At 38.2% G+C, this 138199-nt stretch overlaps 3 protein-coding genes across 6 annotated transcripts; 2 read left to right on the top strand and 1 right to left on the bottom strand.

Moving 5' to 3' along the window:
* The first annotated feature begins 16503 nt into the window (after positions 1-16503).
* Positions 16504-69704, top strand: proza (protein Z, vitamin K-dependent plasma glycoprotein a). Of its 4 annotated transcripts, none has more exons than XR_013818704.1 (11): positions 16504-16687; positions 16896-16988; positions 46482-46651; positions 47719-47743; positions 47918-48031; positions 52715-52843; positions 53357-53472; positions 56008-56122; positions 57751-58076; positions 67637-68793; positions 68837-69704. XR_013818704.1 is itself a non-coding variant. In XM_079846474.1 (10 exons), exons 2-10 carry the CDS (start codon positions 16913-16915, stop codon positions 67841-67843), a joined length of 1278 nt encoding a protein of 425 aa, XP_079702600.1. In that variant the 5' UTR covers positions 16510-16687; positions 16896-16912; the 3' UTR covers positions 67844-69704. The 4 variants fall into 4 exon arrangements, 2 of the variants coding, with proteins under 2 accessions (XP_079702600.1, XP_079702601.1); XR_013818705.1 differs by having other exon boundaries at positions 16512-16687; positions 67637-68077; positions 68427-69704; XM_079846474.1 differs by having other exon boundaries at positions 16510-16687; positions 67637-69704.
* A 34516-nt stretch (positions 69705-104220) lies between these two features.
* LOC307167359 (uncharacterized protein) lies at positions 104221-106480 on the bottom strand (the record flags this gene model as incomplete). The annotated part of the gene is made up of 6 exons (XM_079886397.1): positions 104221-104710; positions 104822-104902; positions 105039-105098; positions 105270-105611; positions 105709-106029; positions 106420-106480. 6 exons carry the CDS (start codon positions 106478-106480, stop codon positions 104679-104681), a joined length of 897 nt encoding a protein of 298 aa, XP_079742523.1. The 3' UTR covers positions 104221-104678.
* Positions 106481-112908: 6428 nt separating this feature from the next.
* LOC307171825 (C-type mannose receptor 2-like) lies at positions 112909-137471 on the top strand (the record flags this gene model as incomplete). Its single annotated transcript, XM_079893697.1, has 9 exons — positions 112909-113296; positions 128749-129051; positions 129223-129576; positions 132546-132914; positions 133024-133401; positions 135469-135750; positions 135934-136278; positions 136452-136820; positions 137080-137471. 9 exons carry the CDS (start codon positions 112909-112911, stop codon positions 137469-137471), a joined length of 3180 nt encoding a protein of 1059 aa, XP_079749823.1.
* Positions 137472-138199: the final 728 nt, after the last annotated feature.

The following is a 138199-nucleotide window of genomic DNA, read 5'->3' as shown; positions in this document are numbered from 1 at the left end:
TGCACAACCTGAATTTTCTTCGGATGGTTCATGGATTTATTTTCCCCTAACCCTAACGCTGGTTTCACACCGCAAGCATCAGCGGCGCGTGAGCAGCGTGTATTTTTTTTTGCCGTGCATGTTAATCAGTGAGTGCATTCACACCGTGAGCGTCAAGCAGGAGCGTCGCGTGAGCAGCAGTGAAGCGGGGGTTTCGGCGCCGAGTCTATTTTTGCTGTGCTGCTCAGCCAATTAAAGTAAAAGCACACTTTTGATGGACAAAATAAATATTATTTCACACAAAAAGTGCCCAAAAACAGAATTTGCATGTTTAGTGTGTTTTAACAAGAACTGGAGAATGTCAGAAAAAAAAAATGAAGACTTCAAAAATAGACTATTTATAGAAAATCTAGCCTACCCATTAAACTTGTTTTTAATTATTCAGTTTGGGTGAAAGTATGCTGTATTATTAAAAAAAAAACAGACAGGTACATAGCCTAAAGCACTACCCAAATCAAACCCGAGTGTAGGTTTTTTTATTATTACTATTTTTTAATGTTTGCTGTCTTGTAAACATATCGAAGTATGACTGTAAACAAGATCAGATCTGTTTTCTTGGATGTTTTTGTTTACATCAATACAATAGTACACCTCCCCATCTTAACAAACTTCAAGTCTATCAAGTTTATTAATGACCAACTTCTAAAAACAAATTTACTGTTGTCTTTGTAAAGAAATGTTTGCTTGCCTGGGAGCTGCTGCTGTGACACTGTACAAATGCTTCCAATGTGAATACTCACGCGAGTCTGCTGCTGCTGCAGTGACAATGTAGTTGCGCCAACGTGCCAACACGCCGCTCACGCTTGAGGTGTGAAAGAGGGGTTAGTTCCCAAAGCGTTATAATAATTGTCATGAACACAGCCAAACCTGCACCAAGTATTTATGTTTGTGATACTTCCACATAAAACAGTGTGATGAGTGAAAGAACGTACCTGAATCATGAAAGCAGGGCTCTCAAGTTTTATCAAAAGTTTGGAGTGAGATCTGTTAGGGGAGGAGCCACCCAAATATTTGCAGAAGCGGCCCCTCGGCCCCACCAAATTTGCTCCAATTTTTGCTAGCAGTTCAATTTAGCCTATATTGTTCAGAATTGACCAGTACAAATGGAAATTATAACAACTGGTGCTCATTGTACATATTCAGTCATAACAACTTGCCCTGAGCATGTAGGCCTATGTTAAATTGAGTGTGTGTGTGTGTGTGTGTGAGTGAGTGTAATTGTGTGTGTGTGTGTGTTTTCTCCTTTCTACTTCCAGGTGTTTATTAAAAATAACATACAGGGTAGAACAAATATACTGAACAAAATTATAAATGCAACACTTTTGTTTTTGCCCCCATTTTTCATGAGCTGAACTCAAAGATCTAAGACTTTTTCTATGTACACAAAAGGCCTATTTCTCTCAAACATTGTTCACAAATCTGTCTAAATCTGTGTAAGTGAGCACTTCTCCTTTGCCGAGATAATCCATCCACCTCACAGGTGTGGCATATCAAGATGCTGATTAGACAGCAGGATAATTGCACAGGTGTGCCTTAGGCTGGCCACAATAAAAGGTCACTTTAAAATGTGCAGTTTTATCACACAGCACAATGCCACAGATGTCGCAAGTTTTGAGGGAGCATGTAATTGGCATGCTGACTGCAGGCATGTTCACCAGAGCTGTTGCCCGTGAATTGAATGTTCATTTCTCTACCATAAGCCGTCTCCAAAGGCGTTTCAGAGAATTTGGCATAACATCCAACCGGCCTCACAACTGCAGACCACGTGTAACCACACCAGCCCAGGACCTCCACATCCAGCATCTTCACCTCCAACACCGTCTGAGGCCAGCCACCCGGACAGCTGCTGCAACAATCGGTTTGCATAACCAAAGATTTTCTGCACAAACTGTCAAAAACCGTCTCAGGGAAGCTCATCTGCATGCTCATCGTCCTCATCGGGGTCTCGACCTGACTGCAGTTCGTCGTTGTGACCGACCTGAGTGGGCAAATGCTCACATTCGATGGCGTCTGGCACCTTGGAGAGGTGTTCTCTTCACGGATGAATCCCGGTTTTCACTGTACAGGGCAGAGGGCAGAGAGCGTGTATGGCGTCGTGTGTGTGAGCGGTTTGCTGATGTCAACGTTGTGGATCGAGTGGCCCATGGTGGCGGTGGGGTTATGGTATGGGCAGGCGTATGTTATGGACAGCGAACACAGGTGTATTTTATTGATGGCATTTTGAATGCACAGAGATACCGTGACGGGATCCTGAGGCTCATTGTTGTGCCATTCATCCACGACCATCACCTCATGTTGCAGCATGATAATGCACGGCCCCATGTTGCAAGGATCTGTACACAATTCCTGGAAGCTGAAAACATCCCAGTTCTTGCATGGCCAGCATACTCACTGGACTTGTCACCCATTGAGCATGTTCGGGATGCTCTGGATCAACATAAACGACAGTGTTTTCCAGGTCCTACCAATGTCCAGCAGCTTCGATACCCCCCCCCCCCCAATATAGTAAAACTGTACATTTCAGAGTGGCCTTTTATTGTGGCCAGCCTAAGGCACACCTGTGCAATAATCATGCTGTCCAATCAGCATCTTGATATGCCACACCTGTGAGGTGGATGGATTATCTCGGCAAAGGAGAAGTGCTCACTAACACAGATTTAGACAGATTTGTGAACAATATTTGAGAGAAATAGTCCTTTTGTGTACATAGAAAAAGTCTTAGATCTTTGAGTTCAGCTCATGAAAAATGGGGGCAAAAACAAAAGTGTTGCTTTATAATTTTGCTCAGTGTATGTACTTTTAGAACCATCTACAATTTATTACATTGTAAAAACAAATTAGTAAACTTTCTCATAAATAGTCCACAGTAGATCATAAGGAATCCCTTGTCATAAACGTGAAATACTCGTTGCCAACTACTCTGAAACCGTGAGTCATGAGCTTGAAAGGATGGACAATACCACTTTTAAAATTTTATATCCAATACTTTCAAGGCCAGTCCTCATCATGTTTAACATTGTTAAACATCGTTTACTTTCTAAATATTCTCTGGATATTTCTTGATTACACATTTTTAGTTTTTACATGTAGGCCTGCTTGTTAGGAATTCTAAAACTAAAATGATTCACTCTAGCTGGTGTTTTGACCTTAAACACACCATAAAAGTCCTTTAATAGTTTTAAAGGGTGTGGAGTATGTGACAAAACAATAGTTTTTACAAAGAATTGAGATTTAATTATGGTGTAATGAGGAACAGTTTTACTTCCTCATTTTCAGTTGCCTGTTTTTGAGGAATGCGAAACTACCCGTCACACCACAATTCTTGGAAAAAAACAACAATTTTCTGAAAACAAGATACCAAGGGCGGAGGGAGACATAATTAGGATGCATTTGGGCTACCCCTGCTTCTGCACAAGCATTAAAACCTAACCCTCACAGGGGAATAGGACCAGATTCTTTCAACATACCTAAACCCACCCGTCATAGGCGATGGGCTTTGATTTATATTTATATAAGATTGGGCTTGCCCCGGTCTTGAAACAATCATGGAAAAATGGTCTGGCGTTGTCTTTTCACAAACCTAACCTAACCTTAAGTCCCCAAAGCGTTATAATTGTCAAGAACACAGCCAAACCTGCACCAAGTATTTATGTTTGTGATACTTCTAGGGCTGTAGTCAAGACCACCTTTGTCGAGTCCAAGACCAGGACTAGTCGAGTCCAAGACCAAGTTCAAAGAAGTTCGAATCCAAGACAGTGCCGAGTCCAAAAAGGGTCGAGTCCGAGTCAAGACCGAGTCCAGGACAGGACAGGAAAAAAATGCATGACATGCATCTTATGCATGACATGAAAAAAAGTCTGAGTCCGAATACCAGCGAGTCCGAGACAAGTCCGAGACCATAGAAAAACGGTCTTGAGTCCGGACTCGAGTCCAAGACCGGACTCGAGTACTACAGCCCTGGATACTTCCACATAAAACAGTGTCATGAGTGAAAGAACGGACCTGAATCATGAAAGCAGGGCTCTCAAGTTTTATCAAAAGTTTGGAGTGAGATCTGTTAGGGGAGATCACTCCAAATCTTAAAAATCTAAATTCAGAATCTGTGGCAAGAGAGTATTGTTAGTGAATATAATCTATATTCACTAAGAATTTTATCTTTCTTTATTATAGAAAGATTTTATTATTTGGTTAGGGCTGTCTGAATGTAAGAGATTGGAAAAGGAGCAAGGAAGAGCTTCACTCCGACAAGGAGAGTGAGGATTAATTATACTAAACTATAAAAAGTCGCTGATGGCGTCAATAGAGGCAACTGGCAGCGCTACGCACAGGTAAGTGCTAAATAATTAAACTGAGAGTATAAGACGTCGCTGATAGCGTCGTTATGGTTAACGGCAGCAGACAGCGCAAGCGAAGCATGTAGCACTACCCCAGCAGAGGGTTGATTGAGATTGAGATTGAGATATAGGGTGGACCATGGATTGTAGTTCCAGTGGCACCGCAAACCTGCTCCATCTCTTCCATCTCAGATAGGGGATCCCTGAATTTAGTGAATCAGGCAGTTAGGGATACTAACAAAAATAGGGTTGTTTGCCAGGGATGCATCAGGAAAGATCCAGAGAGAAAAATAAAAAAGTTGTGACCTAAATTGGTGTGGACCAGTATATGTAACTGTCATGTTGGAGTATACTTTGCAGTTTCATCCCACAGAAGCCAAGCTGTGTTGTTCAAAGATCATCGCCTCCATTTCTGCAATAACTTCAGGTGAGTTTTAACCGTGATTAAGATATGACAGACAGATTAAGTAAACTGAACAGTCCTGGAACAAACAGTGAGACAGAAGAGAGCAAACGCTGTAAGCAGCAGAAATTATTATGACCGCCGCTAGCGTAGCTAGCGAAAGCGGTCATATAGGGATTGTCAAAGTTTTTTTTTTTTTTTTTCGTCACCTTACTGAATTTTTCGTCAACGATACCAGGGACACCGAAGCACCGGGGAACATGAAATTTGGTGGGCATGTAGCCCCACTAGACTTCTAAGGAAAAATTTCGTTTGGTCCCCGGGGGCCACTCCCCCCCCGCGCTGGGCCCCCCCAAACCCAAAAAAATGCAGTTTTTCCTAAATAACTACCTGAACCGTGGCACCGAGGATGAAGAAATTTTTATGGTATGTTGGTCTACTAGACTTTTACGGAAAAATTTCGTTTGGTCCCCGGGGGCCACTTCCCCCCCCCGCGCTGGGGCCCCCGTAAATTTTTCGTCAACGATACCAGGGACACCGAAGCACCGGGGAACATGAAATTTGGTGGGCATGTAGCCCCACTAGACTTCTAAGGAAAAATTTCGTTTGGTCCCCGGGGGCCACTCCCCCCCCGCGCTGGGCCCCCCCAAACCCAAAAAAATGCAGTTTTTCCTAAATAACTACCTGAACCGTGGCACCGAGGATGAAGAAATTTTTATGGTATGTTGGTCTACTAGACTTTTACGGAAAAATTTCGTTTGGTCCCCGGGGGCCACTTCCCCCCCCGCGCTGGGGCCCCTGTAAATTTTTCGTCAACGATACCAGGGACACCGAAGCACCGGGGAACATGAAATTTGGTGGGCATGCAGCCCCACTAGACTTCTAAGGAAAAATTTCGTTTGGTCCCCGGGGGCCACTCCCCCCCCGCGCTGGGCCCCCCCAAACCCAAAAAAATGCAGTTTTTCCTAAATAACTACCTGAACCGTGGCACCGAGGATGAAGAAATTTTTATGGTATGTTGGTCTACTAGACTTTTACGGAAAAATTTCGTTTGGTCCCCGGGGGCCACTTCCCCCCCCCCCGCGCTGGGGCCCCCGTAAATTTTTCGTCAACGATACCAGGGACACCGAAGCACCGGGGAACATGAAATTTGGTGGGCATGTAGCCCCACTAGACTTCTAAGGAAAAATTTCGTTTGGTCCCCGGGGGCCACTCCCCCCCCGCGCTGGGCCCCCCCAAACCCAAAAAAATGCAGTTTTTCCTAAATAACTACCTGAACTGTGGCACCGAGGATGAAGAAATTTTTATGGTATGTTGGTCTACTAGACTTTTACGGAAAAATTTTGTTTGGTCCCCGGGGGCCACTTCCCCCCCCCCCCCCGTGCTGGGGCCCCCGTAAATTTTTCGTCAACGATACCAGGGACACCGAAGCACCGGGGAACATGAAATTTGGTGGGCATGTAGCCCCACTACACTTCTACGGAAAAATTTCGTTTGGTCCCCGGGGGCCACTCCCCCCCCGCGCTGGGCCCCCCCAAACCCAAAAAAATGCCATTTGTGATTTGCGCCCCTCCCATAAAAAATGAAAATGCAATATTATTCTGCTTTAATCGCCCCTATCTTCAGTGGAGATGTTCAGAACTGCACCATATTTCATGTGTATGATTAACTTGACATCCTCTGGGGGTATCCTCTGCTAAGTTTTGTAGAATTTCATCCATGGGGGGGGGTATAAAATAAATTCATTTATGTGCACATTTAGTGACTGTACACTCATCGGCCTGTAGATGGTGCTGTTGAGCGAAGGGTTGCTGGTTTAGGATGATACTGTCACACACACACATGCAGGAATACAAACAAATGCAAGCATGCACACACACTGACATCCACACGCACAGACACACACCCATACACACACATACAAATCCACATGCACAGACACACAAACACACACGCGCACACATACATACACGCACAGACACACACACACACACACAGACACACACATACACAAACACACACACACACACACACACACACACACACACACACACAGACATGCACATACTATTACTTTTTATAGGTATATACATAAACACGCAATACAGCCAAATTACTCCACGTCATTTATTTTTGTGGAAAGCCAGTGCAGGCCTGAGCGGCGGTCATATTTTGTACCGCGATGCGGTACATCTAGTTAAGTAAATGGTAGTCAGGGTTTTGATTTTGTTTGGGAATTTAAACATAACTTGACTGGCTACAAACAAAGAAAGAAACTGAAAAATTCTAAATTTTATCCTTGTATTGCTTACAATGATTACAAAAAGCAAGTAAAGGAAATTATGGGTTGGGGATCATTTCCTTGGAAAGGTGTGACTAAAGTTAAACAGAAACTCTGTGAAAACAAAGAATATGTTGAGTGATTTTCTGTGCAGCTTATGAAAATGAATGTGTTGCCAATAATAATAATGAAGATTATGATTTGGCTATTGTGATTGAATCCGCCTCAGGTGGACTGTAAAAGAATACAGAGAACTGGTTAACAGTGGCTCTGTAAACATTCCTGAACGGGACGCACTGCTTCAAGGGTGTGCAGTAAGTTGGAGCCGTTTGCAAGCTCAGTGATATAGGCAAGGTGTGTGTTGCTGTAGTTGAGGCTGACACACGAACCCACCAGATGACAGAGAGGGTTTTAATTATGGTCAGCAGGGCCATTTAGCCCATAATATGTAAATGCCCACTCAGAAGGTGTAAAAATAAGTGACAAAAATTTCTGGTGTTAATGTGGGTTTGAAAGTAGGTCAGTGTTTACAGTTTTTTACAATCACTTTGCTACTATTTTCAGAACCTTGATGTCATTTTTCACAACTCTAGACACAAAACTCACAACCAATGATCAAAATGCACATTTTTCAAAACTCTAACCCTTTTCTCAATTGCTTGGATACAATACACATAAAACTTAGATCATTTGTTCATTCAACAACAATCACCTGTTCAATATGACACAACTTAACATCAAAGTACTACTATTTTAAAAGGCAATTCACACATTACATTTCAAATGAGTGTCTATTCATTTCCTTACAATGATCTAACTATCAATTGATACAACTGCTCAAAATGATAAGTAACTGTTGCATTACTCTTAATGCATAGTTGTATGGAAACAGACAAACAATCTTCCATGTTTAAATCATGAAAGTTTCAAGATAACGATCCATGGATATTGTAGTCTAATTGGTCCATGCTCCACGCTAATTGAGCATGAACTAATTAGACTACAATATCGATGGATGTAGCCTAATACAGTTTTTTTTATTCGCTTTGGTACTATTTTCACAAGTAAGGTGTACATTTTCAAAACTCTTAGTACAAAAATCCAAACTGATCACACTTGTAACGCAGCTAGTCATTCTTTCAAAACCTGATGTAATGCTTTCAGTCAGTTGCATGTGTTTTCAGTCCACCTAATCATTGTTTCAAAAACCTTAGAAGTGCTGAAATTAATATGCTACGGTACTATAAAAGACAGATTACATAGGTGACCCCTTCACCTTGACAGGCCGGCTCAATTTCATTGAGAAACTCAATAAGATGTGCAGCATTATAGGAGCCAAGAAATTGGCCTACGTCCTACGACACCATCTTCAGAGATAGCTGCGCACATGAAGATGTTTCCTCCACGTTGTCCAGGCACTTGGACAGTGGCCCGTTGGCCGATGATGTTCCGTCCACGGCGACGAGTTTTGGCCAGGTTAAAGCCCGCTTCATCAACAAAATATACTTGTGATGGTTCACATCAGCGTCAAGCACCATAACCCTCTAAATTTTTTACAGTGTTGTTCCAATATACATATGACGTAAGTGATGCATCAAATAGTAACAGTAATACAATATATAGTGCAGTACCTGAACATACTCAGCCCTTAGTTGTTTCACCCGGTCATTGTTTCTCTCAAAACGCACCAGGTAAATGTGTTTCATTGATACCTGGTGCCTCTTTAAAAGACGGCCTACAGTTGGTAGGCTGATGGATGCCACATTGGCAAAGGTGTCATTGTTTTCCTCAATTGCCTGCTTTATTTCTGACAGCCGTATATCATTCCTGGCCCTCACCATTTCCACCACTGCCCACTCTTGCTGGTCGGTCAGCACACGGCCACGGCCACCACTGTGGGGTTTTCTGTCAATTCTAAGCATAGAACAGAGTATACTGTCAATAGATCATACTGTACGAATACTGTAACATGTCTGATGAATTTACATGCATTACAATTTACTGTAAATGTAATAGTTTACATCCTCCACACTTACCGGTTTTCTTGGCGAAAAGTTCGGATGATAGAATTGACAGTTGATCTTTTTAGATTTGGATCAACTAATCTGGCAGCCTCTGCCATAGTAAGGCCTCGGTTCACTACATGATCAACAATGTTGGCCCGGACTTCATTAGAGACAACAGTTCTGCCTCCCTCTCTCTGATGACCAACCCTTTGAAGGGCCCCATGGCCACCTCTCTGTTGGTGCTCATGCCCACCTCTCTGACCTCTCTGTTGGTGCCCATGCCCACCTCTCTGACGGATCCCTTGTCCACGAGCTCTTCCTCTTCCTTGCTGTCTATCCTGCTCCATGTTGAAAGAAATTGCCAGTGTTTGCACCCACACTTTTATATATGGTGACCAATTGTGGTTACCACTATGTGAAATCAATTAGCAATAACGATAATTCATCATGTGTGGTTACACGTAATTTATATGTTTGTACAAACAACCATTTTATTTCTGTAGTTCTCAAAATCCATATACCGTATATTGCTGAAATGAAAATCTATGGGTTTACCAAATGGTTCTGTGATTAACCATTAAGATCAGTTGGATTAAGTGTTGGTCAAATGTATTTACGCAAATCAAATGAGAAGCATATCAAAAGTATTGTGAGCATTGCATTGTGAACTACAATTACTTCATATGAAAGGTGTTTCTTTGATGACACACTGATTAGGTGAGGTGAAAAAGTGAATGTGTAATTTTGTGCGTTGTACTTAGTCAATTGAACATGTGATTACATGTTTGAAAAAAGACTTTTTGATGATCTGCTTTGAGTTTTGTACTAACAGTTGTGAGGTTTTACCACATACTTGCGATAATAGTACCAAAGCGAATAAAAAAAACTGTATTTTATCATAATGCTTCATCAGTCTATGGTCCCAAATACTGTACCACCTTTTCAGACTATTTACAGTATTGACAGCACTGCACTGTATAGATAATCACTCTTTTGTTTCTTACAGTACAAGCAAGCAAGTTGAGGAACACTGCATTTGATGTTTTACAGTCTTTTCTATTTCATAGCTAATTATTTTTGCTTTGATTCAAATAAACCTATGTTGTGATTGTACTGTAGTGTTTTGAATCAATATATTACAAACTTTGTTCAAAGATTCCACTGTGTCTGAGTATTCTCTCTATTACTACCTGCAGTGCTTTTACAGAGATGTGTTTACTGTACATGTAGTGCCATAATGAAACCTGTATCACCTATTTTGTTCTACAATATTTAATGATTGTACGAACAATGATACAGTGAAACTATCGGTTGCTTGTGTGTGGGTGATCTATAGTTATGTTTCAATGGTATTTCACAGTAAATTTGTTTTTTGAACCAATGATTGTGCAAGTGCAAGATTTCTTTAAAGATGTGAATGCACAATGCAATGTTTTGAACATTAGACAGTCTGTGTTACAAGTGATAACCGTTTTGAGTTTTGTGTCTAGAGTTTTGAAAAATGAGATCAAGGTTCTGAAAATAGTAGCAAAGTGATTGTAAAAAACTGTAATATGACGATATTAAAGTTTCCATCTGAGAAAGAACAAGAGATTAAAAAAAAAAAAAAAAAAACGTCAAAAGAGTGAAGTCTTAAAGTGAATCCTTAATAATATTTTTTTTATAATATTAATTTGTATTAGTGAATTGATAAATACAGAATATAAAATGAATGACTCCAACAAATGTTGAGTTGCAAAAATATATAAAATTATGTTTATTTGAAAATGCATGTAATTTCTGGCAAAGATGCCTTAAGTTGAGCTAGAGTTAAAAGATGGTAGATAAAGTTTGATGTTACACGTTTATGAGTGCAGTGTACCAGTCCTGAATGCCTCAGAGTCTCTCTCATTCAATGTCAGCTAAAAGCTGTTATCTGAGCCGGTGTCATAAGTGATAATAAGCTATTTATAGTAAAGCACAGTGTTTCAGTTGAAAAACTGAAAAACTGAAAAACCATGGAGATGTTAAGGCAGGCAGTTCAGATTTCATACACTTAAAGCGAAATTTGTAAATGTTTTAAAAGTAAAACTGAATGACTTTAAAGAAGTCTTAAAAGTGATGTTTTTGACTAGTGTAATTACTACATTCACTGAGTATAATCTCAGTATTGCGATTTTGCTGATTTGAAGATGTTTAAAAGATTTAAAGGTACAATATGCAAGAATTTTTGGCCGCTAGATGGCGCTACATTCCAGACAACAACAGCGGCGTAGCTTGATGACGATGTGAAGGAGCGTGGAATGATGGGAACTGTCGTTTTCAACTCCACCGTGGATGTAAATCAGTCAGACGGGAATCGAAAAATCATGCTCATGGATGAGGCTAAGTTCTATTTTTATAATGACATGCTTTTTGTGGCGAGGGGGGCGTGGTTCAGCGCGGTCTGTAATGGGAGAGAGAAAAGACGAGCGGGACGCAAGTAGGTCAAGTGCAAATGACGAACACGTGTCTTATTGCTGTGATCCGCGTGGAGAGACTCTTATGAACCGCGCGCTGGAACGAGAGAGAGACTGAAGAGAAAATTGGACGCAGAGAAAGAAAACCGGTGGATCCGAGCTCTCATTTTTTAACTGTTTTGTGCCGTCGTGGTTGCCACGGTGAATGCGCGTTGTGCACGACTTTTGTTTGTTTTGCTTTATTTTAATAAAGTAAGTAAGTAAGTAAGTAAGTAAAATTTATTTGTATAGCACATTTCACAGATAAAAATCACAAAGTGCTTCACAACAAAAGGAAGAATACACAACACTTATAAATAAATACATTACAGCACATAATCAAAATAAACAGAAGTACACATAAGACCAGCCTAACCACCCTACAGTCTAGTTAAAAGCCTCTTTAAAAAGAAGAGTTTTCAACTGGGTTTTAAAATTTTCCACACAATCCAAGCAGCGTATGGAAGGAGGCAAAGCGTTCCACAACCGAGGTGCCACAACTTGAAACGAACGGTCCCCTCTGGTTTTAAAATGTGTAAGGGGGGCAACTAAAAATCTCTGGCCTGTTGATCTCAGACTACGTGAGGACGTACGCAGCTGTATCAGGTCGGAGATGTATGGGGGCGCCTGTCCTTGTAGGGCTCTAAAAGTTAGAACCAAAATTTTAAAGTGCATTCTAAATTTCACTGGTAGCCAATGAAGTGAAGCTAAAATAGGAGTAATATGTGCCCTTTTACGCGTGTGGGTTAAAAGCCTAGCAGCAGAATTTTGGACAGTCTGGAGACGACAAAGATCCTTCTTATTAAGGCAAGTAAAAAGACTGTTACAATAGTCTAAACGAGACGAAATAAAAGCATGAATGATCATCTCCAACTCGGCCTTTGACACCAAGGCTCTAATCTTAGAAATGTTCCTTAATTGAAAGAAACAGTTTTGAATAAGTTGCTTCGAGTGTTTCTCCAGAGACATGGCCGCGTCAAAAACAACACCTAAGCTCCTGAGACTCGGCTGAACAGACGAACCTAAGGCACCGATATGTTGTTTTATCTGAGGGATGCTCTGCTCAGGGGCGATGATTAAAGTTTCAGTCTTGGCTGAGTTCAGTCTTAAAAAGTTATCATTTAGCCACTGCTTGATCTTACTCAAGCAGTTGATTAAAGATGACAGTCTATATAACTCAGTAGGCTTAAAAGAACAGTATAACTGAATGTCATCTGCATACAAGTGATAAGAGACATCCTGAAACTGGCTGATTATCTGTCCTAGAGGAAGTATATACAGAAGGAAAAGAATCGGTCCCAGGACAGAACCCTGAGGAACACCACTCGACAAACCTGCAGTATCTGACATGATCTGATTAATAAAAACACTAAAACTTCTACCGGTAAGGTAAGATGAAAACCATTTTAAAACTGATCCAGATATCCCTAATAGATACTGAAGTTTGTTAAGCATAATATTGTGATCAATAGTGTCAAAGGCAGATGTAAGGTCCAGTAAAACTAACACTGTATGCTTCCCAGAATCAGCTGACATCAAAATATCACTTGAAACCTTCACCAGTGCAGTTTCCGTAGAATGTTTTTTACGAAAACCTGACTGATATTTGTCAAAAATATCATTTATCTCTAAGAAAGTAGTAAGCTGCTCTGCTACCACTTTCTCTAGAATCTTAGCCATAAAAGGGAGTTTAGATATAGGCCTATAATTCATGGGTTGCAATGGGTCTAAACTGGGCTTTTTAAGAACAGGTTCAACAATAGCATGTTTAAAAAAGTCAGGAACCACACCAGTTAAAAGAGAAGTATTGATCATTTCTACAACACAGGGGCCAATACTATCAAAAACCTGCTTAAACAGCGAAGTCGGGAGAACATCACTATGGCCATAAGAGTCTATAAAGTACGAGTCCCAGTCACGCCGACCCCTGTCTTCTTCCTTCCTGACTCTTGAACCTCATCACACTTTTATTTCATTAAAATGAATTAACCGCAAGAAAAGTAAGGTTTAATACTATATTAGTTATCATAGATGTTACTGTATGTCGAATTCATTGTTGTGATAACGCGCCGCAGTTTTACGTGTTCTAAACAATTGTTGTAAAAGTACATTCGAACATACCCACATAATTTGCCAAAATACTGATTAATCTTTATGCATAACACATGCTATATTTATTTACATGGCCATAAACACCAGACGTGATAAACAATGTCAATGAACTAAACACAAATCTAAAGCAATAATACTTCCCTTACATAAACATAACTATTACCGAATGCTACATTTGGAAAATATAAAATTAAGCATGCTTTGTCGACAGATCCAGCTGCAATCAGTAAAGAATAATTGTGTTCCATAACGACTGCAAGAAACAAGCTAACGTGTGTTGCTTGATAGACGCTACAACTACAACTTCCGCATTTGTCCAGGACTCCACGCAGTACGAGCGGAAACCGAGGGTAACGCGGATATGACGCAATTGACTGGCGACTCCCAGCTCCCCCCTGCTCTAACGCCCCGTTTCCTTGGTTAAAATCGCAATTTTCTCACGATTTAAAAATAGTTGGAAACATTTGGGATATTGTAAGTAATCAACTTAACAAAATATATAACACTGGCCTTGAGATTATGGGATATTTTAATGCAAAATTCTTACATATTGTACCTTTAAGTGATTAAATACTGCTGTTATTAACCTGTCTCCCTGTGTTAACACTATTACGCAACCTGATGGCTCTGGTGACTCTTCAACGCACCTTCCTTAAGCTCCAGAAAACAACTGAGTCTGTTGAAGAAAACGGTCACAGATTATGATTCCCCAGTTATGGGGAAGAGCGGTTACCACGAGGTTGAGTGTTTTATCATTACAGATGGGTTAAGTGAAACGGCTGATAATTCTGATGAATCTGATGAAAAGACGACACAGAAAATGGGACGAGCTTAAATGGATTGGTTTTCCAGCTCTGTCTGCCATTGGTAATTATGGTTAATTTAGCCAGTTATGATGTTTACCTGAATTACTCTGAAGTATTTATGTAAATTGGAATTGTGAAGTTGAAGATTGCCGTCCATTATGGGGTAAAAACTCTTGTCTAAATTCAACTGAGGGTCTACATTTAAATAAGACACATAGGTGGGATCATAATGGTAAACGTAAAAATTATAGACTTGAGACAAAGTGACATATTGGCTATCCAAATTATCCAGAGAGAGCTCCCTCATTTTTATGAAAGGCCGGTGGGCGAACAAAGGAGGAGTGGATATAACTTCTAAAAAAGTTTTATTTCTCAATCCATTAAATGGATTTATGGCATTAGATGTCTAACAAAACTACAATCTAGGTAATAAAGGTTAAAGCAGAAAGCAGCTATATGGCTGTCTTAAGGGTTGAGATTCGAGTAATATTTGGGTTTGTGAAAAACAGTAAAGATAAGTGGGACTGAGACAATACTGATAATATTTTTTGGATCTTCACACTAACCATTGTGAGAAGTAGTTATAATGAAAAATAAAGTTAAAATTTTATGAAAACAAGGGTATTGAAGAATTAATAAAATACCATGATTTCCCTAACGGTGGAAGAGGGGAGTGAAAAACAAAAAGGTTGTTGTGTGAGACGTGTGTGTGTGTGTGTGTGTGTGTGTGTGTGTGTGTGTGTGTGTGTGTGTGTGTGTGTGTGGATGTAAGCAAACAATAATGTACTGGTTAGATGAGGCAGAGCGTAAAGAAAGGAAAAGGATGTAGAATAAACTATTTAATTGAAAAAATGATTCTTCATTTTATTTTTAAGTGGCACACCTGGTCCTCCATAATCTCCATAAGGAACTGGCATGTAGGGAAAGATGAGAAAAAATATAATAGAAAAATGTTTGTTATGAAAATAAAATTTCTGATAGAATGTATGGAACTATTTAAGGACGCCTGTTCAGTCAAATTAAGTTGAAATGATATGAAAAGTGAGTTTCAGATAAAATGGTATATGCTATGTGACTGTAAACTGAAGGATGATTTCAGTAGAGACTAAAAGCGCTTGGATGGATTATTACGGGTCTTAATTATTATTATTATTTGTTGTTGTTGTTGTTTATTTTCAGTTTGACAGCCATTGTGTTTTGAACCTAAAGGGTCTATAATGGGGGTAGTGAAAATAATGGATAAACTATCTTTCTCAGTTTATTATAAAAGTTTGGAAATTATAGTTTTATAAAAACAAGTGCATGTATCCTGGTATTTATGATTATAGACAATGTCTGTATTTAGGATCTGAGTAGTGACTGTGGGTCTAGCCCATGAATACAGCAACAGTGCTTGCTTATTTAGCCCGGCTTCCAGAGAATAGGCCTACATATGTACTTGTTTTGTATCAGTTGGATGATAATCATAATACCAAATTCGCCAAGATGAATAACAGCTGTGTAAGACATGTAAAGACAGCTATGTCCAAAGGTTCTGGAGATCAGTAGTATACTATGTGCTATTATGTTCATGTTAAGTCCTTGAAGGAAAAAAAGATATTGTATGTTTTATAAAAATGTTAACCTGACAGAGGAGCATGGGTCAGAAACCTATTTGAAGCAGCCTTTATGGAAGGACCAGATGTGGTGGTATCGGACCCCACATTGGTCTAAAACGGGGGACTGAAGGGGTGGATTGGAATCAATGGATATGTAATGAGTGATTATAATTGAGTTGAAGGCTGCTTCAAATAGGTTTCTGACCCATGCTCCTCTGTCAGGTTAACATTTTTATAACTTTATAAAATTTATATTTCTTACATTTCTATTCTTTGTCTTGTCTTCCCTTTTTGGTCATAATGGTTTAAATGTCGGTCTGTAAATCTCAGATTAAAATTGCGCTGACGGTGAAACCGATGAAAGATGAAAGCACCAAATTATAGATGAAAATGAACTTTTCATTTATTATATTCAAGCGACTCTGACGGAAAACGACCATTGCTAGTGCATTTGCACCCTCGTGTGGTTACACACACAAACGCAGGAGTGGTCTCGCTTGTGCAAAACAACAGTAGATGATGTTCTGATGTCGGTCTGATATAAGTATAATCTCAGTGGACAGGACAGCAAAGGTCAGAGGTCACGCGGACAGTAACTGATATACGTTTATCTGCGTCACCAGCTGAGCGGGTGAGGAATTATCTAATATTATAAATAAAAGCTAAATGAAAATCGCATTTTGAGGTTAAAGCTAACCACTGTTTATTGATGTAACGTTTATTCCAATTGTAAACTGAGCGTTTAGGACAGTGTTGGGAATAACGGTTCTGTCCGTTAGTAAACAAACGCCCACTGCTGAATTTAGCGCTGTTTATTCATTAATCCTGCTTTCCCACAGGCGTCCACCAGCATATCATGGCTCATCTCGGAACATTTCTGTCATTCGCAGTTTTATTTGGCTTCGTGACGGCAGGGTTGCATACAAGAACAGGTAAACAGGACATTTCACTACATTTAAAGCTGTTGGAGTGTGTAAAACACTTAAAACTTTGGTCTTCGTGTCTCCATGGGCCGCATTCCTGTTGTGTTTATCGCAGACATTATAGTCATTTCAGCGTATACATCGTTAAGCAAAGACTAAATCCTAACATACCAGTTAAAATCTTCCCTAGAGCCCGTATAAAATGTTCACATCAAACGCCTCGTCGTGAAAGGCGATTGGCTCATCGGGAAGAGCGATGAGAAAAGGAACAGGGGGCACGTGATCATCTCGCCGCTCGGGTTGCCAACGCCGTGTTTATCCCGCTAAATATCGCTACTGTACATTGCTTTTTGTTGTTGTTTGATATATTGTATTGATACATTTGAACAAAAGGAGTGCCTTATATATTTAGTTATACAACTCTGCTAAAAGTGAGACTGTCTGCTAATTTGGCGGTGCTTGGGATAGAGATTTGAGGGTAACTCTTAAATCACTGCTGCGTCATTGGGTTTTCATGAAAGTGCTGCTTCTCTGCAGAGCCAAAACACAAGAGGACGGTTTTTTAATATTAATATCAATGTAAAGGTTTCAATGGGCTTATATTTATGCATTTTTGGAATGATATATGAATTTCAAACAGCAAAAAAAAAACAGAAAGAAAGCTCTTCTATAATGAAGTTGCAGATATTTGTGTAACAGTGTTAAGTTTACTCGTTCATTTCTTTGGTAATGGCTGTCAGAAAAACTCGGTGTGATTGAAGGCTGTCATGAGATTGGGTTATGAAGCTCATGTAATACTGTTACCACTTTCTCCATGTAGAGCCACAGAGGCTGGTATCTTACATAATAGTACATACAGTACCAGTCAAAAGTTTGGAAACATTACTATTTTTAATGTTTTTGAAAGAAGTCTCTTATGCTCATCGAGCCTGCAGTTAAAAAAAAAAAAACAGTAATATTATGAAATTTTATTACAATTTAAAATAATGGTTCTCTTTTTTAATATATTTTAAAATGTAATTTATTTGTGTGATGCAAAGCTGAATTTTCATCAGCAAGTACTCCAGTCTTTGGTGTCTTATGATCCTTCAGAAATCATTCTAATATGATGATTTGATACTCAGTTATTATCAATGATGGAAACAGTTGTGCTGTTTAATATATTTTTTTGGAATACTTTTTTCAGGATTCATTGATGAGTAAAACGTTAACAGCATTTATTCATAAAAACAGCATTTATTCAAAATAAAAACATTTCTAACAATATAAATCGTTACCATCACCTTTTATCAATTTAACGCATCCTTGTTGAATTAAAGTACTAATTTCTTAAAAAAAATAGTGATTGTTCCCAAACTTTTGAACGGTAGTGTATATTGTTACAAAAGATTTCTATTCTAAATAAATACAGTTCTTTTTAACTTTTTATTCATCAAATAATCCTGAAAAAAGTATCTCAGGTTATATAAAAAATATTAAGCAGCACAACTGTTTCCAACATTGATCATAAATCAGCATATTAGAATGATTTCTGAAGGATCATAAGACACCAAAGACTGGAGTACTTGCTGATGAAAATTCAGCTTTGCATCACAAAAATAAATTACATTTTAAAGTATATTAAAAAAGAGAACCATTATTTTAAATTGTAATAATATTTCATAATATTACAGTTTTTTTTTTTTTTTTTTTAACTGCAGGTTTGATGAGCAATAAGAGACTTCTTTCAAAAACATTAAAAATAGTAATGTTTCCAAACTTTTGACTGGTACTGTACATAATACAGTTCTCTACATTACACACATCATTCAAAACTAACAGCTCTTGTGTTTCGTTTGTGAAACACTGATATTTAAATGCCACACTCATTGATGACACTTACACATAATGCGTTCACTTAGGTATATATAGCCTACCTCATTTGATCACTTAGAAATCAATGAATATGCAAACAAGTGAAGTCAGTTGAATTTCTGTAGCGCTTTATACAACACAGACTGATTCACAGCAGCTTCACAATAGTAGCAAGCCTATACTGTCATTATTCAGCTCAAGTCACCAGTGTTGATTCATATCAATAACTCTAACATTCATAATTTGTGCACACATACTGTATACAGTGTATTTGTACACATATGTGTGTGTGTGTGTGTGTGTGTGTGTGTGTGTGACAAACTCCTGGAACTGCACATTGAACAAGCAGAAGACGAGAGAGTAGTGTTTTACATGTTTCACATCTGTGTGTAGTTAGGCATGTGGTGTATATGTTTGTGTGTAGAGTTACTATACAAAAACAAAATTTTTAGAAGAGTTTTGAATGAAGTGTTTGCTTTTGCAAGAGATGTGTGACGTTTTGCATCTTGTGTGTGTTGTGGTTTTGTATGTAGAGTTTTGAGAAAATTTAAGCAAAAAAACAGTAAAATATAGCGGGCATTTCTGGATTTGGGAATCGACTGAAGCAAATAATTTCAAATGATAAGGCTGCAAATAACTATATAATATATTAATGCACATAATTCTGATCCGTCAGTGTGGATTGAATGAGCTGTGAATTGTATGAAAAAGACCCAGAAACTGTGCTTTTGTGGTCTGATCACTGAAATGCACTAAGAATCTTGTTTTCCCCCCAAATCCTCATTCACGTCTCTTTCCCGGTTGGTTTTCACACGAGTGCTTTAAAGTGTAATTTTATCTCCTGTTTCACTTCTATACTCTATCAGCATTGTTTACTGGAATGCAGGAAAATACAATATTTGCTGTCAAAATGACTGAAAGCACTTTAAAATATATATAATGTTCCAGTTAATGTAGGAACATTTATGACCAAAGCAACATTACACAAATACTACTGTAGTAATATAAGTCATGTCCGTAATATGCTGTGGAAAACTCATCTGAGCTTTCTAAAAGTAAATTGTTACTACTTTAATACTTTAATGATAACATTTTGATGGTTATGGGCTAGCCAGTGTTTGAAATGCCTATTGCGTTCATAGAGCTAACAAGCTAACATTGGCAGTCGCTGCTTGTTTACAGGGACAAGACCACAGTCTTTAAGTTAAACTCTAACATCAGTGAAAAAAACACAGTAATTCTTGCTCAAACTTCAATGAAGGACAAGAACTGATAACGGTAAGACTCTTACTTAATCACTGTTACCCTAATAAGTGGAAACTCTTTCTTTCAGCGAGTAAAACTGGTTTTATCAAGTTCACCACATGTGGTCTTCCCATCGAATCAACTTAAATATTGAAGTATGAGCAACTTAAAAGACATGTAGACTAAACATTCCCGATTTATATATTGATGCATTTACTTGAACAAGCAATAAATTATTAAAAACAAGTTATTGCTTCACATCAGAAGCTTTACTAAGGTGTGATCCCCTACATGCCATAGCCGAACTTCAATAAAATGTACTGATTTAACAGCATATTAACCATAATCATCAAAAAACACAGTGCAAGTGTGTATTGGGTGTAGAGGAGGGCTTTAGGAACAGGGACAAGTAACATCCAGCATCCATTTATGATTTTAATAAATATACTGTAATCAAATAGCCTATACTGAATATGTTGTTATTATTACATACTGTTATATAATTTACTACAATACACTAGGAGCTGAACTTTTATTATGTATTTACTATGAATTATGTATTCAAGTCTACATTTATGTGATGAAAGTCAAGTTGACTATAATAGTGAAGATGTGGGTTTTAATAGTCACTAAGAAATATATGCTAGAAATGTTTAAGCTATATTATTGATAAATTACACAACACATTTCTGCACTAGTACTGAATGTTTCTGTGTGTTCTGCGCGTGATGTGTGAGCTACTGTGTGTGTGTGCGCGCGTTACAATGCAGCAGCACATTAGTATAGAACGGTGAATAACTTGCATAGAAATAAAGCTGTGTAAAACGTGCATTCTCCCTGTTTTGAGCATCCAGATGGAGTAATCAAACATATCTTGTGGATCACTCTTGGAATATGTATTTGTCACTTTAACTGATGGAAACGAGATGGAACTCCTGTTGCGCCCCCTATAGGCCATGACCAGCGACTAGTCGACGTCAAGCTTAAAGTCAACCTACAATACACTGAGCTGCACGATTTGCACTAAATAGCATCTAAAAACTATTTGCACTAAATAGCAAAATTTGAGAGACCAGTGAAATTTTACAATTCTCAATACCAGCAAACAATAATCATGGGTTAGGCTAACTATTTAAGAAAAAGTCCTCACGCAATTATCGAAGACATGTAAACAGTAGGGATGGGCATGATTAATCGACGATCGATAATTGATCGTTAAGAATTTCGTCGATCACGTTAATTTGTTATCGATTAATCTTATGCATTTTTTTGATCTAATGCAGGTTGCGTTGCGTAGTGTGAGTCTTGAAGCAATTAAATGAATTTCACTGTGTGGCAGCAATTAAACATTTTACCCCCCGGGGGCAACCATACTCGGTTATCTGTGATCTTCCGTTTAGATTTCAAAATAATCATGAAGAGGTCACGGCGAAGTGTGGCGTGGGACCATTTGATTTAAAAAGCGAAATAGTTCACTGCAAACATTGCGATGCAATGTAAGTACAACACGGCCACGACTCAGATGATGTACCACTTAAATAAAGTGCATCCGTCCCTGGTCGGTGGCGGTGCATCCTGCTCTCAGTCTCAACCTAGCATCAAGTCGGCGTTAGCACGGACTCGGAGCTGTGATGCACAACGAGCAGAGAAAATTACCCAAGGGATCTGCAAGTTCATTGAGATGGATATTCTGCCCTTAAGTATTGTTGAGGGCAATGGTTTTCGAGAACTGATACATTTATTGGAACCAGCATATCAAATTCCATCACAACGTACCATCACTAGACTGGTAGAAACTCACTACGAAGAACGAAAGCAGCAGCTGTTAAAAGAATTGAGCAAAGCTGAGAGAGTTGCTCTAACTACAGACTGCTGGACCGCTTTAACAGCTGAGAGCTACATCACCATAACCTGCCACTACATCAGTGATGACTGGCAAATGAACTCAGCGGTCCTGCCCACAGAAAGCCTGCTGACCACCTCGCTGAGAAAATGAATGGAGCTGTAGGGCAGTGGGGACTTGAAGGCCGAGTTATTGCATGCGTTCATGACAACGCGGCCGATATTGTAGCTGCCAACAGTCCCACCAGAGTGCCCTGGATTTCCGGTGCCTGCTTTGCACACACCCTCCAGTTGGCCATAAATGACGGATTTGCACTGTATCTTTATCGGGTAATATCAGCGGCTAGTAAACTCGTTAGCCACTTTAATCACAGCACTACAGCAACCAAAGCGCTGCAAAAGAAACAGGAGCAAATGGGCCTCGCAACTCACCGACTTACCCAGTAAAACACGGTGGAAATCCGTGTGCGAGATGTTTGATCGGCTGGTGGAGCAGCGGTGGGCTGTTGTTGCTGTGCTGTCGGACCGGACCGTGACCAAGCTTCAAGATGCCAGGATCCTGGAGTTGAAGGATGAGTACTGGCAGCTGATGGAGGACACACAGCCCGTGCTGTCAGCACTTAAATGTGCCACCACGGTTATGTCTGCAGAGAAAGACGTCTCCATCTCGAACACTTATCCCGTCACATTCGGCCTCATCAATATCCACCTCATGCGCAGTGAAGGAGACGGGCCCAGACTCATCGAATTCAAGACAAAAGTGTGTTCCTCTCTCATCCAACGAATGAATGTAAGCTAAACTTTTTATCTTAGTTTACATATACATAATTACATGGATACTTTCCTGTTATCTGCGTGTTACCTTTTTAGATTTAAGCAATAAGCCCCTCGAAGAATGAAACTGTTACTCCATAAAAATATTTATTTTAATATTTATTTTATTCATAAAATAAACAAAAAATATAATGTTATTATAACACATGTATTCGTTTATTCATTACCTATTTAGATTTAAGCAATAAGCCCCTCGAAGAATAAAACTGTTACTCCATAAAAATATTTATTTTAATATTTATTTTATTAATAAAATAAACAAAAAATATAACGTTATTATAACACATTTATTCGTTAGTTCGTTACCTATTTAGATTTAAGCAATAAGCCCCGCGAAGAATAAAACTGTTACTCTTACTCCACAAAAATATTAATTTTAATATTTATTTTATGAATAAAATAAACAACAAAAAAATACAACGTTTTCTGATTATTGATTCCCCATCATGTATTTATACAGATTGAGGCTGGTGAGTTTGTGTCATTCGCCCCATGATCTCATCAATGCTGGACCCTCGTCACAAACACCTGGGCTTTCTTACACCAACACAGAGACTGGCTGCTAATGTGAAACTGGTTGAACTGGGAGAGGCGGTGGGGACCGATAGGGCGGCTATCCAACAGGCTGGGGGAGTCGAGGCTGCGTTGTCTGACACGGGCGAGGGGAGCGCAAACACTGAAGTCGCGACCTCCCAGTCATCTGCTATGGCACAACTCCTTGGGGATCACTATACACTCTTAAAAATGATGGGTTAAAAATAACCCAACTTGGGTTGTTTTGTAACCCAACCGCTGGATCAATATTGCACCAGACCAGCAGTAGTTATTTTGACCCAGCAAGATGGGTTGGTCATATTTAACCCAACAGATGAGTTAAATATTCTAACCAAATGCTGGGTTCAAACTAATTACAATTATGGGTTGATTTAACTACATATTAGTTATATAGTGTACCCAAATGCTGGGTCAAATTAATTACAATTATGGGTTGATTTAACTACATATTAGTTATATAGTGTACCCAAATGCTGGGTCAAATTAATTACAATTATGGGTTGATTTAACTACATATTATGCTGGGTAAAATTAACCCATATGCCAGATTAAGTCTAACACATTACAAATAAATTGCAATTGACTACCCATTTAAAACTGTTAAACTACAAACCTAGAACAGAATACATGCGAGATTTAGGCATATATTATGCAATAAACACTTAAACAATACAAAAACAAAACAACAATGGAATCTTTGACAAATTTTATTACATTATTATTATTATTTTATTACATTTTATTATTATTAATATTATTATTATTATTAATATTATTACTACATCAACAATATACTGGAACTAGTGCAGTTCCTAACAATATACTTGAACTGGTGCAGTTCACTCAAGTTGGAACACATCCAGAGCAAAACAACAATTGATTAGGCCAACACTCGACAGGCCAACACTCAGCAGCTCTATATTGAACAAATTAAAATTCCTAAAAGCTGCTATTAAGCTACTTGTAAGCAAGTATTCTAGTTTTGAAAAATGTAACTATTTTTGACTCCCCTCCTGGAATTTCATAGATTTCATTTTGCACGAATTTCCACACATGTTTGCATTGTTTTGGGTATTCAACGTCAAAGACAAAAAATGCCTTAAAACAGACATCAATGGCCTGAAGCAGTGTTTCTTGCTCCAGGGCCTGTCCAGATATTATTACGAATGTCTGAGATGCACTCCGGTCATTACCCAGCATCAGGACGTGGGGGTATGGCTTGGACGCCTTAGCCTCATGGAGGTACTCGACCATGTTTATTCCAGGCTAAAAAAGAAAATACAAGAGAGTGAGATATAAAAGAGTGCAAGTAAGGACCAAATGTCTACCGACAACTATAGTAAAAAAATGCAACTGTAATAGTCTACATTTCATTGCATAACGAAATATTCCAAACTAGGGGTGTAACGGTTCACAAAATTCACGGTTTGGTTCAATACACCTGTGTCACGGTTCGGTACGTTTTCCATACGGCAAAAATAAATAAATGCCAGAGAAATTTCCTTGAATGAATTTTTTTTTATTAGGCTATTATTTTATTTAATGAAACTAACATCATAAAGTATGATTTTTTATTTATTTTTTTGTTGCTTTTTTTACTGAGCAATAATGGAGCTATACTTGACTCTTCTTATGAGCATATAAAACAAAACAGCTCCTTGGACAAAATGAAATGTAATATTGTAGTAGTAGGCTAGTTATAAACAAAGGTTTATTTTAGTTCAGATTAACATTTGAGGGCAGCAATTGTATTCATAATGTCAAAATAAAACCGACGTAATGTTACTTGAAAGCATTATAGCCCACTATTTCTGACAAACTTCCATACCTTGCAGTTAGTGTTACTACAGTAAATCCATGGTGAATGTTGCTGATCTGTGGACACTGGCCAATTCATTCATGGCACGATGTTTCTTCCTGGTTTCCACGTCAGCGCTGTTTAATCCGTTAATAACAGAGAAATGTGCATGTTTCTCACTAGATCTTGCAGCGATGTTATTACTTCAGTGGCGAATTCAAAAAGCATTTGAAATTCAAATGCTTTCTTTACTGGTCTGGATTAGTGATCGACCGATGTATCGGTTTACCGATATTTTTCCCGATATTTAAGCATTTTCCCATAATCGGGTATCGGTTTTGTAATATCGGATTCGCCGATAAACGGCGCCATCTTGTGGCCGTTTCGAGAATTCCGCAATTGCAGCCCGCGTCTGAGGAGATCAGTCAACAACAACTCTGTGCACAGGTAAAACATATGTTCTGCTTGCTTTGCTTTAATTATTCAACTTTATTTAACATAACAGACATGCAGAAATGAGATTTGAGACATGAATGCCTGATATAGTTTATTTATGCAGCTTGGTTCTAAAAAATTGAGACGAACTCATGAGTCACGTAGCGAAATCCGGCATGTCCTGCCCCAATAAAGACGTAAATTTACATGGATTAAATAAAACAGACATGAATGAGTGAATGTTGAAAATAAAAGCACTGAATTTTATTCTCTATCTGTTGTATTTGCTCACCATTAGTCTCGAGAAAAAAGTTCGTTCATTCATATTGCTGAGCACTCACTGGGTTGATGACCAGGAATGCTCAAGCACGGCCACTGAATGAAACTTTTGACAAGATTATCTTGTTTAAACATCCTAGATTATATTATCATTTACTACATAGCAATTATTTCGCTAATACACATCTAAATATACCGCTTTGTGGAAATTAATTATTTATTATCTCCACGCGCGATCGCGGTTGAGTAGTTCTGTGTAAAATAAATGCATAGATAAACAGCACTTTGTCAGTTGGCATTTCATGATCTAGATTCAATATAGATCATGAAATGCCAACTGACAAAGTGCTGTTTATATAGTCTCGAAAAAAATGCTAATACACATCTAAATATACCGCTTTGTGGAAATTAATTATTTATTATCTCCACGCGCGATCGCGGTTGAGTAGCCTAAGTTATAGTTCTGTGTAAATGCATAGATAAACAGTACTGTCACAAAGGATTTCATTAATAACATACTAGTTGGAAAATGCAAATATGCTGTTTTGTTTGTTACTTTCCTGACAATGTTATATTCCAGCTAATATTATTCAGTGAATTAATATTACCCAGTGAATTATTCCTCACTCTTTAAACCTATTAAACGGCACATAAACCTTCTAAAACTGTTTAAAATAAATTACATTTCAATACAAAATACAATACAAAAAATACCTCCAACATGTGGAACCACTTAAAGATACATCACTCAACTATCTTTGAATATATGTTAGAATCATTTTTGTGCTTTATTTTTTACCTCATCAAAGCTTTTATTTTTAAACAAAGACACTTAGTAACAGTGCACTTTATTTTTGGGACTCAGACCCCTCTATTTATTTGTGTATAAATATAAAGTTTTTTTTATGTATGCAAGGAGGGAGTGATTGTTATAAATAAAATTGTTTGTTCAGTTCATTTGTGTTGTAATAATTGTGTAAAAAACAGAAGTATAACAGTAAATAAATATCGGTTCTGCATATCGGTAATCGGCACATAAACATGCAAATAATCGGTATCGGTTATAAAAAATCAATATCGGTCGATCACTAGTCTGGATCTCTTAGCGCTGTGTGGTGTTGCTTGATCGGGCTCGCGCATAGGGCTCGCGAGTCCCGCCTCACAGGTCAAAACTGATAAACGGTCCACACAAACACAATAAGAGTAGCTCAGTTTCATTCCTTACATTGCATTTGCCAGTTGATGTGGTCGCGCCAGCCTCTATAAGCGCGCTTGCCACCCGCGACGCGCCTTCATGTGAAATAACGGAATTTTGGTCGGCAGAAAAAATGGTCCAACGAACCGTTCAGTACGTAATGCGTACCGAAAACCGAACCAAATGCCTCGTACCGAACGGTTCGATACGAATACGCGTATCGTTACACCCCTATTCCAAACCTTTTTTGATCAAGTGTTAGAGTATATAGCTCACATTACAGAAAATAAATAAAGGATTCAGACCTCAAATGACTTAAAAAGCCATAAATTGATTGATGATCTATCATTTAAATAAACATTCTCAGAAAATGCGTGCGGCTCAACTTTTGTGTCAACTTTCTGATAAATATGTTAATTTCTGAAATCAATACTTAGTCGGTGCCTGTTTTAGAACAAATTACTGCATCAGTGCGGTGCGGTACAGAGGTAATCAGTGGCACTGCTGAGGTGTTCTAGAAGCCCAGGATGCTTTCATACTGACCAACTTAGTGCAGCAAGTTCTAAGCTTGTAGAACAGCTATTTTCCAAATACTGTCTGGCTATATTTGATGCCTGTCCCCAAAAGTATAATAAAACCTGAATATGCATGTGTGGGTGCAGTCTTGAGCTCAGATATGTTGATAAAATCAATAAAGTTTCCTCTTCAGAAACTTGTGCTTCGAGGACTCACAGCCTTATGATCGATGAAGGCCAAGCTGCATTCACGATTGGTGTGGCGTACCACTTTCACACCGCGGCCACGGCCAACTTTGTATGTTGTAGGGGGGAGTAATCCTGGCAGTTGCCTCAGGGCGAGTTCCCCAACGCCATCTGTAGGAAGACATAGGTGTCAATACGATGTGAAATAGCATACCTTTGAACCCGCAATTTCATCGCATAAATATCCCGCATATTCCATAGCATTCCCTGCATTTACAAGATCTGCTGACAATATATTACCTGGTGTTAAACCATCCAGGGGCAATGTTAGCTTCCCCTCCTGTTTTGCCAGGTACAGGACCTTCTCTGCATAAATGGGTAGCCAAGTTTCAAAAAGCTTGGATGCAGCATCCCCATGTAGGACAAGAAAGTCCTGTGCAATCTATAAAATGGAAAACACATTTTTAAATTCCAATTCAATGTGGCACACTAATAAAACGATATAAACAATGTATCCTCATATGTAAGATCATTTTTCCCTATACCTACCATGCCTTTGGTCATTAGGCGAGGGAACTCTTCAAGGATTTGATCAATAGTCCAACTGTTGTCTCTGATCCACTTTGCCCTGTAGACTGCCGTGTTTTCCATATAGGTCTCTATCTGGCTGAGGGGCTGAGAATTGTTTCTCAACCATTCTTTAAACTGTGACTCACGTTCGTCTGATATGGTACATGCTGTAAAGAACAACAAAGTTGTCAGTCACTATGGATATATGGAAATATGGATGTTTTGCTTCATCAAATAATTTTTTTTATTTAATAATTACCTGGTATGAGAGGCCTTGCAAGAGCAGCATCATCTGGCGTTTGTGGTGATGTCGTCTGTGCCGTGCTCCGCGACATGCTGGTTGATCTCAGCCGCTTCCTGATGTTCCGCAGCCTTTCCTCTAGGAATCCAGTGGCTGGCCGGTGGCTCCGTCCTGGGGTGTACCATATTTCCTGCCAAGAAAGCAAAATCTTTAATGAATAGAGATGAGGCACGTTTTACTGACAGCATGGGCTACGGTTAGAACAGGGTTTGTCTGTACGTTTGTCTGTCCCCAGAGAAGTAGATCAATTATTGTTCCTGCCGCTTAGTGCATAACAGCGGGCATCAAACAGCACAGAAATGTTTCAAGGAGGAGTGAGCTGTATTTTGTCTGTTAACTGACTGTTTTAGCTTTTACGTTCAATGTATGCTTCTCCACGCTCCGTTGCCAAAAACAACAGTGCGTCGAGTAGGGGTGTGCCATATCATACCGTCCACGATAATACCGGTATAAATTTTTACATGATAAAAAAGTGTCATATCGCGATATCACTGATATAGCGATGCAATGACGTATGGCGCATTACGTTCCTTAGCACGCACAATAACAACACCTGTCTGAGCGCGAGAGCAGCAAGTCAGCCTCCAATGACGATTTAGTACCTAAAAAGGAGCTACTTCAATAGTATTTTAATAATTCCCGCAGGTCTACCACTTATAATGCGGGAAATTCCCCCGCAAATATTGATTTTACCAACCGCGTGAGTTTTCAGCGGTGCCGCGTCTTCTCTCTCTCTCGCTTTCAAAATGGGTTGCACAAGTCAAGCGTCAATACCACACTCTTGTGTTTAGCAGTCAGGACATGACGGAATTGTCTTTTGTCACTTGCATCGTAACTAAAGTTTATCATTTTCACTTCTTTTTAAGTCTTATCAGTTTAAACATTTGCGATTTTAAACTATTCAGTACTCTCGCGCGCTCTCTGAGAGATGTTTACTCTGCGTGCATACAGTAAAGCCGCCTCACAAACAGCTCGCGAGTAACAAAAGTTCCATTTCGCGGATTATATTGCTTTAACGGGGGAAAAAACACGCAAAATTGTGTAAAAATTCCGGTCATGGTTAGTATATTCGTAAACAGTCGGTTATGTCTGAAATAACCATAAAACGTGCGTGACAGTGTGACAGACAGTATAACAGTAATGGATCCGGGCACTAGCTCTAAAAGTGACAGCAGCCATGTGTCTGTCATTAATGTTGTCGTCAAAACAACAAAATATAGCTTTCATTGTAAGGAATCAGAATTAGCCTAATAGCCTTTAATTTAATTTAGTCAGGACTAGTGTTATTTTACATTTGATTACCTTATTCAGTTTCTGTAGTATTTCTGAATAGTGTTAGACCTAAATTGAAATCAAGCTTCCTTGTGTTGTGTAAACTCTGAAATACAAAATTACCCAATTGTAAAAACACAATGAGTGAGCAAACATTTAGGTGAGATAAATGTAATAAAAAAAATTGTCAAATTTTTTTTTTATATCGTCATAAATATCATTATCGCAAATATTCTTGAAATATCGTGATATAATTTTGAGGCTATATCGCCCACCCCTAGCGTCGAGGTTGTGACTTCCAGCCAAATTTAGCCAAAATAAAAGCCTCAAATTCCCAATTATTTATTTACAACTTTTCAAAGGACCTGCGGGACAATAATTTTCACATGTACGAACCCTAGTGTCTATTCTTTGGTGATGATTCGCCAGAAACAGGAGATCTAAATTGGAGATCTAGCAAAAACAGAAGGGGGAATGTTGTAGAGCCCTCGGCTGACTCTTAACTAAGTAAAGTTAAATTTAAATGGATTGCAACTAAAAAAACAAAAAATCAAACTGAATCAGTTTGAGGATCATGACAACCCAAATAAATATCTCAATGACATTTTTCAAAAAACACTCACGCTGCCACTGCTTGATGAGTCTTTCAAACAGGCAAATGACTGAACCAAACCCAATGCCAGTGCCTTTTTGGTTTCTGATGTAGGACTGTAAAACAGAAAAAGCTTTTTTAATTTAAGTAAAATGAAAGTACACGTTGTACTTGTTATTTATGTTGAAACATGTTAATTCAATTTCAAAATAGGAATGTTGGCGTATTTAACAGGAACCCTATTCTATATATAAAAAAATAAATAAATTACTTCTCTCCAAACTTCTCAATGAGGTACGACACCAAGATACGGACGAGGAGACGTCTCTGACTAGTTGTGATGACATTATCTTCATCAAGGCTCTCAACAATTTCCTTGCCATCATGTAAGCCTGTAAGAATCTGCCGGACATCCTGAGAAAATTTACACAAGAGACAACATTGCAGATCTCTTACTTTATGAAGTGAAGGATGATACGAATTCAAATCGATATCACCATTATTTCAAACCTTTGCCTTGATTTCAAATAATGAAGTTAGCTCACATCGTATCACAATGTGTTTCACTCTTTTCAAGCACCACTATTGTACAGCAAAATATAACAGTGTTTAAGGTGCTAATCAAATGAATTTAGCTGATAAGAAAATTACTAGTTTTTATCCAGGTGGATTTGCTAATTTAAGGGAAAAAAAGCATCTTGATCAATCAACATACACAAGATACATTCAATTTTGTTTCTAAATTTTGGCTTTGATTAATTGCCCAGCCTACTGTTGATTAAACAAAGTGACACCCAAGTCTTAAAGTGGAACTTACAAACTGTGGAATGATGTGTATTGTCTGTATCAGCTGATTTACTGGTACCACAGCTGCTGCTTGATCCTCCACGGGGTTTGGAGGAGTGGCAGTTGGTGTGACATCAGAGATTGTAGGTGGGATACCAGGGACAACAGCAGGTTCAACCTATGCAGAAAATCCAGTTCAATATAATAAACAGTGGCAGCCACCTAGAATACATCAGTAATGTAAACTCCTGGATGGATAGGGAACAAGGTGACAGATGGGGTGGGGGGTCAAGATATAAAAGTGTGCATTTTTTTTTACCACATCAAAAGACTGCATACAGTATGCATTATGTGACGTGTACTGGCTGGCATTCTCACAGAATGTATACTGTAGTGAACTGGTTGGTAAATGAGGTTAAAGGGACACTCCACCCATTTGCATTAAGCTTTGCATTGTTAGAAACCCAGTCATACTATTGAATGGTCGTGCAACACTCTCTCATTTTCCCCTGAGACGGGAGAAATCCGTTATTTACCTTTTACACTTCCTCCTACAATGACGCAAAAATCGTCATTTTGCGTCATTGTAGGAGGAAGTGTAAGAGGGGGGGATTTCTGTTGAGACTACAAGCACTAGTTCCTCATCTTTCCCAGGGGGCGGGACCCGCTCACGCTACAGACCTATTACAGATCAGTGGGTGGGACTTTACTCTCTGAAACTGAAAGCAATATCCTCCATCTTGTTTGAAGCTAAGCTAACAGACGCTGTGGAGACAGATGTAAAGTTATGACAATAGCGGAGGAGAGTGCTCAATATGATATAGAAGAAGAGGATTTCGGAAGTCTGATGCTTGAATCAGGTGTTAGTGGCTACCTTTACAAGCCGCATTATAGCGAAGAGCAGCCGAGGCAGAAGACCTGCCTGCCGCGGACGAGGAGCCCGGACTGGCTCGAGTTAGGGCGGACTGGTGGCGCCGGTGATCTCACAATGCAACTACGAACCGCTACGAACACAGAGATAGAGTCCGTCTGCGGCAAAGAATTTCAACGATGACAATTTCTCCTGGACGAAATCTGACGAGGACACGGACGTTTGTGTTGTGAACTATCCTAGTTTCGCACCGCATATGTTCTGACTGAACATCCAGGTACCATGCAATAATTCACCTTTTCGAAAGAAATACAAACGAGGAGTAATGCACTAATGAGTTCGCCAACTAACTAGACATTTTGTGTGAATGTGAAATGAATTTCAAGCTCTGGTGGTAGCTAGCCTTGTAGACGGAAGAGTGATTTCTCTTATAGGCAGATATGCGCTTTCTGGATTAGTGGGAGTGGCTTGCGGAGCTGTGCAATGTGGTGCATTGTGGGAGTTGTTGTCTTTCATACAAATGCGTCCTGAAGTTATTTTTTTCGATTTTTTTCGACTACATATATGACCCACTTTAAATAAAAAACAATGTTCAAATGGGTGGAATGCCCCTTTAACCTCTTGCCCCTCTTGGTGTTGCGGTTAGGAAGCATGCATTGGGACCAGGGTTCGAGACCAGTGGGGTGCACTCCCCGCTATTTGATACAATTTATTTGGAAAAAGAGTGCACATGGTTTCAGACACAAAACTGCTCAAATTTATCACCCAACTGCCGTGTTTTTAGTTGTAAAAGGTGACGTTTCTTTTCTTGGACCATGCAGGTGTCTTTAAAAAGGTGACTTCTAAAACATAAATGTGGCAGTGACTAAGAATGTATATGGAGCAGATAGACATTAAGTGATTAAACCAAAAAATACTTACAGTACAACTTATAACACCCCAGTAGTCATTTCAAGAACATCCCAGTAGTTTGGTAACGTCATCCCATCCCAGAAGTAGTTCCAGTAGTTCTTCCCATCCCATTAATCCAATACTGATCATCCTCAAGCAATGGACACTTTACGCAGCATGTATGGCTAAAAACTAAACTAATATGGCGGACAATGTCAAGCTATGCATTTTAAACATCTATAAACTAGTCAAAATACTATTTACAAGTGTCATACACACACACCTGGTGGCAGTCCGCTGATTATCTAAAAAAGTCTATAGTGCAGGGAAATGTATAAACTATCATCATCCTCTCTGTGCGACTTGACAGCATGGATGGGATGGTAATCAAGCAGCTCTCTCACATCTACAGCTGCCAAAACTTGAGTGGGAATCACACTGTACGCAAATAAATGCCTATCAAACCACTGTGTTTCCCACTTCTTTACAACAAGTGTTATTGTTGGTGTATGTGATGTTTGCTCCAGTAGTAAAACTGATTGTATAACACCAAACTGAGGCTCTCCATATGGATCATAAGACAGGAATACGGTCATGCCTGCTCTATATTGAGTTCCCTTAAACGTTACCCAGGCTGGGACATACAATTCACTAAAAAGGAGAATACCTTCTAGACCACTTTGGATCTCTTTAAATCCCTCAATGTTGGCCAGAAATGTAGTGTACCCTGGACCAACTTCTGTATTGGGGCACAACACAGTTCCACACAGGGAACTGTAGCACTGCATCATCTGATGGCGAAATGCCATGGTTTTACAAATGTTTTTAAAGTTACCAGTTACATGGCTAACCTGTTTGAAAAATGCATGTCGAGCTTCAAATCTCATCGCCCAGAACTGCCTCAACGGTCCGAGTTTTTGAATGACTCCTGGGTAATGTAGCATGAAGTGGTGTTTTGGCCGTAAATGTAAGTGAGGATAGAGCTCCAGGAAGAGAGAGTGATGCTCTTCAATGATTTTGCTTAGATACAGTGTTGCTGCTACAGTAAGCGAAGGAGAAAAGATTAACTCCATGCACAAGAGTAGGAGGAGTAGAAGTTCCCAATGCTTGTTATCCATAGGGATAAGGTCACCTATCATTGTCGGCAATAACCTAAGTAGGCACCAGATTTGAGATGCTGACTGCCGCATGGTGGCTTCAGGGTTTCTGAGATTGCTTATGACAGTAGGTTTGTTACCCTTATCACAAAATCCATAGTCAAAGCTTGTTATTCTGTAATTGAGCTTTTCTAGTGTGAGATACTTTTGCTCAATTAGTGAATTCAACACAAGTTTGACTGCATAGGGCCCCACCCCTTCCAGTACATCATGCATGATGTCGACTGCCACATTGTCTGATACATGATAAAAAGAGTTGTTCAAGACACTGTCTCTTTTCAGGCCTGTCTGTGAGGAGTCAGTTGTACGCAAATCTGCCTCATAACTATTGCGATCACGCAACAAAGTAGGATCTTCCAGCGTCAGAAGACCTCACACCCCTTTTATCTGCTTTGCAGAAACGACACACATAGTTTCCACTGAAGCTTTCAATGTAGCCAAGAACGGCATGCAAGCCTAAATTGTCTCCAACTACCTGGACCACCGTGAACTTGACAACACCTTGATAGTTGGGGGTATTAACAAAGATGCCATCACTCTCTAGACATCTGATCTCTTCCACGATAGGGCGCAGGATTGCATCAAGGCCATAGGTCACTACGTCATCAGATTTGTACACTGCTAAAAGGAACTGTGACTGCAAACTTGATAGCAGGTCTGGTGGCAAGCTCTTCAAGATGAAATAAATAAGTCCTAACTTGTGAATCCCAGTCTTAGAACCAAGCGGATTTACTACCTCACAATCATCTTGGTAAATCACAAGTGGGATTGAAACCTCATTCTGGAACAATGGATGAGTTTTACAAAATTCCCCATCAAAAACATCCTGAATTGCATCACCATCTCTACGCTGCCATTCCAGCATGGCCTGTAAAATCCCAAGAATTTCAAGAATCTTGGTCAAAAGGTTTTTCAACGGAATACGGTGGTATGAATCTGGAACTGCAACTAGTCGGACAATGCCAGTGGCAGAGGCCATTGGCTGAACATATGAAACCCCAGACAGAAGCTCCTCAACTGGCTGAATGAAGTTTCCAGATTTAGCAAAATACTGCATCTGTTTATAATCTGTCTCCAATCCTTTGAAAGGCTCAGCTGCTTCTGTGAACTCCACCTCAAGATCTTCTACCTCTAGGCTTTGATCAAGACCAAACTGACGAAATAAAGACATAGTCTTTGATTGCAGTCTGCTGACAATATTGCTAATTAAACTGGAAGTATGCTGAACCACAAAGTTTAAGTTTGAGTATGTCATAGAAGATTTGGATTTAAGGTGGACTAAAAAGAGGGCCACCCGATTGGTAATACCCTCTGGCTCTAATTCATCCCAATCCTCCTCAACTTCCTCATCTCCCTGTGCTGGCTCCATTTCCGCATTCAGCATTTCAACATTCTGTACATCAACAGGTGGGGCTTCAAAGGGGTCATCAAGAGTATTTCCTACTTTATGCTCCTTTTCCAAGTGTCTTTTTAAAGACCACATGTAAGAAAATGTCCTACCACAACCACTTTCACTACACTGGAAATGTGTTGATGCTGAGTTTACATGGTGTATTGCACGTAAGTGCATAAAAAGACTCTTGATACCCCCTGAAATTAGCCTTTTGCACTTAAAGTAAGTATAACCCATCTTCCCAAAGAAACTATTAAATACTCAGAAATATTAACAGTGTGTGTTGAGCAGAAGAATTGAGCCTATCATGTCATTGATCTTACAAGTTCTCTAAATTTTTTGAGGAACTTCAGCCGAGGGCCAGCTCTTGGGATCAACTGGATGATGGTAGCCTCATCTAAAAGATTAAAACTCTCCTCATCAATCCCCTCCTCTGAAAGATATAGAAAACACAGACATCTTTGTTTTTTACAACAAAACTCATCTTTGAGTACAAAACAAAAATGTATGGGTAATTAAATGGAAGATATAGTAATAAACATGCATATTCCATCATTTGTTATTAGGGGTGTAACGGTACGCGTATTCGTATTCATACAGTGTATGCGCACGCTGTATGGTTGCTGCCACTGAGGTATAGTCGGGGAGGTGCTCATAACGTGCTCGGCTCGGCTCGTAATTCCTCTCACACGCTGTGAGCCGCGACCATGCGAGCATCACCGATTCCACTCGATTTCTCCCAAGTGAAAAAATCATCTGCGAGCTCGTAAAAGCAGCAAAAATCGCACCGTGTACGCCCGCCTTTAAGTGAGCAAGAGTGAGTGTGCGCGAGTGAGTGAGAGTGCGAGCAACAGTGTGTGTGCGCCGGTGAGCGAGTGTGTGTGTGCGCGAGTGAGTGAGGGACGACAGTGTGTGTGTGTGTGTGAGGGACAGTGTGTGTGTGTCTGTGTGTCTGTGAGCGAGTGTGTGCGAGTGAGTGAGCGAGGGACAGTGTGTGTGTGTGTGTGTGTGTGTGTGTGTGTGTGTGTGTGTGTGCGAGTGAATGTTTGCGAGTGAATGTGTGTGTGTGACGGCACGCGATAACTGGTCGGAAAGCAACGTGTAGTCTGACATGTTTCTTGTCCACACACGACAAGATTTTAGTAGGCAAAATCGTGTAATCTGACACCGTGACTATCTTAACAGACACAAAAATCTTGTAATCTGAACAGGCATTATTTATCGTGTCAGGCTGTCTGATGAGATGTGTTCATCGCGCGAGTTCATATCGCGATGACGATGAAAATTCGATGTATCGTTCAGCCCTAATTATTACCTTTAAATCTGTCGACAAGGTCTGTCAGTTGCCAGTCTGTCAAATTGTTTATGACAAAGGTGTCCATTGATCTGAAACAAACAAAAAAAGAGCTTAAGCAAAAATACAATTTCTATTGCATTACCTATTCATATGTCACCATGCAAAAACAGACTATAACAGCAGAATATAATCCAATTTGAAGATACCAGCTAGGCCTATTTTATTTAGCATCACAAAATCCTTCTCTTTTTACAATTCATATGACAAATTGTATACATGTAAATTCTAAATTGTCTATGTTCTTACTGCACAATAATATTTGTGGCTGCTCACAGCATAGCTTTCAGAGCACATAAATATATTATATATTTCTTAATGTCACAGGCCCCGCGCAGAAGGCAAAATAGACAGATAAGACTGACAGTTCTGCAAAATAAGTGCATCCGATCTTTATATGTAATAGATCACTTAATAAACCAAACACAAATTTGAAGTAAACTCATAATGAACACTATAACCTTAACTGGAATCAATTTGAATCGAATTACTGTAAACGCATTTCACAATCACCTCGTGTTACAGCGTTCACAAAATGGAGGACAGTCTGCATCATGTGCATATCAACATATTCACAAACGTCATTACCCGAATTATCTGCAGTATGAACATATACATTTGCATTACAGATCTCGTGTGCATATTATCAAGTTGTAACAATAATACCTGCAAAATAACAGGAAAAAATTAATGCGGAAAAATCCGTGTCACGTCGCACCAAACGCTCAGCAGATGTAATGGCGCGCAAGTGCACACACAAGTTCCTAATTTGAGAGTCTTCTTCTTCTTTTAGAGTTTTTTGGCGGTAACTTGGCACACAATGATATGGTGCATTGCCACCAACTGGTATGAAGTGTGGAACTGAATGACTATTTCTTTATTACAAACGAAAAAAAAATCTTAAATCCTCTCAATCATATTAATTATTCTAAAATAATGAAAAACAATTACATAACATTTATCTTTAGAATTTTTCCTAATAATTTCTACTAAATCAACCCGTACTCTTTCCTTTTTCAAATTTTGGATCATTTCCCTCCTTTTTCCCTCATATTTTTTACAGTGTATCATGACGTGTTCTATTGTCTCTTAGTAGTACAGTACAGTACAGTATTCACAACTGCCGGTGAATTGAGAGTCCTCTTTCAGGTTTCAAAATAAAAGCGGTTTCTCACCACAACAGACTATTCTTAATCTGGTCTACTTTCAAGTCCCACATCTCAATCACATGAATATATACTTTTTTTTTTTTTTCCCTTAAAGTATAACTGTTAACACCTTTACACAAAATGTGCACATACTTTGGCGTGTCACTTCACTCAAGTGGCCCTTGTCGTTTGCCAGAATGCCATTTTAAATAAGAATTTGTTCTTATCTATTGTGGGTCACCACATAAAATAAATGCATTTAGTCAGACATATCAGATTATCTCACTGTTTTTACATATTTTAATCAGTCAAACACCTAAAAGCTTCAGCAAAAACAAGCACATTCGTTTATAGCCAGTTAAAATAATATAGCTAGCAAAGCAACTAACTGACTGTAACGCAACACAGACAATGTGAATAAGAAATGTAGTGTACATACCTTATTTATTTGCCTCGCTGGATGACCAGTCAGGTTCTCTGATGTGACGAGCGCTCGGTGTGTGGACTCTGCTGATGATGTTCGAAGCACAAACAACCCACTTGCTGGGTCAAACGATATAATGTTGGGTTGATGGATTTTGACTCAAAACATGAGTTGCACAAAATGACCCAACTTCCATATAAATAACCCATAATGGGTAAAACATTTCATAACCCAGCGGTTGGGTAGATAAAATAACCCAGCATTTTTTAGAGTGTACCACTCAATGTGAGGCTGGTATTAAAGCAGAACTTCAGAACTTTCTGAGGGAGACTCCCCCACCCCTGAATTGCACACCTACAGACTGGTGGAAAGTGAACGGAATAAGGTTCCCCGCGCTGGCCAAGTTAGCGCGGAGGTACCTGTGCATCCCGGCAACATCAGTCCCCTCAGAGCGGGTGTTTTCGGCGGCTGGACTGACGGTCACCAGGTTGCGGTCGCGTCTGACCCCAGATCATGTCAACATGCTCTTGTTTCTCAACAAAAATCAGTAGACTGGTGCAGAAGTTGTATGCGATTGCGAGTTACTAAAGTTAGTTATTTTTCACTAGCCTAACGTTAATTTGTTAAGTTAGCCTAATTGTTAGGAAGGCTAATAGCCTATCTCTCACCCTCTTTCTTCTGGCGTGGATAGTTTTGAGTTACATTTTGACAAAATCTGTCAAGTATTATTATGTTTTTTTGTTTAAAGTTATTGTTTAACATGATTCTTTTTTATTATTATTATTATTATTATTTTGGAACAAATTAGGTCTCTGTTAAAGAACGCCGGCTCGCAGATGCAGGTTCCGCTGCTTTAGAGCACCGCATATATGTTCGGTTTGCCTGAACTGAACGTAGTTTAACTGTCTGCCACAAGTTAATCTTGTAATAAAGGTCTCACTGAGGAAAAACACGCTGTATTTTTGTATTCATTGCATTTTTGAATTATAGAAGTTAAATAATTAATTTTATTATAAAAATATTAATTATTAATCGATAGTCGATCGTTAATTCTCCCGACGATCGACTAAGAAAATTTTATCGAATGCCCATCCCTAGTAAACAGTCAGTAAAGAAATAGGGATAGTTCATTTCAAAGTCAGTTCTTCCAAAGATCATAACCCTGGAGGTTTTTTTTATCATTATCATTATTCTGTCATTGTGGAGCAGCTTTACTACGATGGCCCGTGTTTTCTGTGTCCTGCTGGTCATTGCTGACGTGTGTGATAAACAGCATCAAATGTTAGCCAGTAGAGTATTTCACTATTTAACTTTTAAAGGTACTCTATGTAACTGTTGGCGCTCTAGCGGTTAATAAACTGAACTGCATGTGTCTTGCAGAAGAACATTATAGCCAGCGCTCCTTCTGTGTTTATAGTCACACAGGCACTGAGACTCTGACCCGAACCGGTCTAAAATAATCCCAGTATAAACACTTGTTATTATTATAGGCGTACCGTAGTGATTCAGGATAAAAACACGGGTTGAAAGATTCATGACGTACTTGGTCATTATATATATATATATATATTTAGTTTTTTTAAGATCCATAAACAGCGTTTTCTGTTTTATTGTCTTTCTCTCAGGTGATCCTGCATAAACCAGACACCATGGTTGAATATTTCAGTTGAAATATCATGAAGTCGACCGATAATGATTTATTTATTTAATTTGTTTTGATATAGCTAATATCTTAGACAGCGGAGTGTCCGATGGCCACTGTATATCACGTATATCATCTAAAGATGCTAAAAGCAGATGCATAACATCTGCTGGAATTAAGTATATATTTACTTTACGTAATATTTACTGAATTAGAAATTTTTTAAATAAAAACATTTGCAAAAAAACAAAACAAAAAAAAAACATTACAACTTCTTGATTCTGTAATCCTAATTAATCTGACAAAATAAAAGTCCTGCTTCGGACACATCGGCCACATATATACATATATTGGCCCTGATGATATCAGTTGACCACTATAAATATAATTTGTATCTATTTCTCAGCGTCTATCATTCATACTGTATGAAATCAGTTTCATATGTGTTTGCAAATTGCAAAATGTAATTTTCTCAGCTGGGTCAGTGACGTGCCGCACTGATTTGCACTTCCAGGAGCAATAAATATTATATATATAAAATAGGTTTAAAATTATATATATATGCTTTAATCTCACATCATTTGTCCTCCTCACTGTTCATAATTGTGTGAAAAATTCAAAAATAGGTAACTTTTTGACTATTAATGTGGTCAAATGTCATACGGTCAAACGGAATTCACTTAAAGTTATTTAAGACAATTGCATTTAAAATTATTACAATTTTTTAAAAATCAAATTTTTCATTTGGCATATTTTTTCAAGTCTTAAGATAAGCATATTAAAGTATCAGTAAGATAGACCTTTAAGAAATGTCATTAGTATCTAAAACAAATTGTTCCGCAAAGACACATTTTCCCTATGTCATACGGTAAAACAAAGTTTGGAAGCCATTTTGGAACTGAATATTAATGACTTAAGTCATGTGACATGTGATGACATCACTCAGAGGACCCCTGAAGACCAGCCAAGTTGAAGTTAAAGGGATACTCCACCGTTTTTTCATATTAAACTATGTTATTCCCTTAACTAAGACGAGTTGATACATACCTCTCTCATCTCAGTGCGTGCACTTATTCGCTCTAGCGCGCGGTGACACTTTGAAAGCACATAGCTTACACCAGTATATTCAATGGTATCTAGCAGCACTGAATTTAGAAGTTACCAAACACATCAACGTTTTCCCTATTTAAAAACAGTTACACGAGTAGTTATACGACCAAGTATGGTGACACAAAATAAAACGTGGCGCTTTTCTAAGCGGGTTAAAAAGGATAACTATAATGTATGGCGGAATAGCACTTTTGGAAGTACTTCGACTCGGCGCAGTAAAAAGTCACGCCTGATCCTCTTCCTAGTGGGTTCCTAGTGGGAAGAAGATCAGGCGTGACTTTTTACTAAGCTAAATTACAGGCCGATATCTGTCAAAGATATTAGAAAAAGCAGTGTCTTCACAACTGTGTTCCTTTCTTGAAAGAAATGATATCTGCAAGGATTTCCAGTCCGGATTTAGACCGTACCATAGTACTGAGACTGCTCTCGTTAGAGTCACACATGATTTGCTCTTATCATCCGATTGTGGTTGTGTCTCTCTATTAGTGTTACTTGATCTTAGTGCTGCATTTGACACTATCGACCACAACATTCTTTTAAATAGACTCGAAAATTATATGTAATTAATTACTCGTCTCAGAAATACTCGTCTCAGATATACTGGTCTGAGATATACTCGTCTCAGATATACTTGTCTGAGATATACTCGTCTCAGATATACTCGTATCAGAAATACTCGTCTCAGATATACTCGTATCAGAAGTACTCGTCTCAGAAATACTCGTCTCAGATATACTTGTCTGAGATATACTCGTCTCAGATATACTCGTATCAGAAATACTCGTCTCAGAAATACTCGTCTCAGATGTACTCGTCTCAGAAATAATTGTCTGGCGTACTCGTCTCAGACATACTCGTCTGAGATATACTCGTATCAGAAATACTCGTCTCAGAAATACTCGTCTCAGATATACTTGTCTGAGATATACTCGTCTCAGATATACTCGTATCAGAAATACTCGTCTCAGAAGTACTCGTCTCAGATGTACTCGTCTCAGAAATAATTGTCTGGCGTACTCGTCTCAGACATACTCGTCTGAGATATACTCGTATCAGAAATACTCGTCTCAGATATACTCGTCTCAGATGTACTCGTCTCAGAAATAATTGTCTGGCGTACTCGTCTCGGAAATACTCGTCTCAGATATACTCGTCTCAGAAATACTCGTCTCAGAAATACTCGTCTCAGAAATACTCGTCTCAGAAGTACTCGTCTCAGATATACTCGTCTGAGATATACTCGTCTCAGACATACTCATCTGAGATATACTCGTCTCAGAAATACTCGTCTCAGAAATACTCGTCTCAGATATACTCGTCTCAGACATACTCGTCTCAGACATACTCGTCTGAGATATACTCGTATCGGAAATACTCGTCTCGGAAATACTCGTCTCAGATATACTCGTCTCAGAAATACTCGTCTGAGATATACTCGTCTCAGAAATACTCGTCTCAGAAGTACTCGTCTCAGATATACTCGTCTGAGATATACTCGTCTCAGACATACTCATCTGAGATATACTCGTCTCAGATGTACTCGTCTCAGAAATAATTGTCTGGCGTACTCGTCTCGGAAATACTCGTCTCAGAAATACTCGTCTCAGATATACTCGTCTCAGACATACTCGTCTCAGAAATACTCGTCTCAGAAGTACTCGTCTCAGATATACTCGTCTGAGATATACTCGTCTCAGACATACTCATCTGAGATATACTCGTCTCAGACATACTCGTCTGAGATATACTCGTCTCAGAAATACTCGTCTCAGAAATACTCGTCTCAGACATACTCGTCTCAGACATACTCGTCTCAGACATACTCGTCTGAGATATACTCGTATCGGAAATACTCGTCTCGGAAATACTCGTCTCAGACATACTCGTCTGAGATATACTCGTATCGGAAATACTCGTCTCGGAAATACTCGTCTCAGATATACTCGTCTCAGAAATACTCGTCTCAGACATACTCATCTGAGATATACTCGTCTCAGACATACTCGTCTGAGATATACTCGTCTCAGAAATACTCGTCTCAGAAATACTCGTCTCAGATATACTCGTCTCAGACATACTCGTCTCAGACATACTCGTCTGAGATATACTCGTATCGGAAATACTCGTCTCGGAAATACTCGTCTCAGATATACTCGTCTCAGAAATACTTGTCTGAGATATACTCGTCTCAGACATACTCGTCTCAGAAATACTCGTCTCAGAAGTACTCGTCTCAGATATACTCGTCTGAGATATACTCGTCTCAGACATACTCATCTGAGATATACTCGTCTCAGATGTACTCGTCTCAGAAATAATTGTCTGGCGTACTCGTCTCGGAAATACTCGTCTCAGATATACTCGTCTCAGAAATACTCGTCTCAGATATACTCGTCTCAGACATACTCGTCTCAGAAATACTCGTCTCAGAAGTACTCGTCTCAGACATACTCGTCTCAGACATACTCGTCTGAGATATACTCGTATCGGAAATACTCGTCTCGGAAATACTCGTCTCAGATATACTCGTCTCAGAAATACTTGTCTGAGATATACTCGTCTCAGACATACTCGTCTCAGAAATACTCGTCTCAGAAGTACTCGTCTCAGATATACTCGTCTGAGATATACTCGTCTCAGACATACTCATCTGAGATATACTCGTCTCAGATGTACTCGTCTCAGAAATAATTGTCTGGCGTACTCGTCTCGGAAATACTCGTCTCAGATATACTCGTCTCAGAAATACTCGTCTCAGATATACTCGTCTCAGACATACTCGTCTCAGAAATACTCGTCTCAGAAGTACTCGTCTCAGATATACTCGTCTGAGATATACTCGTCTCAGACATACTCGTCTGAGATATACTCGTCTCAGACATACTCGTCTGAGATATACTCGTCTCAGAAATACTCGTCTCAGAAATACTCGTCTCAGATATACTCGTCTCAGACATACTCGTCTCAGACATACTCGTCTGAGATATACTCGTATCGGAAATACTCGTCTCGGAAATACTCATCTCGGAAATACTCGTCTCAGATATACTCGTCTGAGATATACTCGTCTCAGAAATACTCATCTCAGAAATACTCGTCTCAGAAGTACTCGTCTCAGATATACTCGTCTGAGATATACTCGTCTCAGACATACTCATCTGAGATATACTCGTCTCAGACATACTCATCTGAGATATACTCGTCTCAGACATACTCGTCTCAGATATACTCGTCTCAGAAATACTCGTCTCAGATATACTCGTCTCAGACATACTCGTCTCAGACATACTCGTCTGAGATATACTCGTATCGGAAATACTCGTATCGGAAATACTCGTCTCGGAAATACTCGTCTCAGACATACTCGTCTCAGACATACTCGTCTGAGATATACTCGTCTCAGATATACTCGTCTCAGATATACTCGTCTCAGAAATACTCGTCTCAGAAATACTCGTCTCAGATATACTCGTCTCAGACATACTCGTCTCAGACATACTCGTCTGAGATATACTCGTATCGGAAATACTCGTCTCAGAAATACTCGTCTCAGATATACTCGTCTCAGATATACTCGTCTGAGATATACTCGTCTCAGAAATACTCGTCTCAGAAATACTCGTCTCAGATATACTCGTCTGAGATATACTCGTATCAGAAATACTCGTCTCAGACATACTCGTCTCAGAAATACTCGTCTCAGAAATACTCGTCTCAGATATACTCGTCTGAGATATACTCGTATCAGAAATACTCGTCTCAGACATACTCGTCTGAGATATACTCGTATCGGAAATACTCGTCTCGGAAATACTCGTCTGAGATATACTCGTGTCAGATATACTCGTCTCAGACATACTCGTATCAGAAGTACTCGTCTGAGATATACTCGTGTCAGACATACTCATCTGAGATATACTCATCTCAGACATACTCGTCTGAGACATACTCGTCTCAGAAATACTCTTCTCAGATATACTCGTCTCAGACATACTCGTCTCAGATATACTCGTCTCAGATATACTCGTCTCAGAAATACTCGTCTCAGAAATACTCGTCTGAGATATAATTGTATCAGAAATACTCGACTCAGAAGTACTCGTCTCAGAAATACTCGACTCAGAAGTACTCGTCTCAGAAATAATTGTCTGGCGTACTCGTCTCAGACATACTCGTCTGAGATATACTCGTCTCAGATATATTCGTCTCAGATATACTCGTCTCAGACATACTCGTCTGTTTGTCTCCACAGTGTTACTGTTATTTGTTATACGTTTTTCGTGAAAAAGTGATGAATCTTTTGATATGAGCTATTACTGTAAATTATATGAGATTAGGTTGTTCATAACCTTTTGATAGCAGACATGAATGTTACTGTTCTTCTTTAACTGAATGTTAAAAACTGAATTTTTCACAAGTTATCTCACTGTTGTAAATCTGACTGATATTGTCATGTATTATATATAGCACGTCCTATGTGTTCCTTGTACTGAAAGAGAGTTGAGTTGACTAAAAGAAATGTTCAAGTGTTGGGAAATATATTCTACTGTTAATAAAAGGTTCACTTGAGATGCCTTGTGTTTCTTTGAAATCATTCTGAATTGGCCTACATCAATTTATTACATTAAAAATGCAATGAAACATTGAAATTGTACTATGTCATACGGTAAAACAAAATATGTCATATGGTAAAACATTGAATTTTAAAATAAATAAAAATAAATACTTTGTTTGTTTACATGGTTCATGAAAATAATGGAGGAGAGCTAGTATGATATATATATATGATATATATATATATATCTATATATCTTATATAACTTCAAGGCATTTTTGACTAATTTCTAGCAAAAAAATAGAACAAATGTCCATAGATGACATGCTGTAGTCGTTAAAAAACAAAATATCTAGTATTTGTGGTGTAGGTGTTTATATTTTGCAACTTGTTATAGAATACTTACAGATCAACTATTACATTCTTGGTTGTATTTAACCGTGTCATGAATATCAAATTTAATTTATTTCTAAAAATCACTTTGTTTTACCATATGACATTTTCAAGGACTGTATACAAAGAAACACATTAAAATGTCATATATTGTTATTTTTTATAAAGGGCACTAATAAAAACAAAAAATATACACATAGATTTACACAAAAAATGCTATATTTAATTTGTCTTTTCATTTTTATTTTTTTACTGTTTTGAAATTCTAAAACTTCACTGACCCAGCTGTCCTGTGTATATTTCAGCACCTCTGTTCTTGGAGAAGTGGGATGCGCTGAGTGTGATTTCCCGCCAGAAGAGGAGCAACGCGGGTGACGAAGAGACCAGACTCCCAGCCAGCCTCGAGAGGGAGTGTCTGGAGGAGGTCTGCGATTACGAGGAGGCCAGGGAAGTCTTCCAGGATAACTATCGCACAGTGAGTCCGAGTCCGGCAATCAATCACTCGTCTACAGTAGGGGTGTGCGATAGCATCTGCCATAATACTGATCGTTATTGTTTTAACAGTGTTCACTCGCTTTTGAAAAAACAAACAGAAACGCATCTTCCAATATCAAATTACATAAAACCATAATAATTTATTCAGACATTTCTCACAGTATCACAGTTTATTCTCTATAGTTTAGAAAATGGTAATAAAATATGAGCAGAACTCAGAGTTATGAACTCAGTTGATATATGACTGGTTTTGTCCGTCCTTCTGTTAGACTGTCTCACACATGAATTATGTTGAATATCTGTCAGCTGTTAAATTTAACTACACAATTAGATAATACCAGTTTAGCTCAACCAATCACCAAGCAATGCTTCATTCTGTTCAGTCTGTGTGTAAAAAGAACATTAGCAATTAAAGAAAAAACACTTCAGCAAAACATGATCAGCTCAAAGTGTCCGAATCATTTTTATAAATGATACTGGTAGTCACCGTATGAAGAACATTTTTGGGAATAATATGTCAGTTTACTTTATTTTGCCCTCCTCACTTACAGAAATGAACTATAGTGTCCTGAAAATATAGAAAATTATATCTGGTGTCTGGATAATTTTTGGTTTGACTGTATATTGTCAAGCAACATCACAGCAATATCACGATTGTGATATACAATAAACAATAATTGATCGTTTTGAGTTACTGTTTTTAGATCCAATATTGTCAATATGTTCTGCTTTTGCTTTCTGTCAAACAAAAACTGTAGTAAAGCACAGCAGAGCTGTTCTGCCTGTCCGAGCGGTGCTTTATCACTGAACGAATCCGTGTTTTAAACAGATTCAGTGACCCAGTAAATCAGTACAAGAATATGAGAAGCTTCAGGAATAGGACCAGAACAACACGGTTTAATCATCGTTATAGGCAAAATCCCAGAAAATAGTTTTTATGTGAAAATCGCACACCCCTATTCTACATGTTTAGCATTATTGCTAATATTCATAGTTCCACTGGTAATTATATGCAGACTGAAATGGATTGTGTTTGTTTCTTTAAAGGATATCTTCTGGTCTGTCTACATCGGTAAGTTGTGAACGCTGCAGAAACAGAAACTTGTGTAAAGATGATTGATGGTCATGTGAGGAAGTCTGGTGTCAGTATGCAAAAATCAGTATCCGTTTGTATACATTAAAGGATATATATATAATGTTTCCTGTGTATCATATGTGTTATCCCTCATGATGTCTTGCACATTAGATGGTGACCAGTGTGCGCCCAAACCGTGCAAAAATGGAGCCATGTGTGCAGATAGTGTGGGCGGTTATGACTGCATCTGCAAATCAGGCTTTTCAGGAATCCACTGCGAGACCGGTAACTCAACCCGTGATGTCTTACGAAGACTTCTTTCATGTTTCTGACTGCTTTCTGCAAAAATCTAATTAACAAAAAATAAAAACAATGCATATCTGCATTAACCTAAATAATTGTTCACCTCCACTGCATATTTTCAAGAGATGCTTTTGAGCATGTTGAGCTCTTTTTACAAGTACACATTAAAGGGGTCATGAAAAGTACGCCACGTATGCCAGAACCTGCACAAAATTGCCTTTAGAAATCATAATCAGCGGAAGATTGTGCATACATACATCCCACTAAATAAAGTGATGTCTAAAAGACGTCTTTTCAACGTCTTTGTCACAAAAAGTTGTACGTTGAAAAGACGTCCACTGAAGAGCCAGAATGAAAGTTTTTATGACGTCTTTGTTTTTGACATGTTCTGCACGTCTGATATAGACGTTCATCGATCCTCCGTACAAGGTTAAAAACTAGGTCAAATGTGGACATATTTTCAACATCATTTAAGGTCTCATTTAGATATAATTTATACTGTTTCTGGACCAAATAAACACTCTCAGGATGCATTAAAATAAAATGTAATTTCCTATTTGCCTATATGCATGTTTCATATGGATTACATGATCTGAGAATATTATTTTTTCATTTGATTGGTTAATTTAAAGGTAGACATGTCAAGCTTTCTATAGATATATTTCTCATGTCTGAGGCGAGTATACGCTGAGTTTCGGTTCATTATTGTGACGCGCTCCAGTTCACAGAAACCGAGACAGCAGAAAGCACATTCTGATTGTTTTCATTATTTTACAAAAGCACAACGTTTTGTTGTTATAGTGAGTTTACAGAAATAAAAGTAGACCCTTTACAGTTTGCATTACTCTTATCTGTATGGCCAGAAATTACGGAGTATTTTAATTGAAATGCCAGAGATCGCGCCGGCGCCTGTACGTCATGCAGTAAGAGCTCTCCACTCTAACAATTCAATTCAATTCACGTTTATTGTATAGCGCTTTTCACAATACACATCGTTTCAAAGCAGCTTTACAGAAAATGCATGTTTCTACATTACAATTTAGAGTGATCTGTTATCAGAGGAAACTGTCTAAGTTATGTATTTCAGAAAAGTACATAAAAAAATCACAGTTAGATAAAAATGTATTAATTTAAACAGTGTAGTAATTTAATGCAGATACAATGAGCTCATTGATGTAATGAATACTTGTTTGTTAAAGGGATACTTCAGGATTTAGCATTAAGCTTTGTATGAGTAGAAAGCCTGTAGTATTTTCGAATTACTGTGGTTCCCTCCCTCATATCCCCCTGAGACAAGAGATTTATGTATTTTTTGTCTGGAAAAAATCAAAAAAGCTTTTTTGGCCAGAGGCTAAAGACTACAGCCAGTAGGAGGAGCTGTCCCGCATGTTTTCAACCCGCCCATAGAGGGTGGGATCTCACTCACAGAATGTACACAGTTTCAGCCGTCTTTCTTTGGAAGCTAAGCTAGCAGGCTCTTGTTCTGTGGAGAAAGCTGAGCAGTAGGGGTTACCATCCTCTTTTTCCCGGACATGTCCGGCCATCGAGATCGTCAAAAATGTTCGGGATTCGGCTTTTGCTTTCTGTAGTCGCCATTCATTGTTTACATGCACACCTTTTGTTTCAATCTAACTGAATTCATTCCGATTGGTGAATCTGAATGTAGTGTTTACATGAACGCTAAACAAGTGATCGGTTGATGTGCTTTTAACATTGCTAAGAAAATTCCCGCTCCGACGAGAGAGATACGAGACCGGTGCGTCTCACAGGTGTCGCTCATCAGTAATCACGCCACCGGCCTCGCGCCGTTCTCCCGCGGCCCTCAGCCTCGTCCTGCTCGCCACAGTAAACATGATGAATGAAAGGCGACTGTAGAACGCAAAAGCAGAATCCCGGACATTTTGGGCGATCTTGAAATCCCGGGCAGACTCGTCACAGAGACTCACAATAAAACGGCGTCTTTTAAGTTTCGAGTCAACTTGTAGCCTAGCCTAGTTGTTTAACTGCTCTCTTACCGGTAGGCGTGGCTAGGGAGTGGCATCGCAGGGCAGCGAAGCAAGTGCATTCTGGGAGTTGTTGTCTTTTATCCACATGAGCCAAAAATACATTTTCTGGCTTTTCTCAGTCTAGAAGGCTCCAAATTCAAAAATAATTTCACATTTCTACTACATAAATGACTCATTTTAAATACACATTCATCTTTCCAGCGGTGAAGTATCCCTTTAACAATTGATTGACATTTAAAAAAAAAACTTGAATATGCCCTAATAACAGCGCATATTTATCTAGGTTAGCATTAGAGCGAGCGTACTTGTAAAGTTGCTTCTACTCACATGTTTCAAGTGATGAGCCATATTTGAGGTCGATGAATGAATGGCAAGTGTTTGTGTTTCCTGTCGATCTGTCCATCACGGACTACACGATTTCACCATTTCATGTGGAGTTTTTTTTCTGCGACTAACCGACTAATAAAATCTTCGTCGACCAAACCTCTTGTAGTCGACTAATGGGTAGTCCACTATTAAGGGGCAGCCCTAGTTATTTTACTTTATTCACTTTCAGTACCTAATCTTGTGCTATTGCTTGTAGTTTGATTAGGTGCACTTATTTTATTACAGGCTGTTTACTTGTCTTTAATAAAATTTGAAATTTAAATGTTATATTTATAGAGAATTTTTATGTAAAAATTCTGGCGAGTGAAATAAAAAGTGCACTGGCGACTCGAGCCTCAGCGTGTCCGTAGAGGTTATGAACAGTTATAATAAGATAACTTCCAGAAACGAACATGCATTTCACGACCTCTTTAACAAAATACTGCACACAACAGTTTTACCTTAAAACTCTTAAGATGTGACTACTTTATTTCTGTAATATTTCTGAATGGTCTTTATTAACCTGTTAAGCTTCACCAGTGCGTGGGCGCACTGAAGCGTTTTTTTATTTATATAGTTCAAAGTTACTATCAGATTTAATGTTATACCTTGACAAACTATACATCATTAAAAAGATATAATACTCAAGTTTCAGTATTTGACCACTATTGTATTCTGAGAAACTTATAGTGACAGTTATGTCTTAATTTGTGTCAGGAGTTATGAAATGAAAAAATGAGTCGATACCTTTAATATGAATTATGCGCGTCAGCCTGTCCCATTCATAAAAAACTCCGGTGCTGTCGTCATGACAGCGATACACAAAACAACGTCCTTCAGGGCTTTTAGCTCAAAAATGTGCAAACTTGGAGAAATATTGATATATTCTCATAGATTCACGTCATATTTCTAAAGACAGGAATAATATTTATTGAATTTATACCCAAATGTGTCGATGTAATCATTGTGAGCGCTTTTACTGAGATGTGCAGTGTTTTCAATTCATACCAATAGCCTGAGGGCGCTATATGCACAAAAAATAATCCATATATGGGACATGAAGAAGAGCCATGATCATGTGACATTCCAGGACGTCACTGATACACACAAAGCTAACAAGAGATCCTGCTGTAATATGCAGATAAAAGATGTTTTGAAGACAATAAACATGTTTGCTATGATATTTGATTTGCCTGTGTTCTTCAAGCCATGCCAGGTATTTTCATATAATAGATTATATTTATAATGTAATGCTAATCGATATAGACTTTATCATCGTGCATAAAACTATAAATAATGTTTTCTGTCTGATTTTTTTTTTATCTGAAGCCAAATTAGATCAGAGAAGATTATTTAAAACACTCGATTGCGTTATGAAGTAAGTTTGGAGCACAAACATGGTTTTAATCTCATAAATGGTCGTGTATTGATGGTGTGCTAAGCTAACATGCTAGCTAGCCCAGGTGCACCTGCCACCAGGGGTTATTCTTTTATGAATTTTGTTCTAAATAAGAATGCTTACTGATATGTTTTAGTGCATTTGACCACTATTTAGTGCACTTCAAATGTGAAGTGAGAACTTTGATAAAAGAAATTAGGGATTGAAACCCTATGAATAGGCTGTGAATAGCCAGTCGTTAGTAACTATAATGCAGACAAAAGAAATGCATATTTCGAGCCATAACCAGTCTGGAGAGGTGTGAATGTGTTCAGGGGGAGACTGAGACTGAATGGGGCTCGTTTGCACCACAAAACAATAGAGACAAAAGTCTGAATGGATGCTTAGAAGACGACTAAACATCAGTAGCATTTTTAGAGTAGCCTAATCAAAATAAAGTCATGACATGATCTTGAAAAACATTTAACTAAATACAGAGTTTTAGACTTATTATCTTCATATTTTAAATATAACATGGTCAGACATGTGGCTTTAGCTGTAGTGCATTTCTAGATTGCTCCAGTGCCAACTTCAATTTTATTTTCATTAATATGTTTCATAAAAAAAAAATTATAATAACTTTACAAAACTTTGAAGCTATTTAAAAAAAAAAAATCATTATGACAATAATTAATTCTACATTTACAATAAACTACCAGGTGTCAGCTTTCAAATGAGGTCATACTTGTGCTTTTAGTGCAAAGGGTTCATGAACTGTATCTGTTTCAGTTTGGGTATGTCATTTCTGGGGATTTTTCAAAAGTGGGGTTGCAGCTTAACAGGTTAAATGATGTCTTTCTCTCGCTGTCATGACTGGATCCTCTCGTAACTCATCGAGTGTTGTCTCATCTACAGATCAGACGGTGTGTGTGATCGATAAGAGCAAAGGTTGCAGTCAGTTCTGTAAGCCGGGCTATCAGTCATACGAGTGCTCGTGTGCGTACGGCTGGAAACTCAAGCAGAAGGAGAAGTGCGAGCCGGCGGGTGAGTCACAGTCTCAGGTTATACCTCACAAACAAACACAAGCAGCTTACAAAACTGATGCTACGTGACTCCTGATAGTGGCATATAGCATATATATATAAATAGCCATAACTTTATATAGTTTCAAAATAGCATGTTTTATTAGCATTGTGTATTTATTTTTCATTTACTACATGCCTAGACATTGGTATTATTTTAAAAACACTGAAATAACTGGGTCCACTTTAGACATTCTACTAACTATAGGCTAAGTAACTTTGCAACTACATGTCAACTAACTCTCATTTGAGTATTAGTAGAAATAGTCAACTCTTGACTCAGAAACTCTCCTGCTCACAGCATCTTACACATGAGTATCCTGTCTCACACATGTGAAGAGACCATGTGCTTTTATTCCTTTTCATCTGGAAGTAATTTCAGTAATTCCACTCCATATTTACTCCAAAAAAGCCATGTACTAAAAAGGACAAGCAATACCAGATGGTCTGAGTAAATGTGTGCTTCTGTCTTCAGTGTCATTCCCGTGTGGAAAGTTGAGCAGCTTGAGCCAGTGGGACAGACGTCAGTCCGCCAACATACAGTCCGAATATGAGGGAATCGCCTGTGGCCCGGAGGAATGTCCCTGGCAGGTGAACACACTACTCTTCATCACTACTCTTCATCACACACTACTCTTCATCACTACTCTTCATCACACACTACTCTTCATCACACTCTTCATCACACACTACTCTTCATCACACACTAAGTAGTGAGACTACTCTTCATCCTCCACTACTCTTCATCCTCCTCTATTCTTCATCACACACTACTCTTCATCCTCCACTACTCTTCATCCTCCTCTATTCTTCATCACACACTACTCTTCATCCTCCACTACTCTTCATCACACACTACTCTTCATCCTCCACTACTCTTCATCACACACTACTCTTCATCCTCCACTACTCTTCATCCTCCACTACTCTTCGTCCTCAGTGTTTTAGTCATGTGAAACCCCTCAACACTGCCCATGAAATATCACAATCCTCTGTTCAAATTTCTATACTACAGCAAAAACACACTAACCTAAATAATATTGATTTAAAACATTATTAAAAACAAATAGTCAGTAATAAAATAAGAACAAATAGTAAAATTACAAGCAATAGCACAAATAAATACAATAAATCAAATATAGCCCTAAGCTGCACATGTGGAGGATTAGAGACCCAACTGAAATGTATATTATGATGTGGTTTTTACAGAAAAATCCATCTTGAATCTCCACTGAAAATTAGGGTTTGATTATAACATGCATGGACTCATATTCAACATTTAAACAGAGATGAATCGCATGTCATAGGATGTCACAGGACAATTTCAAATGAATGTGACGATAATTTGCAGCTCGACTTTTATTTATCTGAAGCATTTATCGTAAGGCCCTTTTCATTTTTATAATTTATTTCTAAATATGCCTGCAAGTTTAACGCATAAGTGTTTGTTTTATTATTCATACCACAACAGTAAATTTCTTTTATAGAAATTTTATAATATTTTACAGTTAAAAATAAATAAAATTGTCTCTTCATTTCAAATGGACAGCATCATATTTAATTGTGTCCGGCAACTTGAGAAAAATGTTTTACTGGGTTTAATTAAGTTAATTAAACATTTAATGATCTATAGGCATTTCACAGATTTCTATTTATTTACACTAATTATTTAAAACTATACTGTCAGTACACATAGTTACACAAATGAACTAGATCTAGGCATTTATATCTGTTCAAAGGGGTGGAAACCGTTATAAAAATATTAGTCACCTTTATTTATATAGCGCTTTTTACAATACAGATTGTTTCAAAGCAGCTTTATAGAGATAACAGGAAAATAATGCAACAAAGTTTGTTTCCAGAAGAAAATAGCGTCACAGTCCAGTGTTCAAGTTTAATTTTGGTGTAAAAAAAAAATAAACATAAAAAATTTGGTTAATTATATTTTAGTTTGATAATGTTTTTTTATTCAATATTTTGTATTTTTTGGGGATTTTATGGTACTACATTATATTTACGCTGTATTTATATTCCATTTATTCACGTTTTGTGCATTGACCTGAACATTTTATTTCCAGCTTAAACTGTGGTCAATCTTGAATGCTTTAAAGCCCAAACTGAAGTTTGATCTCTTTTCAAAGACGACACTTGGCAGATTATTGCTGAAGTGAAAAAAAAGTGAACTTAAAAAAAGTTACAGAATTTTACGTTTATTGTTATGGAAAATGCACAAAACTACAATTTTAAATTTTTATATGAAATCTATATTTTCAAAATTCAAAATCTATCATTTCAAGAATCATTGAGAAAATCAAAGCCATAAATCTAAACAAGTTGTGTTCCAAATTTGAGCTTGATATCTCAAGAAATGAGCTTTCAGTGAAATTATGTTTGGCTGCAGTACCAAACGCTTCCACTAGAGGAAATTATTCTCCCATTCATTTCCAATGCGCTTATTTTTGACCGCGAGGAGCACAAGTGCGACTATTTTATTCAGGACCATTTAACCTGTTCGAATCATGACCATGATTTTGTGTGTGTGTGTGTGTGTGTGTGTGTGTGTGTTCACGCAGCAAGTGCTAAAACCTTTACCAAGTTTCGTACCATTCCAATGAAGTAAAAAAATATATATATCCTGTGGCTCCCTCTAGTGGAAACCTGTTAAATATGTATTGCACATTGAGAATATAGCATAAGCTAATTTGCGTCTCGGGTCCCTAGAAAGGCTTTTCTAAAAAGAAAACTACTAATCATAGAATAAAACTTAATACAGCATGTCATTTATACACATACAAATACATACCTACCTATTTCAGGTCATTTGACCTGTACCTATTTTAAGGATGCTTCCAACCCTGGCATGAATAACTATTTAAAACAAACATTTATTACATTTAAATATGCGTGCAGTTCTTGTTTATTTTAAACCACCGCTTTACCTTCAATGTAAAATACTTTATTTCACGTACTGCTTTAAACTCATTTGGCAACATGTTCCAGAGTTAGGAACCCTTTACAGAAAAGGCTCTTTATCACTATATTATTCATCCATTTTCTGTACGCACACAAAACAATACTCACATTTATACACGGTTGTCACTCATAAGATGTTGTGTGTTTGTGAAGGCGATGCTGCGTCAGGGGTCGAGTGGTTTCTGCAGTGGGGTCGTGTTCAGGGAGAACCTGGTCCTCACCTCAGCCCAGTGTGTGATGAAGTACAGCGAGTTCCAGGTGGCCGTGGGTGAGTTTCCATTCAAACACACTAAGGCTTTACATTAATCCGGATACATTTGAAAATGGCGTTTTCGTTTAAATACGTCCATACTGGCGTTTTCTGACGTTTTAGTGTGGATGAGAAACTTTTGGAAAACGCCTGAAAACACTAAATTCTCCATTCAGAGAATACTGAGATGATACAGACAGAAAAATAAATAGTTATCGTGCAATTCTTGAAAATGTATATTTTCAAAAAAAAAAAAAAAAACGTTTTACTCTAAAACTGCAAGAAAATCAAAGCCATAAATCTAAACAAGTTCCAAATTTGAGCTTGATATCTCAAAAAATGAGCTTTCAGTTCATGCAGTACCAAAGTACCAGTTGGCCGCAGTACCAAACGCTTCCACTAGATGAAATTCATCTCACATTCATTTCCGCTGCGCTCATTTTAACCGCGAGGAGCACAAGTGTGACTATTTTATGTCCATGATTTTTTTTTTGTTGTTGTGTGTGTTCACACAGCCAGTGCCAAAACCTTTACCAAGTTTAGTACCATTCCAATGAAGTAAAAAAAAAAAAATCTTATCTGTGTGTGATTCTTACAAGGCCTTAAAGGGGTGGTATAATGCCCTTTTCACAAGATGTAAAATAAGTCTCTGATGTCCTCAGAGTGTGTGTGTGAAGTTTTAGCTCAAAATACCCCACAGATATTTTTATATAGCATGTTAAAAATGTCACTTTTTGAGGCTGAGCAAAAAACGCACTGTTTTGTGTCTGTTCCTTTAAATGCAAATGAGCTGCTGCTCCTGACACAGGGGGCGGAGCTTCAACAGCTTGCACTCACTCAGACATGTACTGAAAATTTCAAAAACTTTTAGCCTTTTACGTTCAAACCGGAGTCAGAAAGATGGAGAGACTCGAGAAGAAGTGACAACATGTAGAAGCAACAGGACATTTCTGAATGGTTAGTTGATGAATTTATGAAGCTGATGTGTAGTTATCTTCTAGTCATTGATTACCATATTCTGTCTTGATAATCTATAAATCGTGTTCGGGGGGGCGGGGTTTATGTAAATTTTGGGTTTGTGATGTCACTAACCTGGGAGGAATGTGGTGTAGTCTCTACCAGCCGTTTGTTGTAGTCCTTAAAAAGTGATTTCTTTAAAAGCAAATATCTCCCTTTGCTCTGAACTTTGAGCGTTGTAACTTTGCAGATGTTGTTTATGCTCAAACAGCAACATTACACACTAACTAAAGTTAGAAAAGTCAAATCATAATCAACCACCCCTTTAAAGGATGTAACTTTTTCACTCTACTAAAGCATAAAAATACCATAACATGTCTGCATATATTGAGGAAACATGCTAAGTTCAGACTCGTGTCTCAGAAAAACACTACAGCTGGTTATTTTACTTTGAAATGTGTGTTTCCAGGCTGGAATGTTTGTTATTGTTTTGGTTGCCAATTTTCATTGTCCATTGCGCTCGTTCCTGTTGCGTGTGCTCAAACTGCCGACCCGTGTGAGCCGTGTCGAGTCTGAGGAGGCGGGGCGGAGAAACAACGATCTCCCATGTTTTGAATTGGACTGCAGTACCTATGTCGATGTCATTCTAACAGACCGCAGGTTTAATGTGAGTTTTGTAATCTCTGCAGGGAAGAGGCTGAGCTCGTTTGAGGCCGGAGAGCAGACGCTCCACGTGAAACAGGTGCACATCCACCCGCTGTACGCCAACGGCCAGCCGGACAACGACCTGGCCGTTGTGGAGCTGAGGGAGAAGATCGTCTTCAAGAAGCTGGTTCTCCCGGCGTGTCTCCCGGAGCGGGACTTCTCCGACAGCGTGCTCATGGCCGGAGACTTCATGGGGGTCGTCACCGGCTGGACGGAAGTCCCTGAGGAAACCGGGTTTCAGGGGAACCTCATGCTAAACCACCTGTCCTACGACAAGCTGCCGGTTTGTTCCCAGCGCCACTCCGGACAGGTTTGTAGCAGGATACGTCAGGGTTTTATGGAGTTGCAGGGTTTCCCATTTCACAAATTGTTCTCTTATAATCATACATTAGTACAATTGACCTATTGGTAAGCCCCGCCCCCTTAGTTACTGTTGCTATCTCGGACAAACAAACAGAGTTGCTAACTGTCTTACAATGACAGCTGTCAGTGTGAACCTTGTCCCAAGGTTTGTGATAAATTTTGGATACAGAAGGACCACCTCTCGTCGAGGAGCATTGAAGTGGGACTTATGGCGGGATATATAAAAGATTTTAAAATAAATATGGTACGTAAAACGATTAATTTGGAAGCGAGGGTTTTCAGATCACAATGCAAGCGGGAGAAGCCTCATGTTACGCTCGTCACAATATCAATATGGTCAGATATTTCTGATGAAGAAGAACCAGATCGAGTACTTGAATTATTTCTCAAAAAATTCCAGCCAGTCATTGATAATCACGTCCCCATTAAGAAATTGATGATTAGGAATTGTAGAGCATCCTGGATTGATAATGAATTAAAAGATTATATGACTCAGAGAGATGAGGCTAAGAAAACAGATAGACAGAAATATTGTAAACTGAGGAATTATGTGACAAAAATTGATCAAAAGAAAAAGACACAGTATTATGTACTACAGTTAAATAGGAAAATGAATGATGGGAAAAAGCTTTGGCGCACAGTAAATAGTATAATGGGAAGACATACTTCTCCACAACCTACTTCGATGGACTGTGATGGTAATTTTATTACAAAACCCAAAGAAATTGCTAATTATTTGAATAATTATTTTGGTACCAAGGTACATAAATTGAGGAAAGAATTCTCATATGGAACAGACAATAACTTGACCATTTCTAACATAAAAAATCATATGAGGGGTAAACATTGTCATTTTAAGATCAGTGAGTTAGAAGTAGAAACGGTTAATAAGTTAATAAAGTCTATATGTAAGGATAAACAATCAGGGATAGATAATATAGATGATCTGAATTGCCATAGATTATGTTGCAGCTCCAATCTGTCATATATTAAATGCAAGCCTTACACGACTAACATTTCCACAGGCTTGGAAAGAAGCAAAAATCATAGGAAAATACCATTCAGTGGCCCTAATAGGGTCCAGTATGTTTGTTACCAGCGCTAAGTAAGATTACTTCTCAGAAAATAATCTGACAACAAATACACAGCTTTTAGTGCAAATGACGGATGACTTGTAGAGGAATTTGATATGTGGAGCGGTCTTATTAGATTTTACAGCAGCATTTGATCTTATTGATCTCAAGCTTCTTCTGGAAACGTTGGAGTGTTATGGGTTTAGACCTTCAGCAGTTGGATGGAGAGTTATTTAGTAAATAGATAGCGAATAGTATTTTATAATGTAAGCTATTCGGAGAATATGAGTGTAATGTGGAGTTCCTCAAGGGAGCTGTCTAGGACCACTCATGTGTCCAGTTGTGCTAACGATTTGCCTCTCGTTTTAAAAAGTGCTAAATTGACAGTGTATGCAGATGATATTACAGTATATGCGTCTGCACCAACATCTGCCATCTTGAAAGAGGAGTTTGATACTATAGGAAAGTGGACTTAAGAAAATAAACTGATACTTAATACATCTAAACCAAAGAGTATAGTATTTGGTTCAAATCATTCTTTAAGGTTTGAACCAGATCTTAGACTATACATAAATAAAACACTTATTCATAATGATAAAGTTAGATTTTTTATTACATATGATTCTGACATGATGTCACTACATGCACTGTGCTCCTTCCTCTCCGCTTGTCTCAGGTAAATAATGCGTCCTCCAGCTCAGCGGTCGGAGTCGCGCGTTCATGTGTTTTGGGGGCGTGGCTTTGGAAGGAGCCCAGAAGGGAGGGGGTGGAGTGAATGGAAATAATGAGCTGTCTTTAAAACAGTCGTGAGAGGTCTACAGACACTCGATTTTTATACTTTCTTTTTTAGAGTACTTACATTTTAATTATGTATTGATATATAAATAAAGTTTAAACAAATTTGGAAAATAAGTTTTTTAGACAATTCCTACCTACCCTACCTTTAACCCCCTGAGGTCGACGGTATCGCCGGCGATACCAGCTCGCTTTTTTTCAGTTCAGTTCAAAAGAAATTAATTTTGCTCTGTGGACTTTGATATTACAAGCAAGTTTCATACATCAATCGATTCTGTTAAATGTGTATTATTTTTGTGTATACTCACAATAAAAACAAAGTGTTGTGCTTTTTGCCAAATAAAGAAAAATAAACGTGATGTGAGTTCTGCCTTCTCTCTGTCAGTGAAGACCATTCTGAAACACGTCCGAAAATGAACTGTAACTCAGCGAATACTCAGTCAAACAGACATACAGATACACAGACATGAAGCTTGAATTCTATGCTTTTAAATGAGGTAATTTATATAAAAAACAAATATTCTCATCTTGTGAAATCTGTATTAAAAGAGAGCGATTCCAGTCGACCTCATTACAACTAATTCAAATGTAATGTGACTCCGCCCACGGAGAGCGCGCGCTATTCAAACGCAAATGAATGAGGCAATCCGCGCAATCCTGTGAACGCCCCCATATCAGCTCGAGAAACACAAGTTTATTCAGATCATTACTTTAACACCGTCTCGTAGCGCTGTGAGGAATAACAATAATGAAAAAAGTACCTCAGAAGTGCGGGTATATCGAGGAGCGAGCTGAGGAATACTGTAAGTTTTTTTTTCTTCTCACATGAATCGGGTTTCTGTTTATGAATGAATGAACGGCAGAGATGCGCGCTGTTTACCACAGCTCGCAAAAAGACAGTTTAAATTTAAATTGCGTCTCTGTGTGAATGAATGATGATGTTTTAGCAAACTGTATTTCCGTACTGAGTTGAGTAAAAATCGACAGAAATATGTTGAAATAAAATGTAGGCTATTTGTATAAGCAACGTTTTAAACTGAAAATGAACATTTATATGCCCTAATATTTCATAAAAACAACGTTACAGTCAGTCGTTTCTGTTTGTGTATGAATGTTTCGGTTTTAGCAAACTGTATTGCTACACTCAGTAAATATCGACTAAAATATGTTGAAATAAAATGTATTTGTATAAGCAACGTATTAAACTGCAAATTAACATTTATATTTCTTATAATAAAAATGAAAGACCTATGTTACAGACATATGAAAGACAACATTTCGTTGATTAGTTTTGGATAGATTATACATTTTTAATGTAAAATATCTGCCACCTCAAATAAGTTTGCCAATATTTGCTTATGTTAAATATAATATGTTTTGTCAAAAATAAAGTTATCAAATAATCAATCAAATCCTTAACTTTGAAATATGTATGATAAAATGTATACTTTAGTTTTTACAAAGAAAGATTATACTTTCTTTGTAATTGTAACCTTTTTAATAAAAAAATATATTTACAAGGTAGATGTAAACAAACTATTAAAAGGTAAATATAAGCCTTTTCTTTAAATAACTTTTATTGTGTTTTATTATTGACAAATTTGGGGAGAAGATAAATATTCCAAAACTGAAAATACAGTATGAGAATTAACTGCACAATTACTAGACATGTTTTCCTTGGATATTATAGGCCAAATTGCAAGCACAATATGTGGAAAAATTAAAAAAAGAATTGAGATGCTTCCAACTGTTGCTCTTGCATTCTTGTGGCTCAGTGACTCACCTGAATGAATGGCTAATTAAGTATGCAGGCCCCATTGTCTCCTCAGGTGTGAACCACTACATATACATGACCGTTGACGCCCACTCCGCATATGGGCTTTCCAAACAGAAAGTGCTTTGCAAAATTCAAATCAATGTATTGTGTTATGTGAATGATTAGGCAGGGTGATTTTCACTTCATTTTGAAGAAAAAACACTAAGCAATGACATATTTTAGACAAAAGTCTTATTGGCACATATTTAGAATGTGTTTTATGGCCTTATTTCAGAAACTTTAGTTTTTAGTTTTTTCAATAACCATGCATAAACATTATTCTCTCAAAAATGCAGACATGTACATTCTTGTTGCTCACATTTCATGGTAGCCCTGTTTGTGCTAAATAGTGTGTAAATTTTTTTTTGCCATTAATATGTTTATAAGCAACTGAAAAAAGCACAAATGTCAGGGCATGTCAGAACATCTCAAGGACCCCAAAAACCCCTCAGACCCCAGAGGGTTAACCCTCTGGAGTCTGAGCGGTTTTCTGGGCCCTGGGGGTGTTCTGACATGCTCTGACATTTGTGCTTTTTTCAGTTGCTTATAAACATATTAATGGCAAAGGTGTAAATTCACTCTATATAGCACAAACAGGACTACAATAATATGTGAGCCACATGTATGTACATGTTTTCATTTTTGAGAGAATAATGTTTATGCGTGGTTATCGAAAAAACTAAAAATTAAAGTTTTTGAAATAAGGCCACAAAACACATACTAAATATGTGGCAATAAGACTTTTGACTAATGGATGTCGTTGCCTATAGTTTTTTCTTCAAAATTATGTGAAAATAGTCTTGCTTTATCGTTCACATAAAACCATACATTGATTTAAATTGATGTAAAACAGGTTTTGCTTGGAAAGCCAATATGCGAGGGGGGCGTGAACGAGGAGTGGTTTACACCTGAGAATACAATGTCCCACCCACTCTGCATAATGACTCTGCATAATGAGCCATTCATTCAGGTGTGAAACTGACTGAGCCACAATGCAAGGACAAAAGATATATTTAGAAGAAGACTTATATTGACCATTTAAGATTTTGCTTACATCTATCTTGTAAATATGTTTTGCTATTTTATTAAAAAGGTTACAATTACAACAATAATTACAATTTCAACAATATTTCAAGTGTACTCTTTCTTTGTAAAAAAAATTATTATAGGCCTACATTTGATCTATGTATTCATTAGTTTGAATATAGCCAACATTGGAACAGCTAACATCTTAGTTGATGACTTGATTTTTGACAAAAATAGTATTTTATATATAGAAATTGCTAAACAAAAGCTTATTTGACGAGGCAGTATATTCTACAGTAAAAACTGTATATTTCTTAAACTTTATAAACTTTCATATTTCGCCTGACTGTAACGTTGTTTTCATGAAATATTAGGGCACATTGTTAATTTGCAGTTTAATACGTTGCTTATACAAATAGCCTACATTTTATTTCAACATATTTCAGTCGATTTTTACTCATCTCAGTATAGCAATACAGTTTGCTAAAACATCATCATTCATTCACACACGCGATTTAAATTTAAACTGTCTTTGCCAGCTGTGGTAAACAGCGCGCATTTCTGCCCTTTATTCATTCATAAACAGAAACCCACATGAAGAAATTCACGTGAGAAGGAAAAAAACGTACTTGTATTCCTCAGCTCGCTCCTCGATATACCCGCACTTCTGAGGGACATTTTCCATTATTATTATTCCTCACAGCGCTGCAAGACGGTGTAAACAAGTAATGATCTGAATAAACTTGTGTGTTTTCTCGAGCTGATGGGGGCGTTCACAGGATTGCTTGGATTGCCTCAGCCATTTGCGTTTGAATAGCACTCCGTGGGCGGAGTCCCATTACATCTGAATCAGCTGTAATTAGGTCGACTGGAATCGCTCTCTTTTAATACAGATTTCACAAGATGAGAATATTTGTTTTTTATATAAATTACTTCATTTAAAAGAAGAGAATTCAAGCTTCATGCCTGTGTGTCTGTATGTCTGTTTGACTGAGTATTCGCTGAGCTACAGTTCATTTTCGGACGCGTTTCAGAATGGACTACACTGGCAGAGAGAAGGCAGAACTCGCTTCGTGTTTATTTTTCTTTATTTGGCAAAAAGCACAACACTTTGTTTTTATTGTGAGTATACACAAAAATAATAAACATTTAACAGAATCGATTGATGTATGAAACTCCTATGGAAAATCAAAGTCAACAGAGTATTTATGAGTTTCTTTTACACTGATAAAAAAAAAAGCGAGCTGGTATCGCCGGCGATACCGCCGACCTCAGGGGGTTAAGGGTAGAAGACCGGATGACTGAGGCATTTTCATTAGCAACATGTAAGGTTTTACAGTATAAACTCCATTGGATCGTACAATCAATTAAAATGCATTTTAGAGTGGTACACATATGCCACTAGACGGGCAACAGAAGGCAGATCTTCACTCCTCAAAGCAAACACTAATGTCCTCAAACGTACAGTAGTATATAGGACAATGAAAACATGGAGTTCTCTACCACTGTCATTCATTAACAGAAATTAGGTTATGCATAGAAGTTAGTTGGATGTGTTATAAGTGTTAGACCTTAGACATTACTTGATTTTGGACCCTGATTTGTTATTGACAGTATTTTAATGTCTTTTGTGTATGTGATAATAAATAATGTATGTTTGTATGTGTTCTGTGGACCCCAGGAAGACTAGCTGTGCTCTTGGGCATAGCTAATGGGGATCCAAATACATAAACAAATAAACCAAAAATATATACAACAATAATGGATTTAACATTAAAATGTACCTTCTAATGTTAAAACGTATGTTTTTAATGCAACTTTCACCCTTTAAATACTTTGGTCAGTTCAAGTCAAGTCACCTTTATTTATATAGCGCTTTTTACAATACAGATTGTATCAAAGCAGTTTCACAGTGATAACATGAAAATAATACAACAAAGTTTGTTTCTAGAAGAAAATTGCGTCATTGTCCACCTTAAGTAAGGCGGATCAATAATATTGTTGAATATTAAATGTTAAATTATTTTATATTATTTATTTAAAGAATTAAAAGAGCGGTTTCATGTCCATGTTTTGTTCAACTGGTCGAGGTTGATATGGGATTTAAGAAGTAATTAGTAATAAAGTGAATTAGAAAAAGTGAATAGAGTAACCTAATTACACAGTTGAAGATGTAATTAATAGCTAGTAATTAATCATTTTTTTCGAATAACTTACCCAACACTGGTTCTCACCCACTTTCGCAGTACATTCGCAGCAATCCATTGCATACACATTTAAGGTAATCTGACTACTTTTGTCCTAACTCGTTAATCACACTGAATTGAATAGGATAATGTTGTACAATATTGATAGAAAAATACAATGAGAAAGAAAATATATTCTATTCTTTGTTATCAACAACATGACGTGCATTAAATATTACATTACGTCAGGGTATCCTCGACTGGGGTTTGTGAGTTTAATGAAAAGCTATTAATCAAATCATAAAAATAAAAAACACACTTACTAAAGAAGATTAAACAGATATTTTATTTGTTTACCTGCATGTCATGTGACCAATAACTGAAATCAGAGAACAGTGAAATTAATTTTTTTTTTTTTTTTTTTTTTTATTACTGACTTAATTTTATTATTGACCTAACTATAAAATATTGGGGAGCCCCTGCATTGCATGTAAATATGAAATGATGTGAATTTGTGCATTTTAATGTGCTTGAAAGACTAAAGCCTCCCAGAGACAGTAATTCACGGTTAAACGACTCAAAACAAACCCCACAGACCTGGAAGAGCTTCTGGACGCATAGACAGGACCGTATAAGCAGGAAGCTTCTTTAGAAAGGAACATTGGAAAGATAAAAATGTAGTAGTAGGGAGAAACAATGAATTATAATTAATTTACTTCCATTGTGAGAATAACATGTTGTTCTGATCCAGCTGGGGATCAAACTCCGGTCTCCGGTGTGTGTGTGTCCTTGATGCTGAAACTCCGGTCTCCGGTGTGTGTGTGTGTCCTTGATGCTGAAACTCCGGTCTCCGATGTGTGTGTGTGTCCTTGATGCTGACCACTCCACCACTGAGTGCAGAGGAATATGAATATGAATATGAATACAATGAGACCACAAAAGTCTGAGTTCTACCTTTGGCTTTTTACTTCAGAGGGAAAAGCAAAGCATGAGCAACAGTCTTAGCTTTAGAAGAGTGTGTCACAGGGTAACTCAAACAAGTCCCCTCGGGAGGCAATCTAAAACAGAAGAGATCTCCTTAAACATCAGTCCAGAAAGATATTTATCCAAGAGTCCACCACAGTTCATAAAAAGGTAACAAAAAACATTCAATCCAAGTGGAAAAAGAGAAGGCATGAATAATTTGACACCCAAAAATCCTTGACAATGGCAACGCTTCGACCAACATCAGGCCTGAACAAGAACAAAAGGCCTTAATAGGGTTTGTCATTAGGGACTCTATTTTAACGATCTAAGTGCATGGTCTAAAGCGCAGGGCCGCAAGTTCACTTAGGGCGTGTCCGAATCCACTTTTGCTAGTCTATGGTCGGTGCTCCCGGCGCATGGTCTAAAAGGGTCGTCCCTATTCTTTTAATGAGTAATGGGTGTGTTTTGTAATTTACGTGCGTTACACCAATCAGAGTCTCATCTCCCATTCCCTTTAAATGCCAGTTGCGCTCGCGCCATGGCAGATTCGCTATTTACATGATGGAATTTGATCGTGGAAAGACCGAACGCGTCTCCAGAGCGCAGACGGATTTGAGCGAGACCATCTACGGGACAAACCGAATTCATTCCACCATATCTTTATGTACACAATAATAATGTTTTACATTGTAATCCTTTTATTTTAAATATTTGGCATGTTTGTGTGCCGCTGTGCATCCCTGTGTGTGTAATAAGCAGAATGTACGCGCGTTGTGGACCCGCCTATAGGCGCACATTACTAACACGCTCATTAAATAACACAAATATATTGCGCCATTGACTTTAGACCAGGTTTCAGTTGGTCAATGGCTCAGTCTATTTCAGTTCCTCAAAATAGCAACGCTCCAACAATGCGCCAGAACACACCCCGTTCTCAGACCAGCAGCTCATGGGCGCACAAATGGGCGCAAATGCATTTGCTATTTAAACAACGTGGCGCAGGACCTGAAAATGATAACTGCGTCGGGCTGAAACTAGCAAAACACACTTGCGTTTGCAACACTTGCATTGCGCCGGGTGTAAGATAGGGCCCTAGGAGTGATTCAACACCGGTGAGAGCATTACTGCCATGTAACAAAGGAGAATTAATCTGGGTTGAAATAACGCCATCTAGTGGTGAAGTCAAGGGGCTTCAGACAAAACATTACAACATGTAATCAATAATAAAAAAAGCAACTCTAGTCTGATTACAAGTATTTTAAAACTTTATATAATCTTAGTACTTAAAATCCAGATAACATGATGTAATCAGTTTCTATAGTAGATAAAGAGTTTACCCTGAATCGCTTTTCAGCTCTTCTTGTCTATATCAATACAGCCGGTGGACAAAACTGTCAGGGAGAGCATTATTATGAATTATAATGAATATCTCAGAGATTAAACCTTTAGAACAAAGACAACAGCAAGCAGAAAGAAAGGGCTGGATTGTAAGGGACGTTTGGGAAAATGAACATAGTCATGTATTTGTAAGGGCTAACTGTGTAAGAGAGGACTGAAATGTACAGTACAGGGGGATGACGGGGTGAAGCAAACTTATTTAAAGTTGGTATAGTGTAAATGCCTGACTTGTTTATCTTGTCTCTAGGTCACCAATAAGATGGCCTGTACGCTGCCTCGATCTAAAGCGGATTGTGTGTTTGGATCCGGCAGTCCTGTGCTCACCCGGTACCGAGAGGTGCTGTTCCTCACCGGCATCATCAGCCAGCCCCCGGGAGCCGACTGCCGGAGCGGATACGTCCTACAGAAAGTGTCCCGCTTCCTGCCATGGCTGAACTCCTTCATGACGCCCTAGCCAGAGAGAAAACCATACGCTTCACCCGTGTTATTTAAGTTCATATTACCCTTGTTTCCACAGACGTAATGGCAGCACTTTATTTTACAGTGTCCTTGTTACATATGTAACATGTACTTATCATAGTAATAACAGTAAATTATGCATAATCACATGCAGCTAACCCTCAACCACATCCTAATGTTGTTAATTAATATTACTCAGTTCTTAACCCTCATCCTTCCGTCGCGTCCTGTAACAAATCTTTCACTCGCGGGTCAAAATGACCCGAAGCCCTTAAATTATACTTTTTTTTTCCTTTTTTTTTCTTCCCAGAAACCTTGATTTTGATAATATTTTTTTCTATTTTTTAATGCAATTTTTTGGGGAGATTTATTATTTTATTTACCCTTAAATTACTAAATTACTTTGTATGTATTATTTACTGATCAAATCTAGTAATTTAAAGGTAAAAAAAAAAAAAAAATCTCCCAAAACAATGCATTAAAAAATAGAAAATATATTATCAAAATTAAATAAAATAAGCTTTCTGGACAAATTTTTTTTTATAATTTAAGGACTTCGGCTCATTTTGACCCGCGAGTGAAAGATTAAATTACTAGATTTGATCAATAAATAATAAATACAAAGTAATTTAAGCACATTCCTCACATTCTTTCAACTTACATTCAAAATAACACAGAATTTAATGCATAAACCTTTTAATTCAGCTCAAAATATCTAACATTGGGTGTCTTTGTCGGCATCTTGTGGAAAAAAAATGATATAACATGATATTTTATGCCTCTTGCCACTAGATGTCCTTATAGCTCTATATGGAGCAAATGAGCTGTTCCTCTGGGTCTTAAAGTCAGTGTGCATTCAGATACACATGTAGGCATTTTAAAATCATTTTTTGGTAAAGTTTTAGCATTTTTAGTTAATTTTTTTGCATTTTTAGGTTTTTCTATGTGTACTGAAGCATTCCTCGTATTCCATTCATTCCTAAGGGAGTCAAATTGACCCTCGGAAACCCACAAAACCTCGAATTTTTGGTTCAAGTGCGACAAATGTCATGGGGTCTTGGACCCCTCTGATGAACACAATAAAAATATAAAAATAAAAATTCCTTGTCAAAATGACCCGAGGGAAGGATGTGTTAAATATATAATTACACTGTAACAATGACACCTTAAAAAAAGTGTAACCCTATATGCTTATTATACTTATACCTATATATTTATGTAGTAATTACAGTAATTGGGTAAAAACTAGGTACTTACCCTGAACCAATCCCTAAACCCAATCTGAACCCATGTAGTTATATTATTCAGCGCTTTCTTGGTAAGTACACTGTAAGTACACATACTGTAACATAAAGTGCAACCCACATAACTCATGGTGTTGTGCGCAGCCATTCAACAAATTATAAAGTACAGCAGAACGGGTCAGATTTGTGATGCAACTTCTCCTGTTTTATTAGCAGACTCTTCGTTTTCTTTGAAATAACATGCACTGATAAATATCTCTCAATAACACAATGAATGAATGGGTCATGGCATTCTTCTTTTTTAATTGTTTAATTTTCCCTCTCTTATGTTAGTTAGGTTTTTGTACCAAAACACTCAATTAGTAATATACGGCCATTGCATAACTAATGTGCATGAAAAGTGCAGATGGAATAAATGAGGAACTAATACATGTACCTTTTTTTTTTTTTTTTTAAGCTTGACTTTGGGACAGCTGTTCAGAAATATGTAAACGAGTGATGTTGAGGAACCTTGACTATGCATTTTATCATATAGATACTGCTGTGATTCTTTGGATAAGTGACTCTTCGCCATAAATATAATAATAAAGAGAGAGAGAGAGAAATTTATAATCACGATTTTCCCATGATTCTGAACAGACGACTAAACAAAATGAGTGATTTACTAGAGGTTTTGACAAAGTGTTGCTGCAGTCTATTTAAAGATGTTTAGTTAAAAATGTCTTTTTAAAAATGAATTTGAATGAATTATTTTCCTTTAATTGTCTAGCGCCTGTAAACTGTTCGTGTCTTAAGGATTGTCCCAAAGGTGCATATTGAAGCATGAAAAACCTTTCCAATAAAGATCTGTAAAGCTTATCTGGAATTTACAAACACTGATTTACAGTATATGTTATAGCCTAATCATATGCTATGATTATCGGAGCCAGTAGCCTATATATATATATATATATATGTATGCAGAAAATATGATTAAGACACAAAAGATGTGTTTATGTTTAATTCAAAGTCTTTACGGTTCCCTTTTGAAAGGGAACTCGCACTGCGTTGGGGAACTGTGAACCGGTGTCTGAAAAACTATCCAATCACGCCAAGCGAATTTGACCGGCGATGACGTCACTACTAGTGCGACCCAGAAGTATAAAAGGGGCGCCTAGAGGCGAGGCTTCAGCTGGTGTGCGAGCGTGTGAAGGAAGGAGCCGTTCGCGGCAGGCTGGATGAGCGGATCCTTTCTGGCCATAACTCCCCAGCTCCCGTGAGCCTTCCATTCCTTCCTGATCTGCATACTGAGATCAAGAAGGCATGGAAGAACCCGTATTCTGCACGCATTCATCGACCGCAGCGAGCAAACTACGCTGATGTCAAGGGGATGCGTGAACATGGGTATGTGTCGATGCCCCCAATCGACGAGACGTTCGCGAACTATCCCGCCGCTGGAGAGGCATCAGCACTGAAAGCTCCGCCCCTGCCTTCCAAGACACTCAAGATGACATCTCGCTTGAATGGCAGGGCATGCGCGGCGGCGGGTCAGGCTCGGGCTGCCTTACACACGATGTCTGTGTTACAGGAACACCAAGCTGACCTGCTGAAGTATTTGGATCACGGACAGAGTCTCTCCCCTGACGCAGTGGATGAGCGAAGCAAAGTTCAAAGAGTTCAGAAGAAAAGTTCAGAGAGGCGAAGGCGCGCTCGGCTGCATATAAATCATGCATTCCTCTGCGGTCCGAATCCACGCCCAGACAGCCTGGGGGGCCTGGCCCATCCCGGTTCGAGGATCAGAGATAGGGCCAGAGGCTCAGCGTCACCTCTCGCGCTCCTCCTACAAGGAGTAGGTCGTAGAGAAGGGGCTCAAAGGAAGAAGAGGGATCTGAGGGAGGTGATCCAGCACAGACACTCCCAGCGACAGGGATCCCCTTCCTCTGAGGGTGAATAACAACCACCCTCTCCTCTCTTCTTCCTCTCCCCACTATTTTCTTTACCCCAGGCGTTTCTCACATTAGGCCTGAGGCCTGGACCGATGATATTTTCCCATTATACGGAATGCTTCTGAAGGTCCGGAGTCGGGCTTGGTAGTGAGCGCACCCTTTCTAGCTTTTTGCAACATGTTTAGCATATCCTTCTCTGTCAGCACAGGGTTTACATGTGATAAATGCAGGGAGATAGTAAAGCTGACGGGGAAGATTTCAGAACTAGAGACACGCATCCAAACTTTAATTGAGGATAGTAAGCATGCAAGGGCTTTAGATACTGCTTTGGATGGGACTAGCTTAGTAACTCTGTACATTGTTCAGTTCCGGCTGAAGTAGAGCCCATGCAGCCGGGCAACTGGGTGACGGTGAGACGCTGTAGTCGCGGGACAAAACACCGCTATTCCGTTCCGATTACAACATTAAACACGTTCTCCCCACTCAGTGACCCAGCTAACAGACTTTTGTTATAAAGTCCCGTTCTCCAAATATTAAGTGTTGGTTCTGAGAACATAAAATATGTCCAGTTTTCTTGACGTTAGTGGAACGTGTTTTAAAAGGTATAATGTTCCTCAAGCGTTCTTTCAACTTAATTTTGATTTAAAATTCAACATTCTAGGAACGTTGATTTCAAACATTCCAAGAACATAAAAATGTCCAGTTTCCTGAACGTTACTAGAATGTTATTTAAAGGTTAGTGTGATGTTCATGAAACATTCTTTCAATCATCTTTCTAAAGAGTAATAAGAACACAAACTACAACTTTATTCAGACACAGCCTTGAACTGAAGATAATAGACATTAACTCTGTGAAGATCTGACTAAACAACTCCACAAACAGCATTACCAGCTTCACTATTACTAACCAGACTGACTTTATTTACTGTCACACATCTACAGAAGTCCTTATTGAGAATTATCAGAGGTTTAGATGTTGATGACTTATTGAAAATGTTTCGTTTGAGGTCACCATCATGGAGAGCAGTGTTTGCTTTAGTTGGGCTCTTGACCCTTGACTTTCTTTAAGTTGGTGCTTTATCAGCAATTGCAGGTGTTTATGGAGAACATTTCTGCATTGATAAAGCAGATCAACAACTTTGTTTTAATAACAAAGGACCTGCAATTAAAGTGGTTGAGCAATTAAACAACTGCATTTACTGTATTTTTTTTTTGTAAATGTAGTAGAAGTAATAAACTCAAAAGATCATAAACTAATAAAAAAGTAATAAACTCAAAATCATTTGTAACACTGAAGAAATTTGTGTAAGATTGTCCAAAATTATTTAAAAATGAAAAACGACTCACTTACACATCAGCACTCGTCATAAAAACCTCAACAATGGTGACAATCAAAAAACAATTAATATGCATAATTTATTCATGCCGCAATGCATGCTGGGAGCAATGAATGTGTTTTGTATGCTGGCATGAAGAATGTCTCCATTGTTGTGTTTCATGTGCTGATTTTTGATGTCTGTGAGTGTATAAGTGTTTTATACAGAAAGTTAACAATGACAGTGGTAACAAGGTGGGGATCAACATGTGAGATGATCTCCAGGTTCCTGGAGCAACAACAGGCTGCCTGTGCAGTCCTGGCTATTGACAGGAACACATGACATCTCATGCCAAAAGATAATGACATTGCCACACTTGAGAATGTCAACCAGCTCCTTCAACCACTCTGTGACCTCACTGATGCCCTGGCATCGGAGAAACGGGTCGCACTGTCCTCACTCACACCGGTACTGGAGCACATTAGCAGTGAAATCCTCTCTGAGCAAGCTGAAGACAATCGACTCATCTTACTCATAACGTGTCTTATTTTTTCAAATGTCTTATTTTTCACCATATGTTCAACCCCCCCAAAAAACAATCTGTTTTCATTCATTTAAGGGTCATTTTTGCTGATGATTATAATAATGATGATTGTTTACCGTATACCGTGATATTTTCTGAGACGATTATCATACCGTGAAAATCTCATATAGATAGAGGTTACAATCGTAACCTAGACGTTTTCCACTTTTACGTTAACAGTTTTCTCTCCTGCCTTGCTAAAAAAAAAAAAAAAAAAACATCAACAATAGAAACCCATGTAGAATTTTGAATAGTTTTAATGGAAATTGTAATGGTTTCCATGGGTCTCTACTGGTAATCTGTTGCCTTCTATTGGTGGCATGTTAAAACCATTAAATCCTAATGGAATAATCAACATGCAGAAACAGTTTGCAAGTAGCCCAACATGCTGCTGAAACATTCGGTGATGGTTTTATTGGTCAGGCTTGATGGTTTGTAATGTTTACTGGTATTTTTAGTGGAACTACTCAGAACTTCTGTGATGGTTTCTATTGTTTTATTCGACCAGTGTTTTCTGCAGGCCTATCACAGTTTATCAGCTGTGCTTTAATGTGATGACATAAAAAGATGTACCGTGAAAAAATATAAAGTAAAAACGCTGTGTATAGTCAACTTAAAGGCACACAGTATGTAAGTTTCACCGCTAGAGATCTTTTTTTCCTTTACAGTTATAAAGGCGTAGCTTGATGACGCTGTGAATGAGTGGGATCATGGGATTATCGTCTTCAAGGAATCTGACGGGACTCAGAAATCATGTTCATAGGTGAGATAATGTATTAATGTTACTGAGGCATGAAGCGGTCAAGAGTACTATCGGTTCTAAGGTCAGTGGATATTCAGGGCTTTTGCCCAAACTAAAATTGGGTATTTTTATTTAAAGGAATTAATTAATTATAAAAGCGATTTAAGGGAATAAAGAAAAAGAAAGGCTTATTGTATTAGTGAAATCATTTAAACTATTTGCAAATAATATATTATTTTTTTTAAGTATGCATTCATGAATCAAGGAAATGATAGCATATTTTCAATTCAAACAGGCAAAATTTAAATAAAATAAAAAGTTGAGTAATTTGGGTCACCGGATACTGTCGGTAGTTGAACATTTCTATTGTAAAACAGTTGTCAGATATTAAATGTTTATCTACTTACATTTTACCAGGCGTTCATCCACTGTTAACACCCTTCAGTGAACGGTAAGCCCCACCTTCTTTAATCACTCTGACATTGATGAGCTAGACCGCTGAACTTTTAGTCTTCCTAACAACAAACAGAGCGGTGTGTAATGAAGTGCATCAGAGCATCATCAAGAATATCAAATATATTGCAGTGAATCTCTTATTTGCATCTTAAAGGAGAACTCCGGTCAATTTTAACATTGAGCTCATTTTTTTGTAAATTTGGAGTGCTGTCAGTACAGAGAACAACGACAAAAATCGGTGTTGCCTACACCGTATTATCCTCTTTTTAAAATTTGCACCCTGTTGACTTCAATGGGGCAAGTTTTAAACCTGCTTTTAGCCTCTTAACATCCTTGATGTGTCATTACAAGTGCACAGCCATGTGAGTGATTCCTTCAGAGTGAACACGGTGAATCTGACTGCAGTAGATGTGAAAGATATGAATAAAAATTATATTTATTCAGCCAGCGCACATACCTGTATTTACATCCTGTTTTCGGTTGAAGCCCACAGTAGTCGATTGTCGAGTTCGGGCGCATGATCGTATGTACTAAACCTATGCGCGTGAACTCAAAAATTACTATGGGCTTCAACCGAAAACAGGATGTAAATACAGGTATGAGCGCTGGCTGAATAAACATCATTTTTATTCATATCTTTCACATCTACTGCAGTCAGATTCACCGCGTTCACTCTGAAGGAATCACTCACATGACCTGTGCACTTGTAATGACACATCAAGGATGTTAAGAGGCTAAAAGCAGGTTTAAAACTTGCCCCATTGAAGTCAACAGGGTGCAAATTTTAAAAAGAGGATAACACGGTGTAGGCAACACCGATTTTTGTCGTTGTTCTCTGTACTGACAGCACTCCAAATGTACAAAAAAATGAGCTCAATGTTAAAATTGACCGGAGTTCTCCTTTAAGTTTATTGCCAATAATAATGACAGGTTTGCGAAAGTGTAGAACTCGCGCAAAACACATCTTCAGCACAGCGACTCATTTAAACCCCTCTGATTGGCCTATGCGTTCAACATACATGTCTGTGATTGGCTACAATGCTCAACGCTGCAAAAGCACGTCGTAAGTACCTTTAATGCAAAGGGAAAAATATAAATAAAACTGTAATATGCACTTTTCATGATTAGGTAATCGCGGCTGCTGTAATCTTATTCACATTTGTTTGTCTGATTAATTGTTTTGCTCTATGAGAAGGACAATTTAACAAAATATTCGGGGCTTTACTAAAAACATTCGGGGCTTAAAGGTTGTATCAGTGATTTTAGACCCCCCAAAAAATTATCACATTCATCTAATCTTTCCTAACGATCCGCTAGCTGTCCGCCCCATAAGCATGCCGTCAAAAAAACGCGTCTCTGTAGGCAGCCTAGGCTCTGAGATCTGCACACAAAAACAATTGGTTTCACCAACCACTCAAAACCAAAACAAATAGTGTTCCAACCAATCACCGACAGGGGGAGGGTGTTGTGAGGTTTTGTGCTCGTGCACGGCTGCACGCGAAGACGGAGCTGAAGAAGAAGCTGGCTCAAAACCTCATAACCTCACCCCAAAACAGAAAAAAATTGTGAGGAGATAAAATTTAATATAGATTTTCTTTATTATATAGTAAAAAGAATGCCAAATAATAAATCCCCAGGGCCAGATGGGTTACCTTTTGAATTTTTTAAAGTGTTTTGGGACTCGATTAAACATCTTCTTTACGAAGCCTTTATTTAGTGTTCAATGAAAGGTGAATTGGCAAAATCAACAAAAGAAGGTCTCACCTATCTTATACCCAAGCCTAATGACCATGTTTAGATAACTGGTGCCAGATCACCCTTTTGAACTCTGAATATTGGTTATTGGCTTCTATATATGATGAAAAGCTCAAGCCTTGTTTGGCAGACATAATTTCTAACACTCAGTCTGGTTTTCTAAAAGGTAGACACATCTCTAATATAATATTAGATTAATTATAGATATTCTAGATTATTCTGAATTTATAAATGAATAGGCTTTCATTTTGTTTATTAACTTCTACAAAGCATTCGATAGAGTTGAGCATTCCTTTATTTGTGAAGCCCTTTCTAAGTTTGGTTTTGGTAGTTCCTTTATCAACATGATTCGTACTCTTTATAATGGTATTAACAGTTGTGTCTCCTCAGCTTCCAGCACTTCTCCCCGATCTTCTGTGGGTCGAGGTATTCGCCAGGGATGCCCCATCTCTCCTTTTCTTTTTCTATTGGCCCCTGAGCTTCTAACTGTCTAAATAAAACACTCAAATATTGAGGGTATAAATATTGGAGAGAATACTTTAATAATTAGTCAGTTAGCTGACGATACACAGCAAAGTCCCCAGTGTTAAATCAACACTGCTCAGAGCACATATGGCCCCACTCTACATGGTGTTAAAGTAACATTGAAGCAGTGTTAAAGTTAATGAGACAATTAAGTGATCAATTGAGTGATGATTGAGCATTAGTGATGAACACCTGCTGTTAACAAGCAGAATCACTGAAGGAAAGAGAAACAGTAGAACTACAACTGACTTCCAGCCACAGCCTTAGATGAAATCAGATGAAGATAAAAAGACATTAAATCTGTGAAGATCTCAGCAGAGGAGGATTAAACAACTCCACAAACAGCATTACCAGCTTCCCTTATTACTAACCAGACTGACTTTATTTCTGTCATATGTCTATGAACCAAGGTTTAGATGTTGATTGAGATCGCTGATCGATTGCTCCTGTCTGCCTCGCTGCCTGCTGTGAGTGTGTTTGTGTGCTTCGGTGCTGTAAGCTCCGTCTTAGCCTTGTATTTCTTTGTTTTGAACCATCATTTACTACCATTTCTAGTTGTTTATACTACTACATTTTACCCAACATCTCAGATTAACCTGACATCGCTAGCTTTTGTTATTAGTACTACTAGCACAAAACGCTAGTAATTCGCTAGCCTGTTAACGCGCCACCCGTGCGCTCAGCTATTTTTATTTATTTATTTTTCTCTCGCGCGTCCGCGCCTTTGAGATCATAAAAGCTCAGGTGAGTAAGAATCAGTCAACAAACACGGTGAGTAATGTCTTGTCCTGTTATTGTCACCTGCACTTCATGTCACATGTTTAGCATAGCTTTCTCTGTCGACAATATAGGATTTATATGTGATAAATGTAAGGAGACAGTTAGGTTGACGGAGAAGATTTCAGAATTAGAAACACGCATCCAAACTTTAATTGAGGATAGTAAGAGTGCTAGAGCTTCAGATACTATTTTGGATGCGCCTAGCGTGAACACTTTACATGAGTCGGTTCCGGCTGAAGTAGAGCCTGCGCAGCCTGGCAAATGGGTGACAGTGAGGGATCGCTCTAGTCGCGGATCTAAAAACCACTCTTCCGTTCCGATTACCATAACAAATCGATTTGCCCCGCTCAGTGAAACACCCACTGAGAATGATTGTGCCCTAGTTATTGGCGATTCTATCACACGGAACGTGAAAATAGAGACACCAACCACCAGCCAGAGCGCCTGACATCAAAGCAAATTTAAAAGTGCTGGCTAATGCTAATCGTAAATTCTCTAAGATCATTATTCATGTCGGCACTAATGATGTTCGACTCCGCCAGTCGGAGATCACCAAAATTAATATTAAAGAGGTGTGTGAACTTGCAAGTACGATGTCAAGGACTGTAATTTGCTCTGGCCCCCTTCCTGTTCGCAGGAGTGATGAGATAGTTAGTAGATTGTGTTCGCTTAACGGTTGGCTGTCTCGGTGGTGTCCGCAACATAATATAGAATTCATAGACAATTGGAAAAGTTTTTGGGGCAAACCTGACCTGTTGAAAAGAGATGGTATTCATCCCTCCTGGGATGGTGCTGCTCTTCTCTCTAGTAATATGGCTCATAGTCTTAGAGCTCAAACATGACAATCTGGGGCTCAGGTCAGGAGGCAGACAGACTGGCTAAACCGACCTTCTGCTAGCGGCCTCACGTCACCAAGGTCAGATAATCCCATCACATACAGCCTCTTTTACCTAGCTATCATCATATAGAGACTGTGTCTGTTCCCCGAATTTGGAAATCCAAAAAACGTTTTAACCCATCTAAGGTTAAAAATGTAATTGATGTTCAACAAATAAAAAACAGCTATAATACAGATGAGCAAATGCTAAAGCTTGGGTTGCTTAATATTCGATCGCTTACTTCAAAAGCACTCGTTGTTAACGATATGATTTCAGATAATAACCTAGATGTGCTGTGTTTGACAGAAACCTGGCTAAAACCAAACGATTACATTACTTTAAATGAGTCCACCCCGCAAGATTACTCTTATAAACATGAACCTCGTCTGAAACGCAAAGGGGGAGGTGTTGCTGTAATTTATAGTAATAGTTTCAAAACCACTAAGAAATCAAGTTTCAAATATAATTCTTTTGAAGCATTGGTGCTTAATGTAAAAATATATAGTGTAAACGATAAATCACGTTTGAGATTTGTGCTGGGTACTGTATACAGGCCACCAGGGCACCATACAGACTTTATCAAAGAATTTGCGGACTTTCTATCAGAATTAATTTTGACTGCAGATAAAGTACTAATTGTTGGTGATTTTAATATACACATCGATAATGAAAAAGATGCATTGGGATTGGTATTTAAAGACATTGTAAACTCAATTGGAGTTAGACAACACGTGTCAGGACCTACTCATCGTCGTAATCATACTCTAGATCTAATATTATCACATGGAATAGATGTTGATGCCGTTGAAATTCTGCAGCAGAGCGATGACATCTCAGATCATTATCTAGTCTCGTGTAATTTGCACTTAGCCAAGGCTGCAAAGCCGACTCCGTGTTTCAAATATGTTAGATCTATCACTTCTGCTACTAAAGATTGCTTTATTAATAATCTTCCTGATCAGTTTCATCATCTCAGCATCCCAGATAGCTTAGAAGAACTCGATATTGCAACAGAAACGTTTAACTCTCTCTTTTCCAGCACTTTAGACACAGTTGCTCCGTTGCGCTTAAAGAAGATTAAAGAAAATAGTCCAACGCCGTGGTACAATGAGCACACTCGGGCCCTTAAGAGAGCAGCCAGAAAAATGGAGCGCAACTGGAAGAAAACAAAACTAGAGGTATTTCGCATTTCATGGAAGGAGAGCTCGATTGCTTACAGAGAGGCTTTAAAAGCTGCTAGATCTGCTTATTTTTCAACCCTATTAGAAGAAAATAAACATAATCCTAGGTATTTATTTGAAACGGTGGCTAAACTAACGAAAAATAAAGCTTCAAGCCCAGAAGTTTCCAAGCAACACAGCAGTAATGATTTTATGAACTTCTTCACTTATAAGATTGATAATATCAGGGACAAAATTATAACTATGCAACCGTCTACTACAGTATCGCATCAGGCAGTGCACTGTAGTCTCCCTGAGGAAAAATTTGATTCATTCGTTGCTATAGGAGAGGAAGAATTTACTAAACTCATTAAATCATCTAAATCTACAACATGTATGTTAGACCCTATACCGACTAAGCTACTGAAAGAAATACTTCCAGAGGTCCTAGATCCTCTTCTTAATATCATTAATTCATCTTTGTCTCTAGGATACGTACCAAAAAACTTTAAGCTGGCTATGATTAAACCGCTTGTTAAAAAAACGCAACTTGATCCTACAGAATTAGTCAATTACAGGCCGATCTCGAATCTACCTTTTCTGTCAAAGATATTAGAAAAGGCAGTATCCTCACAACTGTGTTCCTTTCTTGAAAGAAATGATATCTGCGAGGATTTCCAGTCAGGATTTAGACCATACCATAGTACCGAGACAGCTCTCGTTAGAGTCACAAATGATTTGCTCTTATCATCCGATCGTGGTTGTATCTCGCTATTAGTGTTACTCGATCTTAGTGCTGCGTTTGACACCATTGACCACAACGTTCTTTTAAATAGATTAGAACATTATGTTGGCATTACGGGAAATGCACTAGCATGGTTTAAATCATACTTATCTGACCGTTATCAGTTTGTAGCAGTAAATGATGAGATGTCTCATCGATCACAAGTTCAGTATGGCGTACCACAAGGCTCAGTACTAGGACCGCTGCTGTTCACTCTGTACATGCTACCATTAGGAGATATCATTAGGAAACATGGAATTAGCTTTCACTGTTATGCTGACGATACTCAGCTGTATATTTCTTCAAAACCTAACGAAACTTATCAATTCATAAAATTAACGGAATGCATAGCAGATATAAAAAATTGGATGACTCGTAATTTCCTACTTCTAAATTCTGAAAAAACAGAGTTTCTAATTATTGGACAAAAAACTTCCTCACGTAATAATCTAGAATACTGTCTAACACTCGATGGCTGCTCTGTTAAGTCTTCGTCGTCGGTTAGGAACCTGGGTGTGCTCTTTGATACCAATCTTTCATTTGAAAGTCACGTGTCTAGTATCTGTAAAACTGCATTTTTCCATCTTAAAAATATATCTAAATTACGCCATATGCTCTCATTGACAAATGCGGAACAATTAGTTCATGCGTTCATGACCTCAAGGCTAGATTATTGCAATGCTCTACTGGGTGGTTGCCCTGCACGTTTAATAAACAAACTACAGCTGGTTCAAAACGCAGCAGCTCGAGTTCTTACCAGAACCAGGAAGTATGACCATATTAGCCCGGTTCTGTCAAAACTGCATTGGCTCCCTATTAAACATCGCATAAATTTTAAAATATTGCTGATTACTTACAAAGCACTAAATGGTTTAGCTCCGCAGTACTTGAGCGAGCTCTTAACGCATTATAGTCCTTCACGTCTATTGCGATCTCAAAATTCCGGCCAGTTGATAATACCTAGAATATCTAAATCGACTGCTGGCGGTAGATCCTTCTCCTATTTAGCACCAAAACTCTGGAACAGTCTTCCTACCATTGTCCGGGAAGCAGACACACTCTGTCAGTTCAAAGCCAGATTAAAGACACATCTCTTTGACCTAGCTTTCACATAATACATTATAGACTTCTATAATTTAATGTTAGGCTGCACAGATTAGGTCAGCCGGAACCGGGAACACTTCCCATAAATCCTGATGTACTCGTTACATCATGAGAAGAATGGCATCTACGCTAATTTTAGTGTCTGTGTTTATCCCGAGGTTTTCCTGCAGCCTGCCGGATCCAGGCCGTATCCAGATCTGATGAAGGACCTTCGCCTGGACCCGATGACAACGCAGTGCTGAAGTGCCAACTAGTCTCTCCCTATGGAGGATCCCTCTACCACTCTACAGATAAGGCGTTGTCGGGAAATTCGTTTCACGTTCCTACCCCAAAGCAACAAAATAAAATAAAATTCTTTATCAAAATTTATAAGGAAAGACAAGTACTTTGTTTAGGCTTGGCTTGTAGGGAATTCCAAACCTGCGTATTTTCAAACGCACATAACTATAGAACCCATTCTAAATGCGCATGTGAACGCCATCAGCGTTTCTCACAGGTTCGCGTTTAAAGTCTGTGTAGAGGGAATGGTGTCGTCTTAGCGGCCCCTAATTTAATAACAAATGATCGTTGCGACGGAAGCAAATCAATCAAAACTAACTTTAGATGGAAAATAACTTAACTCTGCTATAAAGCCAAAACAATCTCTGTTACCTTAAATTATACGCTTATCTCTGTGAAGCTGCTTTGAAACAATCTATGTTGTTAAAAGCGCTATATAAATGAAGATGACTTGACTTGACTTGACTTGATGTTTTAAAATGTTTGGTCACCATTATGGTGATCAGTGCTTCCTTTAGTTGGTCAGTTTGACTTGGCAATTCGAGTGCAATTTTGCTCTTTGTAACAGTGTTTACCAAAGCACATCATTTGTTACACAGGAAGCCAAACACAAAGGCGTTCAGGTGTTATAGATTGCATTATCATAAAGTAGAATGATACACTAATCATATGATTATGACCAAAAGTTGTCATTAATAAATAACTTTCACCTTTATTGACAGAGAAAATATTCTGAATTTTGACCTTTATATACAGTGCAGACATTTTATGAAAATCACCTTTATTTTATTTATTTTCCTAGAAACAAACAGATATCAAGAATCAGCATATTAATCTCAACAATGGTGACATGCTTTATGCCACAATGCATTCTGGGTGGCACCATAGTACAAAACTCATGGCTCCCAGCATGCACTGCAGCATGAAGCATGTCACCATTGTTGAGATTCATATGCTGATTCTTGATATCTGTTTCTAAAAAAATAAATAAAATAAAGGTGATTTTCATAAAATGTCTGCACTGTATATAAAGGTCAAAATTCAGAATATTTTCTCTGTCAATAAAGGTGAAAGTTATTTATTAATGACAACTTTTGGTCAAGGATATGATTAGTGAATCATTCTACGTTATGATAATGCAATCTATAACACCTGAACGCCTTTGTGTTTGGCTTCCTTTGTAACAAATGATGTGCTTTGGTAAACACTGTTACAAAGAGCAAAATTGCACTCGAATTGCCAAGTCAAACTGACCAACTAAAGGAAGCACTGATCACCATAATGGTGACCAAACATTTTAAAACATCAACATCTAAACCTTGGTTCATAGACATATGACAGAAATAAAGTCATTCTGGTTAGTAATAAGTGAAGCTGGTAATGCTGTTTGTGGAGTTGTTTAATCCTCCTCTGCTGAGATCTTCACAGATTTAATGTCTTTTTATCTTCTTCTGATTTAATTTAAGGCTGTGGCTTGAAGTCAGTTGTAGTTCTACTGTTTCTCTTTCCTTCAGTGATTCTGCTTGTTAACACCATATGTGCTCTGAGCAGTGTTGATTTAACACTGGGGATTTTGCTGTGTACTTGGCTCTTTCTTAAAAATGATTCACAAGTCTCTGGTGCCCTAAGCAGTTTTAATCTTCTGGATTGGTGGTAAATCCCACGAAAAGTGACATTTTGAATGTGCATGATTGATGCAAAAAAGTTTCTGTTGATGGTATTAAAGTTAAACATCAGGTAAAATATCTTGGGGTCGATATTTGCTGATCAGGTTCAGAACGTCTTCATTACAATGTTCAACCAAGGTTTGATAAAACCAAACAAATACTGTTGCTGGCTGGGTTAGGGAATTTCACGCCTATATTTACCCGGCTCTTTCCCTATATGTTGATAAAGAAAACTATTAAATCTATTGATTTTCTGCTATTCCATTTAATTTGGAAAAATAAAACAGAATGTGTTCAAAGGAAATCTTTGATAAGAAGTTACAAGGAGTTAAACTTAATCTTTAAACACTGTGGTGACCTTTAATTTTTATTATTTTGTAATTTTAAGTGCATCGAATTACCTATTAAACTCTCAAATTTTCATAAACAAGCTCTACAATCTAGGAAGATTGCTTTCAGGCATAACTTCTCCCCACACACGTGTATTATTTGAAATAATGAAAATGTACTGTGTGGGAACAAATCACTTTTTTTTTAAAGAAGGGATGGATCAAAATATTATTTTTGTTTCTGATTTGTTCAGTGCTCAAGGAGACCTTCTTTCTTTTTCTGAGTTTATGTCTCTGAAAGGCGCTGCGATTTCAGTAAGAGATTTTAATAAGGTGACTAAAAGTATTCCTGTCAGTTTGAGAACCTTGTTTAAAGCGCATTTAAGATACCACGGTTTAAACAACTATATTCCTACTCTTGCAATCAATGGTGTTAATGCATTAGATAAAAATGCAACAACTTCTTTATTAGAAATGCTCTTTCTTCAACTCCACTAACCCTCCCTAAAGAACGATCTAAACTGAGAATCTGTTATCCGAACTCTGAGTTAAATAACTTATGGACATTTTCTCACAAACTTTTTATCCCTTATAAAATTAAAGAGCTCCATTTCAAAATTGATCATAGGTATTACCCTTTTTCTCAGATTTTCTGAGAATGTGTCTTCTTTCTTTTTATGTTCCTTTTGCAATATTGAAGAAGAATCAATCCTACATGTATATTATCAGTGCCCGTTCTCTAAACCTCTCTAGTCAGAAGTTACCTTGTTAGTTTTGTGCTGTTGGAACAAATTGGTACAAATGACAGAATCTATAATTTTTTTGCTCCGATTTTCATTCTAACGATGTTAATCTTGATTATACGGTATTATTACTTTGATTTCTGGGCAAGTTTCATCTTCATAAAGCCAGAACCATTCAATGTAATCCTGATTTTAGAATATTCTCTTCTGATATAAAGTCCCTTTTTTCTTCCTTTAAGAAAATGTCAAAACCTTTAAACTCAAAGGTTTCTAAAATAAATAATATCCTTGAGTCTGTTGTAAAGAACCTTTCATTTTTTATATTGGCAAAATGTAATATTGTATTGATTTGTGTAGCCTAATTCAATAATCTCTTTTGATGTCCGTATACCCACCTTGTTTTTTATTAAAAAAAAATTTCTCTTCTCACTGTTAATGTCTGTATCCTTTCATTTGCAATAAAAAATAAACATAAGAATACATTTGAGTGTTTGGGAAGTTACACCCCATACACAAATGCAATATATTCAACTATATATATGAAAAACAGTTGAATAGATTGAAATATATTTAAAATATATATATATTTTCAAAATGCATAAAGTTTCAAGCTTAAAATTTTATCTCCATGTTGCAAATAAGTGTACATATTTGTGACAATGATTCATGCATCATGTCATGTATAAAAATATTATAAATGTATGATTTTTAATCAAGTGAGTTACTTTTTTGCTATTTTTTTTGTTTGTTTGTTTTACACTGTTTTCTATATTATATATAAAATGATATTGAATACATTCAAACATTGGATTATATTGTGATATTTATTGTCAATGTGCATTCATATTCTCATTCTGTTTACAGTGAACACTTGAGATAGGCCTACATTACAATCCACTCGATATCTTATCAGGTTTCAGGAAAAGCATTTGATCTAATATTCTGATTTAATTTACTGCATCAGTGCTGGCATAATGACTTTATAAGCAGATTGGGTCGATACTAAGTAAAAGCTTCTGTCAGTGAGAGAATAACAAGTCCTCCATGTGCAAATCTCAACCAAAAAACATTATTTTACTGATAATATTTACATTTGTGACCCTGAACCACAAAACCAATGGGTCATTGAAGTGTCCAACAGACTCACAAGAAGAGGAAGGGTCAAAGGAAGAGCTTTAGTTGTGTGTGTGTGTGTGTGTGTGTGTGTGTGTGTGTGCGTGTGTGCGTCACATGTCCAACTCATCTAAAGACAGCCTGTTCACACACTCATTCACTAAAGGTTTGAAGAAGTGTATTCATGTTTGACTTTTTCCTAAACCCACAGAGCATCACACGCTTTAATCTCACTGCTGGCTCACGATCATTAATATAGAGACATTACTTTACAGCTTTACAGATTTATTCCAATAACACCTTAAATATTGAAGAAGAGTACAAATTATAATGAATATGTCATATGATGTATAATATGGTATAATTTAGCAAAATGTTAATTTTTCTAGCTAACTAAAACATTACGTGACATTGTTCACAAGCTGTTTCATTGAGGTCTTTCCTCTGATTAAGTGATTACTCGAGACATGATAGAGATTTCGGGAAGATGATCCATTCACCAATGAATAAACCTTGAACGGACATGCAACGTTCAACTCACTGTATGAAGTTCTTCTTCATTCTTCTTCGTCGAACAGGAACAAACTCAATTGCTTTTGCAATAATTGTAGCTGTATTATATATTTTTTTGTATGTATTTTATAGTTTTCACATGATTTTATATCATTTTATTCATTGGTTTGTTAAATACACACAGTATTGCCATGTTATTACTGTATCTCTTCAGTTAAAACCAAAAACATAGACTGTCCAGTCAAGTGGACATCTGAAAAAACTTTCAGATAAGTTGTTAAGAGCATTAAAATCAGGGAAATAACCCTGGCCACGGTTGTCACAATTCATGCATGAACGGGTTAATGTTGTCCACATGATAGACTCTTTTAACCCTAATCTGTTTCTATCGGCTTCCATTCATGTGGAATGATATATATTCACCAAGATCTGAACTAATCAGATACTCTTAAAGGTCCTATCAGTTCACACCCATTTGGTGAGGTGACCAATGCAAGATGACCGGGAGAAAGTCTTTGCTCATCTTATCCTCATTTGCATGTTCATGCTGGCATGGAGAATTTGTGCAGTCTTTACACAAAAGTATGGTAAAAATAGTTATGATGCAGTTTCTCTTAAGATGTTGTACACCATTGATTATAAAATCAAAAGAGGATTCTTTTGATACCAATAAAGAAGGGATTTGAAGACATTAAAGCAGTGATACATATCAACATTTGAAGTTACTCTAACATAACTAAAGAACCATAACTAGGCTAATAAAACATAGGGACATGCATAAAACACAGGAGAAATACTATAAACATTTGGGAAAGTTTGAGGGCAAGAATGGAGTACAGATGGTACTCAACCAGAATAATACTTACGTTCCCGCGGCGGTAAATTGCGGGTGAGTATTTGTAACCTCTTAGCGCTAAGAGGCGCTACAAACACAGACTTTGCAAAGTGTCAGTTTATTGTCTCCATTGCGTAATCTGCCGCCGCGCCGCGGCTCATTGAGAGTGATTGAAAGCTGGTAGCAAATCAATTCAAATGAAACATTTAACGAATTCATAATCACAATACTGAAATTACTGAAATTGAATTGAATAAATTTAATAATGAAAACATTTTCAACATAAAACATTGCAATAGAAAAATATTAGGCTACATGAATGAGGTTTTGCACAACCATAAGACATTGTCTTAACAGCATTCAGACGATAGCTCTGTGGTCAACGCATCAACATGAGCTTCTCGGAGCTTCAAGCGATCCGAGATCGAATCTTAGCGTAGCCGACAGCGTGTATAGCCTACGTTTTACCATTCTTGATGCTTAAATATGTAACTGTTTATTAAAGTCAAACGTTTTGTTTAATTATCGATTGTAGGCTACACTACAACATACATTTTCTACATTCCAGTAGAACCTCACAGACGACAAAACTTATGAAGGAAGATTGTCAGCCGATCGCACCAGAAAATTAAGATTATGATGCTCGTCTTTAATCTGCTAAATTATTGTTTTGTGAATCATTCACGAAATTGAGATGACTGACAGTGATACCCGGCCATAGCAACGGAAGACATTTTTCAAAACAGATTGAAAAAAAGAGAAGACTTTCAATCCTACAGTATGGCTTTCAATAAAAAATGAAAATGTAAGAGAACACTAAATTAATTAAGTTTGAACCCCCATCGAATATTTCAAGGTATAAATAAAGTGTCGGGACAGTTTATTTATTTAAAACAGGGTTGCATCAAGTTTAGAGTTTATTCCCTTTGCAATGCAAAACACGTAATCTTATTCTTGCAACATTTTAAATTTGTATTGCCAAAGAAATTGCAGCCAAGTTAACCAATTAAATGTCCTTGTGTTTGGAGTTTATCTCTATAGTCTTTGACCAAATGGCTCGTGCCGTCTGGTCTCCTGAGCTGTCTTTGAGGGTGGCAGACACTAGCTGAGTCCCAATTCGAAGGCTGCATCCTCCAAAGGTCGTATTTGAAGGCCGATTGCGTCACAGCGGCGCGACAAAGGACGTCCCAATTCAAAGGCTGCATCATCCGAAGGCCGTATTTGAAGGCCGGTTGCGTCACCGCAGCGCGGTGAAGGCTGTCCCAGTTCAATTCTGCATCCTTCGAAGGCCATATTCGAAGGCCGGTTGCGTCATCGCGGCGCAACGAAGGCTTCCCTGATTCAAAAGCGATGCCAAATGCACCCATTTCCCCATGAAAGGAAGGATACATAAATGGATCCTTAGCGGCCTACCCTACACTATCTTACCCCATAAGTCATTGTGCGCCGGTGATGACAGCATTTTTATTTAAAAAAAATTGCGGCCGAGAGTTCGGTGGAGGACGGCAAATTCACATTTAAATGTAAGTATTATGTTTTCATTTACTCAAATAGCTAGCGAAACCACAGTTAAAAGCCACAAGTTTTTCTTTCTTATAAACTTCATCTTAACTCCTTCGTCACCATTGCGTGGCTTCATTTCTCAGGTGGTTTGAGGCAGAACTTGTAAATTCTGAAGGCAGAATTTTTTCTAATTAGGGCCCAAGCCCTGAAAGGGCGAAGGCCCTATTGTTTCCGGTAGGATTATTATTAGGGCCCAAGCCCTGAAAGGGCGAAGGCCCTATTGTTTTCGGTAGGATTATTATTATTATTATTATTATTATTATTATTATTATTATTATTTTGTCAACCTTTCGGCCACTTTTGGGGCCCTTAACATGCTCGAAAACTCTTGAAATTTTGCACACAGGTCAGAACCCGCGGCCATCAGGGCCGGACTGAAGCTGGTACCCGGGCGTGGCAGGGGGGCTCGACAGCGCCCCCTGGAACGGGATCCGAACACTTGTCCATAAATCAGACACGCTTGCATGTAATAATATGAAACTCGGTACACATATAGATCTCATCGGGCCGAACAACTTTCGTGCTCTAAGTTTTACGCCAGCCCAACAGGAAGTCGGCTATTTAGGGTTGTTTGGAAACGCATGCTGTGGAATTTAATGTACTCCTCCTAGGGAATTCATCGATTCACCTCCAAACTCGGTGTGCATGAAGTCAAGACATTGAGGATGCTAAATTGCGGACGGATTTTTGATATCTCGAACGGTTTGGCCGTGGCGAGGAAACAAATTTATGGCGAAAAAATGAAACAGGAAGTGTGTTATAACTTCTGCATACATTAACTGATCTTGATGAAACTTCAGCAGTGTGTTCGTTGTAAGAGGCCGATCGCACAGATGTGACTATTGTGAGTCAAAGTTATAGCGCCACCAACAGGCAGCAGGAAGTACATCACTATTAAAATGCTTTGAAATCACTGTCTTATTTTTACCAGATTTGCTTCAAACTTTATGTGTACAATGTAGACACACGGCAGATGTAAACCTGTGAAAGGATTATTGATATCTTAGATACTGTTGCCGTGGCAACGCATCAAACTTTAATATTCTTTTTTTATGCTTTTGAGACTCTTAACATACTTGAAATTGCATGAAACTCGACAGACACATCACATTTATTATCCAGTAGACATGTGCAAAGTTTCAGAAACGGGCGTGGTGAGGGGCTCAGTAGCGCCACCTTTAGTCATAAGTGGGGGTGTTAGTTTTATCAACAGCAACAAAACTTGGTATGTGTATTGTTCTCATCAAGACGGACAACTTTCTAATTTACATGAACCATCTCTGACCAACAGGAAGAGAGATATTTTGGTTTGAATGTGGATTTTCTGAAGAATTTTCTCTCCCTCTCTGTGTCTGTGTGTGTGTGAGGGGAGGGGGGGATTTGACTATTGCTTTTATATTGTTAATCAAGGTTTCAGGGGCTTTTGGGGTCCTTAACGTGCTCAAAAACTCTTGAAACTTTGCACACAGGTCAAAACCCACGGCCATCAGGGCCGGGCTGAAGCTGGGACCCGGGCGTGGCTGGGGGGCTCAACAGCGCCCCCTTGAACGGGGTTCTAAAACTTGATCCATATATCAAACACGCTCGCATGAATTAATATGAAACTCGGTACACATATAGATCTCATCGGGCCGAACAACTTTACCCCGGTCAAGTTTTACGCCAGCCCAACAGGAAGTCGGCTATTATGGGTTGTTTGGAAAACGCTTGCTGTGGAATGTGAAATACTCCTCCTAGAAAATTCACCGTGCCCCCTTCAAACTCGGTGTGGATGTAGTCAAGACTTTGAGGATGCTAAATTGCGGACGGATTTTTGATATCTCGAACGGTTTGGCTGTGGCGAGGAATCGAATTTATGGCAAGAAAAGAGAAACACGGAAGTGGAATAACTTCTGCATACATTAACTGATCTTGATGAAACTTCAGCAGTGTGTTCGTGGTAAGAGGCCGATCAGATGGATGTAGCTATTGTGAGTCAAAGTTATAGCGCCACCAACTGGCAGCAGGAAGTGTGTCACTTTCAACATGCTTTTGACAAAAGTGGGGGGGTTAGTTTTAACTACAGTAAAGAAAAAATAGTTTGTATATTGTTCTCATCAAGCCGGACAACTTTCTAATTTACATTCAATAGCTCTGGCCATCAGGAAGTCAGATATTTTGGTCTGAATGTGGATTTTTTTGCAAAATCAGCCTCTGAATTTTTAGCCACTCCTCTTAAACTATTTATTTTATTCGTACCAAACTTTTTCAACATGATGAAACTACATTAAATATGCTAAATTGTGAATGGATAATAAATATCTCAAACGGTTTTGCTATGGCGAGGGATTAAATAATGTCCAAAAAGGAAACACTAAAAATCTTCTAAAAATGTAATTATATACCATTTATTTCTATATAAAAGAATACAAATATCACAACTAAACCCATTTTATTCTGTTTTTGCAATTCAAGAAGAATGAAAAAGTTAAAACAGGCTATTTAGTGCTATTTGGTTCAACAAAAAAGCAAACATAGGGCTATACTGCCCTCTTGTGTCCAAAAGGACATCAAAATAGTATATAAAACTTTTTACCAGGTAGGCCAATATTGTATTTAAATATACATGTATTAGGTATGTGTCTGAGGATATTTTCCCACCGGTTAATCGACGTGTGACACGAGTGGGTGCTTTTAAATCGCTAATATAATAGTGTAAGAAAAATAATGATAATGTTGCACACACAAATCACACACATGTGGGAAAGAATGATGCTTTTAAACAACACTAAACCGCCATTAGGTGTCGCCAGGCATCCATCTTAATAAGCGAGTCATTGATTCATTCGTTCAAACGATTCGTTCGAATGAGTCGATCATGATTAAGACAGATGTTTATGGATTGATCATTCAATCTTTGAGTCAACCGATTCGTTAAAAATGCTGAATCGTTCAGTTATGAGAAAACACGTGATGCGTGATGGTTCTGCCGTGATCTTTGTTTAACTATTTTCGCTGCTGAAACAGAACAAAAACAGTCAACATTGCATCTAAAATGTAAGTGACTTAATTGTAACTGTTTATTAACCTGTTGTATGAAATCTAGGGGTGGCAGAAAAAATTTATTCTTAGATGCATCGCGATGCGGACGTGGACGATTCTGAATCGATTCACAAATGTCAAAAAATCGATTCTCTAAAAAAATATTTTCTAATAACGTAATATTGACGGAAGGCAAAAGGCGGAACTCTAAGCGGACGTGCGTGCAGTCTGTGGCGCGCACATAACAGAGAAGTTTCTTCTGCTCACCAAGGCTGCATTTATTTGATTAAAAATACAAACAAAAACAGTAATATTGTAAAATATTATTCCAATTTAAAACAGCTGCTTTCTATTTTAATATATTTTAAACTGTTATTTATTCCTGTGATCAAAGCTGAGTTTTCAGCATCATTACTCCAGTCGTCACTGTCACATGATCCTTCAGAAATTATTCTAATATGATGATTGATACTCAAGAAACATTCATTATTATTTTAAATGTCGAAAACAGTTGTGTACAGTCTTTGATGAATAGAAAGTTCAAAAGAACAGCATTTATCTGAAATCTAAAGCTTTTGTAACGTTAAACACTACCGCTCAAAAGTTTTGGGTTAGTAATAATTAAAATTTTATTTTTTGGGGAAATAAATAAAATAAATCAGTACTTTTATTTATGAAGGATGAGTTAAACTGATCAACAGTTACAGTAAAGACATTTATAATGTTAAAAATATATATATTTGAAATATATGCTGTTCTTTTGAACTTTACATTCATCAAAGCATTTTGAAAAAAAAAAATCTGTACACAACTGTTTTCAACATTGAAAATAATAATGAATATTTATTGAGCATCAATCATCATATTAGTATGATTTCTGAAGGATCATGTGACACTGAAGACTGGAGTAATGATGCTGAAAACTCAACTTTGATCACAGAAATGAATTACTATGTAAAATATTTAAAAATTGAAAACAGCTGTTTTAAATTGGAATAATATTTCACAATATTACTGTTTTTGTTTGTATTTTTAATCAATAAATGCAGCCTTGGTGAGCAGAAGAGACTTCTCCTAAAAACATTAAAAATCTTACTGACCCCAAACTTTTGAACAATAATATATATATATATATATATATATATATATATATATATACATATATATGTATGTGTGTGTATGTATGTATGTATATATATATATATATATATATATATATATAAATATAGCTGCGAGCAGCGATGGAGGGCCAAAGCCGGCGGTACCGCCACCCCGGTGCCTTTAGGTAACTAAAGGCACCGGGGTTGCGGTGCCACCGGCTTGGGCCCGTAATCGCTGCTCGCAGCTATATTTATTATTATTATTATTATTATTATTATTTTGTCAACCTTTCGGGCACTTTTGGGGCCCTTAACATGCTCGAAAACTCTTGAAATTTTGCACACACGTCAGAACCCGCGGCCATCAGGGCCGGACTGAAGCTGGTACCCGGGCGTGGCAGGGGGGCTCGACAGCGCCCCCTGGAACGGGATCCAAACACGTGTCCATAAATCAAACACGCTTGCATGTAATAATATGAAACTCGGTAGACATATAGATCTCATCGGGCCGAACAACTTTCGTGCTCTAAGTTTTACGCCAGCCAAACAGGAAGTTGGCTATTTAGCGTTGTTTGGAAACGCATGCTGTGGAATTTAATGTACTCCTCCTAGGGAATTCATCGATTCGCCTCCAAACTCGGTGTGCATGAAGTCAAGACATTGAGGATGCTAAATTGCGGACGGATTTTTGATATCTCGAACGGTTTGGCCGTGGCGAGGAAACAAATTTATGGCGAAAAAATGAAACAGGAAGTGTGTTATAACTTCTGCATACATTAACTGATCTTGATGAAACTTCAGCAGTGTGTTCGTGGTAAGAGGCCGATCACATGGATGTGACTATTGTGAGTCAAAGTTATAGCGCCACCAACAGGCAGCAGGAAGTACATCACTTTCAAAATGCTTTGAAATCAGTGTCTTATTTTTACCCGATTTGCTTCAAACTTTATGTGTACAATATAGACACACGGCAGATGTAAACCTGTGAAAGGATTATTGATATCTTAGATACTGTTGCCGTGGCAACGCATCAAACTTTAATATTATTTTTTGATGCTTTTGAGACTCTTAACATACTTGAAATTGCATGAAACTCAACAGACACATCACATTTATAAGCCCGTAGACATGTGCAAAGTTTCAGAAACGGGCGTGGTGGAATGGCTCAGTAGCGCCACCTTTAGTCAAAAATGGGGGCTTAGTTTTTCCTAGAATCACAAAACTTGGTATGTGTATTGTTCTCATCAAGACGGACAACTTTCTAATTTACATGAACCATCTCCGACCAACAGGAAGAGAGATATTTTGGTTTGAATGTGGATTTTCTGAAGAATTTTCTCTCCCTCTCTCTGTGTCTGTGTGTGTGTGAGGGGAGGGGGGGATTTGACTATTGCTTTTATATTGTTAATCAAGGTTTCAGGGGCTTTTGGGGTCCTTAACGTGCTCAAAAACTCTTGAAACTTTGCACACAAGTCAGAACCCACGGCCATCAGGGCCGGGCTGAAGCTGGTACCCGGGCGTGGCAGGGGGGCTCAACAGCGCCCCCTTGAACGGGGTTCTAAAACTTGATCCATATATCAAACACGCTCGCATGAATTAATATGAAACTCGGTACACATATAGATCTCATCGGGCCGAACAACTTTACCCCGGTCAAGTTTTACGCCAGCCCAACAGGAAGTCGGCTATTATGGGTTGTTTGGAAAACGCTTGCTGTGGAATGTGAAATACTCCTCCTAGAAAATTCACCGTGTCCCCTTCAAACTCGGTGTGCATGTAGTCAAGACTTTGAGGATGCTAAATTGCGGACGGATTTTTGATATCTCGAACGGTTTGGCTGTGGCGAGGAATCGAATTTATGGCGAGAAAAGAGAAACACGGAAGTGGAATAACTTCTGCATACATTAACTGATCTTGATGAAACTTCAGCAGTGTGTTCGTGGTAAGAGGCCGATCAGATGGATGTAGCTATTGTGAGTCAAAGTTATAGCGCCACCAACTGGCAGCAGGAAGTGTGTCACTTTCAACATGCTTTTGACAAAAGTGGGGGGGTTAGTTTTAACTACAGTAAAGAAAAAATAGTTTGTATATTGTTCTCATCAAGCCGGACAACTTTCTAATTTACATTCAATAGCTCTGGCCATCAGGAAGTCAGATATTTTGGTCTGAATGTGATTTTTTTTGCAAAATCAGCCTCTGAATTTTTAGCCACTCCTCTTAAACTATTTATTTTATTCGTACCAAACTTTTTCAACATGATGAAACTACATTAAATATGCTAAATTGTGAATGGATAATAAATATCTCAAACGGTTTTGCTATGGCGAGGGATTAAAGTAATGTCCAAAAAGGAAACACTAAAAATCTTCTAAAAATGTAATTATATACCATTTATTTCTAGATAAAAGAATACAAATATCACAACTAAACCCATTTTATTCTGTTTTTGCAATTCAAGAAGAATGAAAAAGTTAAAACAGGCTATTTAGTGCTATTTGGTTCAACAAAAAAGCAAACATAGGGCTATACTGCCCTCTTGTGTCCAAAAGGACATCAAAATAGTATATAAAACTTTTTACCAGGTAGGCCAATATTGTATTTAAATATACATTTATTAGGTATGTGTCTGAGGATATTTTCCCACCGGTTAATCGACGTGTGACACGAGTGGGTGCTTTTAAATCGCTAATATAATAGTGAAAGAAAAATAATGATAATGTTGCACACACAAATCACACACATGTGGGAAAGAATGATGCTTTTAAACAACACTAAACCGCCATTAGGTGTCGCCAGGCATCCATCTTAATAAGCGAGTCATTGATTCATTCGTTCAAACGATTCGTTCGAATGAGTCGATCATGATTAAGACAGATGTTTATGGATTGATCATTCAATCTTTGAGTCAACCGATTCGTTAAAAATGCTGAATCGTTCAGTTATGAGAAAACACGTGATGGTTCTGCCGTGATCTTTGTTTAACTATTTTCGCTGCTGAAACAGAACAAAAACAGTCAACATTGAATCTAAAATGTAAGTGACTTAATTGTAACTGTTTATTAACCTGTTGTATGAAATCTAGGGGTGGGAGAAAAAATTTATTCTTAGATGCATCGCGATGCGGACGTGGACGATTCTGAATCGATTCACAAATGTCAAAAAATCGATTCTCTAAAAAAATATTTTTCTAATAACGTAATATTGACGGAAGGCAAAAGGCGGAACTCTAAGCGGACGTGCGTGCAGTCTGTGGCGCGCACATAACAGAGAAGTTTCTTCTGCTCACCAAGGCTGCATTTATTTGATTAAAAATACAAACAAAAACAGTAATATTGTAAAATATTATTCCAATTTAAAACAGCTGCTTTGTATTTTAATATATTTTAAACTGTTATTTATTCCTGTGATCAAAGCTGAGTTTTCAGCATCATTACTCCAGTCGTCACTGTCACATGATCCTTCAGAAATTATTCTAATATGATGATTAAAACTCAAGAAACATTCATTATTATTTTAAATGTCGAAAACAGTTGTGTACAGTCTTTGATGAATAGAAAGTTCAAAAGAACAGCATTTATCTGAAATCTAAAGCTTTTGTAACGTTAAACACTACCGCTCAAAAGTTTTGGGTTAGTAGGCTAATAATTAAAATTTTATTTTTGGGGGAAATAAATAAAATAAATCAGTACTTTTATTTATGAAGGATGAGTTAAACTGATCAACAGTTACAGTAAAGACATTTATAATGTTAAAAATATTTGAAATATATGCTGTTCTTTTGAACTTTACATTCATCAAAGCATTTTGAAAAAAAAAATCTGCACACAACTGTTTTCAACATTGAAAATAATAATGAATATTTATTGAGCATCAATCATCATATTAGTATGATTTCTGAAGGATCATGTGACACTGAAGACTGGAGTAATGATGCTGAAAACTCAACTTTGATCACAGAAATGAATTACTATGCAAAATATTTAAAAATTGAAAACAGCTGTTTTAAATTGGAATAATATTTCACAATATTACTGTTTTTGTTTGTATTTTTAATCAATAAATGCAGCCTTGGTGAGCAGAAGAGACTTCTCCTAAAAACATAAAAAATCTTACTGACCCCAAACTTTTAAACAATAATATATATATATATATATATATATATATATACATATATATGTATGTGTGTATGTATGTATATATATATATATATATATATATATATATATATATATATATATATACATACATACATACATACACACACATACACACACATACATATATATATGTATATATATATATATATATATATATATATATATATATATATATATATAAATATATATATATATATATATTATTGCTTATATATATATATATTATTGCTTATATATATATTTATATATATATATTATATATATATATATATATATATATATATATATATATATATATATATATATATATATATATAATATAGCTGCGAGCAGCGATGGAGGGCCCAAGCCGGTGGTACCGCCACCCCGGTGCCTTTAGGTAACTAAAGGCACCGGGGTTGCGGTGCCACCGGCTTGGGCCCGTAATCGCTGCTCGCAGCTATATTTTTATATATATATATATATTATTAGTTTAATAATTGTTTCAGGGAGCAAGGATCAGACAACTCAATTTATAAAATTGCGGTCTGAAAATGACCATTTCTTTACGGGGGCGAAAAACTCCGCCAGCGTGGCTTGAAGGAAAGACAATGACCTATTTATAATATTTGCACTAGTTTGTCTCACTTGTGCATTATAAGAAATATCACTCACCCTATAAAGCCCACAACAATAGGAAAAGCAGTAGATAAGGCAATGGGGTTTCACTTTTATGTGTTTTTGTAGTGCTGTCATGCAAGCTATGTCTACAAAGGTTTTAACCACATTTGAGTATCCAGAAATATGATTTCTGAAGTATGCATGTCCTGATGTGTCATATTTTACACTGTTAACAATGCAGTAATGTTAATATTGCACCCCTGTGTTAAAAGTACCCTTTTCTGCTTTTTTAGAGCAATTCTGGAGAAGATGGGTCTGCTGGGGAAGGTAACTCCCATACAGGCAAAAAATAATGACAACTTCAAAAAAAAAAAAAAAAAATTACAAAGTAAGAAAGTTAATACACACATCTTTCTCCTTTATTTGTTGATTTGTATTTTGTCTAATTCTTGTGTGATTCTGTTTATCCAGATTTGTTAGCAGTTGTTTATGATCATCATTCATTTACTTCATACTTAACGTTGAGCATTATTCATATTATAAGCTCTAAAATGCTTATATTATATAAGCATTTGTAAAGTCCCATTTGTAAAGACTTTATAAAACGTCTCGGTTACCAACGTAACCCTCGTTCCCTGAAGGAGGGAACGGAGACTTAGTAGATTGTACCGACTGATGGGATCACGCCAGGGAGCCAGATGTCTTCGATATAGTATACAAATCAAGCCAAATGAGCTTTGGCAGGTGTGCAATCCATGCCCCGCCCTCCAGCGTGGATATAACAGGGAAGTGGATGCACCCACCATTAATTTTTTCCGCTGAGCAGCCGAGCGAAACACGGTCAGCGGTGGTCCAGTAATAGTGGCAAGGGGACTAAGTCTCCATTCCCTCCAGGGAACGAGGGTTACATTGGTAACTTAGACGTTCCCTTTCAGTCGGGTAACTTTCGACTTAGTCAATCGAACCGACTGATGGGATCCTCTAACACGCCACTATTACTGCCACCTTCCAGTGCCCAGAAGAAAGCCTCCTAATCTTTTGACCGTTTTAGATAGGGCTAAAACCCGGGAAGTTACTGCTGTTCCACCCCTGCTAGTAACCTTTGGATAACACTGGGAAAGCGTCCCCTACGAAGGACGGAGGGATGCTACGGAACTCACAACCGGCCCGGGGGGGGGGGGGGGGGGTATTGTGAGAATACACATATGGCCTGGGCGAATACGGGTAGGACAACATATGGACAAGAATATTTCTGGCTAACGGGGGAACCATGAGCGGCAACTGCTGTTGCCAAGGGAAAACACGAGCCTAAGGCCATACCGTGGAGTTTACACACATGGATCCAGTCCGAGGAGGGAATACAACATGCGGTCCCCCGCAGCCTCCAACAAGTTCCACAAGCTTACTAGTGGTAGACCTGGTACCAAACGCTCCGCCACGTCCTACACCGAAAGGGGACTGGAGGAACTAAGGTTCAGAGAGGAACCTAAGTGAAAAACGTGTACCCCGGCCCAAGGGATGGGGGAGGGGGGAGGGGGGAGGGGGGAGGGGGGAGGGGGAGGGGGGGTATGCAGTAGCAGGACGCTGGATAGGTCCTCAGCTGCATTGGCATATCAATTGCCTCGAGTTGTTAGCTGTACTACTGGAATACAGCAGGACCTGGAATACTTTACCTATTAGCTTAAGACAAGCTCCATCTCTTCTTACTTTTAAATCCAGACTTAAAACTTTTTCATTTTCAAAAGCTTTCGATTAATACTGTATCTTGTGTTGTAAATGATGTGATCTTATGTGATTTTTAAGTTCTCTTATCTTGTGTTTTAATATCTTATCTTCATCTGACACAACTCGCTCCTCCTTTGGTGGAGTCAGAAGCATCTGAGGTCGCTTCGTGCCATTCATATTCCAGGTCTGCTCAATCGTGCCACCGACAGGCTCTCACAACAGCAAATAAAGCCTACGGAATGGTGACTCTACCCCCAGTCGGTTCAGCTGATCTAGGATCGTTTCAGGGCCGGACAGGTAGACCTGTTTGCCTCTCCAGAAACGACCCACTGCCAGTTGTTTTATTCACTAACCAAGGACTCTCTCGGTGTGGATGCACTGGCACACAGCTGGCCGACGGGTCTACGCAGGTATGCGTTTCCCCCGGTGAGACTAATTCCACAGTTACTGTGCAGAGTCAGGGAGGAAGAGGAGCAGGTCTTGCTAGTTGCCCCTTATTGGCCCAACCGGCCCTGGTTCTCCGAACTCATACTCCTCTCTTCAGCCCCTCCCTGGCCCATCCCCCTGAGGGAGGACCTTCTCTCTCAGGGGCAGGGCACCATTTGGCACCCACGTCCAGACCTGTGGAGACTCCAGGTCTGGTCCCTGGACGGGAAGTGGAGGTTCTGAGGGGTCTACCACAAGCTGTCGTAGACACTATCACCTCTGCTAGAGCCCTCTCCACGAGACTGGCTTATGCATCGAGGTGGAACCTGTTCGTCGATTGGTGTTCTTCTCACGTAGAAAACCCCCGAGTTTGTTCGGTCGGATCGGTGCTTTCTTTCCTGCAAGAGGGGTTGGAGCGAGGGCTGTCTCCCTCCACCCTCAAAGTGTATGTTGCCTCTATTGCCGCACACCACGATGCAGTTGGTGAGAAATCCCTGGGGAAGCACGATCTGATCGTCAGGTTCCTTAAGGGAGGAAGGAGGTTGAACCCTCCTCGCATCTCTTCCATACCCTCTTGGGACCTATCTCTGGTGTTAACAGCACTTCAGAGACCTCCCTTTGAGCCCCTGTGGACAGTGGAGTTAAAAATTCTGTCTCTCACGACAGTTCTCTTGCTTGCACTGGCTTCTATCAAGAGGGTAGGGGACCTGCACGCTTTCTCGGTAGACGAATCATGCCTGGAATTTGAGCCGGCTGACTCTCAGGTGACACTGAGACCTCGGCCCGGATATGTGCCGAAAGTTCCCTCTACTCCCTTTCGAGATCAAGTGGTGAACTTGCAAGCGCTGCCCCTGGAGGAGGCAGACTCAACCCTAGCTTTTCTCTGTCCAGTCCGCGCCTTACGGACTTATCTGGACAGAACGCAAAGCTTTAGAACCTCAGATCAGCTCTTCGTCTGTTTCGGAGGCCTGCAGAAAGGGAAGGCAGTCTCTAAGCAAAGGCTGGCCCACTGGATAGTGGATGCCATCATCTTGGCGTACGATACCCAAGGTGTACCTTGTCCCCCAGGGTTGCATGCCCAGGGTTGCTGCTTTCTGGGCGCTGGGGCAGGGTGCCTCGCTGGCAGATGTTTGTAGAGCTGCGGGTTGGGTGACACCTAATACGTTTGCGAAGTTTTATAGCTTACGTGTTGAGCCAGTAGCTTCTCAGGTGCTCTCTTCTAATAGAGTGCACCCTTGAGTCAAGCACGCTCATGTCGGGCTGAGCCCGACCCGCTCCAAGAAACCAATCATCCAGCCGAGACTGAGCGGGCCCGGGCGGAGGATTCCACTCGAGCCCGACAGCCTCAGCAGCCCGTTTCAGCATAGCTGACGACTGTGGATCTGACTCAGGCCATGCTGTACAACCCAGGGGGGACAGCACGGGGGAATCGTCCCCGACAGTATACAGCTCGCCCTCAAATGTAGTGGTTGGCATCCTATCCCCCTGGTGAATTTCCAATGGAATGTCTAATTCACCCATTACAGATGAATCAGTGCGCTCAACACTAGAATCCAAAGGTATCGATGTGAAGGAGTTGTGATGAGTCCACAGGGAATAATCTCCGGGCGGAGCCTCAAACACAACTCTGCGATCACCTGACTCACACCACCTGCGAGGGAGTGGCGCAAAATCAGGGACTCTACATTCGCGAGCGAACGAGAGTCTAGATCTCAACACCGAGATAGGCATATTTTCACACAGAAAACATGCACCATCCACAAAAGCTGCCTCAGCATGTTGTATACCCAAACACGCGACATAGAAATTGTGACCATCACAGAGGGCTAGGGAACGACCACATCCAGCAGCGCACAGGTGGAAAGACATCCTTCTTCCGGAGAAGAAAGATGAAAAACTCACCCGTGTTTACTTCCTTGGAATAACGCTCTTCACTAGTGCTGGAGCACACAGGGATGTCCACGGCGACACCGTCAGCCAACAAACACAAAGGTTGCTTGTGAGAACAGCAGTTAAGAGATTCAGAAGCCTGCGATCACCGCTGCCACACGCTGTAACGTCAGCACTGGGAGAGCTTCCAAAAGAAGTGCCGACACACACAGGCTTGTTATTAAAGTACACTTTCAGAGATATCGACATTAACAAACGATCGGCTCCGAAGCGAAAAAAATTAATGGTGGGTGCATCCACTTCCCTGTTATACCCGCGCTGCAGGGCGAGGCGTGGATTGCACACCTGCCAAAGCTCATTTGGCTTGATTTGAATACTATATCGAAGACATCTGGCTCCCTGGTGTGATCCCATCAGTCGGTACAATCGACTAAGTCGAACGTTACCCGACTGAAAGGGAACTGTAAAGTCCACACGACCATGGGTGTGATTTACAGTTTTAAGTAATAGGGAATGTAGTGTTTGTGTATTAGTCAGGAGATGGCGCTGTAGTCCACATGTTGTCACCTATAAAAGGTGTAGAGCAGGGATGTCCAATCCTGCTCCTGGAGGGCCACTGTCCTGCAGAGATTAGCTCCAACCCCAATTAAACACACCTGAACCAGATAATAAAGGTCTTACTAGGCATTCTAGAAACTTCCAGGAAGGTGTGTTGAGGCAGGCTAGAGCTAAACTCTGCTGGACAGTGGCCCTCCAGGACTGAGTTTAGACACCCCTGGTGTAGAGTAAGAGTTGAAGTGTGTTGTACATGCTGACCATTATGTAACATCTGACACTGTTGGATTGCTTTAGGATTTTAATAAATCTTTAAGAACTGACAATTTTCTTGGCCTCATGCTTACCAGGATTTAAACATTACAACATCAGCAATTGCTGGTATACTTGAAATCTCTGAACACATCTAGTGTGTGAAATGTCCTGTATCTGATCATCTCTGTGCATCTCAAGTGTATGGACGTGTACGGGGTTTTCACACACCTTAAGTTTCACTGAAATTTCCAATATCCTAAAAGTCCCAAAGTAAAAGTATGGGGTTAGGATTGTTGCATTATTCCAAATAAATAGATTGAGATTCACAAACAAATGTAAAGAGTTTCACAAATAAAATGAGATTTACAAATAAATTAAAGAAATTAAACAAATGTGTTTTGTCACAAACACAACTCTGCCTGGCATTTACTTGTGAACAGCTATCTGTGCATTTGTAAATCACTGCACGCATCTGTGGATTTTGAAACACTTCTAGCGTCAACATGCAGAAAAAGCCACAGATAAGTGGACTCCACCCACCGTTTATTCAAGCCAATCAGATAACAGCTACATTTCTCCAGAATAAGCAGAGAAAACTAAGGGGGAAAATATACTAAACAATAGCAAGGATACTCTGGAACAGGCGGGAATAACAAAACACCACTAAAATAGACAGATAGACTGACAGAACGGTCAGAGGAGAACCTTGACAGAAGTGAAGAGAGAATGATCAGTCCCAGCAGACACAGATCACACTTATCAGACATCTTCTGTTTCTGTCAGTCTTCCTCTTCATTATCTATTGTTACAGCTCCTCCTTTAAACATCATCAGCTCCTCCTGTGGTTATTAACTTCCTCTGTTCTGATCAACTGAGTGATTAAATCCTGCTAGAGTTGCTGTATAGAGACACGATGCCACAGTGAAATGTTGCTTTACATGCGTATTGTGAACCGCACTATCTCAACACACATCTGCTCTGAACACAGTTTATAAGATATTCGGTAACACTTTACAATACGGGTGCACTAATCTGCATTAGTTCATGCTTAACTAATGCACAGATAATCATGTGTTAATGTATGACTCATGAAGAACTAAACCATTAATTAATGATTACTGCATCAGCAACTAATAAAGATTCTAAATGCCATTTTGGTGCCATGTAAACCCATAAATGGCATATTACTTATGAATTAGTTAATAGTCATGTGCCTCAACAAGTAAAGTCATAACATAATGATACATTTGCAAATAATTAGTTAATGATTAATTAAAGCAGACAGCTGGAAGTTGAAGTACATTGCTTTGACCAACTGTGGTAATTAACACATTAATTTACACTTTTAGTTAATAAAATAAGTTATTAAGGAATTAATACATTATGACACATTTAATTAATAACAATTCATTTATTACTTAATCTATGGATCATTTAGAATCTTTATTAGTTGCTGATGCATTAATCATTAATTAATGGTTTAGTTCTTCATGAGTCATACATTAACACATGATTATCTGTGCATTAGTTAAGCATGAATTAATGCAGATTAGTGCACCCGTATTGTAAAGTGTTACCAGATATTCTTTTGCACACGAGAGCATTACTGTTAGTCTCCCTTCCTTATTTTAGCAGTTTCCTGAATTATAAAACAGATTTTAAAAGTATTGTAAAGTAATTATTAGCATCAGCTTGGTAAAAAAATAAATCTGCATTTGCACATGAGCGTCTGTAAAGCAGATATTAACTGTCTTCAGGGAGTTTCTACACATGGATTATAACGTTCTGCTTTACTCTCTCCAGCCTTGAGAAATATATCAGATCCAGACTCCTTTATCAACACTACAAATGCTCTGGAAGATCTGGGATGTATTTCTCAAGCACCACTGACTGAACTTCCGCCTCCCTGAACTTCTGGACCACTTTGCTAAAACACTTGAACGAGTCGTTTTCGACCAACTATCTCCATTTCTCACACAGAACATCCTCCTGGACAACAACCAGTCTGGCTTCAGAAGCGCCACTAAACTGAGACGGCCCTGCTCTCGGTTATTGAAGCTCTGAGACTGGCAAGAGGAGCCTCCGAATCCTCAGTTCTCCTCTTGCTGGATCTGTCTGCTGCTTACAGTTAACCACCAAGAAGAGCATCTCAGGAACAGTGCTTCAAGTCTGACCTCTCAGTGGGTCCTTCAGGGTGTCGTGACGTGTTTAAGACCAAATATCTAGCTCTCGGTTATTGAAGCGGCTTCTCAACTACAACTCGCTTCAGTGGACTTACAGATACATTACCAGCTCATGAAGGGGAATTAACATATTCGTAACAAACATCTCAGGAAAGGAGACTTATTAAACACAACTGCAGAGGTTTATTAAGAAAATTATAGCAATCATTCAAAATGAAAAAAGATGCTAAAAACAGGAATGAACAGACAAGATCCAAGAATCCTCAAATCAGCTCCATCACACAGAACAGAGAGAGATTATACAGTCTGAGTCTGTCCATTACTGTATTAATATTATATTTAAAGCAGTTTACATATGAAGCGCAAGAAAATGACTTTCAACACTAGGCAAATATATCAATAAAATCCATATAAATGAAAATAAATCTGGCTTTTCATATGTAAAAAAAAACACATTTTAATCTAAACATGATTGTCACTATAAGTGCTCAGAGTTTTTTCTCTGTTTTCTGAGAAGAAGACAATAAAACAATGAACAATCCTCTGTAAGTTTTTGCTATTGTAAATATTGCTGCAGATTGGCTCTAAACTCATCAGTATTTTATTCTAATATTGTCGGCATCTCTATTTCCTCTGGGTGCTTCGAGTCCTTCCTCCTGCAAAATAAAAGCATTGACTGACCTCTCGTATGTGTTTTTATCATGATTGCAGATTGTTCCAGATCAGATGAGTGTGAATCATCAGATTGTGTGCGGCTCAAAACTCACCAGCTCTTCTTGCACAGATGATCTGAAGAAGAATCACAGTAGGAGCAGCAAACACTGCGATCTCAACAATACTCACAATCACTGCAGGAAACATGAGAGGAAGAAGAGAAACTGTACATGACTGAAGTCAAGGGTATTCAACTATCAACAGTTATTGATGAAGCATTTACAGACTGACTGATAGTTTAATGTTATAAAGCTGTCAGTATAAATGTACCTCTGTATAATGATAGAGCAGTCACACTGACTCCAGTTTCTGATGCTGTATCAGCTGGATCTGTGGATCACGTCTGTTAGTTCAGTTCAACACATAATGCCACATATACACAACATCATCATCACATCACAGAAATGATGAATATCATTTCTAGTAATGATGAATATCATTTCTAGTAGAGCCAATCTGTGGAAGTTTTCACAAATCTGTCAGAAAAGAGTGTTTTCTCACCTGAATACTTGACAGTGTATCTGACTGAGGTCTCGAGTTGATTTCTGCGAGTAAGTTGACATCTCCACTCTCTGTTGTCATCTTCATTCAGGAGTGTTGTAGTCAGAGTGATGATGATACAGAGATCTTGATCTGATGATGATAATATCTGATATCTGGAGTCTGTCTTCAGATCAACACCAGTCTGATTCACCCACAACAGCTCAACTCCATCAGAACTGACCAAATAATTACAGTCGAATGAAGACAACTGACAGGAGAGAGTCACAGAGCGGCCTGGACTGATCTCAGTCTGTGAGGATGAAGATGATGATGAGGATGATGATGATGGAGACACTGAAACTGAACACAAGACACAAATCACAGACTCTTCAATCATCATCTGAGTTTAAAGGGAGAATCTGCCCTTTTTAAATTGACCATATAATCATAAACTTACCATGAAGAACATGCAGATAAACAAAAGCAACAGGTCCTTGTTGTCTGCCATTCACATATTGTTGGCAGATGTATAATCCATAATCTTCTCCTGTGACGTTCTTGATGTTCAGAGAGCAGTCAGACTCCAGACTCAGTCTCTCATGTCTCTCTGTGTCTTTCTTCTTTATCCCTCCAGTAATCAGTTCAGCTCCTGCTGAATCACTGAATCTGTTAGAGTAGGTCCATGTAGTTGAGTTGCAGTCAGAAAGAGCTTTATTACAGGACAGAGAGACATTTTCACCAGAACTGATGAACATATTCTCAAACGCTCCACTGGTTCCTGAAACACAGTATATCTCAGTGTTCATTATGATATATATTAATAAATGAAACCATAAAACACACCAGCATAAAAAGCAGAAGTTTTAAATCATAGTATTTTTCCTGACTTAAAGCAAACAACACACTCTCCAGAATAAACTATTAGTCTTTATCAGAGAGCTGTTCAAATCACTGACACACTCTTAATATGAAGATAATTCTTCATCATCAGATGTTTGAGTGACACTATGTCCAGTATCAGGAATAATACAGTATGATCTGTGTGTATCAATACACAACTCTGAGATCACAACGTGAATGTGTGCAAGAATAAACTGAGCATGTTCAAATGAACTCTTTCCAGACTAATTCCACTAAATGTCTTTAGAGAAAATACAGATTTCTTTACCTGTGAGAAGTGAAGAGAGAATGATCAGTCCCAGCAGACACAGATCACACTTATCAGCCATTTTCTGTTTCTGTCAGTCCTCCTCTTCATTATATATAGTTACAGCTCCTCCTTTAATCATCAGCTCCTCCTGTGGTTATTAACTTCCTCTTATCTGACCAACCGAGTGTTTAAATCCGTTGCTATATAGTGACACTATACCAGTGTAACTTTGTCCTCTCTGTAGATTGGGCTCATATAGACTCTGAACTGTGTACTTTGACACTGAGGATTTTGCTCTGTGGTCTTGAATGGTCTTGACTCTGAGTGACACTCAACTTTCCTCTACAAAACCCGAGATCTAAACCCTGTCTGTGAAACCAGGCCATTCTGCGCTAGCAATGTGAGCATATTATTACTGTAAACCCATTTCATTTGAGTCCACTAAAAAACTATATTTCACACAATATATATAGAGAGAGCTGCGGCATCATTCAGACACACACACATCACTAGTTACAAACAACATAAAGCTTCACTGAGTATTGAGTGTTGTAATGTATTGAGTGTTGGATGTAAACCCGGTAACTGGGTTACTTGTAATCTGGATTAGTTATCTTTCTGTATAGCGCCGAAGTGCACAGGGGAAATGCACAGTTTGTGAAGAAACTTTAGTTGAGACATGAAGCAGAACTGTATTGATCTGACAGCAGCATCACAAACCGTAAGAGAATAATTTCATAATGCTTTGTCTGTAAATGATGGTTATATATGAATGTTTTCAAAACATGCAATGACTTTCACCAATCATAACAGGGGCCGTTTTACTGTCAAGCCTTAAGGGACACGCCACTAAAACCAGTCATTTCAGACAGGGTTCAGAATGAAGGATGAAGATAATCATTATTGCTAATATAGCGTATAACTGTTGAGCTAAGGGAAGTGGTAGTGATGGTGAGATGAAGCTTCATGAAGCTTTAAAGCTTTCCAGCCTGATGTGTGTAAAAGTGGTTGATTTCTCCAGGTTTTGAATGCACACAGCGACACCTGCTGGTCAATGCTAATATCATGCAGAAAAAATCCTCAGGAGTCTGACAGTGCCAAAATATTTGTTAGATGGGTTATGACATGCATATACACATGTATAAATGCATAAATAAATGAGTTCTTGGAAGTTTTGTTGTTTCATAATTTTGTAAGTGGGCAGTGCTTTTGTTGAAAGTTATTGAGACTGGATAAAAGAGGGTGAAAGTGATTAATATGGACTGGACAGTGTAATGGCTGCCCAAAAATACAATTTAAACAAACAAAAAACTTTCTGAGACAAATTCAAGCCCGGCCGCCCATGCGATAAGGCGGAGTCCTAACCGCTAGACTACAGTGATGCTTCGAAATACAGCCGCCCTCAGTCTTATGTTGATTCTCAGTCACAAAGCCTCAAGAAAAAAAAATATATATACAAACAATCAATCAGTAATATTCAGGCGCCAGACAGGTATATTCCTGCCAAAGAAATATATTTTATCATCCCAGATAGCTAAATAAAAAGCCATCCGTTACACACTAAAAAAAGAGAGAATAAAGGAAAACAAAACCACTTGAGAAATATTTTCTTTGTCTTTTAATGATGTATAGGTTTTGAATCACTAAGAAACACAGGTAACACTTTATAATAACTGCACGCTATTAAAGGGTAACTAAACCCTAAAGCAACTTTTTTTAGTTAATGATCTGTAAGACTGGGGCTTTATTAGTGCTGTTCATTGATTTGAGTACATTTTTTGACATTTGGGTATAAAGTGTTTTAATTCTACAATATATGGTGTAAAAACGTCTGAGTGCTGCCCTCTTCAGGTTGAACCGTGGCTACTGCAGCTTAATTTCCCTATTGGAAGTTGTTTCCCCGTGTGACGTAAGAGGACACCAGCTCTCCACGCCCTTGGCATAGGCTCAGCCCCTGGTATAAAAACATCTTGTTCCGTCAAAACCCCTGTAGCGAGTTGAAATTGTGAGTATTGAAAACGATCAGGATAGCGTATATTAGCATCTAGTTAGCATAGCATTTATATAGTTATTTAGATTATTTTGTGTAGCCTAGGTAGTTAAAGCTCCAATATGTAACAATTTTGTAATAAAATTTCCGAAAATAACTTGCACAGTGTGATATATTTCCTCCAGTTGTGTACTTACAATATCTCAAAAGTCTCAAAAGATTTTTTATTTCAGAGAAATTCCGTTTTTAAATAACTGTCCATCCCGGAAAAGAAATGTCGCCTCTTAGTGACGCAATGTCCGCACTATCCTTTTTTTCCGGTGTGGACCATGTGATCAGAGCCCGTCTACGTTCTCTGATGTGATGTTCCACCACACCTGGTCAAATGCGGAAGTGGTGGTTATAGCGTTATAGCCATAGACTGTATGGTTATAGCTGTTATCAATACACTCGCGAGAGCAGAGTATCTGTCAAGTCCAAGATTGTCGCGCAGCTCTCTCCATCTCGAAAACGCCTGGCCGATATTTATCCGGGTTTTATTCCTCCGTTTGTCACACAGTCTGCGTGTATTCGAATATGGACGCTTTCGTTTTGTTGGCTTGGCGAGTATTGAAGTGCCAACAAAACGAAAGCGTCCATATTCGAATACACGCAGACTGTGTGACAAACGGAGGAATAAAACCCGGATAAATATCGGCCAGGCGTTTTCGAGATGGAGAGAGCTGCGCGACAATCTTGGACTTGACAGATACTCTGCTCTCGCGAGTGTATTGATAGACAGGTAAGCAAATCAATTTTTTTTTTATTGTACAAGTAACGTAATAGTTACAGTTAAGATGATTTTAACCCTCTGAGGTCGACAAACGCGCGGGCGCGTTTTGCTGGATTTTCTCCACATTGTAGCACTATAAACTTAAATTACTCCATCATTTATGGTCATACAGAAAAAAGAAATATAAAAAAGAATCTGTGATATTTCTACTTTTGTATGTGTCCACTTACAATCAAATCAAAACATTGTGCTTTTGTAAAATAAATAAAATAAACAGGGTGTGCATTCTGCCTCTCCGTCGCGGTGAAATTTTTTTTCTTGAGCACGTCTATAAACTGAAACAAAACTCAGCGAATACTTGTCACACATTTATGAGCCATACACCTTTATAAACATTTAGCCTAAGTGTGTACTTTTAATAGATATGAATTACACCATATGCCTGTAATAATATAGCATAACATTTCACGTTCCTTGCAGTTCATTAATTATGATGACATAAAATAATACAATCAGACGTAATACAAAAACGAATAAATTACCTCATCCGTGATCATGATTCATTAATTCCATTTAGATACATCGCTAGATGGTGAAAACGCATTAAAAACGACATCTCCCATCGTCACCTCCTTCATAGCATCATCAAGCTTCGCCTTTGTTATTGTTGTGTTATTGTTGTTATTGTGGTCTAAAATATTTACATAGTGGACCTTTAATCAGCAGTTAGTGTAGTATTGTTAGAAGCATAGTTAGTTAGTGGCATAGTATTGCATCAGTTAGGATTGCTTCAAGTTAGTGTAGAATTTTAGCATTAGCTTTATCTGTATTTAATACAGTGGTTAGGATGGGATGTAGGTGTAGTGTTGCTGGTTGCAACAGCACTGCTCGCGCTGAAAAGCCACACAGTGCCAAACGCTGCTCCTCCTGCATGGACTCCACCACCGCAGCGGCGTCTTGATGTGAGTGAGCATATATTTTTAGTCACAATTTATGTTCTTTCCTATTAGGCTAAAGTTAACCCTCTGGGGTTGACAAACATGCCGGCACGTTTTGCTGGATATTTTCACATGGCAGCAAAATAGACCTAAAATACTCCACAGTTATGGTCATACAGACTTAAGAAATATGAAAAAAAAATAAACTGTTAAATGTCTACTTTTTTAGGTGTCCACTTACAGTCGAAAACAAAAACATTGTGCTTTTGTAAAATAAAGAAAAAAACAGGGTGTGCTTTCTGCCTCTCCGTCTCCTTAAACTTTTTATCCGGAGCACATCTCTAAACTTAAACAAAACTCAGCGAATACTAGTCAAACAGGCATAAGCAATATATCTTTATAAACATTTAAGTCTCTGCTATTAAATTATCTATTTCAAAACAAAAACAAATATTCTCTGTTTATGTAATCTGTATGAAAAGATGAGAGATGTCAGTCGTTCTCATGGCAACTCATTATCTGCTAATGTGAACATGCCTACAGAGAGCGCGTGCTATTTAAACGGGTCTCAGGTGCACGCCCCCCCCGCTCAGCCCCGCCCTCGGTCCGTCCCCTGTATCTCCGCTGGGCTCTGCCCACTTTTCCATCATTTTTCAAATATTGCCAGTGGGTGGAGTCGGGCTCTGACCAGGGGTTGAGTTACCCAATTGCTTTTGCATTTTTTGTATGTATTTTATAGTTTTCACATGATTTTGTATCATTTTATTCATTGGTTTGTTAAAAACACACAGTATTGTTGTGTTATTACTGTATCTCTTCATTTAAAACCAAAAACATAGACTGTCCAGTCAAGTGGACATCTGAAAAAACTTTCAGATAAGTTGTTAAGAGCATTAAAATCAGGGAAATAACCCTGACCACACATGAATGGGTTAATGTTGTCCACATGATAGACTCTTTTAACCCTAATCTGTTTCTATCGGCTTCCATTCATATGGAATGATATATATTCACCAAGATCTGAACTAATCAGATACTCTTAAAGGTCCTATCAGTTCACACCCATTTGGTGAGGTGACCAATCCAAGATGACCGGGAGAAAGTCTTTGCTCATCTTATCCTCATTTGCATGTTCATGGTGGCATGGAGAATTTGTGCAGTCTTTACACAAAAGTATGGTAAAAATATTTATGATGCAATTTATCTTAATATGTTCTACACCATTGATTATAAAATCAGAAGAGGATTCTTTTGATACCAAGAAAGAGGGGATTTGAAGAGTGATACATCATCTTTGGATATCAACATTTGAAGTTACTCTAACATAACTAAAGAATCATAATTAGTCATAACTAATAAAACATAGGGACATGCATGAAACACAGGAGAAATACTATAAACATTTGGGAAAGTTTGTAGGTAAGAATGGAGTACATGTCCTTGTGTATTAGAGTTTGTCTCTATAGTCTTTGACCAAATGGCTTGTGTCGTCTGGACTCCTGTGCTGTCTTTGAGGGTTGCAGACCCAGTCTCTTGCTCAGATCGTTCAGGAGAGCAGAGGTGATAACGGCCTTTGAAGAGAACTGGTTTGAGGGCCGATGACAACAGGGGAGAGGGGGAAGGTTTATGATGTCTAGAGCATTTTGATTAAGCCCATTTAATGGATAGTCAGGAGGAGCCGCTGTTATTTTAGAATAACAATAATTATTCTAATAAAAATTAGAATAAATGGTGAGTATTAAAAAGAGCTCAGCTGGAGGGTACTGTGAATCCTGTTGCTGAACCTCTCTTAAAGAAAAACACACACCCATCAGGGAATTGTTTTTATATATATATATATATACATTACTTTTATCATTTTGTATGAGCAGAAACACCCATGTCAAACTGCTAAAGTATATATATGTTCTCTTGACACCCTTCCAAAACACCACGTATACACATCTCAAAAGTGTGTTAATACATAAAGCTACTTAATCACTAAAAACAATGGAAATCACTGCTAATTAAAGTTGAGCCAAAACTGATTGAAAGTTGACTTAAAAGGGTTTGTTGCTAACTATTAGTAATAATGAATGGAACAGGTGTTGGCTATGGTCCCATTGTTCCTGATATGTAAAGAACCTGCATTACCCTGTGTAACACACAAACAAAATGGACAACGTAACCATTAATGTGGCAGACAGCAAAGGTAATGTTGTCATGCTAACAGTTTCCAAAGACATCGCTGAAAGGATGAAGAATGGTAAGTAAACAGCAGAACTGTGGAATAATTGCAAGTCTCCAATGTTTTGTGCAAGTGTTTTATTGATCATTTATTTCCCCAGATCAAATGTTCCTCTCCTCTGTCGGAGGAAGTATCAGCTGTTGAAACAAAACACATTTACTTACTAATGAACAAGAATTGGAGATATTTGGAGTAAAAACAGTGGTGGCGCCAGGGAGGAGCTAGGTGGTGCTTCAGCTCCCCCTATAATAGCCATAGCACCTGCCCAGCACCCCCAAGAAATGTCTGTACTTTTTAAATTTATATTTTAATGTGATGTTTTGAATAGTCTTTTTTTCATGTTGTTAAAAATGAAAATGAAATAATAATTTAAAAAATATATATTTTAGGGCACGGATTTCATTTAGAGCCAACATTTACCAGCAGCAGCAACGGATTTAACAACCGGTGGAAAGCATCAGCATCTCTGAAGAGCCATCATGAAAGTATGGGGCACAAATTTGCAATGGAGTTCAAGCAAAAAGAGACAAGCGGATCTAAAATAGCAAACATGCTTGATAAGGGACATTCTGTGTTAGTTATGGAGAACAGAAAATGTGAACACTATGGTGTCAGTGAGGAAAACCTGTCAGCAGAGCTCTACCAGGTGCGGCGGCTTCTACAAATGAAGGAAGAAAAGGGACATGCCATGCACAGCACACAGGAGTTCCTATCCTTAATGCGGCCATATAACGATGCATTTATGGACCTGTACACGTTAATATGCATAGCCCTGACTCTTCCTGTCGCATCAGTGAGCTGTGAACGCAGTTTTTCTTGCCTGGGCCGTGTAAAAAACTACCTGAGGAACAGCAGTGGAGACGCTAGGACCAGTAATCTGGCACTTTTAGCCATAAACACGGAGAGAACGAGGATCCTTGACTGCGAGAACATCATTGATGCCTTCGCACTCAATCACAGCAACAGACGTATTGTTTTGTTGTGAAGACGTCTATGGTAAGTGCTTGATTTCCCCCTCTGTTGGCTATTGCAAATTTAATTAATTTGGTGGTTGAAGCACAAATCTTGGCTCTTCATAGTTACATCTATGATGCTCCAACAATCGGAACACTGTTGATTTATCATTAGACTAGTGTTGGTAACTGGCTGTGTGATTTCGTGATCTGAGCATTTTAGGCCGAAGCGTGCACAGTGTCTGTTGCCTTCAGTTTGCTGATCCGTTGTATTCAGGGCTTGACTGTGACAGAATTGTGTAAAATATTATTTTCAATAGAGTGAAGAACACCTGGGAGCACTATACAGTAAGTTGAAGTAAATTGATAATACGTCTATTGTTTAAAAAAAAAAGATACTTATTACATTTAACATTTACTCACCTATGTTGCTCATTGTGCTCAAAGTCATGCAAAAATAATGGAATTTCCACGCATTGCAGTCTGAGCTGGAAGCTGTTGAGAAATAGATCCACGACCTTTTAGTGAGACAAGCCGAGCTGATAGACCGGCGGTTAGCTCTTGAAACATCACGCGCCGATGCACACAAATCAGTTATTAACGTTACTAACCCGCTGACTCCGACCTCATCTACTCCGTGCGTTACTCAGCATCGGTCCCGAGCGTCGAGGTCGCGATCAGCCATGGTCTCGTTCACTCCGGCTCCAACACGCCACCACGAAGCCTGGATGGTTCCGCAGCGGAAGACGCGAGTCAGGTCTAGACCAAGACTCTCTCTGACCCTCCCGGTTTTCGAGTTATCCACACAAAACCGCTTCTCCCCTCTTCGCGAAACCAAACGCGATGCTATGATCATCGGCGATTCCATCGTTCGGCACGTACACGCTACGTTAGGTAAAAGTAAGGTGCACAGTCACTGCTTTCCTGGTGCTCGTGTTTCTGAAATCGCTGCTCGCGTTCCCGAGATTCTGAACGGTGACGAGCGCGTCAGAACTGTGGTCCTGCACGCGGGAGTGAACGACATCAGGCTGCGCCAGACGGAGGTTCTGAAGAAAGACTTCAGGAATCTGATCGATACGGTACGCAGCACATCACCTGAAACAACGATCATAGTGTCAGGACCGCTTCCCACGTACCGACTAGGACATGAAAAGTTTAGTAGACTATTCGCGCTAAATGAATGGTTAATGTCATGGTGCAGAAACTGCTCTTTGTAAATAATTGGAATCTGTTTTGGGAGCGTCCTAGGCTTTTCCGTGCCGATGGCTTACACCCAAGCAGATTCGGAGTGGATCTTCTGTCGGATAACATCTCCAAAATGTTAAATACCATTAGATGACTAGTAACCAAAAGTCCAAATCATAGTCTCTCCTGCACCAATTTAACTGATTAAACTGATATAAATACTAGTGTAGAACATTGCATAGAAACTGTGTCTATTCCTCGTTTAGTGAGATCAAATAATAATTCTACTGCAGGATCTAGGAAAAATCTAATTGTTATTAAAACAGAAAATGTTGCTATTAGTAAACAAAAACAATTTTTAAAGCTAGGTCTTCTAAACATTAGATCACTCACACCTAAGGCAGTTATTGTAAATGAAATAGTCACAGATAATAGCTTCGATGTACTTTGCCTTACTGAAACCTGGCTTAAACCAAATGATTATTTCGGTCTAAATGAGTCTACTCCATCTGGATACTCCTATAAGCATGAGCCCCGTCTGATTGGTCGTGGCGGCGGTGTTGCAACAATCTTTAGAGATATTCTCAATGTTACTCAGAAAACGGGTTATAAGTTTATTTCGTTTGAAGTACTTGTACTAAATGTTACGCTCTTAGATGTTAGAAAAAAATCCATATTATCTTTAGCCTTGGCTACCGTATATAGACCGCCTGGGCCTTACGCTGATTTCCTAAAAGAGTTTGCAGATTTTCTCTCAGATCTATTGGTCAATGTCGATAAAGCATTAATTGCTGGAGATTTTAACATACACGTAGATAATTCAAATGATGCGTTAGCGGCTGCGTTTATAGATTTATTAAATTCCTTTGGGGTCAAGCAAAACGTCACCGGACCAACTCATCGTCTTAATCATACACTCAATTTAATTATATCACATGGAACCGATCCAACCGATATAGATATCATTCCACAAAGTGATGATGTCACTGACCATTACTTGGTAACTTGCATATTACGTACTGCTGTAATATGTCATGCTGCGCCGCGTTATCGACCAGGCAGATCAATCCTTCCATCCACCATAGATCATTTTTCAAATTGCTGATCTAATCTGTCTCAGCTGCTGCCTGAACCCAAACAAACAGATGAAATAGAAGAACTAACTAGCACTATGAGCACCATTCTCTCTAGAACATTGGATGTTGTTGCACCCATTAAATTAAAAATGTTTAGAGAGAAAATTAAAGCACCATGGTACAATAATACTACGCATGTTCTAAAGAGAGAAACCCGTAATTTAGAGCGTAAATGGAAACAAACTAATTTAGAGGTCTTTAGAATCGCGTGGAAAGACAGTATGTCACGTTATAAAAAGGCCCTAAAAGCGGCCAGGGCTGAGCACCTCCGCAAACTAATAGAAAACAACCAAAACAATCCTAGGTTTTTATTTAACACCGTGGCTAGACTAACAAATAAACAGACGTCACCCGAACAAAATATCCCGTTACAGTTTAGTAGTAATGATTTCATGAAGTTCTTCACTGAGAAAATAGAAAACATCAGAACCACAATTGTAAACGTTCAATCCTCAATCGTGCCTTATAATCCAGCCTCAATTATCCCCCCGCAAAAACAATTACAGTGCTTTACAACTATAGAACAAAAAGAGTTAAATAAACTTATCACTTCATCTAAAACAATGTTTATTAGATCCTATACCAACTAAACTACTGAAAGAAGTGTTACCTGTAGTGGAAGAGCCTCTCCTCAATATTATTAAAGGAGTCATAACCTAGTATTACCTTGGATACCTACTGCTGTATTATAGTCTTTCAGGCCCTTCTAAAAAAGAAAAGTGGAAAAAAAATAAACACAGAGCTCCTCAGACCCTTATTTCTGAAGGCATTATTGTCTCGCGAGATCTGATGCGATATTTTGGCTGTCGTGGACGGTCATTTTAATAATGCAAATGAGGGGCGCGTTGATTGGTGGCAGGAAGGAGGGGGGTTGACACCGCAGGTAATGCTTTAGCATATCATTCCAAAATGACATCATGGCGCAAGTTATGAATTTACCCGACCTGGCCGCGACCGGCTTCCCGGCCAGTGTATAAGTATGAGGCGCCGTTTAGGGCTTAAATCAAACTTCATTCACGCACACATATATGAAACACACTTGCATACATACTAAGTAGTCACACATACATGTATATGAACTCTCCACGCACATACTCATATGAGACGCGAGCACACACACACAAACTCGCGCACATACTCATATAAGATGCGAGCACACACACACACAAACTAGACGCCGCCTCATATATAAGCGTTAGGCAATCAATATACAATAGCCGAATTCATGATGATCTCAGTCATTTGTTGTTTGCAAAGTAACGTTAGCAGCCATTCCCCATGTTTACCTCGAAGCTAATACTCCCGCTAGCATACAATAGCCGCATTAGCAGTTAGCTGCTGTTTGTTACACACAGTAGAGCAATAAAAACTCAGTCTTACCGTTTCAATTTCAGGCAAGTCTCTGATGGTTGGAATTGCACCTTTTTCCAAACAGAGCTTCGAGGCCAACTTCGCCTGATATTGCCCCAAATTTGTGTATGATTCCTGTGTGAACTGTTTAGCGCAGACTCCTAACGATAAGCCAGTTGAAAGGGTTGTTGGGACAGCGTCATTAAAAATGAATTTCATCCACTGGTCCCTGATAGTTTGGTCCGTTTTTGGTAGAGAAAACACATTTACATGTTGTTTGTGGCAGTCAACCACAGAGCAACTCAGGTGTGTACTCGTTTCTCCATCTTTCTCGACTGAACTGAATATGAGGGGGAGAGGGGCAGGGCTTCCCGCGGCATAGGTTTGCGGTGTCCATATATGGTATATCCTGCCCCGTCATGACGTCAAGACGGGGCTGAAATCAAAATCTCGTATTTGAGTGCGCGTGCACGCGCTGGTTTATTTATCCTGAGGTAAACAAACGCTTCACTTTTAAATATCGGCTTCCCGGCCAGTGTATAATCGTTAGGCAATCATAACATACATTGATTCTCGTGGAAAAGTGAAAATTGCAGGTTATGACTCCTTTAACTCATCTTTATCTTTAGGTCATGTTCCAAGAACATTTAAACTGGCAGTTATAAAACCTCTCATTAAGAAACCACAATTAGATCATAATAATCTAGCAAATTATAGACCCATTTCAAATCTTCCATTTTTATCTTAAATACTAGAAAAAGTTGTGTCCGCTCAACTGGGCTCTTTCTTGCAAGAAAATGATATCTATGAAAAGCTTCAGTCTGGATTCAGGCCGCATCATAGCACTGAAACTGCGCTCGTTAAAATCACAAATGATTTACTTTTAGCTTCTGACCAAGGCTGTATCTCAATACTAGTTTTACTTGATCTTAGTGCTGCGTTCGATACTATAGATCACACAATACTCTTAGATCGACTACAAAATTATACTGGTGTTCAAGGACAAGCATTAAGCTGGTTTAGATCATACTTATCTGACCGCCACCATTTTGTTTATTTAAATGGAGAAAAATCGATCATAACTCCAGTAAACTATGGAGTGCCGCAGGGATCTGTGTTAGGCCCTCTGTTATTCTCAATATACTGTATATGCTGCCACTTGGAAATATTATAAGGAAACATGGAATTAGTTTCCATTGTTATGCTGATGACACTCAAATATATATTTCATCACGGCCGGATGAAAACGCTAAATTATCCAAATTGACAGAGTGTGTTAAAGATATAAAAGACTGGATGACGCGTAATTTTCTTTTATTAAATCCAGACAAGACAGAGGTAATACTTATCGGTTCAAAAAAACGCCCACAGAACCTCTCACAATACAACTTTGACATCGTAGGATGTCCTGTTACTTTATCCTCTACAGTAAAAGACCTGGGTGTTATACTCGATTGTAACCTGTCTTTTGAAAATCATATTTCGTATGTTACAAAAACAGCCTTTTTCCACCTTAGAAACATTGCTAAGCTACGTAATATGCTATCAGTTTCTGATGCAGAAAAGTTAGTTCATGCATTCATGACCTCGAGACTAGATTACTGTAATGCTTTATTAGGCTACGTTTACACGGAAACGATCTGAAGAGAAAACGCAAAAGTGATCACTTTTTATTCTGCATTTAGACGAGCGTTATGGGGGGGAAATCTGCGTGCATACGGTGACGCAAAAGTGTGTGAAATTCAATGTAGTATGCACTCCAGGCGGCTAGGTGGCAATGTGAAGCACTGATCGGTGCCTTCACTGTCTAGCAGACTTTTGCGTTTTTACCGTTTAGACGGAAACGCGACGGTGGAGCGTTTTTAAGATTTCCACTCTGGAGGGTGGATTCACTTTTTTGCGTTTTTAAGCCCCAAAAACGCCGTCGCCGTCTAAACGAAAGGCACATCTGATAAAATATTTTTACGTTTTAAATGTAGCCGCTAGAGTTCTTACTAGATCAAGAAAATATGATCATATAACACCGATTTTATCATCACTACATTGGTTACCTATAAAGTTCCGTATTAATTACAAGGTATTGCTACTGACTTATAAAGCCCTAAACGGCTTACTGTAGCTCCAGTCTATTTAACGGATCTTCTATCGCCCTATAATCCATCGCGCTCTTTAAGTTCAATAAATTCGAGGCTTTTGGTTATACCTAGGATATACAGATCAACCAAAGGAGGGAGAGCATTTTCACATTTGGCTCCGAAACTCTGGAATAGTCTTCCTGATACTGTTCGTTGCTCAGACTCGCTCTCCCAGTTTAAAACTAGATTAAAGACGCATCTTTTCGGCCAGGCATTCATATAATATTTTTAATCTTACAGTTCAAACTACAATCCGGCCTCTAGTTCATAAATGCCAGAGGAGAACTGGCCCCGACTGAGCCTGGGTTCTCCCAATTTTTTTTTTGTCCATTAGGTCACCTGATGGAGTTTTAGGACACCAATAGGTCACTTGATGGAGTTTTTTCGGTTCCTTGCCACTGTTGCCTTTGGCTTGCTCAGTTGGGGATATTTTGGGGATATTTAATTTTATTTTATCAATCAATAAATTCCACTAGAAACAAACCTTGTTGTATTCTTTTATTTTAATTTAATACTGTGAAGCTGCTTTGATACAATCTGTATTGTGAAAAGCGCTATACAAATATACTTGATTTGATTTGATTTGATTCTTTGTCTCTGCGGTCTACATGGTTACTATCGTCTTCTGTCTCCATCTTTGTTCTGCTCCCGTTCTACCTAACTTCTGCCCAACGCTCTGAGCTGGGGTTTTAAAGGGTTTCTGCAGTTCTGACTGCTGCTTTGTTTTCAAAGTCGTAAATCATGTCTTCCCTGGGGGTGTCGGTTCTCTAGCTTTAATTAGAGACCAGATGCAACAGTTTAGGCATGATTTCTAATTATCAGAATACGAAACGTTTTACACAAATTTAATTCCAGCCATCTTTTGAATTAAGAACATACAATGAGTTTGAGTTTGAGTTTGTTTATTTATAAAGCACATTTCAACAGTCACAGGACTGACCAAAGTGCTGTACAATCATTAAATAGAACATAGCATACGGTTAAAATACACAACAGCTGAGAGGTTACATGTATAGTATTAGACAATTGAACTATAGACATATATTCAACATCACATTAAAATTTATAGGCTACAGAAGAGAGGACACTTAGATGGTATTAAAAGCTAAGGAGAATAGATGAGTTTTCAGTAGGGATTTAAAAACTGGTAGCGAGTGAGCTGTTCTAATTTGTATTGGCAGGTTGTTCCATAATCTGGGTCCCACTACTGAAAAGGCTCTATCTCCTCTACGCTTCAACCTTGTGCAAGGAACAGCAAGTATATTAAGATTACTGGATCTTAAGACACGGGACGGGCTGTATAAGTGTATGAGTTCTGATAGATAACTTGGAGCAAGATGGTGCAGGCATTTGAACACGAGTAGGAGAATTTTGTAATCAATCCTATATTGGACAGGTAGCCAATGTAGAGCTCGCAGGATGGGTGTGACATGATCAAATTTACGTGTTTTCATAAGAAATTTGGCCGCAGTATTTTGAACAAGTTGAAGGCGTGTGAGCTGGGCTTTTGAAATGCCGCAATAAAGGGAGTTACAGTAATCCAAGCGTGAAGTTATAAACGCATGGATGGCTGTCTCAAGGGATTTTCCAGGAATAAAATGTTTGATTTTGGCAAGAAGGCGGAGTTGATAAAAGCCAGACGCAACAACAGAGGACACCTGTTTCTCTAAAGTTAAGCGACTGTCAAGGAAAACTCCCAGATTTCGTACGCAGCTTCTATTAAAAACCGACAAATTGCCCAAAATGCTGCTGTAAAACTCAGATTTGTCAGATGGGCCAAAAACTATAACTTCCGTCTTTGAATCGTTTAATGTTAAGAAGTTATTTGCAAGCCAGAGCTTTACCTCATCAAGACAGTTCATTAAAGATTTAAGTGCAGAGGGGTCATTTCTTTTAATCGGCAAATAGATCTGGGTGTCGTCCGCATAAAAATGAAAGGAGACACCGTGTCTTCTTAAAATCGCGCCCAGAGGAAGCAGATATAAAGAAAAAAGCGTGGGGGATAAAATAGAGCCCTGAGGCAGACCAGTTTCAAGGAGGGCAGCAGAAGAGGTGCAACTGCCAATCTTGACTGCAAAATATCTGTCGGTTAAATAGGAATTAAACCATTCTAAGACTGAACCTTTCAGTCCCAAATGTTTTAATCTAGATAGGAGCAGTGAGTGATTGACAGTATCGAAGGCTGCTGTTAAGTCTAATAATACTAAAACCACAGGGTTTCCAAGTTGATACAGCACAGTCTTTTCCAGAATCTTTGAAATAAAAGGAAGTACAGAGATAGGTCGATAATTATTTAGAACTGAAGTGTCTAAGGAAGGCTTCTTGAGTATCGGAGAGACAAAAGCCATTTTTAGGCATGAAGGAACCGAAGCAGTGGATAAACATTTGTTTATGAAAGATAATAAGCCAGGGCCAATAGACTCTGTAAGCATTTTAAAAAAGCGAGAATGTATATCGTCAGAAGGGCAAAAAGAGGGTTTGATTTTGGCAATGGTTTCCGTAAGCAATTGAAAAGTAATTGGTTTAAAAGTGCCCCATGATGTTTCCGGCATGCTCAGATCATAGTGATCATCATAAGGAACTGTTATCTGAGGCCTTAATTTAGCAATTTTGTCAATGAAGAAGCTCAAGAAGCTTTCACATAGTGCATTAGAGGGGTTTGGAAAAGTATAAACAGGTGGATTTAAGGCAGCTTGTATGACGGAGAACAGAATCTTAGGTCTATGATGGTTGTTAGAAATCATGTTCGAGAAATAAGCAGCTTTTGCGGCTATTGCAGCTGACTGATAGGCCAGTAGGCAATCCTTCAGTGATTTAGATGACGACTGAAGTATGTCCTTTTTCCATTTCCGCTCCGCTTTTATACATGCTTGTCTTAATGTGCGGGTCTCTGGGGTTTGCCACGGATCTGTTCTAGTTCTTTGATTTTGTTTAAAAACTTTCAGAGGAGCAATTTTGTTTAATACCTCCAGCCATACGTCCTTAAGTAGATCCAGATGACAATCATGCTGACAGGAAGCATGACACACTTTCATTCACACACCTAATAGTTATAACAATTAACTGAATTATATGGCATCGAAGTATATTAGATACACACAGGTATTGTAGAAACAACAAAAAATTATGTAGTTGCATGATGTTTGATTATAAGTCCATTGAAAATTGTTCTTGAATGAATTTATGTATAGTTATAGGCAAAATCTCAGTTCTCGTGGTTTGAAGAGATTTTACTCTGTGTCATTCAGAGGTCCTTAAGAAAGATGGGGTCTGTTTTGTCGCAGGGGTCAGGTGACCTCTTGGTAGGGCCCTGACCAGTACCATCTCTGAACCGATCCTTCTTGCAAAACTATCAAACATTGACCAGTTCTTCCTTTAGTTAACCAAATAAAAAGTCTTTGGTTAGCAGACTTGATGATTTGAGTCTGGAATGTGAAGACTGTGTGGGATTATGTTTGAACAAAATCACCTAGAAGCTTCAATTGTGTTTGATTATAGGTCAGTCAAGACTTGTTCTGGGATGAGTTTTATGGATTTTGATTTGTAACGTCTCTTTGTGTGTAAAGTCTATGGGGCTTAAGACAGCCCTGAGGTCATGGCTAGTTCCCACTGAAAGCTGTTTTGTTCAATCTCTCATGGGACCTTGGTCTTGGTCATTCTCTTAACCAATCAGTATTCGGCAACAAAGCTAGCATTGACCAGTTATTTCGTTAGTGCTGGGGGGCTCTTCTAAATAGTCAGACCGGTGATGCCGGACCCGATGGCAAGATTGATGATGATCATGAGACGTTCTGAACAAATCTTCCCCCTTCATTTGCGAGAAGCGGAGAGTTTGAATTAATCTTCTGGAAGAAGATTAGTCTGTGTTTGGTTCATACTCACAGTCGTTACAAAATATACAGCTGAGTATCGTCAGCATAACAGTGAAAGCTAATTCCATGTTTCCTAATGATATCTCCTAATGGTAGCATGTACAGAGTGAACAGCAGCGGTCCTAGTACTGAGCCTTGTGGTACGCCATACTGAACTTGTGATCGATGAGACATCTCTTCATTTACTGCTACAAACTGATAACGGTCAGATAAGTATGATTTAAACCATGCTAGTGCATTTCCCGTAATGCCAACATAATGTTCTAATCTATTTAAAAGAACGTTGTGGTCAATGGTGTCAAACGCAGCACTAAGATCGAGTAACACTAATAGCGAGATACAACCACGATCGGATGATAAGAGCAAATCATTTGTGACTCTAACGAGAGCTGTCGTTAGAGTCATTAGAATAGGTCGTTAGAATAGGGTTGAAAAATAAGCAGATCTAGCCGCTTTTAAAGCCTCTCTGTAAGTAATTGAGCTCTCTTTCCATGAAATGCGAAATACCTCTAGTTTTGTTTTCTTCCAGTTGCGCTCCATTTTTCTGGCTGCTCTCTTAAGGGCCTGAGTGTGCTCGTTGTACCACGGCGTTGGACTATTTTCTTTAATCTTCTTTAAGCGCAACGGAGCAACTGTGTCTAAAGTGCTGGAAAAGAGAGAGTTAAAAGTTTCTGTTGCAATATCGAGTTCTTCTAAGCTATCTGGGATGCTGAGATGATGAAACTGATCAGGAAGATTATTAATAAAGCAATCTTTAGTAGCAGAAGTGATAGATCTAACATATTTGAAACACGGAGTTGTTCCAAAAATACTCCTTCCGGTTTGTCACAAGTTTCGGAAAGTTTTTTTCGAGTATGGCTCTGTCTTACGTAAGATAGAGCGGAATTTCCTTATATGGGTCCTAAGGGCACTTCTGCCGGAAGAACCGCGGCCGCGCGCGCACTCGTAGACTAGAGAGAGAAGAGAGCGAAAGCAGTACGTTACCTCAAAGCGCTATGCTCGGCTTTTAGGGAAGTCAATGTCACCAAAGAAGTGGGTTTTTGGTTGGCAGGGCAAGACAACCCTGCACAGATTCCCAAAGAACCCAGCGTTAATGGAATAGTGGATGGAGTTTGTTTTTTCGAAGCATCAACTGAGGTTGTGCACGACTCTTTGTTCCCTGCATTTCGACGATGATTGTTTTATAAACAAAGCCCAGATCGACGATTTGCAGATCGTCTAATGCTTAAGGATCGAGCAGTCACAATGATAAAGGTTCGCTGTCGCAATGCGGTGAGTAAACTACTTCAAATGTCTCTCTGTGTTGTTGTTAGATTGGTTAGCACAGCTATAGCACACCGCCCACACGGCCCGCCCCCAGCCGCTCGTTTTTTTCCGGAAAGACTCGGTACAGCCTATCTTTCACTTATAAATATAATAAAACTAAAGACGTTTTGGAGATATGAAGGATGCAATACTACTCTATAGGTACTCAAGATTAACAGGAGATTGAGTGAAAATGAGCATTTCACCCCCCCTTTAAAGTAATGTAATCGTCTGGTTTTAGCCAGGTTTCTGTCAAACACAGCACATCTAGGTTATTATCTGAAATCATATCATTAACAATGAGTGCTTTTGAAGTAAGCGATCGAATATTCAGCAACCCGAGCTTTAGCATATGCTCATCTGTATTATAGCTGTTTTTTATTTGTTGAACATCAATTACATTTTTAACCTTAGATGGGTTTAAACGTTTTTTGGATTTCCAAGTTCGGGGAACAGACACAGTCTCTATATGATGATAGCTAGGTGAAAGAGGCTCTATGTGATGGGATTTATCTGACCTTGGTGACGCGAGGCCGCTAGCAGACGGTCGGTTAAGCCAGTCTGTCTGCTTCCTGACCTGAGCCCCAGATTGTCATGTTTGAGCTCTAAGACTATGTGCCATATTACTAGAGAGAAGAGCAGCACCATCCCAGGAGGGATGAATACCATCTCTCTTCAACAGGTCAGGTTTGCCCCAAAAACTTTTCCAATTGTCTATGAATTCTATATTATTAAGCGGACACCAATTAGACAGCCAGCGATTCAGTGAACACAATCTACTAACTATCTCATCACTCCTGCGAACAGGAAGGGGGCCAGAGCAAATTACAGTCCTTGACATCGTACTTGCAAGTTCACACACCTCTTTCACACCCTGGGCCTTCCCGGTCAGAAGTGACCGGACACCTAAAAATGAAACTTCCTCCATCCCAGTAAAACCAATGCAATTTATTTTTGTTCTATAATATTTATTCTTTTTAATTTTGTATTTTGAGAGAATGTTATTGAATTTATTAATATTTATGCAATATTTATGGTCTATTTTTTCCATTATAAATAATAATAAAAAATATATATATGTATATTTTTTTTAATGCAGTATTTTAGTTTAATATAGAGTCTAGGCCTTCAAAAAAAATTTTTTTAAGCAGATTAGCACCATCTGGTGAGAGTATGGAGAGAAAGCGTAGAACCATGGTGTAACCACTAGATGGCATGTACAGCTCTCTATGGAGAGGCATGTGAATTCCCCAGCTGTTTATGGACACATTTACTTTTTTTTTTACAGAATTTGTAACAAAAAAAAAATGCAATTCATTCAATTATAACACTTTATGTAAAATATATATATATTTTTTTTTTTTTCATTTTCCCATTCATTTTCTATGGGGGTCATTTTTAACCGAAGACCACAAGTGTGACTATTTTTTTTACAACTACTTAGCATGCTCGGATCATGACCTACATTTTTTTGTGTATTCACATACCTAGGTATGCCATAAAAGTCACCAAGTTTCGTAATATTCTAATGAAGCTGTGATTTTTAAAAATTCAAAACAGATTTTTTGTAATCAAAATTATTGGTGTGTATGTGTATAAAAGTGTGTTTGTATGTGTGTGTGTGGGTGGGTGTGTCTTTTTTGCACTCTTGATGTTGTAGAGTGTCACCCCTTTACAGCTGTGTAATTTTTTTTAGGATTGTGGCTGATTTGTAGATTGTACAAACAAATATTCGGAGAATAATTTTTTTTTGTGTCAATTTCCCATTCATTTCCTATAGGTCGGTCATTTTTGACCGAAGGCCTGTAGTGTGACTATTTTTTTTATGACCACTTAGCATGCTCGGATCATGACCCCAATTTTTTTTTTTTTCACATACCCAATGCCATAAAAGTCACCAAGTTTCATAACATTCCGATGAAGCTGTGATTTTTAGAAATTCAAAACAGAAAATGTTTCGGTCAGAAATGACCGAGGACCGTCTGAGGGTTAATATTAATTTTGGTGATCTCCAACTGGCGGAGTCGAACATCATTAGTGCCGACGTGAATAATGATCTTAGAGAATTTACGATTAGCATTAGCCAGCACTTTTAAATTTCCTTTGATTTCAGGCGCTCTGGCTCCCGGCAAACATGTGACTATGGTCGCTGGTGTCTCTATTTTCACGTTCCGTGTAATAGAATCGCCAATAACTAGGGCACAATCATTCTCAGTGGGTGTTTCACTGAGCAGGGGGAAATCGATTTGTTATGGTAATCGGAACGGAAGAGTGGTTTTTAGATCTGCGACTAGAGCGATCCCTCACTGTCACCCATTTGCCTGGCTGCACAGGCTCTACTTCAGCCGGAACCGCATCATGTAAAGAGTTCACTATGCTAGGCGCATCCAAAGCAGTATTTGAATCTCTAGCACTCTTACTATCCTCAATTAACGTTTGGATGCGTGTTTCTAATTCTGAAATCTTCTCCGTCAACCTAACTGTCTCCTTACATTTATCACATATAAATCCTATATTGCCGACAGAGAAGGCTATGCTAAACATGTGACATGAAGTGCTGGTGACAATAACAGGACAAGACATTACAATGTGTGCCTCTATGCACTTTATGTATTAGTGGATGTGTAAAGTGCCGTGCTTAGCAAAGAGTGTCATCTCTTGCTATCTTTATTTATTAATTCTATGGCTGCAGGTACAAAAGTATTCCTATATCGTTTGGTTCTCCACCTAGGGGCCACAAACCGACATCAAGATAATATATATGTAAACTGCAGGCTTTTTTGATTCTTTTTTGTTTTTTACTAAAAAAATATTAACACAATAGGTTGCTTGTACTCATATTATCATAACTTTATATATATATATGGAACATCCACTAAGCCTCTTTAACCATTGTTACTGTAGACTCACAATGTCCTGATGGAGTAGATTTGTCTGCAGTTTAAAATCATTGGTTACCCGTAAGCCAATCACATAACGTTTGGTTATGGTGTGTGTTATGGTGCGTTCAAGTCATCTCGTATAGATCGTATTTACGAGTTGAACGCACTTGAACGCCACCACAATGTCGTAAATACCAGTGGGGAGCTTGGGATTTTCTCTAAGCTCCGATCTTTACGAGTTGGGGGCGTGTCAGTGATTAACATGGCGGAATCAAGACGTAGGCTAAAGGTATTTAGCTGTGATATTGTCAGGCTTTTCTATTAACAGCTCAGTTAGCTAATCGCCAACACAGAATATGATAGTATTATAATATAACTATGCAACATGTAACGATGAGTTGGCGGTGGCTTCATAAATTAATTAAAAACATAAAAATACAAAGTACACCTGATGCACATTTCTTTGTTCTTCATTTTCTAGAACAAGAGTTTAAGAACCTTACTGTATTTTTGTGTAATTAATTAAGAGAAAGTACTCCGCCATCTTGCTCCGACGAAAGTGACTTTTACGCACATGCCGTTATAAGCACGACTTCCCACCTCGTACGTACGAACTTCCCAGGAGGACTTGAACACACCATTATGCGCATGCTCAGCCGCATCTAACTTCCACTGTAAACACATGTATGATGCGAAAACAAAACCATCGAGCGAAATACCGGAGTGAACATGGCTGTGAACGACTTTTGCAGATTATGTGAAGTAAATCTACGCATCCACGGTACAATCAGCGTGTCAAAAAGACAAAAAGAGTGTCATCTCTTGCTATCTTTATTTATTAATTCTATGGCTGCAGGTACAAAAGTATTCCTATATCGTTTGGTTCTCCACCTAGGGGCCACAAACCGACATCCAGATAATATATGTGTAAACTGCAGGCTTTTTTGATTCTTTTTTGTTTTTTACTAAAAAAATAGTAACACAAAGTAGGTTGCTTGTACTCATATTATCATAACTTTATATATATACAGTTTACGTAACATCCATTAAGCCTCTTTAACCATTGTAGACTCACAATGTCCTGATGGAGTACATTTGATAGGGCAGCTTTGTGATCCAAGTTTCATGATGTCATGAGTGTTCAAAGAAATGATCCACCCCTTCTTTGCAAACCATTATACATTTTAAGACAGTGTCATAATCTGGCAAATGGACCGAAACCAAGAAAATCAAAAGGTAAGCTTGGCAAAATATACAAAATAATATTAAAGATTATAATTATTGTACTTTTAAATGTATCCATCTACTAGATGCTTTATACAAACCTACATACACATGAGGAATGCTATAAAAAAAGTTGTTTGTACTATAATATTGTATAATACGTATATAAATCTTACTTCACAGCTATGTTTCCACTGATTATATTATCTGGTAAGCCAAACATTTTCATAAAGTGTTTCATCATAAACAGCTTGCTACTCTAAATTCATGATATGGCTTTTGTTGGGCTTCTGCTGGTAAAATTGTTTATTTCCATAGTCTAAAAAATACAGTCTAACACATTCATTATGTTAAATAACATGTTAAATGTGCCGGCAGGTTTTATCACCTTCACCTTGAGTGTCCCTCAGTATGTCTTTGTTAATGAATCCAAGACTTGGGCAGAAGCTCAGAGATACTGTAGAGACAAATACACTGATCTGGCCTCCATTGAGAATGAACAACAGATGGTTCAGTTATTGAACACAGTGAATGACAATTCCATTGATTTGGCCTGGATTGGACTCTATGATGATCTGAACAGTTGGAACTGGACTCTAGAGGACAGTGATTTCTTCAAGGAAGGACGGAAAGACTTCAGGAACTGGTATAACCTAGAAACAAGTAATTATGGAGAACAAAGTATGTGTGTGCTTATGTACGTGGGAATATGGTATACAACAAGCTGCTCCAGTGCATTTTATCCTGCTGTCTGCTATGATGGTAAGCTGTTCCAATAGAATGACTAAGACAGTAAACAAAAATACCAAATCAACCTCTGTCTAAACTTAATATGATATTAATATCTTTCAGGAAGAGAAAACGCCAGTGATGCTTATGTTTACATTTACCAGTCCTTAACCTGGACTGAAGCTCAGAGTTACTGCAGAGAACATCACACAGACCTCGTCAGTATCAGAAATGAGACTGAAAACCAGAAGATTCAGTATTTATTAGGGGATTATTATAAGTATCATTTTGCTTGGATTGGACTGTACAGAACCAGATCTTGGTCAGATCAGAGCAACTCTTCATTCAGTAACTGGAGGACAGGACAGCCAGATAATGCTGGAAACAGTGAACACTGCACTGCAGTGTCATTTAGTGACTCTGGGAAATGGACAGACGAAAACTGCAATACTGCATTACCTTTCATTTGCTACAGTGGTGAGTAGATCATAAAGGGATAGTTCTTCTAAAAAAGAGTAATCTGGCATCATTTACTCACCCTCGTATCATTCCAGACCTGTATACATTTATTTATTCTGCTAAAGACAAAAGAAGATATTTGAAGAATATTGGTAACTAAAAGTTTTAGCGCCCAATTACTTCAGTTGTGTGAAAAAAAAGATAGCACTTAATTTTACAGTCCTTTTCCCCATGTATGTACTCTGTACTTATAACTGCTATAAATATAACTGGGTAATAACTAGGTACTAACCCTAAACCTAATCTTAACCCATGTAGTTACTACCCAGTACTTTCTTAAGTAAGTTCATGTAAGAGCGCCATCTTCTTTTGTCTTCCACAAGAGAATAAATGTGATGGAATGAAATGAGGGTCAGTAAACCACACTGTTAAAAAAAAAACGTGAAATTTACGGTAAAAAAACGGCAGCTGTGGTTGCCAGTATTTTACCGTAAAAAATAAGGTAGCAACCTTTTATGTTTTACGGGATTTAAATTTACGGGCAAAAAAACACAATGTAAAAAAAAACCTGTGAAATTTACAGTAAAAAACGTTAGCTTGGTTGCCAGTATTTATATGTAAAAAATATGGTAGCAACCTTACTTTGAAAAAAAAAAAAAAAAAAACCTTCAGCAGGATTTAAATGTGTGGTCAAAAAAAAACATCAGCTGTGGTTCCCAGTACTTTACCATAAAAAATACAGTAGGAACCTTTTAGTTTTCACGGCACAACCGTTATATTACATACACCGTTAAATGTTATCATTAAATTTCACTGAAGTATTAAAGTCTGCTTTATATCTTTGCAATATACTGAAAACCATCATAATAACACAAATGGCAAAAAAGAAAAAAAAACCACGATGATTTAAGTATACCATTAGTTTTTCACAAACTGAGGTACATGGTAATATTGAGAAGGTGCACAGTGTCATACACACAAACACAAAACACCATCATGGTGACATACACACGTGACTCCAAATAATGCCATAAACAATTCATTAAACAATATATGATGTAATATAAACCAAAAAAATATAATATAAACTGATAACAAAAACCAAGAAGAAACATAATTATTTAAATTAAATAGCATCAAATGTGAAGTGTCACACAGGGAATTCTGGGAATGTCCATTTAGAGAAACAACAGGAACAGAAAAAAGAGACGAGCAGAAACACAAGAACTACAACTGACTTCAGCCACAGCCTCAGATGAAATCAACTGAAGATAAAAAACATTAAATCTGTGAAGATCTCAGCAGAGGAGGATTAAACAACTCCACAAACAGCATTACCAGCTTCACTTATTACTAACCAGACTGACTTTATTTCTGTCAGACGCCTACAGTTCTGTTTGAGAATTAACAGAGGTTTAGATGTTGATGATTTATTGTTTCATTTGAAGTCACCATGATGGAGATCAGTGACTGCTTTAGTTGGGGTTTTGACCCTTGACTTTCTAACTTTAGTTTTTCTCTGCCTGCTTGTAACTCTGTGTTTATAAGACATGTTGATTATGGCTAGGAAATCAGAGAGAAAATGAATCGTGTGATGGCAGTTGTGAATCAATGATGGCACACACAGATATCACTGAACTCATTAAAATCCTTCTTTCTGACTTCGGTTTATGTTGTTGGTTAGTGAATCTGCATAAATGCCCAGACTTTTTGATATAATATAAAGGATTTCTTAAAAGTTGTTTAAAAAAAAAAAAAATCGTTCTTTTAGGCACACACAGATGTCAAGATTCAGTCTATGCAACTCAACAATGGTGAGGAGCAGAATATTCAATTAGGAAAAGTAAATTACATAGACTTCAAACTTTATTATTTTCAATAAAATATCAACGTCTAAACCTCTGGTAATTCTAAATAATTAGATTACAGGAAACCACAGCTGGCAGGTTTTTATTTTTTATTTTTTATATAAAAGTTCAGTTCAATGTTCAATGCCATAAAACCTAAAATATTACTACCGTATTTTACCGTATAAACTTTAGTTCAGTGCCGTAAAAGCAAAAACAATTCTACCGTATTTTTTACGGTAAAGTACTGGCAACCACAGCTGCCAGTTTTTTTCCGTAATATTTAGATCACTGCCGTAAAACCTAAAATATTACTACCGTATTTTTTACGGTAAATCGCTTTCAACCAGCTGCCAGTTTTTTACCGTAAACTTTAGTTCAATGCCGTAAAACATAAATATTTATACCGTATTTTTTACGGTAAAGTACTGGCAACCAGCTGGCAGTTTTGCACCGTAATTTTTAGTTCGATGATGTAAAACTTTGTAAAATTAGTAAACATTTGCTACCGTATTTTTTACGGTAGGCTAAGGTACGGTAAATGCAACGGTAAGTTTTTTTTTTACAGTGTACTTCCAAAATCCGTACATTTAACAGTATATTAATGTACAATTACATGAAATGTCCCGTGAGAGCTATTACAGTTTTTCACTGTATATAGTAAGGGTGCATACCGTTAAGGAATTAACATTTTTTTTCCGTTGCTTTTTTACAGTTTTTTACTGTTAAAATTACGAACATTTTTAACAGTGCATGACAGAATTATTCTTTATCCCTTTATTATCTTTTCTATCAATAATCCATTAAATCTATCACACACTGCCTCAGTGTGTTCATGTCGATTGCAAGAAAGAGTAGATATGTTTAGTTGGGTTCCAAAGTCTGATCAAATAAGCAAATTGTGACACAAGAAAAAGAAAGACAAACCAAATACTAGATATTCTAAAATTCATGTTAATTTTTGCAATTCATTTATCACTCAATTTTTAATGCTGCTCATATAATTTATAATGAGAAAGAAAAAAAAGCTAAATCTTTTCCAGCATTCTCAGATTTTGAACCATATTGAATTTATCACAAATATTTAGGATACATAAAAAAACTGAATATATTAGAAACATTTGTTTACTGTATTTACAGCATTAGCATCATCCCGGGAGTATCACTTTGTGAATGAGTCTAAGACCTGGACTGAAGCTCAGAGACACTGCAGACAGAATTACACTGATCTGGCCACCATTGATAACATGGAGGAAATGAACAGTCTGATTAACACAGTTAATGGGAGTTACACTGGTTCAGCCTGGATTGGACTGTATGATGATGTGAACAGCTGGAGATGGTCATTGGAAAACAATGATTTCTATCAGGAAGGAGAGAGAGATTTCAGGAACTGGTATCATGAACCGGACAACTATGGTGGGAAAGAACTGTGTGTTTACATGGATCATGATGGCATATGGCATGATATATCATGTGACAACACACTGCAATTCGTTTGCTATGATGGTAAGGTTCATATAGTTAGTTTTATATATTAATTTAAATTTGATTATTTTTTTATTTTTTTATTTTCAATGAGAGCTAATTTGTTATTATTTAATATTTAATATCTTAGGTAGAGGGAATGCCACACAGAGTTACATTAGAATCACTGACAGGAAAACCTGGTCAGAGGCTCGTAGATACTGCAGAGATCATTACACAGATCTCGCCAATGTGAGAAATCAGACTGAGAACCAGAGGATCCTTGAGACAGCAGGTGGATATGGAGTCTGGATCGGCCTGTACAGAAACAGGGTTTGGTCAAACGGTCAGATTGCCAGTTATCAAAACTGGAGACCACAAATTCCTGGGTTACAGGAACAACCAGATAATGGAAATAATCAAGCTAACGGATATGGATATCAGCACTGCACTGCAGTATCATACCAGTATTCAGGCCGATGGACAGATGAGATCTGTGTATCCAACATGCCTTTCTTCTGCTACAGCAGTAAGTTCACTCACTTTGATGGATGCCTTTATTTGGCAGGAATGCGAAAGACTTTTAGCACCAGTGTCTCCAACATGAAAGATCAACATGTTTAAATTAGGCTAAAGGCACCAGGCCTATAAATATGTGGATTCAAATTATATTGTGAAACTAAGCTCTGAAAACCCTTAACATTTAAATTTTTAAATAAAAAATAGATAAAGGAAAGGAAACCACCTCATTGGTGACCTAAAACAGAACTTTTACAACAAAACATCACCAAATACAATAAATAGAGATACAGCATCTGTTGGGGGTCCAAGCAGAGATTTTATTCTTCTTCTTCTAACTCCAAACAGAATCCTGTCAGTTGCCAACAAACTTTTTTTTTTAAGTTGCTCATAAAAAAAAAACCTTGAGTTTAACTTTGTTTTTTTAAATAATCTATTTTGAAATCTATTCTATTTGGTGTGCATCTCGGCAGGAAAATAATTAGTTTAGCTGTAATATTTAATTCAGCACTGTAAAAAAAAAAAAGAATACACCATATCTACTCAATAAAATTGTGGCAACAAGAAATATTATTAATTAAATAAATAAAAAATAAGAAGTGAGTTAGAATTAATCAAATTAATTCCTTAAAACCATTTAAAACAAGTAAATGCAAATAGCACACAAAAAAATATGTAAAATTTAAACAAAAATATCTTAACAGACAGACGTCAAAGATGAATTGAGAACTCTTTATTTTTTATTGCCAACATTGAAGACACCTGATGATAACAAGCAGATTCACTGAATGAAACAGAAACACAAGAACCACAACTGACTTCCAGCCACCGCCTTTGATGAAATCAACTGAAAAGACATTAAATATTATAAACCAGATGACTTTTTTTCTGTAATTCATCAACAGTTCTCTTTGAGAATTGACTTTATTTCTGTCAGATGTCTACACAAACTATTATTGAGAATTAACAGAGGTTTAGATGTTAATGTTTTAGTGAAAATGTTTGTTCACCATTCTGGTGATCAGTGTTTGTTTTAGTTGTACAGTTTGACCCTTGGCTTTTTAAGTCAGTTTATGGCTTTTCACTGAAAATATTTTGTTTGCAAAGATCAGACATTCTGAATTAAAAAAATGAAATATAATGTAGGATTTTTTATTTTATTTTAAATACACAGACATACAGAATCATCATATAAATCTCAACAATGGTGACATACGTCTTGCCACAATGCGTGCTGGGAGTCATGAGTTGTATACTATGGTGGCTCCCAGGATGCATTGGGGCATGAAGCATGTCAGCATTGTTGAAATTAATATGCTGATTATGTACGCATCTAAAAAAAAAAAAAAAAATCCTACAATGCATCTAAAAATTCCAAATGCCTGGTATTTGCCAACAAAATATTGTCAGTGAAAATCATCTAATAACTAATTTTGATCAGTTATGAACTTAGACAATATTTTTTCTTTACAATGATTAACATTTTATCATCTGATTGTCTATGTTTCTGTCTTCCTTTGCAACAAATTATATGCTTTAGCAAACACTGTTACAAAAAACACAAACTGACTTAAAACTCCTCAAACTGCCCAACTAAAACAAAACACTGATCACCATAATAGTGACCACACATTTTCAATAAGACATCAACATCTGAATCAACATCTCTTAATTCTCAATAAGAATTTTTGTAGAAATTTGATGAGTAATAAGTGAAGCTGGTTATGCTGTTTGTGGACTTGTTTAATCCTCCTCTACTGAGATCTTGAGAGATTTAATGTCTTCTTTTATCTTCAATTGATTTCATCTAAGGCTGTGTCTGAAGTCAGTTGTAGTTCTTGTGTTTCTCTTTCATTCAGTGTGCTAGTTTATGAAAGCGGTTTACCACGCTAATTTTTAAACTAATTCAATCATAAGTGAAATGTAAAAAAAAAATAATCAAGTGTGAAGTGTGACTTACATGTATGACAGTAGTTAACAACTTAGTACAATGAACGTTTGTACAGTATGGCTTGTTGGTACATCACTGACCAGGTGATTGCAATTTCTTTTTTCTGTGCTGTAAAATAATTCACAGAGACCTGCACACAATCTTCATGCACCCACCAGTATCACTTTGTGAATGAGTCTAAAACCTGGACTGAAGCTCAGAGACACTGCAGGCAGAATTACACTGATCTGGCCACCATTGATAACATGGAGGAAATGAACAGGCTCTTTAAAACAGTACGTAGGACTTACTATGGCTCAGCTTGGATTGGACTCTATGATGATCTGAACAGCTGGAAATGGTCTCTGGATAATGCAACTTTAGTGGGAGGATTTAAAAGCTGGTATGTCCAGCAACCAGTGAACTCAGGTGGACAGAGTCTCTGTGTGTACATGTCAAATTGGGGAATATGGAGTGAAATCTCTTGTTACTATACACTTCCATTTGTTTGCCATGATGGTGAGAACTGCCGATGGACTTTCTAACAAGTAATTAGAACAAAATTTTTATGATTCCTTGATCACATCACATATTTAAAATGTTTCCCCACAGGAAGAGTGAATGCTAGTGCAAGTTATGTGTTGGTTTCCCAGTCTAAAACCTGGACTGAAGCTCAGAGATACTGCAGAGAACATCACACAGACCTCGTCAGTATCAGGAATGAGACTGAAAACTACAGGGTTCGGTCTTTATTTCAGAATTATTCCTCTATTTGGATTGGACTGTACAGAACCATATCTTGGTCAGATCAGAGCAACTCTTCATTCAGTAACTGGAGGACAGGACAGCCAGATAATGCTGGAAACAGTGAACACTGCACTGCAGTCTCATTCAGTGACTCTGGGAAATGGACAGACGAAAACTGCAATACTGCATTACCTTTCATTTGCTACAGCGGTGAGAAGATCTCTAATAATAATGACAACCTTTAATTATTTATTTTAAACAATGTAACAAATGAAAATAAGATACAGTCTATTAGAACATCAAAGAATAAAGGGACACATCATTTCTAAATGTGTGACTAATTTTTTGGTTTTGTATTTTTAAAAATGTTCCTATCTTGACAGGATTAGCATCATCCCGGGAGTTTCACTTTGTGAATGAGTCTAAAACCTGGACTGAAGCTCAGAGACACTGCAGACAGAATTACACTGATCTGGCCACCATTGATAACATGGAGGAAATTAACAGTCTGATTAACACAGTTAATGGGAGTTACACTGGTTCAGCCTGGATTGGACTGTATGATGATGTGAACAGCTGGAGATGGTCATTGGCAAACAGGGATTTCTATCAGGAAGGAGAGAGAGATTTCAGGAACTGGTATCATGAACCGGACAACTATGGTGGGAAAGAACTGTGTGTTTCCATGGGTCTAAATGGAAACTGGTTTGATTCATCATGTAAAGATAATTACACATTTGTCTGCTATGATGGTAAGGCATTCCAATTGAACTTTTTATATAAATGCATTTAGTTTCCTTTCAAAAGTCTTTCAAAAGTCAAAGTCTCAACAAATGCTACTGTCAGTATTGTGGTAAGATCTCTAGAACTCTTAGCTTAGTTGGCTTGGATCAAACCCCAAGTATACTGTATACTAATATTAAAATTCTTACTGTAAACTATGGATTTAAAATATGGTTGACTAATTAACAAATTAACTGACTTGATATTAAATGTATATGTGTATCTTAGGTAGAGAAAACACCTCTCAGAATTATGTTTTGGTATATGACGGAAAGACCTGGGCTGGAGCTCAGAGTTACTGCAGAGAGAAATACACTGACCTGACCAGTGTGAGAGATGAGACAGAGCGTCAACAGATACTGAATGTTACACGTTATTATTCTGGTTATGTATGGATTGGTCTGCACAGAAACAGACTGTGGTCAGATCAGAGCAGCTCTTCCTTCACATATTGGCTGCCACATACTCCAGCTGTTGATGCACAACCAGATAATGGTTTGTATATCCGAGGACAGGACGGAGCTCAACACTGCACCGCTGTGTCTTTAAAATACTTTGGTCAGTGGACGGATGAGAGCTGCTTTGCCAGTTTGCCTTTCTTCTGTTACAGTGGTGAGTAAATATAACTTCTGTAAAGAAATGAAAGAATCAGGCTATAACACCCAAAAACAAGAAAATGTGGATTTAAATGTGGATTCTGTCAAATAAAAACAATAGAAAGATTGTTTCAAAAGTGTAACATGCTAAAGTTTTGCTAATGCAAGCTTTCTGTTTGCTTTTCGGTGACCACGATGACTATCATATCAACACCCCATTTCAGATAAGTATGGTATGTTTGTGTAAAAATGTGATCCATTTGTTTCTTTAATTTTCAATAATGTTAAAACATAATGTAAATTGTTACCGTTTTTGGTTACACTTTATTTCGATAGTCCACTTTAGACATTCTACTAAACTGTAAGTAACTTTTCAACTACATGTCAACTAACTCTCATTAGAGTAGCAGACTGTCAGACTGTTCGATTAGGGTTAGGGTTCGGGTTAAGAGAATAAGTTGACTTGTAGTTGCAAAGTTACTTATAGTCAGTAGAATGTCTGTTGGGGGACCAACAAAATAAAGTGTTAGCAGATATTAAGCAGACAGTCTACTAATACTCTAACGAGAGTTAGTTGACATGTATAACTGCAAAGTTACTTATAGTTAGTAAAATGTCTAAAGTGGACTATCGAAATAAAGTGTTTTTACCCAGTTTTTTTTATTCACTTTGGTTATATTTTTTCACAAGTACATGTACAAAACCTGATCTCATGCTTTCATTAAAGTTATAAACATTTCAGTCAAACATTG

Source organism: Squalius cephalus (assembly GCF_949319135.1).
Source record: "Squalius cephalus genome assembly, chromosome: 1".
NCBI lineage: Eukaryota > Metazoa > Chordata > Actinopteri > Cypriniformes > Leuciscidae > Squalius > Squalius cephalus.
Note: the sequence above shows the minus strand (reverse complement) of the source record. Positions and strands in the feature narration are given on the sequence as shown.

Excerpts from the sequence above, each read along its gene's own strand:
- proza (XM_079846474.1), top strand. The coding sequence starts at position 16,913 with ATGGCTCATCTCGGAACATTTCTGTCATTCGCAGTTTTATTTGGCTTC. Across the intron at positions 48,032-52,714 it reads AGGAATCCACTGCGAGACCG|ATCAGACGGTGTGTGTGATC; the intron begins GTAACTCAACCC and ends TCTCATCTACAG. Across the intron at positions 58,077-67,636 it reads CCCAGCGCCACTCCGGACAG|GTCACCAATAAGATGGCCTG; the intron begins GTTTGTAGCAGG and ends TCTTGTCTCTAG.